This window comes from Dreissena polymorpha, chromosome 5, assembly GCF_020536995.1.
Source record: "Dreissena polymorpha isolate Duluth1 chromosome 5, UMN_Dpol_1.0, whole genome shotgun sequence".
NCBI classification, from domain to species: Eukaryota; Metazoa; Mollusca; class Bivalvia; order Myida; family Dreissenidae; genus Dreissena; species Dreissena polymorpha.
This window is the reverse complement of record NC_068359.1, coordinates 53,658,849-53,803,027: the sequence shown is the minus strand read 5'-3', so window position 1 is coordinate 53,803,027 and position 144,179 is coordinate 53,658,849. Positions and strand designations below refer to the sequence as shown.

Sequence of the window (144,179 nt, the reverse complement as noted above, 5' to 3'; positions counted from 1 at the left end):
CAGCGTACAAACGCTTTACTGTTTGACCGGTTGAATAACAGCGTACAAACGCTTTATCATGCCTATATTTTGAACTCCGCCCTTAAATCATGACTGTTTTTGCTGTAGCACACATACTTTTTACATGACAAATCGCAAAAATGGGTGAGATTCAGTAGCCTGCCGCAAAGATATTTTACAACTGCCATATCAGTGATGATGTAACAGCCTGCATAATTTGAGCATTTGCTATTGGTCATTGACCTTTAAGGAAAAGCAACAAGTATTTCACCCGATACATTGTAAATTTTTAGGGGCAAGGAGAGTAGAAATGACTGAAGAACGACGGAGTTATTGTCTGGCGTATCAACTAGTACAATTAAACCTTAATATGAATTTGATCTTTGGTCAAAATTCTTAAACGCGCCATGTTTTTATGTTTAAAATTGTTTTTAAAATGTCACGCTGATTAATGAAGTAACTAAATATGACTCTTAAATGCGAGTTTCATTTAAGCCGCTTATCTTTTAAAGAAATTCTAAAACAACAATATATTTTCATAACTTCTTGATGGACAAGTTGGTGAAATTACAGTTTGGAGACAGCAATATAGTATATGAAACGAGTAGCATAAAGTTATGGGTTGTCGTGGATACGGGTCTTCCCTAAGAAGCAAACGCCTCGGTTGCTACCTGTAATAGGATAGGCTTTATAATTAACGAGCCAGAGATGAATAATTGCATCATAATAACTGGATGCAAAGGGAAGATGGTATTGATATAAAGGCAAATCAATGATACCAGAGTATGTTCAGATTCGATACGCAACCATGCTGTACAGAAGTGACCCGTGAGAGAGTCCGTAGTTCCCAGTGTAACACTCAACTAAGTGTGTGATTTGGGAAAGTTATACGCCGTGTCTATGGGTAGAACTCATTAAGGATATCATTGCAAAAGGTTATAAAATAATACTCAGATTAAGGTCATTGCTCACCCTGAGCTACACATGTGTGACAATGTCAAAACGGAGCAAGAGATACTATATCTCGAGCACTAAGCATCATTAAGACCCTTTTACAGATGGGGGCGGTGTGCTTGTACACGTATGAACGAGATAGCGAGATAGGTGATCGTACGGGCGCAGCTGGAAAGAATCTCGGTTATTGTTTTTGCACAAATGTACGATTGTATAGAATGTATATATGTCAATTATCACACTCCGTTTTTTACACGTATGTGATGCCGACGATAACGAGCGACGATGGCATAAGGGGCAGTGTTAAGTACATACACATAAACACACAGTTAAACTTACCAAATGTATTATACAATATAAAAAAGTGAAATTTCAGCTGCTGGAGCAGTATTGCATTTTCAGTTTATACAATTCGTTGGTCTTTATTTAAGGCAAGTGACCAATTGCCAAAATAGTACGAAACAGCACAGTACGAAAAAGCATACACACTTAGATGTATAAAGCTGGGGTCACCGCATTGGAACGGTCAATGCAAAGAATGTGGGGTTTAAACCGGTTTTAGAGCGCTCAACCTCACACTTGGCCCAGCAATATTCATTATACATTAAAAGGTTTATAAGTATGAGTAGATTATAAGTTTGAAACTATTTAAGAGTCCAACAAAATCGGGGCACAACTTGTGGCCGAGGTTTCAACCAGCCTTAAGGTAGACCGCTATGAGGGGTATTGTTGTTTATTTGTTGTGAACCGCGTTATTAATATAGGATCTTGCATGAGTGGTCGTTTTGTATTTAATTTATTAAACGAGTCATCTAAATGAAGATAAAAACGAAGCTTGCCGAGTTTTTATCTTCATTCAGATGATGAGTTTAATAAATTCAATACAAAACGACCACGAATGCAAGATTCTATTTATAACATGACCACCAAAATGCTTTAAAAGACACATGTATTCCCCTCCGTGCCAAATAGAGGAAAGGTCAATATCTATAACGAAGCAGCAATGCGGTCATTGTGTGTACCTGAGCATGAGAAGTTGTTCTGGACGAAAAATCGTGTTTTTTGTTGTTGTTTTTTATAACAAAAAATATAAAGCTCAAAATTTCTCGGTGTCACGTTGTCAATATTTATTGAATTTAATCGGGTGTAGCGTATCAAACAATTTAAACAAAACAAACAAAAAGAACATATGCTCCGACATTCTGACGTCATAGCTACGTATTTTATGTATTGCGCGCGTGCCTTTTTCGTGTAATTTTATTGAGGTCACAGTAGACGGATTCAAAACCATTCACTATCAGTGTCACTTTCGATGCATCTTATGCGTTTTCTGGATGGTTCCGCTTCGTCAGCATGTTGATGAATATGCACGTTGAATGTTCCTCCGTGAATTGGCCCACTGAAGATACTCTGAATTCCTCCTGTTACATGGAAATTTGAACTAGATTCATTCGACATGAGGGATGTAGACTGCTGTGTTGTGGGATTTAATGTGTAGTTCATAGAGGTGTTTTCATTTGAATTCGAGTGCAGGATCTGTGAAAAATTTCTATGCTGGATCGATTTTACGTGACTGTAATTATTGGTGGAGGCAATGTTTCTATGACCAGAGATTTGCATGATTTGGTTTGATGGAATGTTAATGTCATTTAGTTTTTTGGACGAGGTATTTCCTTGCACTGTGGTTTGACAGTCGTTTGTCTGGATTCATGCCAGCCTGCTTCACCATACGTTTCAACATAGAGGCAAGCTTGTTTACTCCGACTGGATTTCGTTTAAACCATTTTTCCTGGAGTAAAGGTAGGTTAACAGCTGTTGTTGCAATGTAAAAAGGATGATCAGCATTACAATAACTGTATGGTCTTTTGTCGGCATAAGTCTTGTAAACAGTAATAGTGCATCGATCAGTGTTTTGTGTATTAGTCCACATTTTCGGCTTTACGAGTCTTACATCCCTAGGGTTCTCACCAGAACGCGTCTTGGTTTGTCTTTCGGTGAGTTGCAAATATTCACGGCCATGTTCGTCAGTGAACAGGGAAATGTCACCACAACACATATCACGATGTTCTTGACAGCTTCGTTAACCAAAATGTATGGTGTTATACAACCATAAAGTCTGAAGAATTGTATCAGGGGTTATTACACCGAGCTGTTTTGAAGCCCATAATTGATTTATGTCGTCATCAGACAGTGGATTACTCTTTTTAGGGAGATTGCCTTTACCGCTCCTTTTCAGTTGACGCTGTTTCATGGCTAACGTTTCAATGACCTTAAAATCAGGACCCTGCGATATTGTCTGACCATAACCCTTTCTCCGTAACTGACGATCAAAGTTGGACACCATTCCTCTTATTACAGGCGGCTCATAATCGTCGCCATTCTTTTTTTTACACTGACTAAAAATCGGCAAAGTTATAATGATAATACTCCTTCGGGGATTTCGTGAATTTACAGAATTCATTTATTTCGGGTTCCGCAAAAAAGGCTTTCAATATCTTTAGGTCATTTATAGTTTTCGATAAAGTGTTTTTGTTGGTCTGTTGATGATTAAAATTCTCAGCATCTAAGTCAGACACGATATTAAACCTGCTGGGCTCTTGTCTCGGCATCCGATCCGTGTCAGCGTTCGTGTCAGCGTTCGTCCCAGCGTTCGGCAAAACGGTCAATCGTTCCCGTTCTAGCTCTACCTCAAAGTCACTGTCAATAATTTTAACCATGTAGAGTGTGGCGAATCCGCGGAAAACAATTTATGTTACGATTCCATATCCTTGGCCATCAATTTGCACCTTGTCGTTGACAGATATGTCAAATGAGGCCATGTTTGTTTTGATTATTTTGACAGCGCGTATGAATATCTTTTAAGTGATTCAGCTAATTTGCATAGTTATATAACTAGTGAAATAACACCCGTGTAATAAACAAAATTGATCATTACGTTATTTCACTCCTGGAGCGTAAGTCATGTTATAAACGCAGTTATTTTGACAGGCTCCGAGCAAAGCTGAAATCCATAAACCTACAGGGACGTCAAACTCTTAGCAAGATTCCCACTTAAACTTACAGTAATCTCCCTTACTACTGATTAAGGACTTAATTTGTTTTTTTATATGTGATGATGATTAATAATTAATTTAACGATTATACAGACACATTTTAATAGTACATCCTTATTATTGGTTTTAGATGTGTCCTCCTTTTGTTGTTTTTCCATATCTCCATGTGACAGACATGTCAACCATGTATTGTCAATCTCTATTTATTTTACTGTTATTTTAATCAGGCCGGATATTGTTTTATAATGTGCCATGGACAAATGCGTTTTGGGGACATTTTTTTCTAGTCTGATGTACATGACATGTTTCAAGTGTTTTACTCATTGTTTAATTATGAAGTAGCGGTATATTTTTCGTCTCAAAATATAGGGCTTCCCAATACCTGGAACCGGTTCGTCAGGGTTGACCTTTGTGGAACATCACTAAGTAGCTGTGATATTTTATGGATGTCCTTTCCTCGTGCCGCGCAAATATGTGAATATAACTTTTAAAAAAATGTGTTGTCTTCGATTGAGGTACATAGAGGTTCAGGATTACTTGGGTAAACAAGTAAACAACAGTGCAGACACCCGCCTTGTGCCTCTCAAAGCAAGGCGTATCGTGGTTACTGAAACATGTTACAAGTTTTAAACATCAGTGAAGTCCATAGTTCCATTGGCAAGAGTCAAATTGAGCTATTCATCCTTTATGATTTATAAACGAAATTAATTACGCGCTTCTCACGGAAACAATCACTGAAAACTCAAATCTTGCCGCTTATTATTTGACAAATGCGTTTCGGGAGTATTGCTACTTGTCGGATAATCACGATGTTAACGCTTTTTAACCTTTATCTTAACGTTGTGGGATCTTTTAAGAGAATATATCCCTACATAATTTTATCATTCATCGATGGGCAACAATATCGGTGTTCCTATTTCATTTCTCTTCTGGCACATATTTGATGTAGCGTAAACTCGTCTTTAAGAAAACCAGTTGACACTTTCATAGCACATCACCATTAAGATATGCTATACAAAAAAATGCCTTTCCTTGAGTAGGTATATACGTGAATAAAACAATTTGTGTTTTCTGAGATTTGTTAAGGTAACAGGATTGTTTGATGAAATTACAGGCTAGATTGAACTTTACCGGTACGCAGTTGTTTACCACTATCGACAAAGTGGGGGTTTGGGGGCGGTAGCCCCCGATAGCCCCCGATACTAAGTAAATATATAGGATAAAAAGGATTATAAGGTGTTGCGTTAGTTGTTATGTGTTAGGTGTTAAGGGTTAGGGTACCCTGTTTGATGTTAAGTTTTGCGTACCGGTAAAGTTCAATCGTCCCAAATTACAAAAAATAAATACAGAAACCCACTTCGGCCTCTCAGAACAAGGCTGATAATGTTTAAATAAACATTTTACACACATTTGAAGTCCGTTTAATAAAAGAAGTCACACGAGCTGTGTTTTACACGATTTACATACGAATTTAAGCTCCATGTAACGAAAGCGCATACCGGAAAGCCAACCTGTACCCCACTCAAACATTAATATTTTGACGTACAAAAACGTACTTAGGCTTATTTGATTGTTTGACAAATCCTTACGGTTGAGTTAATATGTAAACGCGAATACTGTTATTGAATAGGTCTTTTGGAAAAGGCCAGCAGTAAAAACTATTTCAAGTCTAATGCATTATGAGTGATCAAACAAATTGTACAAATTATCAAAATAGTAATCGGAATATGCTTGATAGGCTTTCTATGTTTTACTTTAAAATGACACAACACAATATACAGCATATTGTTTTTTTAATCGGTTAGTCAAATTGTAACATTGTATTTATATTTCAAAACCTTGTTATAGCGGATGAACACAAATTTCAACAATAATATATCTATACAGTATACAACAGATTGACATAATTTACAACACATTAGTAAACACTTATATACAAAGGCAAGTGAGCGGCATTACACAATTTAATACAGGTACTATAGTGCATAAAATGGCGAAAAATACCTGCCTTGGCATAGACGTCGCCATCTTGACTATAACTTGAATACTTCTTTTGCCAATAATATAATTGTTTTCAGAACGAACTTTTTTTAATTTCTAAGAACGTTTATAAACTAAAAATGATTTTAAAAAAATTCAGTAAAAATAATGCTAGAAATGTTCAAAGAAAAAAACTCAACCGACTAGACATTTTTTCAATGTAGCCTTATTAAGTCTGTGCTATTTAAAGCAAATTGACTAAAAACGAGAAACTTTAAAACTCATACATGCTCATACACACACGGGATACACTACTATATATATATATGTCGAGATCAGAGCCAAAAAGGTGAGCTCATGCTGGCTAACATCATCATCATCATCATCATCATCATCACCACATAATCGTCATCACCACATAATCATCATCACCACATCATCGTCCTCGTCCTCGTCGTCATCATCATCCTCATCCTCATCATCATCTTCATCTTCGTCATCTACATCTTCTTCATCATCTTTGTCATGTTTATTATCTTCATTATCTTCATCTACATCTTCATTTTCATCTCCATTTTCATCTTCATTTTCATCTTCATTTTCATCTTCATTTGTATATTCATCAGCAGCAGCAGCACAATCATCATCATCATCGTCATCATCATCATCATAATCATCATCATCATCGTCGTCGTCATCGTTGTCGTCATCATCATCATTATCATCATCATCATCATCATCACCACAATTATCATAAACAGCAGCAGTAAAAGCAGCAGCAACAGCATATTAAACATCAGCACTAGTAGAAACAGTTTCAGCATAACTATAATTTTTATCATCTTAATTTTTTGATGATGATGACTGTTAGCATAAAATTGAGCAATGGTTAAAAAAAAAGGTAAACAAAAAGACGACCTCCCTGCTTTCACATGTTTGCGATGTAAATGGAAGCAAATGCCATTTTCATTCTTTAAATCAATAATAAAAAGAATGATCGATTAAAGCAAAAACAGAAAAAAAACTTTTATATTAAGTTTACAAATATGTATAGACAGCGGCATAGCGCGGCCATATGCATTGTTACTTGAAATAAAATACATTTATTCTGAAAGAAGGGGTAAAGGGTCGATAGGACTACTGTGTTATCAGAAAAAGCCATGTTCAGGGGCAGAGCCCTTCTGCAGCTCACAAAATATAGATTTCATAACATACAAAACACCTTATTATAAGGTCGATGTTTTCTTTCAATATTTATCTATTTATTTCTTGAAACATTTGCTATATCACGACGCTTAATAAAAAAATCATTGTGAAACCAAAAATATATTTTATAGCAAATGCATGAATAAATCTGCCTTTTAAGAGATGTGTTCGACAGATTAAACTTTTTTTTATTTCTATGCAGCGAAGCGTAATCGCTCCCATCAGCGGTTGAATATTTAAAATGACGTTTGAGTTGCGAAAGAATTGTTTTAAATGTCAAATGATTTCTTCATAGACGTAAAAAATGGAAGTTGCAAAACCGCTTATTGACAACCGACAAAAAAACCACTGACACAATTAATTATACAAAGTCGTTTTAATTAACAGTTTACAGACGTCAGATATTGCACACTTATTAAGTTACCCGCATTTCTAATATGATAAATTTCGGTGTGTTTTGTGTGTGTAATAACATCAACAACGACAAAAATATAATCGTCCGCGGTCGATAAACGACCCAATAAACAACACAAAGTAAGTATTTGATCTAAGAATTAATTTGGTCCAAATAAATACACAAATTGTTTTGAGTGGCAATATTTAGCATGCGTATGTTAAATTGTTTACTCATGGAATTCATATTTAGTATAAATGCCCTTATCGCAGTCTGTTTGAGGTACAGACTGATTCTTGTCTTAAAAATCCACGTAAAGCGTACATCATAAATATGCTTTCGTTGAAGGCGATACAATTATTTAATTATTTAAGATTTTGTTTTAGAACCTTCAACCATTACACTCCGCTAATGTTGCTCTGATCAGATATCTGAATAGTCCGGAATTTCAACTTTTCAGTTATTCCCTTTATCATTGAAGTATGAACAATTATTTTTTGAAGTTTTCCTAACCTGTCTCTAAACACCGATTGTGCCACAAAAATTATCAGCGGTTCGATGGAAACAATTCGAGCGTCAAAGCGAAATAATTGATAACTTGTTCAATGTATTCGCTGGCGAACGCAATGCGCAAAATAGCAAATACGTATTTGTCCGTATTAATTCAACATGTCTGCCAAACAAATTAAAAGCATTCAATTTTACCAATAATGCCCTCTTATAACAATCATATTCTTACCAATTGTATACACAGAATGTGTGTCAATGTTTAGTTTCAAATGTCACTCGTGGATGACAAACAAAGGGCAGAGTATATACCTTTGAGCTATGCCGTTCAGCTGTAATAACTGCAAGCCTATCCAAAACAATCGTGTCAAACAACGTTAGCCGACAAACCAAAGATAGTATTTTCATTATTTAGCCCATTACAAGCTATCACAATCATTTTGAAAAATCATTAATATTTTTTACTCTGTCGTTTGTGTGCATTTCATGGTTTGAAATGTTTTTACACCACCAACCAACTGTCAATAAAGGTGTTATATATTAAAACCATTCGAGCGAAATGTCATAGTCAAGAAATTTAAAAAAAATGCAGTCGATCGAAAATTGCATTTTCATTTAAAACATTAACCGTACACCATAATACTCGCATTTGGTATGATTCACCATTTAACTGAAGTTATATGTCTTTGTCGTAAAACGTGTAAGCTTAATCAAATGGAATAGAACGAGAGCTCTTTTGCGAACATAAAACGAGTGCTGGGCAAACTGGACAAAGCAGGTGAAATAAATGCATTCAGCTATTTTATTTTCCTTTGTTCTATCCTGAGGGGCGGAAAATCATACGCACCTTTTAGTATTTCGTTTTGGCTTTTTAACATACGGCGTTGATTGTGGTTGGAGTTTATGAAAGGTAAAGAGTTCAATGAATGAGATCAAGGATAGCGAATGTCTTTTTCTGTGCAACTCTTAGCTGCATCACACGCAGTACGGGATGTTACGCGGAGTTTTTGCGGCTTATTTTACAGTATTGTCCCCTACCGGTGAAACCGGAGGGGACTTATGGTTTGCGCTCCGTCTGTCTGTCAGTCTGTATGTCAGTCAGTCAGTCCGTCACACTTTTCTGGATCCTGCGATAACTTTAAAAGTTCTTAATATTTTTTCATGAAACTTGGAAATATGGAGATTATACACGTCATTTCATTTTGTGCCTACGTCAAAAATTCTGGTTGCTATGGCAACAAATAAAAATAAATTTTTTTATTGACAATGGTTGAGATTCACCGGTAGGGGACCATATTGCTTGGCAATCTCTTGTTACATATTGCTTGTCATAAACCTATAGATACAAAACATAAAACCAAAAGAATAATGGAAGTGAAATTAAAACATATGAGTCAACCGGCCACACGCGAAGTATCCTTACATATTTTAAATATTTATACGCGCGTTCTTCGAACAAACCTGTTTTAGTGGTTTGTCGGGCATTGCTATTTGATTCGAGTATTAACAGTATCGACAATCATCGCGCTCATGCTTAATACATTAGTCAATATGGTGAAATTATTCTTGTTAAATTAATCAAGAAATATCTTTGAAAAAGATATACGGCGTTGATTGTGGTTGGATTTGGTGAAAGGTATAGAGTTTAATGAATGAGATCAAAGATAGCGAATGTCTTTCTGTGCAGTTCATAGCTGCATCACACGCAGTACGGGATGTTATGCGGAGTTTTCGCGGCTTATTTTACATTATCACATATTGCTGGTCATACAGCTATAGATACAAAACAGAAAACTAAAAGAAGAATGGAAGTAAAATTAAAACATTAAGTCAACCGGCCACACGCGAAGTATCCGTACATATTTTAAATATTCAAACGCGCGTTCTTCGAAAAAACCTGTTTTAGTGGTTTGTCGATTATTAACAGTATCGAGAATCATCGCGCTCATGCTTAATACATTAGTCAATATGGTGGAATAATTCTTGTTAAATTAATCAAAAATATTATTTATCATGATATTGTTGAGAACACATTAAGAATCTAATATTGACATACCATAATTATATCGCTGAATATTTTCATTTAACATATTTCTGGTCTAAAGAAAATTCTACAGTCCAGGGTATATGCCAGATTCTTGAGTCAGATAGACTTCAGCGCTTATAACCAATACAATAATGGTCTGTAGCTGTTGATGAGATAGCATGCTGAGATTGACCCTTTGAGAAGGTTACCCCGAGAGAGTGATTTATTGCTGCTGACCACAAGTCTTCCAGATAACCCAAACACTTCACCTAGTTCATGCGATAGCGTCTGTATTATATAACGATTATTTCACTGGCCGCGATTTGACCCTGCTACTGGCGCTAGCAATCCTCTGAAAAGAAAAGGTGCACGCGCAAACTGCGTTGATGTTCAGAGTTATGTGTAAATCTGTTCTATCTATCAAGCCTTTCCATTAGAGATACAATTGTTTCATGCAGTAAAACAGTGTTACAAAGACGCGTCCATGTTTCCAATGTTCTGGTGGTATGTTCAAATCAGCCAATTGAATAAATGAAGTGTATTCATTCGTATCTAGCCGAGAGAAATTTTATTTGAATTTTATTGGACACGTACAAAGGTCAGGTAAGGTGAAAAGCTGGCTTATACAGCTACGCCGAAAAAAAAAAAGCCTTTAACGCCTAGCAACTCCACATCAATGTAGCTGAGAGGTGGGTTTTTGCAACTACTCATTAGAATCGAATTCTCTGGTGAGCTTTAAAATCACGTCGGAACGAACACGGCCCAGCGAACGCAGTGAATTATTTTCACAAAAGATGCGTATACAACCATAACGTTGTTGAAAGTTGGTTATCGACAACGTGTTCAGTTTGATTCATCCTTTATTAACTAAACGTAAGGGACGAAAAAATAGTTTAAGTAGTGACACTAAGATAGACGACAAACGATCGTTACATTTTCAAAATGGATTGTACAATATACATCGTCTACGCCTGGGCTATTTTAATCGCTGTGATTGAGGCAAAAGCGTTTCAAACATACAATTTCCGTAAAGAGGAAACCATTGTTGAAAGTGTTTGCGCCGAAAATTACCGCGTCTTTAATCGCGTTGGGGTACCCAGCTCCGTTTTGTGTGCTAGTATCTGTACCAAAACAACCGGATGCGATGCATTCTACTTTTCGGCGTTCAACGGTACGTGTACAGGGTGCAGGAAAACACTTGCTAATCCGTCACCGACGTCAACAGCAAACGAATATTACAAGTTAGGTAAAGTGTTTGTACTTTGCATACTGAATTTCTTGTTGCTTTTGTGCTTGTGTTATAACAACCTACAAGGTCAGTAACAAATTTATGCTACTAGTCGGAAAAGGTGCTTGTATTTGGCGGAGTAATCTTGTGTTTATTTTGTGCTTTAAAAATACATCCTAAATAATACTGTTTAATATATTTCACCACCCCATGGATAGAACTTACGTGTTCTTGCGATATGTGTGTAAATTTGTATTTGTATTTTAATTGACGTTTATGTTACATAATGTTATGTTATTATTCGCATTGACGTGACAGAAAATAATGTGTATTGTTTTGTATGAAGACGATGTACTATTGTATCAGTCTTAAGAAACTGTCTGTCTGTCTGTCTGTCTGTCTGTCTGTCTGTCTGTCTGTCTGTCCGTCCGTCCGTCCGTCCGTCCGTCCGTCCGTCCGTCCGTCCGTCCGTCTGTCTGTCTGTCTGTCTGTCTGTCTGTCTGTCTGTCTGTCTGTCTGTCTGTCTGTCTGTCTGTCTGTCTGTCTGTCTGTCTGTCTGTCTGTCTGTCTGTCTGTCTGTCTGTCTGTCTGTCTGTCTGTCTGTCTGTCTGTCTGTCTGTCTGTCTGTCAGTCTGGAATGTAATCTATGAGACGGGCCATGTTCAAATAGAATGTGTTCGAAATAATAAATCACAATTTATAGCGAACCAGTCCGATTTACTGTATTATGATCACGGGAAGTATGAAACATTCCGAAAAAAATGACCTCGAAAACGTATTTTGTGAAGAAAAAAAATGAGTCCGATAAAACAACACAATGACGCATGTCGTACATTCTGTGTTCCAGTACAATCTCAAAACATCATCTGACCGAGATTTTCTTCAATTTTATTTCGCGAAAATACACTATACGTGACAAAAAATCCACATTTTACATTTATGTATAAATGTATGTACGGCTTTTCGCGTATTATTTTATCGAACTTTTCTGAATATCGAGATGTTTTGTATTGTTGAATGTTTCTACGTAAATAATTGATAGGTTGTATTTCATTAATGAGCAATTATAAATTGATATATTACAATTAAGACTGATTATTGCTCAAAATTAAGCCGTTTGTACTGCAAATGAGCATTTCCGAAAAGTTAAGTACACTTTTCAAACAATGAATTGTAGTTTGTTTTTTCTTAATACTATAATTGTGAAAACCTCTAATTTAAAATTTAAAATTGTTCATGATTTATATTATATTTTATATAATATATATTTTTTGATAGTGAAAATATTGTGTGTGTTTTTCAGAAAAGTAGATTTTTCGTTATATTTTGATTATTTATCATTAAAAATGATATTTTCACTAATTAATATCATAGCCACAAGCTAACCACCTGTGTATATTATAGCAAAATCATATTTTATTGAGTGTTTACGAGTATTTTTCAAAATGCGCAATTTCGTTAAAAAATCCGTTAACTACTATTGATTTTTTTAATTGTCAACATTCATCTTGTATATGCGCTTTTTGGATGTTGGCATTTCTAGCGTCACTTAAAAGTCATATCATCTACTCATAAACACAATAACAAGATAGCGGATTAATAGTTTGTAAAACCAATATTTATATTGCACTCCGATTCAATGAACAAGAGAGGAAAGATGACCTTATATTTCTCGGATGAAACATAATTTGAGAGAATATTGTTTAACTTGTGGTAGCTGTAGTAGACTATGAAAGATATCTACTCACAGGACGTGGCAAATTTAACCGTCAGGGCATCATTTATACTTACTACAGGTCATCATACGATGTGATATACAAAATATTCATTCATGTGCACTCTGGTTTCAGAGAAGATTAAATTAAAAACAAAATATGAATAATACTTATATCACCTACAATTTTTCAAACCTCTGAGCGTTGTTTTTTAGAGGAAAAGAATGATTTCTCCATTATCTTTCTTTACACGTCAATATAAATCATATACCTTTTGGTTTCGTGTAATAGCGTTATTTTAAAAACTATAAAGAGGACCGGAGTACCATATTTAAGGCAAATATGACACCTCTTGGTCTTGCATTTTTATTATGTATATGCTATTTAAATCTATATGAATAATTAAACAACTGTTGCGTTGCAAATTAGAACTCATGGTCTACGATTTAAAAAATAAGGAAACAGGTTAATCGACGTTTTTTTTTTTAAACGGACAATACGATTTAACTGAACGGTAAAATGAACTGACCTCATATGCGATGTTATTCGGTCCTTACAGTGACAACTTAATGAGCGAACGATATGTTTTAAGTGTAATGAGATTGGCAATTGAGTGTTTAAGCTGTTTCATGTAATGATTAATTTGATCCTTATGCAACGCTATTAGTGCAAGACAAAATGAATCGGTGTGCTTCAGTACTTTATAACGCCGAAAAACGTAAATAAAGCAAAGTAACATGCAAAGGCAAACAAAAAAGTTTTAAAGAATACAACAGTTTCCACAAGTTCCACATTTAAAAAAGATGTTAATTTAAAAAATAAAATAAAAACTTATATATTAAATCTCATTATTCTTTCAGTTAATGAGAATATCCGGGAATGGAGCAATGGAACTTCCAGATACCTGTTGGACCTCTACAGACCAATGAACTTTGCTGATGCAAAGGTGGGTTATATCCTTTTAGCCCATTTTCAACGCGACATTGACGGTATAACACCTTATGGAATATACTAGCCTGTATTCAACCTTGTGGGATATACCTGTCGCGTGCACGGATTACTTTTTACTTTACCACTGAATGATTTTTCATAAGAAATAAAGTAGAGAAAACTTTACCTTCAAAATTATACGACCTTCAACCTTTAAATCTAGTGATATGACATAATTTTTCGCCATCTGTATGATACTTATTATGTCATTTTCCCCCCAAATGTTTTTGACGATTTATTATAAACGCGACTTATTTCACATGTACATGTACTGTATATCAACATATTTGAATTTTCAATTTATCACATTTTCTTTATTTCGTGTAATGTGCATTGTTTATAATCTATGCACATACTTTTGACATTTAATAATGTACAACAAGCCATACAAATATCGCACAATTCATAAATAATCTGCAATAGATCTAATTGCTTTCCTTTTTAATTCACGTTAGGCATAGAGCTGTGAAAAGTATATGATGGTAAAAATAGCACCACACTGGAATTCGGAACGTGCCATTTTGTACACGGGTATTATCCACTCATTTGTCTTTTGTGTAATGGAATGTTTCCATTCTTTGTTTATTTATATATTAAATTATTTTCTTGTACAATAACGGCATTTACCATAGACAAATAAAACATTGTGCACGTTTAATCATAATTATGTTTGTATGCAGAAGTCTGCAAATGCAACCGGGTTTAAGAACGGCTATGATTTGATAAACTGCTCCGGTTCATTTTAACAGCAGTAATGTACATAGAGTACATGACGTAGCGTGTGACGAAGAAGACAGTTTATCGAGTTCGTAAACTCATTTGAATAAAGTGATAGGATGGCATAAGGGTCTTTATTCAACTATGCTAAAATAATTATTAAAGACCCTATATGCAAAATCGTCAATTATTGAGTTAAATGGATTATTAGATGGGTTTTAAAGGATAATTAAAGGTAAGATACTAGTTCGAACGTGTTTTGGTACTTGTATGTATCATTTTCTTTCGAAAGTAAAATGTATTATAGTAAAGTAAAATCTTCTTTTTGCGGTCGTAATGTGTTACAATTCGCATTCAACGTAAAATTGAATCGAGGCATATGGTGATATTTTTACTAGTTTTACAGTTTGTGTGTGAATTTTTTAAAGACTATTTTGCGTACCAGAACAAATACATTTATATCACTACGCATGGTTACATTCGTTAGATTTTAAGCGCTTTTAAAGGGGCCTTTTCACAGATTTTGGCATTTTTTAACTTATTCATTAAATGCTTTATATCGATAAATGTAAACATTGGATCGTAAAAGCTCCAGTAAAAAAATCAAGAATAAAATTAAAATAAGGAAAAGAACATTGCCCGGACCAGGTTTCGAACCAGTGACCCCTGGGGCCGGTTAAATGAAAAAGTACAACACCCGACTGTAGTCGCGCGACTGTGTTGTCGACCGACGCTCGTCAGCCGCCAACTGACCACTCGTCGCGTTCAAGGAGGAAGTTGCCGTGACTGTGGTTGCACGACGGTGTGGTCAGTCATTTTGCACGGGTTTTGGTTGCTGACAAAGCGTCAAGCGACGAGCAGTCGTGGTGTGAGGGGTAGACTGCGGTCGCTCGACAGTACGTCGAACAACGCGCGGTCTACTGACAATCGTCGCTCTCCATTTAACCCGGTTATCGTCGCACGACGGTTATTGTAACATGTAATGTTCCCTGTTAAAACCGGGATTAAGAAACTTGCTTAGTCAGAGTTAAGTTTGGTTTAAACCTTTTTATTTAAGCTCAATTGCATAGTAAGCCTATGGCTTATTTGAAGCGCTCTCGAGTCCGTTTCCTAAGACTAGAACCAGTACTTTGTGTCTAAGGGGTAGATCTAAAGAACGCTCCCACAGTGGGGATCGAACCCGTGACCTCCAAATCGCTAGGCGGACACCATATCCACTACGCAATGGCGACTTCGACCATAAGTCAGGGTTTATAATTGTCGTCAAAACATGGTATTTGTTTCTGTTTTTTATTTTATGCTTTCCGGTGGTTTATGGATAAATATCAGTGAATTAAAACTGATAATTACACTGTTTCAAACAGTGAAAATTATCAGTGAAAATTATCGATAATTTTTACTGTTTACTGTGAAATGACGTCATTTCTACGTCATTATCCCAACGAAATTCTTAAGTCAAACTCTTTAACAATGTATAAAAACTGTGAAAAAAAGCATAAAATAAAAAGAAAATGTGTTGGATTCGGTGGAATATCGATTTTAATTCACTAGTGATCATAGAAAATATATTTTTTCACTCGTGGCTGCGCCACTCGTGAAAATATTATTTTATATGATCATTCGTGAATTAAAATCGAAAATCCACCGAATCCAACAAACATTCTCTATATAATGTTCATCTTGTCAACTGTGTACTAACCCTTGCGCGTATTTTATCGGGGCTGAGTGTGAGGCTTGGCATACATTTTAACTGGTATTAACCCAAGCCTTTATATTGACCAAGTTAAGGAGGTTACCTGAGATTTTATCATTTGTATGCATCCATAATGTTGAATGCATCAGACATTGTACGTGTCCGACCTTTCCATGCTCCATCCTACAGAAAGCGATGTTACTCCATCAAACGTCGGCATATCGCCATGTTTTTTTTCTGTCAAATATTAAATAATGATCTACGTGAAAGACGTCTATTAAGTGTACCGGTTATATAAGTTAATAGCACATGTTGCTTGTAAGAGAAGGACCGCGAATACGAACTTCTTACATTTAATATAAATATAACGGTAGACAAATCATGTTCATCTTATAAATTAAAATTTATACGGAAAGATTTTCGAAGTTTTCTTTATCTTGAAAAAGATCCAAATGGCATGCATGGAAGACAAATCATGTTTATCCTATAAATTCAAATTTCCTCGGAAAGGTTTTCAAAGTTGTCTTTGTCTTTTAAAGATTAATATGGCATGCATGGCATAAAAGAAGAACAATAGAACATATTTTATTAATTAAATTTTTGATGTGAACGGCGACATAAGTACAAATCGTATAGTATTTCAGTGCATTTATGTACGCTCAATGTAACCATTATAAAAATTAATTAAACGAATCATTTGTTTACAGGTGGCCGAAGTTCCTGGATTGGAATTTCCGATACAAACAATGGAGCTCCATTTCTGATTGAACATTCTGGAGAAGTAGCGAACTACACTTCTATGTACCCTGGAGAACCGAATGACTATGGAATGACGGAATCATGTGTCACTTTTGACCGGGGAAGGCAGTTTTACTGGATTGATTTAAACTGTGATGCTAATGTGCATGTTGTGTGTGAACATGGTTGAAATCATGGTTCCCGTTGGTTATGACTCATATCACAACATACATTTAAACGTTTGAAAGGATAAAAAAAACTGTTTGTCAACAAGCAATCAACTGTCACACTTGTTTATACCGTAATTTCTCTTAGTTTTCGGACACTCTAAGTTTTCGGACACCCTCCTTTTTAGCAAAAATAATTATTTTTCGTGACTCTAAATTTTCGGACATACAGGTTTTCGTCCATAATTAATGTCTCTTAATTTTCGGACAGTATATTTTACCGCGCTTTTCTACAGATTACGGTCCTGTTTTCGCTTTTCTTGTGACACTTCGATCATGGATTTTTGCAACGGGATTAATCCTTTACCACTTTGATACGTATTTTGACGCATTGGTAGTCACTTGGAAAGTTAAATTTAATTAAAGACCTTTCTTACAAGATTCAAGTTTTAAAGGTCTCATTTCCAACCCTAAGATACTGGTGAGCAGCAAACAGCATAAAACCTGAACAGATGCGAATTACTTGCAGGCTGTTCTGGTTTTATGCTGTTTGCATATAGCCATTTTCACTTTGCTTCTGGATTGGAAAGTTTTAAAGTCATAAAACCTTGCAGATTCATGCCTGAGGACAATGGACCATTACATTCGCGTTATTGGGTAAATAACATGTATACTGGTAGAAAGTAATGGATTCATCCAACAGTGACGTCCAATTAAGGAAGCAAAATGCTATCCGTGTTTACGTTTTTTTTTTGTCTATTTCATTTCAGGTAAGAGTTAGCAAAGATGTGAAGTTGTATTTATTTTTGTAAGCAGAAAAAGAATCAAAGATTATTGTTGTACATTGATTTATTGCAATTATTTCAATATAATTATTATTTTCGGGCACCTAAGTTGTTGTCAGACACCGGTAATTTTAAAGTATTTTTCGTATCAAAATTTTCGGACAAGAAAAACAAGTTATTTTTAAGTGTCCGAAAACTTAGAGTTATAACGGTACCTAACTGTTTCTGCGAGTTTCCAATATAAGCCTCTAAAATAATTTCTTGAATACCGAAACATTCTATTAACGTTCAATGGCTGAAACACATTTTTGAAACAATTCCGTTTAAAACGAAATAAATATCATTAACTCAGTTGAACCATTAAATAATTTCACACTAACCAAACAAGAAAAATACATGGACATGGTTAACAATGCTAAAAATTTACTAGTATGTAACACAAAATATAACCATTTCATATAATATTTGTATTAAAACTTTATCACATGGCATTAAAATACTTTATCACATGGCATTAAAATAGAGTGCATTAGTATATCATTTTAGAAACAAATCAACTTCACGAAATATATTTTACATACATTTAAAGGCCTTAATCAACAACTATAAAAATGTACTGAATTTAAGACCTAATAAAACAAGAGCTGACAGAGGGCAGCGCGCTCGACTATTCGAGTGCTTAACATGATAACGTAAGCCATCATGGGGAAATTGTTCATATTCAATAATTTATTAGACGATCTTTCAAAAATTAAAAAAAGGAAAACAATTATTTATTTATTTTTTTTTGGGGGGGGGGAGGTTGAGAAGGGGTATAATGTTGGGTGTGGTCATTTATTAGACGATCTTTCAAAAATATAAAAAGGACAAAAAATATTTTTTTTTTGGGGGGGGGGGGGGTAGGGGGGTGAGAGGGGGTATAATGTGGGACGTGGTAATTTATTAGATGATGTTTATCAGCCATAAATTTAGTGGGTCATTTAAAGATTATGTAGGGGCTACCTGATAGCAGGATGTATGATAACTACCAGCTGCATGTCTATTCAGAGTACAAAATGTACTTGTCCGAAAATTCGAACAGCCGTTAAAAATGTTACTTTTACTATGTTTTATGCAAATGTCACAAAACATTAAATTATTTATGTCATCGTACGACAACCACGTAAATTTATCTAACCAACCTTTCTGGAATTTTTGATCATCTAAATTGTCCGAAGGTTTCAGCATTTGTTCGCTTGACCAGCAGACGATGTAGGCCTACTCGCTTCGGCCGAAGCATCTGCTGTTTTGCCACCATAGTGACTAGAAGTCCTTTCACTTTCCCTTGGTTTTTTGTTAGGAAAAATGTAGGAGAGTTCATCTCTCGCTGCTCTCCTTTTCTGCTTTACACTTTGACATGTTTAAACACTTTATTGTTTCTTAAAAACGTTTGAAAATTGCAACAAAATATGTTGACAAACTTTTTCAACACTTTCTGATTACGTATACACAGTTTGCTGACATGTGACATCTATCTCCCAATGGAAATTGCAGGATTCAACACAGTGCGACCGCGGTAGCCAAGCAACGGTTATTTTCCGCCTACATTTCAACTCAGCAGACCCGTGTTTAGAATCCTCAGTACGATTCCGTCGCTTTGTTTCATATTTTTTTAATGCGCCAATTATATTATGTATGCGCCCGAATGGCCCACTGATATTATTTAGATTGCGCCCATTAATATTTCGATGCGGGAATCCCGCAATGGCGCTGCCAAGAATGAACACTGGGTGGAAACCATTGTGTTGTTTTGTCAAAGTAATAATAAAATGTGATCATTGATAAAGAAGTTATGGCAATTTAAGCAAAATTTTCAATTATCTACGTGTAAAAGTAAAAGGGGCCATAACTATGTAAAAATGCTTGATACAGTGGTCTGCTCTTGTTTATAGGTTGGGGTCATGTTGGTAAACATGTATGCAAAATATAAAAGCAATATGTCAAAGGATGTAGGAAATATGTGGGGTAGTACACAAACTTTAACATAGATTTATCAATAATATGCATATTCTAAGTATAAAAGGGGCAATAATTATGACAAAATGCTTGATAGAGTTGTCTGCTCTTGTTAATAGGTTGGGGTGATGTTGGTAAACAAGTATGCAAAATATGAAAGCAATATGTCAATGGACAATGAAAGTAAATGGGGTAGTACGAACATTTTAACATCTGCTGCATATTCTAAGTGGAAAAGGGGCCATAATTATGACAAAATGCTTGATAGAGTTATCTGCTCTTATTTATAGGTTAGGGTCATGTTGGTTAACAAGTATGCAAAATATGAAAGCAATATGTCAAGGGACAAAGAAAATATTTGGGGTAGTATGAAAACTTTAACATTTGCACGCTAACGCAGACGCTCACGCAGGGGTGAGTAGGATAGCTCCACTTTATATATTTCAAATATAATATTCGAGCTAAAAAAAGTGCTGTTATTGTTGACTACATAATATACCTTTTTTGTGTAACACGCTTATTCAATGTTATTTTCGGGAGTGAGTTTTTCTTTCAGAGCAGAGCGGGAATATATATATTATCCTGAAAATATTCACTTGTAAAAAGTAGCAGCATGCGGTAATTTTTTAAACGTCCTTAAAAGTATCAATAACCGAATTCACTAAATATAAACTCAGTATGAAAGGTTGGACGATATTTCAGCCAAATATGCGAATGAAGGAAACCATTCAAAAGAAAGATATATCAATGAGCCATATATTGGAATATTGAACGATCGACATGCTTAATAATAGAAACTGCTAAGTACTTGCTATGTTGAGAAGCTGCACGTAAAAATACTTTCATTTATGTTCCTTAAGGCCATACTCAATATAAGCTAACTGAATTATCGGCAAAACTGCAAATGCATCTACTTCACCTAAAGAGACCAATGTATACATTTAAATATTAGCTCATTATTAACAACAAAGCAAGATGATATAGCAGAAAGAAAGGCCGCCTTAACCACAGTTCAAAGAATAGGGCTGAAAAAAAAGGTTCTTTGTTCATGAAAAAAGTATAATAAATTGTAGAAACAATGTATACAAGTTTAAACATTATTGCTAAATACATGTTTGCTTCATAAAACGCACTGTTTCAATAGATGCATAGATAAAGAGGCAAATACCTTCGATATGATATTTCATTAGCGTAATTTTTATCATACAGTAAGTATGCATTAATAAATTTTACTGGAGGTGGTAGATGTCTTCATGGTGTAAACTTGTCATTCAATGTAATGAGAACGTAGTTTCAATCGACACGCTGTCTCCTTGAAGAGAACATTTATGGTTAAATTATTAAAAAAATAAAACAATGCAAATGAATAAATGACAATCTCTATCGGGTTAAAGACAGAAATTACTGTTGACGTTTGTGACAATTATATCGAGCTTAACTTCACACATGGACTCAACAATTACATAATTAACTGTAATTGTATTTTAATATACTCGTTCATTAAGAATCAGGTTAATTCTTCAAATCTACACATATGGTGTAGCCATATGGGCGATCTTGTCTGCTCTTTTACATTTGTTGTACCTGAATTAACATATATATGTATCTTTTTAGTACAAGATGTACACTTTGTTATCACTGTTGATGTGCTTTCTTCTTATGAGTGTCATACTTTAAGTCGCTGCAGTTTAATAATAAAAACTTTGTGTTGGATTCAGCCTTGTTATATATTTTAACGCCGATTCCATAGATACATGTTGAATGTCAACAAAAAATAAATAGAAACAATCCATAATCTACCAAAACAAAGTTAAACATATGTCAAACAGAACAGCATAAACATGTCAAACAGAATAGCATAAACATAATTTCTTTAATGAAAGCAACTTCGGCAATGTCATTTAACAAAATACTACTTGCACTACAAGTATTTGGTGCCTTTTACGCAAATCTGTAAAACACCACAATAATGGGGATTTAACCTGAAATCTCCGATCACTATGCAGTCATTTAACCTGAAATCTCCGATCACTATGCAGTCATTTAACCTGAAATCTCCGATCACTATGCAGTCACCATATAATTTAATAATCCTTATTTCCACTATTGACTTCTTCCGATGGTAATTTTTGTATTGTTTATTTTTTATGTACGTTGCAAACTCATTAAGAACCAAAACACATTTATGTTGGAACTGAAAGTCAAAATGTCCCAACACAATATGAAATGTAATTCGCCAATAATCAAGTCTCGGTGTACCGAAAACTAACAAACAACCTGTAAATAGCTTAAAATGCTTAATAACATAAACATGTGTTCCGCGGTAGGAGACATATACCCCCCCCCCCCAAAACAAAAACCCAACAACAGGGCTATGAACTAGTCACCCCAATTTCAATAGGGGTCATATACTGTCCAAGTCCAATTCACATGTGAAGTATCATGCCAATCGGTCAATTCATTGATGAGTTATTGCTTGGAAACAATTTTCAAACTTATTGTGACAGTGACCTTGACCTTTGACCTAATGACACCAATTGCAATAGGGGTCATCTACTGTCCAAGGCTAATGCCCATAGGAAGTATCAAGCCAATAAGTTGATTCGTTGACGTGTTATCGATCAGAACCGCTTTTTCCCGCTTATTATGCCAGTGACCATGACCTTTGACCTAGTGAGTCATATACTGTCCAATGCCAATGCACATGAAAAGTATCAAGCCAATCGGTGAATCAGTTGACGAGTTATTGATCAGAAACGATTTCACACTAAGTGTGTAACAGTGACCTTGACCATTGACATAGTGACCCAAATATCAATAGAAGTCATCTACTGTCCAAGGCCAATGCACATGAGAAGCATCCAGCCAATTGGTGACGAATCATTTGTTTACAGGTGGCCGAAGTTCCTGGATTGGAATTTCCGATACAAACAATGGAGCTCCATTTCTGATTGAACATTCTGGAGAAGTAGCGAACTACACTTCTATGTACCCTGGAGAACCGAATGACTATGGAATGACGGAATCATGTGTCGCTCTTGACCGGGGAAGGCAGTTTTACTGGATTGATTTAAACTGTGATTCTAATGTGCATGTTGTGTGTGAACATGGTTGAAATCATGGTTCCCGTTGGTTATGACTCATATCACAACATACATTTAAACGTTTGAAAGGATAAAAAAAAACTGTTTGTCAACAAGCAATCAACTGTCACACTTGTTTATACCGTAATTTCTCATAGTTTTCGGACACTCTAAGTTTTCGGACACCCTCCTTTTTAGCAAAAATAATTATTTTTCGTGACTCTAAATTTTCGGACATACAGGTTTTCGTCCATAATTAATGTCTCTTAATTTTCGGACAGTATATTTTACCGCGCTTTTCTACAGATTACGGTCCTGTTTTCGCTTTTCTTGTGACACTTCGATCATGGATTTTTGCAACGGGATTAATCCTTTACCACTTTGATACGTATTTTGACGCATTGGTAGTCACTTGGAAAGTTAAATTTAATTAAAGACCTTTCTTACAAGATTCAAGTTTTAAAGGTCTCATTTCCAACCCTAAGATACTGGTGAGCAGCAAACAGCATAAAACCTGAACAGATGCGAATTACTTGCAGGCTGTTCTGGTTTTATGCTGTTTGCATATAGCCATTTTCACTTTGCTTCTGGGTTGGAAAGTTTTAAAGTCATAAAACATTGCAGATTCATGCCTGAGGACAATGGACCATTACATTCGCGTTATTGGGTAAATAACATGTATACTGGTAGAAAGTAATGGATTCATCCAACAGTGACGTCCAATTAAGGAAGCAAAATGCTGTCTGTGTTTACGTTTTTTTTTTTGTCTATTTCATTTCAGGTAAGAGTTAGCAAAGATGTGAAGTTGTATTTATTTTTGTAAGCAGAAAAAGAATCAAAGATTATTGTTGTACATTGATTTATTGCAATTATGTCAATATAATTATTATTTTCGGGCACCTTAGTTGTTGTCAGACACCGGTAATTTTAAAGAATTTTTCGTATCAAAATTTTCGGACAAGAAAAACAAGTTATTTTTAAGTGTCCGAAAACTTAGAGTTATAACGGTACCTAACTGTTTCTGCGAGTTTCCAATATAAGCCTCTAAAATAATTTCTTGAATACCGAAACATTCTATTAACGTTCAATGGCTGAAACACATTTTTGAAACCGTTTAAAACGAAATAAATATCATTAACTCAGTTGAACCATTAAATAATTTCACACTAACCAAACAAGAAAAATACATGGACATGGTTAACAATGCTAAAAATTTACTAGTATGTAACACAAAATATAACCATTTCATATAATATTTGTATTAAAACTTTATCACATGGCATTAAAATACTTTATCACATGGCATTAAAATAGAGTGCATTTGTATATCATTTTAGAAACAAATCAACTTCACGAAATATATTTTACATACATTTCAACCCAGCAGACCCGTGTTTAGAATCCTCAGTACGATTCCGTCGCTTTGTTTCATATTTTTTTAATGCGCCAATTATATTATGTATGCGCCCGAATGGCCCACTGATATTATTTAGATTGCGCCCATTAATATTTCGATGCGGGAATCCCGCAATGGCGCTGCCAAGAATGAACACTGGGTGGAAACCATTGTGTTGTTTTGTCAAAGTAATAATAAAATGTGATCATTGATAAAGAAGTTATGGCAATTTAAGCAAAATTTTCAATTATCTACGTGTAAAAGTAAAAGGGGCCATAACTATGTAAAAATGCTTGATACAGTGGTCTGCTCTTGTTTATAGGTTGGGGTCATGTTGGTAAACATGTATGCAAAATATAAAAGCAATATGTCAAAGGATGTAGGAAATATGTGAGGTAGTACACAAACTTTAACATAGATTTATCAATAATATGCATATTCTAAGTATAAAAGGGGCAATAATTATGACAAAATGCTTGATAGAGTTGTCTGCTCTTGTTAATAGGTTGGGGTGATGTTGGTAAACAAGTATGCAAAATATGAAAGCAATATGTCAATGGACAATGAAAGTAAATGGGGTAGTACGAACATTTTAACATCTGCTGCATATTCTAAGTGGAAAAGGGGCCATAATTATGACAAAATGCTTGATAGAGTTGTCTGCTCTTATTTATAGGTTAGGGTCATGTTGGTTAACAAGTATGCAAAATATGAAAGCAATATGTCAAGGGACAAAGAAAATATTTGGGGTAGTATGAAAACTTTAACATTTGCACGCTAACGCAGACGCTCACGCAGGGGTGAGTAGGATAGCTCCACTTTATATATTTCAAATATAATATTCGAGCTAAAAAAAGTGCTGTTATTGTTGACTACATAATATACCTTTTTTGTGTAACACGCTTATTCAATGTTATTTTCGGGAGTGAGTTTTTCTTTCAGAGCAGAGCGGGAATATATATATTATCCTGAAAATATTCACTTGTAAAAAGTAGCAGCATGCGGTAATTTTTTAAACGTCCTTAAAAGTATCAATAACCGAATTCACTAAATATAAACTCAGTATGAAAGGTTGGACGATATTTCAGCCAAATATGCGAATGAAGGAAACCATTCAAAAGAAAGATATATCAATGAGCCATATATTGGAATATTGAACGATCGACATGCTTAATAATAGAAACTGCTAAGTACTTGCTATGTTGAGAAGCTGCACGTAAAAATACTTTCATTTATGTTCCTTAAGGCCATACTCAATATAAGCTTACTGAATTATCGGCAAAACTGCAAATGCATCTACTTCACCTAAAGAGACCAATGTATACATTTAAATATTAGCTCATTATTAACAACAAAGCAAGATGATATAGCAGAAAGAAAGGCCGCCTTAACCACAGTTCAAAGAATAGGGCTGAAAAAAAAGGTTCTTTGTTCATGAAAAAAGTATAATAAATTGTAGAAACAATGTATACAAGTTTAAACATTATTGCTAAATACATGTTTGCTTCATAAAACGCACTGTTTCAATAGATGCATAGATAAAGAGGCAAATACCTTCGATATGATATTTCATTAGCGTAATTTTTATCATACAGTAAGTATGCATTAATAAATTTTACTGGAGGTGGTAGATGTCTTCATGGTGTAAACTTGTCATTCAATGTAATGAGAACGTAGTTTCAATCGACACGCTGTCTCCTTGAAGAGAACATTTATGGTTAAATTATTAAAAAAATAAAACAATGCAAATGAATAAATGACAATCTCTATCGGGTTAAAGACAGAAATTACTGTTGACGTTTGTGACAATTATATCGAGCTTAACTTCACACATGGACTCAACAATTACATAATTAACTGTAATTGTATTTTAATATACTCGTTCATTAAGAATCAGGTTAATTCTTCAAATCTACACATATGGTGTAGCCATATGGGCGATCTTGTCTGCTCTTTTACATTTGTTGTACCTGAATTAACATATATATGTATCTTTTTAGTACAAGATGTACACTTTGTTATCACTGTTGATGTGCTTTCTTCTTATGAGTGTCATACTTTAAGTCGCTGCAGTTTAATAATAAAAACTTTGTGTTGGATTCAGCCTTGTTATATATTTTAACGCCGATTCCATAGATACATGTTGAATGTCAACAAAAAATAAATAGAAACAATCCATAATCTACCAAAACAAAGTTAAACATATGTCAAACAGAACAGCATAAACATGTCAAACAGAATAGCATAAACATAATTTCTTTAATGAAAGCAACTTCGGCAATGTCATTTAACAAAATACTACTTGCACTACAAGTATTTGGTGCCTTTTACGCAAATCTGTAAAACACCACAATAATGGGGATTTAACCTGAAATCTCCGATCACTATGCAGTCATTTAACCTGAAATCTCCGATCACTATGCAGTCATTTAACCTGAAATCTCCGATCACTATGCAGTCACCATATAATTTAATAATCCTTATTTCCACTATTGACTTCTTCCGATGGTAATTTTTGTATTGTTTATTTTTTATGTACGTTGCAAACTCATTAAGAACCAAAACACATTTATGTTGGAACTGAAAGTCAAAATGTCCCAACACAATATGAAATGTAATTCGCCAATAATCAAGTCTCGGTGTACCGAAAACTAACAAACAACCTGTAAATAGCTTAAAATGCTTAATAACATAAACATGTGTTCCGCGGTAGGAGACATATGCCCCCCCCCCCCCCAAAAAAAACAAAAACCCAACAACAGGGCTATGAACTAGTCACCCCAATTTCAATAGGGGTCATATACTGTCCAAGTCCAATTCACATGTGAAGTATCATGCCAATCGGTCAATTCATTGATGAGTTATTGCTTGGAAACAATTTTCAAACTTATTGTGACAGTGACCTTGACCTTTGACCTAATGACACCAATTGCAATAGGGGTCATCTACTGTCCAAGGCTAATGCCCATAGGAAGTATCAAGCCAATAAGTTGATTCGTTGACGTGTTATCGATCAGAACCGCTTTTCCCGCTTATTATGCCAGTGACCATGACCTTTGACCTAGTGAGTCATATACTGTCCAATGCCAATGCACATGAAAAGTATCAAGCCAATCGGTGAATCAGTTGACGAGTTATTGATCAGAAACGATTTCACACTAAGTGTGTAACAGTGACCTTGACCATTGACATAGTGACCCAAATATCAATAGAAGTCATCTACTGTCCAAGGCCAATGCACATGAGAAGCATCCAGCCAATTGGTGACGAATCATTTGTTTACAGGTGGCCGAAGTTCCTGGATTGGAATTTCCGATACAAACAATGGAGCTCCATTTCTGATTGAACATTCTGGAGAAGTAGCGAACTACACTTCTATGTACCCTGGAGAACCGAATGACTATGGAATGACGGAATCATGTGTCGCTCTTGACCGGGGAAGGCAGTTTTACTGGATTGATTTAAACTGTGATTCTAATGTGCATGTTGTGTGTGAACATGGTTGAAATCATGGTTCCCGTTGGTTATGACTCATATCACAACATACATTTAAACGTTTGAAAGGATAAAAAAAAACTGTTTGTCAACAAGCAATCAACTGTCACACTTGTTTATACCGTAATTTCTCATAGTTTTCGGACACTCTAAGTTTTCGGACACCCTCCTTTTTAGCAAAAATAATTATTTTTCGTGACTCTAAATTTTCGGACATACAGGTTTTCGTCCATAATTAATGTCTCTTAATTTTCGGACAGTATATTTTACCGCGCTTTTCTACAGATTACGGTCCTGTTTTCGCTTTTCTTGTGACACTTCGATCATGGATTTTTGCAACGGGATTAATCCTTTACCACTTTGATACGTATTTTGACGCATTGGTAGTCACTTGGAAAGTTAAATTTAATTAAAGACCTTTCTTACAAGATTCAAGTTTTAAAGGTCTCATTTCCAACCCTAAGATACTGGTGAGCAGCAAACAGCATAAAACCTGAACAGATGCGAATTACTTGCAGGCTGTTCTGGTTTTATGCTGTTTGCATATAGCCATTTTCACTTTGCTTCTGGGTTGGAAAGTTTTAAAGTCATAAAACCTTGCAGATTCATGCCTGAGGACAATGGACCATTACATTCGCGTTATTGGGTAAATAACATGTATACTGGTAGAAAGTAATGGATTCATCCAACAGTGACGTCCAATTAAGGAAGCAAAATGCTGTCTGTGTTTACGTTTTTTTTTGTCTATTTCATTTCAGGTAAGAGTTAGCAAAGATGTGAAGTTGTATTTATTTTTGTAAGCAGAAAAAGAATCAAAGATTATTGTTGTACATTGATTTATTGCAATTATTTCAATATAATTATTATTTTCGGGCACCTTAGTTGTTGTCAGACACCGGTAATTTTAAAGAATTTTTCGTATCAAAATTTTCGGACAAGAAAAACAAGTTATTTTTAAGTGTCCGAAAACTTAGAGTTATAACGGTACCTAACTGTTTCTGCGAGTTTCCAATATAAGCCTCTAAAATAATTTCTTGAATACCGAAACATTCTATTAACGTTCAATGGCTGAAACACATTTTTGAAACCGTTTAAAACGAAATAAATATCATTAACTCAGTTGAACCATTAAATAATTTCACACTAACCAAACAAGAAAAATACATGGACATGGTTAACAATGCTAAAAATTTACTAGTATGTAACACAAAATATAACCATTTCATATAATATTTGTATTAAAACTTTATCACATGGCATTAAAATACTTTATCACATGGCATTAAAATAGAGTGCATTTGTATATCATTTTAGAAACAAATCAACTTCACGAAATATATTTTACATACATTTCAACCCAGCAGACCCGTGTTTAGAATCCTCAGTACGATTCCGTCGCTTTGTTTCATATTTTTTTAATGCGCCAATTATATTATGTATGCGCCCGAATGGCCCACTGATATTATTTAGATTGCGCCCATTAATATTTCGATGCGGGAATCCCGCAATGGCGCTGCCAAGAATGAACACTGGGTGGAAACCATTGTGTTGTTTTGTCAAAGTAATAATAAAATGTGATCATTGATAAAGAAGTTATGGCAATTTAAGCAAAATTTTCAATTATCTACGTGTAAAAGTAAAAGGGGCCATAATTATGTAAAAATGCTTGATACAGTGGTCTGCTCTTGTTTATAGGTTGGGGTCATGTTGGTAAACATGTATGCAAAATATAAAAGCAATATGTCAAAGGATGTAGGAAATATGTGAGGTAGTACACAAACTTTAACATAGATTTATCAATAATATGCATATTCTAAGTATAAAAGGGGCAATAATTATGACAAAATGCTTGATAGAGTTGTCTGCTCTTGTTAATAGGTTGGGGTGATGTTGGTAAACAAGTATGCAAAATATGAAAGCAATATGTCAATGGACAATGAAAGTAAATGGGGTAGTACGAACATTTTAACATCTGCTGCATATTCTAAGTGGAAAAGGGGCCATAATTATGACAAAATGCTTGATAGAGTTGTCTGCTCTTATTTATAGGTTAGGGTCATGTTGGTTAACAAGTATGCAAAATATGAAAGCAATATGTCAAGGGACAAAGAAAATATTTGGGGTAGTATGAAAACTTTAACATTTGCACGCTAACGCAGACGCTCACGCAGGGGTGAGTAGGATAGCTCCACTTTATATATTTCAAATATAATATTCGAGCTAAAAAAAGTGCTGTTATTGTTGACTACATAATATACCTTTTTTGTGTAACACGCTTATTCAATGTTATTTTCGGGAGTGAGTTTTTCTTTCAGAGCAGAGCGGGAATATATATATTATCCTGAAAATATTCACTTGTAAAAAGTAGCAGCATGCGGTAATTTTTTAAACGTCCTTAAAAGTATCAATAACCGAATTCACTTAATATAAACTCAGTATGAAAGGTTGGACGATATTTCAGCCAAATATGCGAATGAAGGAAACCATTCAAAAGAAAGATATATCAATGAGCCATATATTGGAATATTGAACGATCGACATGCTTAATAATAGAAACTGCTAAGTACTTGCTATGTTGAGAAGCTGCACGTAAAAATACTTTCATTTATGTTCCTTAAGGCCATACTCAATATAAGCTAACTGAATTATCGGCAAAACTGCAAATGCATCTACTTCACCTAAAGAGACCAATGTATACATTTAAATATTAGCTCATTATTAACAACAAAGCAAGATGATATAGCAGAAAGAAAGGCCGCCTTAACCACAGTTCAAAGAATAGGGCTGAAAAAAAAGGTTCTTTGTTCATGAAAAAAGTATAATAAATTGTAGAAACAATGTATACAAGTTTAAACATTATTGCTAAATACATGTTTGCTTCATAAAACGCACTGTTTCAATAGATGCATAGATAAAGAGGCAAATACCTTCGATATGATATTTCATTAGCGTAATTTTTATCATACAGTAAGTATGCATAAATAAATTTTACTGGAGGTGGTAGATGTCTTCATGGTGTAAACTTGTCATTCAATGTAATGAGAACGTAGTTTCAATCGACACGCTGTCTCCTTGAAGAGAACATTTATGGTTAAATTATTAAAAAAATAAAACAATGCAAATGAATAAATGACAACCTCTATCGGGTTAAAGACAGAAATTACTGTTGACGTTTGTGACAATTATATCGAGCTTAACTCCACACATGGACTCAACAATTACATAATTAACTGTAATTGTATTTTAATATACTCGTTCATTAAGAATCAGGTTAATTCTTCAAATCTACACATATGGTGTAGCCATATGGGCGATCTTGTCTGCTCTTTTACATTTGTTGTACCTGAATTAACAGAACAGAACAGAACAGAACAGAATAGTTTATTTTTGACTTAAGCATGTGAAGCTCATCGTCATTAACATACATATAAATAACAGCATGCGTTGAAGTACACACAAAAACACACATCATTTTAAAGAATAAATAATCTAAATAAACACGAAATAAACATAGTTCGTGAACATATTTCGTGAGAATGGTACATGGATGGGTTTAATACACAGTGGTCACACAATGTTATGCATATAGGTTTACAAATATAGGTATAATTACATATTTCTGACCTTATTTTTTTGTAAAAATGTATTTGTATTTAACACTACATATATATGACATTTTCTCTTATTTTAAAGCATGTTAAACAATACATGGCTAGCTTTCTTAATACAGTTTTGTTTGAGCTATTAAGTAGTTTAATAAACTTGAACATATTTGGCCGGATTCTATAATAGTTCGGAATTAATGCATTCCTAACATCATTATAATAAGGACATTTAAGAACAAAGTGAAATTCATCCTCGATGTCATTAAGGTTACATAATATACATTTGCGTTGATCTCTGTCAATATTCTGGTGTCTGCCCGTTTCTATGAATAATTTGTGAGAGGACAAACGTAATTTTGCAATAATGTTCCTATGTTTTTTGTTGACAACAATATCAAGATACGATGATCTTTCAAAAACCGGTTTGAGTTCCTTATATAGGATCATTGAGCTACACGACGTCACACTGACATCCCAGTTGGTAATATACTGGTCTCGTAATCTGTTTTTGAATAACGGGATAAAGTGATCATTGTTAACAGATTCGGGGAATAGCCATACATCGGTGAAACCGGTTTGGTTAAGAATGTCCCGTATTTTCGATGACCAATTGTTAGCATTATTTTTACGTTCAATTTCTAATCTTTGTAAAACTACAACTTGTTTAAGAATACAATTTCCCTGTTTCACAGTATGTAATTTCAAAAAATATTTAACCATCCTGACATATCTGTCGATAATATATATTAACATATATATGTATCTTTTTAGTACAAGATGTACACTTTGTTATCACTGTTGATGTGCTTTCTTCTTATGAGTGTCATACTTTAAGTCGCTGCAGTTTAATAATAAAAACTTTGTGTTGGATTCAGCCTTGTTATATATTTTAACGCCGATTCCATAGATACATGTTGAATGTCAACAAAAAATAAATAGAAACAATCCATAATCTACCAAAACAAAGTTAAACATATGTCAAACAGAACAGCATAAACATGTCAAACAGAATAGCATAAACATAATTTCTTTAATGAAAGCAACTTCGGCAATGTCATTTAACAAAATACTACTTGCACTACAAGTATTTGGTGCCTTTTACGCAAATCTGTAAAACACCACAATAATGGGGATTTAACCTGAAATCTCCGATCACTATGCAGTCATTTAACCTGAAATCTCCGATCACTATGCAGTCATTTAACCTGAAATCTCCGATCACTATGCAGTCATTTAACCTGAAATCTCCGATCACTATGCAGTCATTTAACCTGAAATCTCCGATCACTATGCAGTCATTTAACCTGAAATGTCCGATCACTATGCAGTCACCATATAATTTAATAATCCTTATTTCCACTATTGACTTCTTCCGATGGTTATTTTTGTATTGTTTATTTTTTATGTACGTTGCAAACTCATTAAGAACCAAAACACATTTATGTTGGAACTGAAAGTCAAAATGTCCCAACACAATATGAAATGTAATTCGCCAATAATCAAGTCTCGGTGTACCGAAAACTAACAAACAACCTGTAAATAGCTTAAAATGCTTAATAACATAAACATGTGTTCCGCGGTAGGAGACATATGCCCCCCCCCCCAAAACAAAAACCCAACAACAGGGCTATGAACTAGTCACCCCAATTTCAATAGGGGTCATATACTGTCCAAGTCCAATTCACATGTGAAGTATCATGCCAATCGGTCAATTCATTGATGAGTTATTGCTTGGAAACAATTTTCAAACTTATTGTGACAGTGACCTTTGACCTAATGACACCAATTGCAATAGGGGTCATCTACTGTCCAAGGCTAATGCCCATAGGAAGTATCAAGCCAATAAGTTGATTCGTTGACGTGTTATCGATCAGAACCGCTTTTCCCGCTTATTATGCCAGTGACCATGACCTTTGACCTAGTGAGTCATATACTGTCCAATGCCAATGCACATGAAAAGTATCAAGCCAATCGGTTAATCAGTTGACGAGTTATTGATCAGAAACGATTTCACACTAAGTGTGTAACAGTGACCTTGACCATTGACATAGTGACCCAAATATCAATAGAAGTCATCTACTGTCCAAGGCCAATGCACATGAGAAGCATCCAGCCAATTGGTGAATCAGTTGACAAGTAATTGATGGGAAACGATTTAACACTACATGTGTAACAGTGACTCTGACCTTTGACCTAGTGACCCCAATTTCAATAGGGATCATCTACTGTCCAAGGTCAGTGCACATTGAGAGTATCAAGCCAATCGGTGAACCAGTTGACAAGTTATTTATCGGAAACAATTGTACTCTTTATGTGTAACAGTGACCTTGACCTTTGACCTAGTGACCCCAATATCAATATGGGTCATCTACTGACCAAGGCCAATGCACATGTGAAGTATCAAGCAAATCGTTCATTTGATTGACAAGTTATTGATTGGAAACGATTTTCACACTTAGTATGATATTGACCTTGACTGTTCACCTAGTGACCCCAATATCAATATGGGTCATCCACTGTCCAATGCCAATGCACATGTGAAGTATCAAGCTTATCGGTCAATTCGTTGATAAGTTATTGATCGGAAACTATTTTCACACTTAGTGTGAAAGTGAACTTGACCTTTGACCTAGTGACCACATTATCAATATTAGTCATCTACTGACCAAGGCCAATGCATATGTGAAGTATCAAGCCAATCGGTCAAATTGTTGACGAGTTATTGAACGGAAATGATTTTCAAACTTAGTGTGATAGTGAACTTGACCTAGTGACCCCAATTTCAATAGGAGTAATCTACTGTCCAAGGCCAATGCACATGTGAAGTATCAAGCCAATTGGTCCATTGATTGAGGAGTTATTGATCAGAAACCACTTAGTGTGATAGTGACCTTGACCTTTGACCAAGTGACCTCAATTTCAATAGGGGTCATCTACTGCCCAAGGCCAAGTCACATGAAAAGTATCAAGCCAATCAGTCAATTCGTTGACGAGTTATTAATAGGAAACCACTTAGTGTGAATTTGACCTTGACCTTTGACCTAGTGACCTCAATTTCAATAGAGGTCATCTACTGTCCAAGGCCAATACACATGTGAAGTTACAAGCCAATCGGTCAATTCATTTGACGAGTTATTGATTGGAAACGCTTTTCACAATTAGTGTTATAGTGACCTTGACCTTTGACCTAGTGACCCCAATTTCAATAAAAGTTATCTGCCGTCCAAGGCTAATGCACATGTGAAGTATCTAGCCAATCAGTCAATTTTTTGACGAGTTTTTGATTGGAAACAATTTTCACACTTAATGTGAAAGTGACCTTGACCTTTGATCTTGTGATTCTAATTTCAATAGTGTTCATCTACTGTCCAAGGCCAATGCACAAAATTGCACATGTGAAGTATCAAGCCAATTGGTCATTTCATTGACGAGTTAATGATCGGAAACAAACTGGTCTACCAGCATTCAGACTGGTCTACTGACAAGGTCTACATACAGACAGACCGACCGACATCAAGCTAAACAATCTTTGAAGAGGGGCATAATAAAAAAGTTATCAAAGGCGACCATACGGTAAGGACAACCTGACTAAGTCAGCTTGTAGCCATGCAGGGCGATTGGCTTTTATCACATCATTACACCCTTACCGCTGCTACTTAGTGTTGTTTTCTGTACATAGCAACAACGCCTAGCAGCACATTCCTGTTGGTACTGCTATACTCTTAAATATGTTTTATACAAAGGACAAAATAAATAAAACTGAATCGTTTAAGAAATGTTTTATTTCATTTAATATTTAATACATGTATATTTCCATTTATTTTTAATTACAAAATTAATGTATGTCAATGAGCAAATAGAGATCCGTTTACAGGAGCTTATAAATTTTTAACTAAGCAACCAAAGTCAAAATGTGTTGTTATTTTATATTGTACAAAAATTACATTTAATTAGTTTTTAAAACTACATTCTTAAACATAAATCTTTTGAATACATAAAAAAAAATTTAAAAACAAGTAGACATCAAACTTTACACTTGAAAAATATAATATGATACAGAACTTACATATAAACTGACAATGGCATTGTATATTCACTTAAACTAACGTATGGAAGAATAACTACAGAAGTTCATTTACAATTAAATTCACAAGTCCAATTTAATAAGAAGTTGATTTAAAGAAACTAAAAAACTCGAGTAGAAATCAAAATGTATTTTAAATACAGATTTTAAGTTTTTTTAGAAAATTACTTTTGACAATAGCAGCATTTATCTTATCTAACTACTATGATTACATTCATACTTCATGACCAACCATGAACCAGTTTTCAACTCCAACTAACTGTTCTTAAAATGATATGGGAAATCTCCTGAATATTGGGCAATACATCATCATTGCCTCGAAGTAGATGCACATAAATATTCAAAATTTTTAATACAGTATTGTAGGAAAAATGCCCCTTTGATGTGTGACTTGACAAAAAATGTAAATAAAGATGTGAACAAGCTTTTTATTTAGCCACTTATGAAGTTGGTCAAAATATCTGGAGGAAATGTACTGAGCAAATTTAAAAAGATAAGGCACAAAATGTCATGTTAAGAGCGTATACAAGCTTATTCAATAATATGTCCTAGTGATTTGTTTTTTGTCCAACATATGACCCACTTTCACTAACAAAAGCTCAGGTGACCTTTAAATAACACTATACCCAAGTAAAAAGGATTCTTACAAGCCCGCAAACCATATGCTGAAGAAAACTTTCAAACAGCCATTGGGGTCTTTTATTTAATACCACTAAGCTAACCAAATTGTGTAAAATGTCAATAAATTAGCATTCAATAGGCAACAACTATTAGTATTATGTTTAAAACAGCTTGCACCCTAGATTTCATATGCCAATTTGTCTGCATCAACAGCTAGGCTGGCGTGTTATTGAGACTGAGAGGGGAGTGCAGTGATGTGAGACGACGTTTATTGCGGCCGCGGGGTCGTGTTTTCTGCGGGGACAAAGCATCACTATCAGAGGCATCGTCAACGTTTTCCTTCTGCCCTAAAAATAGACGCATCAAGCATTCTATACAATAATTGACACTTAATACAGAAGTTATGTTTAAACAAACATGCCCCAAAATATTTGCATTTCACTAACAAGCCAAGCTTTAGATAAATAAAAAAACTTTCAAATCTTGGCAAATGCTTTTCATGCAAATATGTGCATTGGATACATAAAGCATTTTACAATCTGTTATGGAAACACACAGCATTTAATTTAGATATTTCTTTGACATTTTCCTTCTGCCCTAATAATAGATGCATCAAGCAATCTTTACACTAATTGACACTTAATACAGAAGTTGTTAAAACAAACATGCCCCAAAATATTTGTATTTCACTAACAAGCCAAGCTTTAGATAAATAAAAAACTTTCAAATCTTGGCAAATGCTATTCATGCAAATATTTGCATTGGATACATAAAAGAGGTTTACAATCTGCTATGGAAACACACAGCATTTAATTTAGATATTTCTTTGAGTGTACCCTTGTTCATTTTGCAGAAAGAGATTACGCAACCTGATAGCATAAAAAATGTTTAGTACAATGAAACTTTTTAATTCTACCCGGCAGTTCATAAGAAACATTAACGTGTTCTTTATCATAGAATGTATTCATTCTCTTGAGGTCACAAAAAACAGTTTTCAAACACAATAACAACATTATTTTCAATGTTTCATGTATAATTGCCAACTTATATCAAATTTAATCAGATTTAGGGAACAGAGGAGAGTATATTAATGAAAGTTAATTAGAATATACAAGCAGTTAACATGATATCAATATAGTCTTGAGTGCACAAGCTGTGATAAGTGAAAAAACTGAAAATGTTATAGATCTATAGATTGACTTACAACTCTATATCAGATATATGGAACAAAATATCTACAGTCACTGTTTGTTAACTATTACCAACTTGAAATGAAAAAGAAAAAAAAATGTTATGCATTTTGACATGATAAATCAACAATAAACATTGACTGACTTTATGGTTTATTTGATATAGAGCTGTATATTAGTCTCACACTGTCAATAAGGGCTGAACTCAAATTTAATAATATATCTGACATACAGCTATTTCTTTCTCTCACACATTCACAGTGACTAATGGTTAAAATATATATAAATTAATAGATTTCATATAAAGCAATATATTTGCAAAAATGACGAGCATAATGGAATTCACCCCAAATGAATGCTCATTAATTTGCATCCATTAATAGTATGTGAAGTTATTAAAAGTTTTAGAGGTAAATCTTATTTTTGAGATCAAGTAGGCATTTATTTGAGAGTCACTTTAAAGAGATTTGTAACTGAACTATGCACAAGATGGTGGTCCACAATTAGTCCGCATATTTTTTTCTCCCCAAGGACTTCTCATCAATGGCACACGTTCTAAAATATTATTTATATGAAGACAAAAAAACTACAGAGGCTTTAAACGTAAAACAGAAAGTACTTCTTTGTACACAAAGCTGGTTTTTCAGAGATATGTTCTAAAGATTAACCACATTTCTAATGTACATGAAGCAACCGTAACAGCTCCCATCACAGTATTGGCAGTATAACGTCAGTTAGAAACATGCCAAGAGACATCAATAGGCTAATGGATTATTAAGTGATCTAAATAGTACTATAAGCAGACTAATGAGGGTGGCAAGAGATTTTGCTAAAATGTAAACAACTTCCTCACAGAGGAAATCAAATGCGAAACCGATTTCCCACGAAATGAACAATTAATATTAATGCCATAAGTGCAGCCTGTTTGATGGACAAACTGATTTAGATTAAAAACACATAAACTGCCAATTGGAAGTACACTTCCGTAAAAACGATTTAATTATTAAAATAATTTAGATAATGTTTTAGTCAACCATAACTATGGCCTCTCTCTGATAACATATCGTTTCCGTTATGGAACCTATATCAATTATGTTTTCTACCATGAACTTGAATAAATAATTTATTAATTGTTCTAGTTCTGTCTCTTGAACATCTATAACAGAGAGGGTTACAGGGTAATCACGTGACAAACAAGATGGCGACGTCCATGCTGAGACAGGTATTTTTCGCTGATATATACCATTTATTTCTTTTATAAAAGTTTCACAAATAAAGCTTGATATTGAAATCTTATATAGTGTCTTAGACATAGCCCTGAAATGTTTTGTGAAAGACAGACGGACTTACGGAATGGCAGACAATTCCAATTCTATATCCCTCCGCCATTGTTGGGGGATAAATATACTTATTATGCACATCATGTTTTAAACATTTGTAAGAAACATAATTATTTAAAGCTTTATATATAAACATTAATGTCTTCTCAATACAATTGGCTGACCCAGTGCTTGTCCTTGTGTTTTTGTTATTGATTGTGAAAAGCTACCGATGACTTGTGCCAATATGTGTATTACTTTCTACTGTTATTCATGGATGACAAACAAAGGGCAGGGTATATAGTTTTTTAAACCATTGCTGCCATTCAGTTAGCCTTTATAATTGAAAGCCTACCTTCAGCAAACTTAAGCAAGAATCTAAGCTGACCCATCACAGCCAGTATCTTCAGCAAACTGAAGCAAGAATCTTAGCTGACCACTGAAAGACAATATCTTCAGCAAACTGAAGCAAGAATCTTAGCTGACCAATCAAAGCCAGTATCTTCAGCAAACTGAAGCAAGAATCTTTGCTGACCTATCATAGCCAGTATCTTCAGCAAACTGAAGCAAGAATCTGAGCTGACCAATCATAGCCAGTATCTTCAGCAAACTGAAGCAAGAATCTTTGCTGACCTATCATAGCCAGTATCTTCAGCAAACTGAAGCAAGAATCTTTGCTGACCTATCATAGCCAGTATCTTCAGCAAACTGAAGCAAGAATCTTTGCTGACCAATCATAGCCAGTATCTTCAGCAAACTGAAGCAAGAATCTTAGCTGACCAATGAAAGACAGTATCTTCAGCAACCTGAAGCAAGAATCTTAGCTGACCAATCATAGCCAGTATCTTCAGCAAACTGAAGCAAGAATCTGAGCTGACCAATGAAAGACAGTATCTTCAGCAAACTGAAGCAAGAATCTGAGCTGACAAATCATAGCCAGTATCTTCAGCAAACTGAAGCAAGAATCTTAGCTGACCAATCATAGCCAGTATCTTCAGCAAACTGAAGCAAGAATCTTAGCTGACCAATGAAAGACAGTATCTTCAGCAAACTGAAGCAAGAATCTTAGCTGACCAATCATAGCCAGTATCTTCAGCAAACTGAAGCAAGAATCTTAGCTGACCAACCATAGCCAGTATCTTTAGCAAACTGAAGCAAGAATCTTAGCTGACCAATGAAAGACAGTATCTTCAGCAAACTGAAGCAAGAATCTTTGCTGACCTATCATAGCCAGTATCTTAATCAAACTGAAGCAAGAATCTTTGCTGACCTATCATAGCCAATATCTTCAGCAAACTGAAGCAAGAATCTGAGCTGACAAATCAAAGCCAGGATCTTCAGCAAACTGAAGCAAGAATCTTTGCTGACCAATCATAGCCAGTATCTTCAGTAAACTGAAGCAAGAATCTTAGCTGACCAATCAAAGCCAGTACCTTCAGCAAACTGAAGCAAGAATCTTTGCTGACCTATCATAGCCAGTATCTTCAGCAAACTGAAGCAAGAATCTGAGCTGACCAATCAAAGCCAGTATCTTCAGCAAACTGAAGCAAGAATCTGAGCTGACAAATCAAAGACAGTATCTTCAGCAAACTCAAGCAAGAATCTTAGCTGATCGATCAGCAAATTAAATAATATCACAATTTATCTTTTGGGATCAGTAATATCTTCACTTTGTTGTCATTTGCTTGCACTTTAAGTGTTTGTATTTGCTCTATACCACCAATCCAATAAAAAAATATCATAATTTGAAAAGATTTGGGCCACATTTTATAAATAGATGTAAAGCCAACGGAATGAAATAAATATGGTTGATTTGAAAGATGCTGATTTTTAGAAACTAAAGGAAAAACAACATTTACATTTAAGATACGACCACACAGCTTAATGCTTCTACTCAGAATTGTAACGTTATAAGTAATAAGTTAAATATTATATAAAATATTAGTGTACAAAATATTATACTCATTGAAAAATTATAAACAACAGATATTCAACCGGCAAAAATTCCTACATATGCAGGGTTCTCAATAACAGCCGGCCGCCGGCCAAATCGACCTTTTGAAATCAGATTTGGAAACTGGGCAATTGACTTTTCGAAATGTGCTGTCTTTTCGGTAATTTTGCTCCTATTTGCTATTAAGCAAAGACATCGCTTCATTATCTCCCTTAACGCATTAACGCAACAACAAAAATGAAAAAGCGCATATTGGAATTGGTCAAAAAGCAGTAAAATATTTTGACGTTCTGTTCATCACGTGTTGAGTTAAAACTTTACAAAATTAATAAAGAGCTTTTTCCATTTATCTTAAAATTATTCTTTTGTTAGTTAAAAAAGCTAAAATTAATAAAATGCACACAAAAATGCTCAAATTTAAGTGCCTTGTTGACCACTACAATAGCCCAAAATGCAGGAAATCAAGTGCTCAATTTTAAAATTTTTAGGGGGAGCATGCCCCCCGGACTCCCCTAGAAGGCTTGTTAGTTTCACATTTGGGCCTGTTGGCTCAAAAGTTATTGAGAACCCTGCATATGCTTTGGAGCAGTGCCAATATTGAACCAATACCGATCTAATTATGAAATGGCTAAGCTAATTGATGATACATGTTGGCGAGCGATGCCAGATGATAATACATATAATAATAATATAATAATTCGAGGGCTACAATGCTTGCTTCTAAGAAGGATTATAAGTATTTTTGTAGACAAACACAATCAAGGTATAAACGTGCACAAGGCAGACAAATGAATGACTTTAGTCGTAAAGCGCCACGCGAATTTTGGAAATTATTTAAGCAGAAAACACCATCTACAAACGCGGAAAATGTCTCGATTCATGAATTTTACGAATACTTTAGCACTTTATCTTCTGACACTGATGTCAAAGCTAACACTAATGAATATGATGAATTCTTACAAGAATTTGATCGTATTGAAAATCAGACCAGCTCCTATCCGGAACTTGATAAACCTTTTTCATTAGAAGAAATTAAAAAAGGGATCAAGCGTCTTAATTATAATAAAACGGCAACGCACGACAATATTATCTACAAACATTTCAAAGAAACAATCGATTTTATAGCCAGACCTTTAGAAATATTATTTAATTACATTTTAGATACTAAAATATTCCCAAAAAGTTGGTCGTCCAGAGTGATTCTACCAATTTATAAGCGCGGAGATGTTTTCGACCCTAACAATTACAGGGGCATCACACTGATAAGCTGCTTTGCTAAACTTTTTACCGGAATAATTAATGAACGTTTGAAATCTTGGGCAGAATCATATGATATTATAACGGATGCACAATTTGGTTTTAAACCGAATTGTAGCACTGTCGACGCAATTTTTATTCTCAATGCTTTTAAGCAACCAAAACCATTTTCAAACTCACCCAAGATATCAATGGGACAAATCTTCTGACCAAGTTTCATGATGATCGGAAAATAAATGTGACCTCTAGAGTGTTAACAAGGTTTTATTATAGCCATATAAGGAAAATAGCCCCGCCCCCGTGGTGGCCATGTTTTTCAACCAACCGGCATCATTTTTGAACTCGTCCAAGAAATTATTGGGATAAATCTTCTTACCAAGTTTCATGAAGATTGGACTATAAATGTGGCCTCTAGAGTGTTAACAAGATTTTACTATCCCCTTACAAAGCCATATAAGGAAAAATGCCCCGCCCCTTGGGGGCCATGTTTTTCAAGCAAGCGTAACCATTTTCAAACTCATCCAAGATATCATTAAGACAAATCTTCTGACCATTTTTCATCAAGATTGGACAATAAATGTGGCCTCTAGAGAGTTAACAAGGTTTAACTATAGCCATATAAAGAAAAATGCCCCACCCCTGGTGGCCATGTTTTTCAACCAACCGGCATCAATTTCGAAATTCGTCCAAGATATTATTGAGATGAATCTTCTGACCAAGTTTCATGAAGATTGGACAATAAATGTGGCCTCTAGTGTTTAAAAGATTTTACTATTGCTATATATAGCCATATAAGGAAAAATGCCCCGCCCCTTGGCAGCCATGTTTTTCAAGCAAAGGTTATCATTTTTAACTCGTCAAAGATATCAGTGGGAAAAATCTTCTGAGCAAGTTTCATGAAGATCGGAAAATAAATGTGACCTCTAGAGTGTTAACAAGGTTTTAATATAGCCAAATAAGGCAAAATGCCCCGCCCCCTGACGGCAATGTTTTTCAACCAACTGGCATCATTTTGGAACTCATCAAAGATATTATTGGGCTAAATCTTCTGACCAAGTTTTATGAAGATCAGACAATAAATGTGGCTCTAGAGTGTTAACAAGATTTTACTATAGCCATATAAGGAAAAATGCCCCGCACCTTGGCAGCCATGTTTTTCAAGCAAACGTAACCATTTTCGAACCCATCCAATATATCATTAAAACCAATCTTCTGACCAAATTTCATGAAGATTGGACAATAAATGTGGCCTCTAGAGAGTTAACAAGGCAAAAGTTGACGCAGCACAACGGACAACGGACGACACACAAAAAGCAAACACAAAAGCTCACCATGAGCACATTGTGCTCAGATGAGCTAAAAAAGTTTATTATCACATGATATGTTAAGAAGAACTATAACTTATACTAACAATTGAGTGTACTATGCTTGTTACATATTGTTTGTTAACCATGGATGTATCACATGTATTGATACCAATATATGTATTCCATGTCACATTATAAATTGTAATTTAGAACACTCTCACTCTCCAGTGATAAGTGATTTATTGTAATTATTTATATTCAGCACGCATGTCTGTAAATTTATAATGCATTTGTTTATGACAATAAGCTTGTTAAGTCAAAATAAATATTCTGTTCTGTTCTGATAATACAGAAGAACACACAAAGATAATTACTCACTGATTATCTCACTAATAAGACATTTTGTGGTATTGCAGGGAATATAAATTGTGGACCTAGCATCCTTATTTGTCTGTCGCATATCAAGTTACTTCGCTATCTTTGGGCACGTGGTTTTCGTTGTACACGTCAGCATTGGGTGTTCCAATCTATATTAATACACTGTTGGTCAGTAAAAGTAAGTTAGAGAGTAAGAGACTGCCGAACATTATTGTCACACAATTTCTTATAGTCATGGGGCCAATAATCCATTACATTTAACTTATAGTTTAGAATATTTTACGAACATTGGAAGACGTTGTGTTGAAATTAAATAAATAGAAATTAATCGTTATGGACATTGAGAAGGACTTTTGTATGTTTATTATTATGTGTGTCAAAGACTATGTCACAGAATCATTAACTGTTTAAGGAAAATTAAACAGTTTGTGATAAGGAATTTAGGTGCAACAACAAGTAACAGAAAATAAATTTTCTGTGAAACAAGGGTGCAGGTCAAAATGGACTCTGTGGGTAAAAAATAAAAATATTTGTTTTTCATGTTACATTTTCTAGATGCAGTAAATCTGAAGAACACCTAATACATCCGATGTCAAAGTCTTACACTGGTTGGAGAACAATCTCAGTTGGTTTAGTTACAAATACAGAGTTAAAAACATGCATAATGTTAGTGTTAAAGGGAATGAAAGCTGTACATGCAAAAAAGACACAACTTTTTCCCATATTGTTTACTGGAATAAATAATTTGCAATCCATTTGTATCATGCACTTACATCAACTTCAATCATTTGCAAACTTTTACAGCACAAGCAATTAGTTTCCATCTCATCAATGTCATTGTCATCTATCAAAGTATTTACATCCATTAATCTTAATATCATGTAAAGAGCATTTTTTCAGAATACGATGAGACAATTTCCTGTGCCAAATGTATTTTGCCCCTGAAATTGTATATTGACATCCCAGAAAGTCATGAACTTTTGTAGCATTGATTTTTATTCTAGTTAAATCTTGGGGTTTGTCAACAACGTAATGATGAATAATTAATATATTCTACAGATGCATATTCATTTGAAATATTGAATCAATATATCACACAAGCACGTAAGTTAAAGTGTTCTTTCATTTTTATACTTATCATGATTCAGTTATAGCCTTAATGACAAGTATTAGAATACTACATGTACAGACAATGACAGAATTGTGTTTATAGTAAGGCTAATAGATCAAACATATTACAGTTCATAAAGATGGAAAACTATGGAAGCAACAGGCTATTAGTAATAATTTATAAACAAGAGCACAGCATAACGGTTGCCAACGCTCGGCTGCGGGAGCAGTTTTGAATAAATTAAAGGTTGTCAGAATTAAATAAAATTTTAGAGGTCACAGTGACCTTGATCTTTGAGCTAGTGAGCCAAAAATGGGTGTGGCGTGTAGAACTCATCAAGGTGCAGCTACATATAAAGTTTTAAAGTTGTAGGTGGAAGCACTTTTTGGAGCCAATGTTCAAAAGGCTAACAAAATGGAAAGGTTTTAGCACGACGCAGAAAGGTATTAGCACGACCCGGACGGCAGACAACACGACAAGCTATCTATGACAATACCTCAGGTTTTCTCAAAAACCAGCCAAGCTAAAAATACATACACTGTAAATGTTTTTGAAAGTATTAAAGTCATAAAAGTTATTATAGCAATTTGATGCAATCAATCAAAACCCCAAATCATTGTAACATTTAATAGAAAGTTGACTTTATGCCATGTATTTCCACCTTGTGTATTTTAAGCAGCACCCAGTATCATTGGTCTTTCCTAACATGATGTCTACATAGTACAACACAATAAAGCTCATGCCAACACCGGTGCAGGTGAAATCAACTACTCACCAGCCACCAGGGGTTAAAGGTCAAACTAAAGCGAAAGCAAAATAGTGAGCGTTAGGTATAAGATGTTTACAGAGTAGTGTAAAAAAAAATAACAATAGCTCAGCTCAAAAGTATGCATAATATTCAGGGTTTTCCCCCAGGCTAATATTGCATGTCCCAAGCCACATCCTTTCTTATTCAGGTTGGTCTTCTGACCTTTCTTAATTGCCAAGACAAGTTTTAATTAGCCACCCAACATGTCATATATGAAAGGCTATAAACAGTGAAAATATACCAATTCTCGACACGAGGGCTTGCTTATTTGAAGAGCGCTGAAATCAATAACGTGAGTTTTTTTTTACTCAGATTTAATTATCTGATTGCAACTGCAGTCACCTCAGACTATAGGACGGCATTGAAAATTATATTCTTCACTGCATTTTTCATTAGCTAAAGCTTCATATGGCCAACCCTCCAAGGCAGAACCCCAAATTGAGTTGCCTGACATCCCTTAACGAGAAACCATGTCGATATTATATGGCTTATTATATTAACCCTTTACCACTTAGATACGTATCTTCACGCATATGTAGTCTATCAGAAAGATACATCTAACTAAAAAGACCTTTCTTACTAGATTCAAGTCTTAAAGGCTTTATTTTCAACCCTTAGACATAGATGATGAGCAGCAAACAGCATAAATCCAGGGCCCTCAGTCTATTGAATCTGCCGCCGAATTTCGGCGGCAGTCCCCCACCTGAAAAGTATACTTTTTTCCCCTTTTGGGGGGAAAAAATCCCCCTAAAAAAAAAAAAAATATTTTTTTTTTATATAGAAAGATGTGTCTCATGATTATTATATTTCAATTTTATTTCAATTTAATCTTTTCAAACATACTCAATCATGAAAAATGCAATGAATATAGTGCAAATGTAATAATGAGAGAGAATGTAAAAAAAATTCCCCAAAAAGGGAAACCCCGCGAAAATTCCCCCTGAACAGACTGCGAGCTACTTGCAGGCTGTTCTGGATTTATGCTGTTTGCACATAGCCATTTCACTTTGCTTTTAAGTGGGAAAGGGTTAAAAACAAAGCTTGACATAATTTTGAGCTGACAAATGCTACTGTGTAAAAGGCATGTTTAATCTGTTATTCATAATGCATTTCAATTGAGCGACTTTTTACACCTGGTAACCAACTAATAAATTCAGTGCAAAACACATTTATATGAAATATGTCAAAAGTGAGAATATTTTTGGTTCCCAATATAGCAAACTGGCTGCAGTTCATCCTAAAAAGGCAGCATTGAAAACTACCTCACCTACTTACAAAATGCATTTAGTTTAGATTGGTTGCATGCCATAAGTATATGGCAATACCCCATCAGTTAGACTAATGACATCATATATGTTTTTTCATATCATTTCATTTATGTCACATTATTCACTTTTGGTTTTTGGTATCTTTGAACTAAAATCTATTAAAAATGTAAAGAAAACATTGATTTTAAAAGGTAGTTTGTTCAATATAACTTTTACAGTGTTAGTTACTAAAAGTGCATGGTATTAAAATAAATACTCAGTGAGATTAACAATGCTGAAACTTTGCTCTTTTTATTTAATTGTTGAAACCATTGAATGCGTATGTCTGATAAACCCCCAGACACAGGTACTTGTAAAAAATTTTTTTGGTCCTTGTATATATAATTAGAGTAAACGTATCCAACGATGATTTCACAGGTGTATTGAATTATACAATGCAACAGCATAAAAGATCAAACAATGCACACATATGTTGTTGTGGTTGCCAGCGGGAAGCGTCGATCTATGATAAAACACCTTTTATTTGATGAAAATCCACCAAATATGTCCAAAACAGCTAAAAGTTTCACAAATATGACCCAAAAATCGTAGTGTAATTCCGGACGTCCAGCTGTCAGTAATGAATGAAAGCGATTTTCGGTTGATTTTTCACAATAAAACAAGAACTTTGCTATAAACTCCACGTGCGTTTTTCATTTACTCTGTTTGCCTTCGAACTATGTCGTTCTTTAGTCCCAGTTGAACGGTAAAGTCGGAAATTCAGAAGAAACAACACATTTTGCGTACTTTAACTTTCACGACCGTCATTTTGAGGCAGAAATCGGTGTTACGGAAAGAAGACGTTCCCATTGGTTGAAACAAAAATTGGTAAACTTGTTCTATTATTTACGACTCATTCAACCAATGGACAACAAGATAAAATTTAGCGCCTTTCAACAATAACATGTATACATGTACTGTTTGAACTTGTAATATAATAATTGGTGTATTTTCTACTTTTTCTGTGTATTCTTGTTCTGCCATTACTAAAGAACGTTGTTTTTCGAAGGAACATTAAGTAAATGAAGAACTTACGTGGAATTTATAGCGAAGTTCTTGTTTTTCTGTGAAAAATCGACCGAAAATCGCTTTCATTCATTACTGACAGCTGGACGTCAGGAATTGCACACTACGATTTTGGGGTCATATTTGTGACACTTTTAGCTGTTTTGGACATACTTGATGGATTTTTATCAAATAAAAGGTGTTTTATCATAGATGGACGCTTCCTGCTTGCAGCCACAAGGACATATGTTTGCATTGTTTGATCTTTCATGCTGTTGCATTGTGTTATTCAATACACCTGTGAAATCATCCTTAGATACCTTTACTCTTATTATATATATAAGGACCAAAAAATTTTTTGGTAAGTACCTGTGCTACCAGATAATAACAGAGTAACACTATAATAATCCTAGCATGCATGACTGGTGCCACATTCGTAATAGCTATGATGAGTACATTTCATCCATGCAACAAATACAGGGAGATTCGAACATATTCATTCATGTTTTATCTAACAGTTGCATTTTATCATGCCTTAAGAAAAAAACTCTTGTGGTATGGACATAGATGCATCAATATTTTTTCCACAATAAATATTTAAGGCTTTCAAATCTGTTTGAAAGAAAAAAGTTCACTTACAAGCCCCTTATTGGCATCATTTATTAATCAAATAACCTGTGAAAACAATTTGTGCTTGGAATAAATATAAATCGTGTTTTGGGAAAACTGGACTTAATGCATGTGCATAAGGCTACAGGCTAATCAGGGACAATGCTCTCCGCTTTTATGGTATTTTCTAAACAAAAATCTACTTTAGAGCTAAAGTGTCCTCTCTGACTAGCATGTGTAGACCATTAACCCTTTCCCATTCAGAAGAAAAGTGAAATGGCTATGTGCAAACAGCATAAAACCAAAACAGCCTGCAAGTAACTCGCAGTCCGTTCAGGTTTTACGCTGTTTGCTGCTCATCAGTATCTAAGGGTTGGAAATGAAACCTTTAAAACTTGAAAGCATGAAAGGCCTTTAATTTAATTAAACTTTCTTTAAGGGACTACAAATTCAAGAAAATAGGTATCTAAGTGGTAATGGGTTAAGGCCTATGTGTGACATCTTTATGCAAATGCATTAAGCCCAGTTTTACCAACATCTTGCTCATATCAACAGTCAAGATTCAACAAATACCTTTCTTCTTTTTAGCTGCCTTTACTGGCTCAAAAAGCTCAATATCACTCTCATCGCTGTCACTGAAATTCACAGTGGGTTTTTTCTTTGCACCCCGGCTTTGCTGTGTTCGTACCACAGGTGTTAGACTCTCCGCATCAAGGTCTTCATCTGAACTGTCCACTCGCTTGCGACCCCCACGTTTTGCTCTGGTCTTGTTTGCTGAAATCGGTAGATTATGGTTTCAAGCTAAGAACAGAAGCTTTTTCGAAGTCCAATTTGTTGACTTACCTGACCTGTTGTTTAAAGGTTAGTTTAGGACCAAAATTCAGCCACATTCCCTCGCAAAAAAGACAGGTAGATCGGCTTACAGATAGTTTATTTGTATATTAATTGGACAGAAATCTGGAATTTATTTATTATAACCCTAATTAACAGTTGCAAAATAAATAATCAAACTATTAATGTAGTGAAAAAAAGAAGGAACTGGGATTATGAAATCAACTGTCCTAATAGAGTCTGTTTACCTCCATTTAACTGGTATGACAGTATCAAAACATTTTGACACATCCTGCATTAACACTGTTTACACAGATATCAACTAATTCAGACATATAAAGCTAGATCTTTATAAGGTAGATGCTGTAGTATGACAGTACTACAATAACAGTATCATAGCCTTCATTGTCAAGACAACCAAATTCCAATTATCAACATTATAACCTTTTAATTCTATATTCTATAATAATTGCTTTATTTCAAATAATCTAATCCTTATCCTTTGTACAGGATTAACTCTCAAATCATAACAGAAACAGATTGCTATAACGAGCCACGCACCGGCCGGGGTCTTTGCATTGCCCCCTTTCTTTGGGGTCTTTCCCTTGGTCTTGGCTATCGGGGATGCACCAGCCTGTTCCATCAGTTCGTCCTCATTGAGTCCCTTCTTGTGGCAGTTTTCTATGCGATGCTCCAGCTCGTCTATCAGTGTCTGCAGCAGACAAGCAAAAATGTGTAAGTCAGGTATTTTCTAAGCTCACAAACACATGCGAAGACAGGACTTACTCTGCTTACTCTGCCATTTGCCAAAAAAGCTAATGGCTGCATATAAGGATATTGACTACACTAAATTCCATTTGGATAGAAGGTTTTCTGCATTATCAACCATAAAATATCCAAAATAATCAGAATAAAGACATAACAAAAGATGTGTTCATCAGAAACACAATGCCCCCTATATCGCCGCTTTGAAATTTTTTATTATTTTTTTACCTTTGACCTTGAAGGATGACCTTGATCTTGAAGGATGACCTTGACCTTGAATTCAACCACTCAAAATGTGCAGCTTCATGATAACACCGCTATGAATTTATTTATTTTTACCTTTGACCTTGAAGGATGACCTTGACTTTGAAGGATGACCTTGACCTTGAACTTCCACCACTCAAAATGTGCAGCTTAATGAGATGCTTTGAAATTATTATTTTTTTGACCCTTGACCTTGAAGGATGAAGTTGACCTTGAACTTCCACCACTCAAAATGTGCAGCTTCATGAGAATGCTGCTTTGAATTAAAAAAAATTGACCTTTGACCTTGAAGGATGACCTTGACCTTGAAGGATGACCTTGACCTTGAACTTCCACCAATCAATATGTGCAGCTTCATGAGATACACAGGCATGCCAAATATCAAGTTGCTATCTTCAATATTGAAAAAGTTATAGCCAATTTTAAAGTTTTTGGACGGACAGACGCCATATATTTGACATTTGAGCTTGAAGGATGGCCTTGACCTTCACCTTTCACCACTCAAAATGTTCAGCTCCATGAGATACACATGCATGCCAAATATCAAGTTGCTATCTTCAATAGTAAAAGGTTATGGCCAATGTTAAAGTTTTTTCGGACGGATGGACAGACTGACATACACACATACTGACATACTGACTGACGGGACAGTTCAACTGCTACATGCCATCCTACCGGGGGCATAAAAAGTTATGGCCAATTTAAAAGTTTTCGGAAGGACAGACGCCATATATTTGACATTTGACCTTGAAGGATGATCTTGATCTTGACATTTCACCTTTCAAAATGTGCAGCCCCAATGAGATACACATGTATGCCAAAAATTGAGTTGCTATCTGTAATATTGCAAAATTTGACCTTTGACCTTAACCTTTGACCTTGAAGGATGACCGACCTTAGAGGATGATCTTGACCTTGACATTTCACCTTCTAAAATGTGCAGCTCCATGAGATACACATGCATGCCAAAAAACGACTTGCTTTATTCCATATTGCAAAATTTGACCTTTGACCTTAACCTTTGACCTTGAAGGATGACCTTGACCTTTCACAACTCAAAATGTGCAGCTGCATGAGATATGCATGAATGCAAAATATATCGAGTTGCTATGTTCAATATTGCAAAATTTATCCTTTGACATTGACCTTGAAGGATGACCTTGACCTTCACCTTTCACGACTCAAAATGTGCAGCTCCACGAGATGCTGATGCATGCCAAATATCAAGTTGCTATCTTCAATATTGAAAAAGTTATGGGCAATGTTAAAGTTTTCGGAAGGACATATGCCATTTATCTGAAATTTGACCTTGAAGGATGACCTTGACCTTCATCTTTCACCCCTCAAAATGTGCAGCTTCGTGAGATACATATGCATGCCAAAAATCGAGTTGCTATCTTCAATATTGCAAAATTTGACCTTTGACCTTAACAATCTTCAATATTACAAAATTTGACCTTTGACCTTAACCTTTAACCTTGAAGGATGATCGAGGGTCTCACAGTCAATTATGACCATGTCAGACATCACTGACAACCAAGGTCTGTGGTTTGAAAGATATCATAGCCAGAGTTGATCATGTATATATGGACATAAGTCCACAGGTATGTAATGAACATCAAAGAAATTATAATTATATCATTTAAAAAAAAATATAGAAAAATCAATCATTTAGGTTATAAATAATCAAAATAATAAATATGTACAGTAAATGTGAAAAGAACTTCAATTCTTCAATTCAATTCAATACTGACTGATGGACAGTTCAACTGTTATATGCCACCCTACCGGGGGGCATAAAAAGTAAATTTGGCAACAGAAATTTTTTAGACAAAGGGAGCCCTGGAAGAAGTTGGTCAAACAATGGTAATTCAAGCTCAAGAGATCTGCATGACATTTAAAGGGTCAAAATTTGTCAAAGAGCCCCTCTAGTATTCATATGTGGTGCATACCTTGGCCTCTTGTTTGGCAAAGCTGCGTGACTTGCTGACTATTGTACAGAAGCAGTTGTACACCTCCTCATCTGCGAGCTTGTCAGCAAAGCACATGAAGTTCTCGTGAAGTTTCGCTATCGACTTCTCGTTGAATGAGAGCATCGACAGACAGAATGATAGGTCCCGCCACTGACGATCCACCCTAAAACACAGGAGGGAAGGGATTGAAATTAATACAACTAGGGTGATATATATATCTGATACAAACATGTCAAATATATTTATATGAGTCGTGCTCTGTCAAAAAGGGGTTTAATGGGTGTGCATTAAGTGTCGTCCCAACAAAGGGGTTTAATGGGTGTGCATTAAGTGTCGTCCCAGATTAATCAGGGATGACACTTTCCACATAAACTGGATTTTTGCTAAAAACAGACTTTATTTGAACAGAAAATATCAGAAAGCGGAAAGTGTTTTCCATGATTAGCCTGTGCGGACTGCACAGGCTAATCTGGAACGACACTTTACGCACATGCATTAAACCCCCTTTTCACAGAAACACTGCTCATATGTCAGATCATTAGGCCACTATGTCAGTCAACTTTCAGAACGCAAGTAATTCAACTCATGATAAACTGTAATGTCTTTAGTTTTGGTAAAAAGAAATTCAATTGAACAAGACAAACAACTTTATGCCAAGATGTTTTGATTCAAGACACACAAAGCAACAAACATAGCAAATACAACGTGTTTCAAACTATATAAGTCTCTCACTTCCAAATAAACTTGTTCAATAGTGTATCACTGACTACAATCTATGTATTTGCCCGCATCACTAACCTGGTCGCCCTATATCTGTGACATAGTTTCTCCACCAGGCTTTCACAGTGCTTGTCTTTCTGGATGAAGGAAAACAGGTACCTGAAATTGTTATGGCATGCAATGTCACAAGGAACGTTTCAAATCTACAATAAATTATTGTTGCGGTTTAAGGAGTTTGGTACTTAAATGACCAAATATCTTATGCAGTTTAGGTCAGCACTGATAAATGACAACATTTCACATCACAGATTCTCAAGAGCAGTAAAATATATAAAGGGGCCTGTATTTTGTTTGCTTGTTCCATGATATATAAAACTTGGGGCTTGCTTGGCTACACTGGCATTTTTAAGGACTGGAATTTTGAATTATTCATGTTGTTATTCATGAAGAGCTAAAAACCAATGATTAAGGAATTAATATGTGTGATAATTTACAGCACACATTGATTTTAAGGCCCCTGCTATGAAAAAAAACCTTCTATTTTAACGCTTTAATCCTGAAACATACACAAAATCTTTGGAGAAACTGATTCTAGTAAACATTTTACCAACCAAAAAGCACAAAAACACACTGCTTTAGCATGGATTAAATGTGAAAATGGGCATTTATGAATGTTTAAATATTTTCAATAACAGTGCTTTTTTGGCCCGATTTTATAGCCGATATTCGGCTATATTCCCAATCGCAAAAAGTATTCTTTTTCCCCAAAATTTGGTTAATACATTCCCAATTTGAGAAAAAAAAAACGCTTATATTCATCGGCTGTTTCACTTTTTAACAATGCGTTATATGATCCCGTCTCGTACAGGTTTTAGACTATACCTCGATTTGGATAACGTCGGGATTATTCATGTGCACGATATTGTCCGTGTTGTTTATGCGCTTATTATATTTGCGTTGAGATTCAAGCGTTTTGTGATTCAGCTGTATGGAAAACAAAGATGTCGCGCAATTCGAAATATTACGTGAAAAAGATTCCTAAGCAAAGCCCTGGCGGCAAAACGAAAACTGTTGATTTTTTTAAGCAAGCGTCATTAAATAAATAAACGTTGCCAAGAAGTACAAGTCTTCCTTTATGAAACTTCCATTTTTAATGACGAGTGACTCTTTTGCGTCGTTGAAAGAAGTAGTTCTTCAGAAGAAGATGAAGCGCCTGACCTAATAAAATAGTGCCTGATGTGAATGAAGACTTTGTGTGAGCTTATTATGTGGAAAACTGTTGATCATGGTGTTGTTTGAGATTAAAGATGCTTAACTCATTCATGTAGTTTTAAATCCAAATTTATTTTCCCAATTTCTTGAAAATGCTGATAAAATTCCTAATTTCAAAGCCATGGGCTATCTTTCCTAAAGGCTGAAAAAAAGCCCTAAATAATGTAGAGTTCTTAAAACTAGTAATTCATACTTCATAATGTTGCGGAAATTTTCCTCGTCAATTCCAACATCTGGATCTGACAGTCTACTGATCATGTCTGGCATGATGTTGTACACTGCATTGCCCTGAATAAAACACATACACAGTATGGGCCATGGTCTGTGAAAAAGGGGCTTAATTCATGTGCGTGTCGTCCTAAGTAAGCCAGTGCAGTCCGCACATGCTGTTCAGGGACGACACTTACCGCCTTTATGATATTTTTGTTTAAAGAAAGTATCTTCTTTGCAAAAATCAAGTTAAGCAGAAAGTGTTGGCCCTGATAAGCCTGTGCAGACTGCACAAGCTAGTCAGGTACGACACTTTACGCACATGCATTAAACACCCTTTCCAAAGAGCACAGCCCATACGTTATTTGTCTAACCTTACTTAGCCATTAAATCATGATTACTGTCTGAAAGAAAAACAGGATAACAAACAAAACTATACTGTGGTATCTATTATTACTGCTCTTATATCTTATATAAAATGCAGTACCTTATCAGGCCATAAAATGGATGCCACAAGCATTTCTTAAAGGTTGACCAAGGAACTTGTTTAGATAAATGCTGCATGTAATTTTTAATCTTGAGGCTACATGAAATCTCTAAAGGATGGGCCCCTTTATCATTATGAATGGAAAATTATCTATCACAGCTTAACACTATACAGTTGTCTCTATTAAGGTTAAATCTATTGAAAAACAACTGCGGAAATTTAATGATACCTTTTTCGCAAGCTCATTGAAGAAGAGCTTGGCAAGGCTTGAGATTCTGTCATTGTCGTCCACGATGCACATGGCCATCTCGGAGATCTGACCTTTCACCTTGATCATGTCGTTGAGGATCAGGTGGGTGAGTACCTGCATCGTGTTCTTGCGGACTTCTGAGGAATCATCCCTCAACCTCAACACAAAAACAAATATGAGCCTCGTTCTGGCAAAACTAGGCTTAATGCAAATGCGTAAAGTGATGTCCCAGATTAGCCTGTGCAGTCTGTGCGTAAAGTGTTTTGTCCAGATTAGCCTGTGCAGTCTGTGCGTTAAGTGTTGTTCCAGATTAGCCTGTGCAGTCTGTGCGTTAAGTGTTGTTCCAGATTAGCCTGTGCAGTCTGTGTGTAAAGTGTTGTTCCAGATTAGCCTGTGCAGTCTGTGCGTAAAGTGTTGTTCCAGATTAGCCTGTGCAGTCTGTGTGTAAAGTGTTGTCCCAGATAAGCCTGTGCAGTCTGTGTGTAAAGTGTTGTCCCAGATAAGCCTGTGCAGTCTGTGCGTAGAGTGTTGTTCCAGATTAGCCTGTGCAGTCTGTGCGTTAAGTGTTGTTCAAGATAAGCCTGTGCAGTCTGTGTGTAAAGTGTTGTCCCAGATAAGCCTGTGCAGTCTGTGCGTAGAGTGTTGTTCCAGATTAGCCTGTGCAGTCTGTGTGTAAAGTGTTGTTTCAGATTAGCCTGTGCAGTCTGTGCGTAAAGTATTGTCCCAGATAAGCCTGTGCAGTCTGTGCGTAAAGTGTTGTTCCAGATTAGCCTGTGCAGTCTGTGTGTAAAGTGTTGTTCCAGATTAGCCTGTGCAGTCTGTGCGTAAAGTGTTGTTCCAGATAAGCCTGTGCAGTCTGTGCGTAAAGTGTTGTTCCAGATTAGCCTGTGCAGTCTGTGCGTAAAGTGTTGTTCCAGATTAGCCTGTGCAGTCTGTGTGTAAAGTGTTGTTCCAGATTAGCCTGTGCAGTCTGTGCGTAAAGTGTTGTTCCAGATTAGCCTGTGCAGTCTGTGCGTTAAGTGTTGTTCCAGATTAGCCTGTGCAGTCTGTGTGTAAAGTGTTGTTCCAGATTAGCCTGTGCAGTCTTTGCGTAAAGTGTTGTTCCAGATAAGCCTGTGCAGTCTGTGTGTAAAGTGTTGTTCCAGATTAGCCTGTGCAGTCTGTGTGTAAAGTGTTGTTCCAGATTAGCCTGTGCAGTCTGTGCGTAAAGTGTTGTCCCAGGTTAGCCTATGCAGTCTGTGTGTAAAGTGTTGTTCCAGATTAGCCTGTGCAGTCTGTGCGTAAAGTGTTGTCCCAGATTAGCCTGTGCAGTCTGTGTGTAGAGTGTTGTCCCAGATTAGCCTGTGCAGTCTGTGCGTAAAGTGTTGTTCCAGATTAGCCTGTGCAGTCTGTGCGTAAAGTGTTGTTCCAGATTAGCCAGTGCAGTCTGTGTGTAGAGTGTTGTTCCAGATAAGCCTGTGCAGTCTGTGTGTAAAGTGTTGTTCCAGATTAGCCTGTGCAGTCTGTGTGTAAAGTGTTTTGTCCAGATTAGCCTGTGCAGTCTGTGGGTAAAGTGTTGTCCCAGATTAGCCTGTGCAGTCTTTGCGTAAAGTGTTGTTCCAGATAAGCCTGTGCAGTCTGTGTGTAAAGTGTTGTTCCAGATTAGCCTGTGCAGTCTGTGTGTAAAGTGTTTTGTCCAGATTAGCCTGTGCAGTCTGTGCGTAAAGTGTTGTCCCAGATTAGCCTGTGCAGTCTGTGTGTAAAGTGTTGTTCCAGATTAGCCTGTGCAGTCTGTGCGTAAAGTGTTGTCCCAGATTAGCCTATGCAGTCTGTGTGTAGAGTGTTGTTCCAGATTAGCCTGTGCAGTCTGTGTGTAAAGTGTTGTTCAAAATTAGCCTGTGCAGTCTGTGTGTAAAGTGTTGTTCCAGATTAGCCTGTGCAGTCTGTGCGTAAAGTGTTGTTCCAGATTAGCCTGTGCAGTCTGTGTGTAAAGTGTTGTTCCAGATTAGCCTGTGCAGTCTGTGTGTAGAGTGTTGTTCCAGATTAGCCTGTGCAGTCTGTGTGTAAAGTGTTGTTCCAGATTAGCCTGTGCAGTCTTTGCGTAAAGTGTTGTTCCAGATAAGCCTGTGCAGTCTGTGTAAAGTGTTGTTCCAGATTAGCCTGTGCAGTCTGTGTGTAAAGTGTTTTGTCCAGATTAGCCTGTGCAGTCTGTGCGTAAAGTGTTGTTCCAGATTAGCCTGTGCAGTCTGTGTGTAAAGTGTTGTTCCAGATTAGCCTGTGCAGTCTGTGCGTAAAGTGTTGTCCCAGGTTAGCCTATGCAGTCTGTGTGTAAAGTGTTGTTCCAGATTAGCCTGTGCAGTCTGTGCGTAAAGTGTTGTCCCAGATTAGCCTGTGCAGTCTGTGTGTAGAGTGTTGTCCCAGATTAGCCTGTGCAGTCTGTGCGTAAAGTGTTGTTCCAGATTAGCCTGTGCAGTCTGTGCGTAAAGTGTTGTTCCAGATTAGCCTGTGCAGTCTGTGTGTAAAGTGTTGTTCCAGATTAGCCTGTGCAGTCTTTGCGTAAAGTGTTGTTCCAGATAAGCCTGTGCAGTCTGTGTAAAGTGTTGTTCCAGATTAGCCTGTGCAGTCTGTGTGTAAAGTGTTTTGTCCAGATTAGCCTGTGCAGTCTGTGTGTAAAGTGTTGTTCCAGATTAGCCTGTGCAGTCTGTGTGTAAAGTGTTGTTCCAGATTAGCCTGTGCAGTCTGTGCGTAAAGTGTTGTCCCAGGTTAGCCTATGCAGTCTGTGTGTAAAGTGTTGTTCCAGATTAGCCTGTGCAGTCTGTGCGTAAAGTGTTGTCCCAGATTAGCCTGTGCAGTCTGTGTGTAGAGTGTTGTCCCAGATTAGCCTGTGCAGTCTGTGCGTAAAGTGTTGTTCCAGATTAGCCTGTGCAGTCTGTGCGTAAAGTGTTGTTCCAGATTAGCCTGTGCAGTCTGTGTGTAAAGTGTTTTGTCCAGATTAGCCTGTGCAGTCTGTGTGTAAAGTGTTGTTCCAGATTAGCCTGTGCAGTCTTTGCGTAAAGTGTTGTTCCAGATAAGCCTGTGCAGTCTGTGTAAAGTGTTGTTCCAGATTAGCCTGTGCAGTCTGTGTGTAAAGTGTTTTGTCCAGATTAGCCTGTGCAGTCTGTGCGTAAAGTGTTGTTCCAGATTAGCCTGTGCAGTCTGTGTGTAAAGTGTTGTTCCAGATTAGCCTGTGCAGTCTGTGCGTAAAGTGTTGTCCCAGGTTAGCCTATGCAGTCTGTGTGTAGAGTGTTGTTCCAGATTAGCCTGTGCAGTCTGTGCGTAAAGTGTTGTTCCAGATTAGCCTGTGCAGTCTGTGTGTAGAGTGTTGTTCCAGATTAGCCTGTGCAGTCTTTGCGTAAAGTGTTGTTCCAGATAAGCCTGTGCAGTCTGTGTGTAAAGTGTTGTTCCAGATTAGCCTGTGCAGTCTGTGTGTAAAGTGTTGTTCCAGATTAGCCTGTGCAGTCTGTGCGTAAAGTGTTGTCCCAGGTTAGCCTATGCAGTCTGTGTGTAAAGTGTTGTTCCAGATTAGCCTGTGCAGTCTGTGCGTAAAGTGTTGTCCCAGATTAGCCTGTGCAGTCTGTGTGTAGAGTGTTGTCCCAGATTAGCCTGTGCAGTCTGTGCGTAAAGTGTTGTTCCAGATTAGCCTGTGCAGTCTGTGCGTAAAGTGTTGTTCCAGATTAGCCAGTGCAGTCTGTGTGTAGAGTGTTGTTCCAGATAAGCCTGTGCAGTCTGTGTGTAAAGTGTTGTTCCAGATTAGCCTGTGCAGTCTGTGTGTAAAGTGTTTTGTCCAGATTAGCCTGTGCAGTCTGTGGGTAAAGTGTTGTCCCAGATTAGCCTGTGCAGTCTTTGCGTAAAGTGTTGTTCCAGATAAGCCTGTGCAGTCTGTGTGTAAAGTGTTGTTCCAGATTAGCCTGTGCAGTCTGTGTGTAAAGTGTTTTGTCCAGATTAGCCTGTGCAGTCTGTGCGTAAAGTGTTGTCCCAGATTAGCCTGTGCAGTCTGTGTGTAAAGTGTTGTTCCAGATTAGCCTGTGCAGTCTGTGCGTAAAGTGTTGTCCCAGATTAGCCTATGCAGTCTGTGTGTAGAGTGTTGTTCCAGATTAGCCTGTGCAGTCTGTGTGTAAAGTGTTGTTCAAAATTAGCCTGTGCAGTGTGTGTGTAAAGTGTTGTTCCAGATTAGCCTGTGCAGTCTGTGTGTAAAGTGTTGTTCCAGATTAGCCTGTGCAGTCTGTGTGTAAAGTGTTGTTCCAGATTAGCCTGTGCAGTCTGTGTGTAGAGTGTTGTTCCAGATTAGCCTGTGCAGTCTGTGTGTAAAGTGTTGTTCCAGATTAGCCTGTGCAGTCTTTGCGTAAAGTGTTGTTCCAGATAAGCCTGTGCAGTCTGTGTAAAGTGTTGTTCCAGATTAGCCTGTGCAGTCTGTGTGTAAAGTGTTTTGTCCAGATTAGCCTGTGCAGTCTGTGCGTAAAGTGTTGTTCCAGATTAGCCTGTGCAGTCTGTGTGTAAAGTGTTGTTCCAGATTAGCCTGTGCAGTCTGTGCGTAAAGTGTTGTCCCAGGTTAGCCTATGCAGTCTGTGTGTAAAGTGTTGTTCCAGATTAGCCTGTGCAGTCTGTGCGTAAAGTGTTGTCCCAGATTAGCCTGTGCAGTCTGTGTGTAGAGTGTTGTCCCAGATTAGCCTGTGCAGTCTGTGCGTAAAGTGTTGTTCCAGATTAGCCTGTGCAGTCTGTGCGTAAAGTGTTGTTCCAGATTAGCCTGTGCAGTCTGTGTGTAAAGTGTTGTTCCAGATTAGCCTGTGCAGTCTTTGCGTAAAGTGTTGTTCCAGATAAGCCTGTGCAGTCTGTGTAAAGTGTTGTTCCAGATTAGCCTGTGCAGTCTGTGTGTAAAGTGTTTTGTCCAGATTAGCCTGTGCAGTCTGTGTGTAAAGTGTTGTTCCAGATTAGCCTGTGCAGTCTGTGTGTAAAGTGTTGTTCCAGATTAGCCTGTGCAGTCTGTGCGTAAAGTGTTGTCCCAGGTTAGCCTATGCAGTCTGTGTGTAAAGTGTTGTTCCAGATTAGCCTGTGCAGTCTGTGCGTAAAGTGTTGTCCCAGATTAGCCTGTGCAGTCTGTGTGTAGAGTGTTGTCCCAGATTAGCCTGTGCAGTCTGTGCGTAAAGTGTTGTTCCAGATTAGCCTGTGCAGTCTGTGCGTAAAGTGTTGTTCCAGATTAGCCTGTGCAGTCTGTGTGTAAAGTGTTTTGTCCAGATTAGCCTGTGCAGTCTGTGTGTAAAGTGTTGTTCCAGATTAGCCTGTGCAGTCTTTGCGTAAAGTGTTGTTCCAGATAAGCCTGTGCAGTCTGTGTAAAGTGTTGTTCCAGATTAGCCTGTGCAGTCTGTGTGTAAAGTGTTTTGTCCAGATTAGCCTGTGCAGTCTGTGCGTAAAGTGTTGTTCCAGATTAGCCTGTGCAGTCTGTGTGTAAAGTGTTGTTCCAGATTAGCCTGTGCAGTCTGTGCGTAAAGTGTTGTCCCAGGTTAGCCTATGCAGTCTGTGTGTAGAGTGTTGTTCCAGATTAGCCTGTGCAGTCTGTGCGTAAAGTGTTGTTCCAGATTAGCCTGTGCAGTCTGTGTGTAGAGTGTTGTTCCAGATTAGCCTGTGCAGTCTGTGCGTAAAGTGTTGTTCCAGATTAGCCTGTGCAGTCTGTGTGTAGAGTGTTGTTCCAGATTAGCCTGTGCAGTCTGTGTGTAAAGTGTTGTTCCAGATTAGCCTGTGCAGTCTGTGTGTAAAGTGTTGTTCCAGATTAGCCTGTGCAGTCTGTGTGTAGAGTGTTGTTCCAGATTAGCCTGTGCAGTCTGTGTGTAAAGTGTTGTTCCAGATTAGCCTGTGCAGTCTGTGCGTAAAGTGTTGTTCCAGATTAGCCTGTGCAGTCTGTGTGTAAAGTGTTGTTCCAGATTAGCCTGTGCAGTCTGTGTGTAGAGTGTTGTTCCAGATTAGCCTGTGCAGTCTGTGTGTAAAGTGTTGTTCCAGATTAGCCTGTGCAGTCTTTGCGTAAAGTGTTGTTCCAGATAAGCCTGTGCAGTCTGTGTAAAGTGTTGTTCCAGATTAGCCTGTGCAGTCTGTGTGTAAAGTGTTTTGTCCAGATTAGCCTGTGCAGTCTGTGCGTAAAGTGTTGTTCCAGATTAGCCTGTGCAGTCTGTGTGTAAAGTGTTGTTCCAGATTAGCCTGTGCAGTCTGTGCGTAAAGTGTTGTCCCAGGTTAGCCTATGCAGTCTGTGTGTAAAGTGTTGTTCCAGATTAGCCTGTGCAGTCTGTGCGTAAAGTGTTGTCCCAGATTAGCCTGTGCAGTCTGTGTGTAGAGTGTTGTCCCAGATTAGCCTGTGCAGTCTGTGCGTAAAGTGTTGTTCCAGATTAGCCTGTGCAGTCTGTGCGTAAAGTGTTGTTCCAGATTAGCCTGTGCAGTCTGTGTGTAAAGTGTTGTTCCAGATTAGCCTGTGCAGTCTTTGCGTAAAGTGTTGTTCCAGATAAGCCTGTGCAGTCTGTGTGTAAAGTGTTGTTCCAGATTAGCCTGTGCAGTCTGTGTGTTAAGTGTTTTGTCCAGATTAGCCTGTGCAGTCTGTGCGTAAAGTGTTGTCCCAGATTAGCCTGTGCAGTCTGTGTGTAAAGTGTTGTTCCAGATTAGCCTGTGCAGTATGTGCGTAAAGTGTTGTCCCAGATTAGCCTGTGCAGTCTGTGTGTAAAGTGTTGTTCCAGATTAGCCTGTGCAGTCTGTGTGTAAAGTGTTGTTCCAGATTAGCCTGTGCAGTCTGTGTGTAGAGTGTTGTTCCAGATTAGCCTGTGCAGTCTGTGTGTAAAGTGTTGTTCCAGATTAGCCTGTGCAGTCTGTGCGTAAAGTGTTGTCCCAGATTAGCCTGTGCAGTCTGTGTGTAAAGTGTTGTTCCAGATTAGCCTGTGCAGTCTGTGCGTAAAGTGTTGTCCCAGATAAGCCTGTGCAGTTTGTGCGTAAAGTGTTGTTCCAGATTAGCCTGTGCAGTCTGTGTGTAAAGTGTTGTCTCAGATAAGCCTGTGCAGTCTGTGCGTAAAGTGTTGTTCCAGATTAGCCTGTGCAGTCTGTGTGTAGAGTGTTGTTCCAGATAAGCCTGTGCAGTCTGTGTGTAAAGTGTTGTTCCAGATTAGCCTGTGCAGTCTGTGTGTAAAGTGTTGTCCCAGGTTAGCCTATGCAGTCTGTGCGTAAAGTGTTGTTCCAGATTAGCCTGTGCAGTCTGTGTGTAAAGTGTTGTTCCAGATTAGCCTGTGCAGTCTGTGTGTAGAGTGTTGTTCCAGATTAGCCTGTGCAGTCTGTGCGTAAAGTGTTGTTCCAGATTAGCCTGTGCAGTCTGTGCGTAAAGTGTTGTTCCAGATTAGCCTGTGCAGTCTGTGTGTAAAGTGTTGTTCCAGATTAGCCTGTGCAGTCTGTGTGTAGAGTGTTGTTCCAGATTAGCCTGTGCAGTCTGTGCGTAAAGTGTTGTTCCAGATTAGCCTGTGCAGTCTGTGCGTAAAGTGTTGTTCCAGATTAGCCTGTGCAGTCTGTGTGTAAAGTGTTGTTCCAGATTAGCCTGTGCAGTCTGTGCGTAAAGTGTTGTTCCAGATTAGCCTGTGCAGTCTGTGTGTAAAGTGTTGTTCCAGATTAGCCTGTGCAGTCTGTGCGTAAAGTGTTGTTCCAGATTAGCCTGTGCAGTCTGTGTGTAAAGTGTTGTTCCAGATTAGCCTGTGCAGTCTGTGTGTAAAGTGTTGTTCCAGATTAGCCTGTGCAGTCTGTGTGTAAAGTGTTGTTCCAGATTAGCCTGTGCAGTCTGTGTGTAAAGTGTTTTGTCCAGATTAGCCTGTGCAGTCTGTGCGTAAAGTGTTGTTCCAGATTAGCCTGTGCAGTCTGTGTGTAAAGTGTTGTTCCATATTAGCCTGTGCAGTCTGTGTGTAAAGTGTTGTTCCAGATTAGCCTGTGCAGTCTGTGTGTAAAGTGTTGTTCCAGATTAGCCTGTGCAGTCTGTGTGTAGAGTGTTGTTCCAGATTAGCCTGTGCAGTCTGTGTGTAAAGTGTTGTTCCAGATTAGCCTGTGCAGGCTAATTTCAAACTACACTTTTAACTTTTAAATATTTTTTTGTTAAATGAAGTCTAATCTTAACAAAAATTGAGAAAGATATTGTTACTGATTTGACTTGCAGACTTTACAGGCTAATATGGGACGACACTTTAGGCACATGCATCAAGTCCTGTTGTCCCAGAAACTCATGTGTTTCATGATTAAAATCATAAAAATGTCAGGGGAACTTATGCTCCAAAAGCTCAATGATAATTCAGTGTGTCAATATGTCCTAGAAACTGTCCCATTTGCAATCAAAGGGCAATAACTACCTGAAACATAATTGAGGCTGATAAAATGTACATGTCTACCTAAGAGGGCTACTGAATATGAAGTTCAATGTTTCGTTTTTATTGGATCATTTGTTCCTGAGATTTTGTGCAGATGAAATGGAGTGGAACTACCAGACAATATGGGCATTTTTACTTAAACGAGATTTTACAGGTAAGTTTCATTATTTTCTGAGATTGCTAACTACCTACTGAGCTATGACTGGTCAAAATCAGCAAAAGGGAACATAATTAGAGATTTGCAGGTATTGCTCAGATTCTAAGAACTTAATACATCAGCACCTTCAATTTTATGATTAAAACTAATAGCTAGAAATTGTCTCAGTACATAAAAAGGGACATAGCCTGTCTATCACAAGAAAAAATGTAATCAAGCTTGACTGCTGTACGTACACGATTGCATGAGAATATAAATAGACAATCAGGTTTTTTTCCTTCTTTGAGACGCTCCGAATATCAGCTCTTTCCCGAGACGAATTTTTCCCCTGTTACTGACAGGTAATTTCAGTGATACCACCACTACTTATTGTTTGGTGAAAATAACAAAACCACTACCTGGCATAGAGGTGTGGTGTCCAAGGCTCTACAAGGTTGGGAAACCGGAAGCACAGGTCTCCCATGGCGATGATAGTGTTGGCCCGGATGATGGGGCTGTGAGATTTCTCCAGCATTGTGAACAACAACTGCAGGTGCTGGTCACAGAACTCAGAGCTCACCATCATGAACTTTGCCAGGGCTAGAGAGGCAGCTGTCTGCAGTTCTGTGTCTGGATATTTCTGGTGGTTGCTGCACACAACCACAAGTAGAGGGCCAAACGCGGACAGCAATGTGTTGCCTGGAATAGGAATATATTGCATGTCTATGTGATGCATTTATAATGACAAAGAGTTATTTTGATTTCAAAGACATTCATTGAGCCCCTTCAGTACAAAACCTGCCACAACATAACGTTTGTGTGATCATTACTTGCATGATTGTTCTTAGACTGTATGGTGAATTATATCCTGTTATACTTCTGTCATGACTACAATGTGCTTTGAAGCGTTTGTGGCCAAAGTTTAACTTATAGTCATACTTAGATTATTCATCTTACAAGTTATCATGACATTTATTCTAATATTTCAAATACACATGCCTAGATCTGTTCTCAATTTTTTGGATGAGAACCCAAACAAATGAACTCCTACCTTTGACCACCTCACATTCACAGACCATGAACTCCTACCTTTGACCACCTCACATTCACAGACCATGAACTCCTACCTTTGACCACCTCACATTCACCATGAACTACTACTTTTGACGACCTCACATTCACAGACCATGAACTCCTACCTTTGACAACCTCACATTCACAATGAACTCCTACCTTTGACGACCTCACATTCACAGACCATGAACTCCTACCTTTGACCACCTCACATTCACCATGAACTACTATCTTCGACGACCTCACATTCACAGACCATGAACTCCTACCTTTGACAACCTCACATTCACCATGAACTCCTACCTTTGACGACCTCACATTCACAGACCATGAACTCCTACCTTTGACCACCTCACATTCACCATGAACTACTACCTCAGACGACCTCACATTCACAGACCTTGAACTCCTACCTTTGACCACCTCACATTCACAGATCATGAACTCCTACCATTGACAATCTCACATTCACAGATCTTGAACTCCTACCTTTGACGAAATCACATTCACAATGACCTCCTACCTTTGACCACCTCACATTCACCATGAACTCCTACCTTTGACAACCTCACATTAACAGACTATGAACTCCTACCTTTGACCACCTCACATTCACAGATCTTGAACTCCTACCTTTGACCGCCTCACATTCACAGATCTTGACCTCTTACCTTTGACGAAATCACATTCACAATGACCTCCTACCTTTGACCACCTCACATTCACAGATCTTGACCTCCTACCTTTGACGACCTCACATTCACAGATCTTGCGGATGTACTCGGACTCTGCATCCTCGGCTGCAGCCCCTCCCAGTCCCATCTCCTCATCAATGTTCTCATTGTCCTGTGTCAAAACAAGGCATGCTGTGTGTAAGAGGACACCACTGTGTCGAGACAAGGCATGTTGTGTATGTAAGGGGACACCACTGTGTCGAGACAAGGCATGTTGTGTATGTAAGGTGACACCACTGTGTCGAGACAAGACATGTTGTGAATGAAAGGGGACACCACTGTGTCGAGACAAGGCATGTTGTGTATGTAAGGGGACACCACTGTGTCGAGACAAGGCATGTTGTGTATGTAAGGAGACACCACTGTGTCGAGACAAGGCATGTTGTGTATGTAAGGGGACACCACTGTGTCGAGACAAGGCATGTTGTGTATGTAAGGAGACACCACTGTGTCGAGACAAGGCATGTTGTGTATGTAAGGAGACACCACTGTGTCGAGACAAGGCATGTTGTGTATGTAAGGAGACACCACTGTGTCGAGACAAGGTATGTTGTTGAATGTTTAAGTATTGAATGGTTGGTAAAAAGATCTAAAATTTCTCTTTTCGCCCAAAACGATGCCAAATTCCCCTCTCTAAGGGCCCCGGCGCCAATACCCCAAAGTGCAGCAAGGTCCCTACGTTATGTTCGGCATATATGCCATGAGGTAAATTCCTTATTAAAAATAATTTGATGAAAATAAGATACACCATCATAATCAGCTTCACAAAAGACAATTTAAATTTGATATACCTTGCCTGGTCTTTTGCTGGCAGGGGTCTGAATCCAGTCCTTCTGTTCCTGGATCGCCCGCCTTCTCTTCATTTCACCGAACACAGCCAGGTCCAGATGGACTAGCTGCCTCAGAGCAACATGGCCAACCAATGAGAGGAGTCGTGCTAGGACACCTGATGCGAAAGTTGCCACTTGGGTTTCATCTGATTGAAAATGAAAACAGAATTAAGGATTATCATCATAGTTACGGTTTATAATAAGTATGACTCTGGCAAACTAACAGAGATATTACGAGACACAAAATAACCCTTTCCCACTCAGACGCAAAATGAAAATCGCAATGTGAAAACAGCATAAAACCAGAACAGCCTGCCATTTACTCGCAGTCTGTTCAGGTTTTGTGCTGTTTGATGCTCATCAGTATCTAAGGGTTGGAAATGCAGCCAAAAAACTTGAATATAGTTAGAAAGGTCTTATATATAATTTCACTTTCTAACGGACTACTTACACTATCACAGAGACCTATATTAGGCCTCTACCAAATGTAAAGGTTTTTTTAAAGCAATTTTTCCATAAATCAAAACTTACATCAGTTTTTATATATTTTCAGACATTAACAATTTAAGCCATAGCTCACAAGACTAGGGCTTATACCAAATGATAAACGAAAAACCTCAGTTAATCCACCCTATAAGAAGCAAAATCAAAATGGCTTTTGCAACCAGCATAAAACCAGAACAGCCTGCAAGTAATTCACAGTCTGTTCAGGTTTTATGCTGTTTGCTGCTAATCAGTATCTAAGGGTTGGAAATGAAGCCTTTAAAACTTAAATCTAGTAAGAAAGGTATTTAATTGAATGTACATTTCTAAAGGACAAAGGACTGCAAATGCATCAAAATATGTATCTAAGTGGTAAAGAGTTTAAAAAAAGTGCAACATACCTTTCTGTAGAACATCCATTGGGTTCCCTTGCACTTCCAAGTCCTTATCCCCCTCCTCTTCAACAGCCCCCTGGTCAGACTGCCCCTGTTTATTCCCAGTTTTCCCAGCCTCCATCTGGCTACACTCCAGGGCAAGCTTCTTAATGAGCTCCCCGCAGATCTGATCAGGGCCCTCTGCAAGCTTGTAGATCACGTTGATTGCCTGTTCCATTAGAGAGATCCAGTAACGGTTCTCGAGATCCCGCGCTGACTTCATGAGGATACGGGTGAGACTTGTGAACATCTCGTGGGTCTCTGCGAGGCGGTATGGCTCGTTGCCTACGTCTCCCTTCAGCTGAAATGTAGTTTAGAATTGCAGTGATGACAACAATCACATGCCTTTAACCCATTTATGCCTAGTGGACTCTCCCATCCTTCTAAATTTGATCAATTCATTTCAAAATTAGGGATGTCTAGTATATTTATTTCTATTTTTAGAATATTTCTTAAAGAAATTCCTTTAAGCAAACAGCGTAGACACAGATGAGACGCTGCATCATGCGGCGTCTCATCTGTGTCTACGCTGTTTGCCAAGGCCTTTTTTTGTAGACGCTAGGCATAAATGGGTTAAGAATGATATCTATACAACCATGTTTATATGTTAAGTTAGAGTCTCAGTTGTTATAATGGCCAGAATTTTCATTAAGACCCAAGAGCTGCACTTTCTGACGATAAAGTATAAAATTAAATCTCTTGTCTCCTTTTAGAAACTCTAAGACACTATGCACATCAGAAAGGATATTTTAGTCCTCAGCTTGTCTGAAAACAAACATTTTATTACGTGTATGGTATGTAATGACCACCAAATATCATATTCTCCATGGTTTTACAAGGCAAAGGCTCTTATCTTGTTTGTGTCATTTTCCACATTTTTTTAACCCATTCATGCCTAGCGTCCTGAAAAAAGGACATTGCAAACAGCGTAGACCCAGATGAGACGCCGCATAATGTGGCGTCTCATCTGGGTCTACGCTGTTTGCTTAAAGGAATTTCTGTAAGAATTGTTCTAAATATAGAAAAAAAGATTCTTGACATCCCTAATTTTGGAAATAAATTGATCCAACTTAGAAGGATGGGAGAGTCCACTGGGTATAAATGGGTTAATATCAGCATCAACACTGTATCCCAGACACCAGTAGTAAGACCAATTTATATTAAACACATTAAACTAGCCTCACAAATGGTCACTCCTTACTTTGCAATCAAAGTACTGACAGTACTGGTGTGACGATGCTTTTGAAGAGGATGGATATAAAACATCAATTTAAGTCTATCTATATCACCACAATTGTGTATGTTGATACGAACATTTGGGTACCATAAAAAATTTGGGTACGAAAATTTTGGGTACGAAAAAAAATTTGGTACGAAAAAAATTTGCGTACGAAACATTTTTGGTACGAATAAAAGTTTAGGGGTACGGGGAAGTAGTACCCGTGGGTTACTTGACCCATTGAGCGAAACTGGGAGGCGGGTCACATTCTTGTTCATTAAGTATGGCAATACCTTCATGATGATTCTCGAAAGTAGGTATGAGCACATAGCCGGACCATGTGAGCTCAATCGTATGAGCACTTGACTATCCGAGTTCGCCCACGAACATATGGATAAGTTAACTAATAGAGAAATGACCTTATACATGTATATGCTGAAATCTAACAATCGAACGAAATATCAAACATGGTATGTACACTTAGGTGGTTGTGTAATTTCTGTTAGAATATCGTATTCAATATGTAAATTTTAAATGATTGTGCCCGCACTTGAGTTTGTTGCCTTGTTTAAGTCTATACGCGCCTAGGCTGCACCCAGTCTGTGTATTTGTGTTTTTCCAAGGTAATGAGTAACCTCCGCGCTGAGGCTGCATAATGATGGGACCCAGAGTGTGTCCAGCACTCCTACCTAATAAGATTATATTGACGACAGTTGGGACGAATTTTGAATGATAACTGCAATTTCCAGCTATTTGTTTTGTACTGAAATACTTTTTAATTTTTTATATGGTCAGATGCTGCAGGTGGGGGGGGGGGGGGGGGGGGGATGAGATTATCCGGAAAAAAACACCTGTCCGAAATGGTGACCACAAAACAGACAAAATATAACATTGCGCCGGGAGCGGGAATCGAACCGGTGTCGTAAAGGTGAAAAAGCAAACGTCCTTACCACTGCGCTAGCGGGACGGACAATTACGCAAAGTAATGTTGTTATATCTATATATATCATAGCAGTGCAGCGTTTACAATTTGCAGGTTCGAAATTGTTCGCATTCTTTATTTTTGTGATCACGTACAAAGTTAATATTACATGTTTTATTTCGCAATTTATTTACTAAATCGAGAACAAATATCAAACATAATAGAGAAAATATATAGTTGTTTCATTGGTCCATAAAAATAAAATGGATGTAAAATTACTAATTTTAAATTAAAGTTCTGATACACTTATTGAATCTGTTTCCCCAGGATATTCTATTAATATTTACATTTATCAACACGAACGACAACTCTGCTAGGAGAATGTTATCAATGAAAATCAACGAGCAATCTCCTACGCAGTGGCGAATGCCAAGGGAAGTAACTGAAAAATCGAGTTATCTCAATCGGACTGGCTCAGTCTTTTACATAGGTTCCCATTGTGAAGAATTTATCAAACCTTAGACGACGCTGTTCCAGCATCGTCAAAAATGTATTTAAATGCAAGAAGGGCATTGAATCTGCCATTTTTTACGCCCAAACAAGATGGTTTCAACAAGAAACACAAAAATACATGACAAGAATTCAACAAGCTAGCGGTACTCACAGCTTTTGGAGTGCTGAGTTTGAGCAGTGCCAGACATGTTTCCCGGGCCAGTAACAGGTCAGAGTCAGCCCGTGGTCCCAGGCCCTCCCGTACCAGAACATCAATGTTTGTCTTCACAACAGCCATATCAGCCCTAAAACAGATCATGCACAAATACAAGCAATACTTTACTGCAATAGAAATGTTCTTTTCTGACCACACTGCCCTAAACATTTGCTGAAAATCCTGAAAAGGCTGGATTTGGCCTTCTTATACAGTACATCACTTATTATTGGCCTCCTGATACAGTACATCACTTATTATTACGTTGACTTATCAAATCTTAATCAGGTTACTTTCCATTAAAAGTTGATACATAATCACCAAGCATTTAAAATCTAAATAAATCGTATGGTCTCATTGATTGCTCACAATCAGTAAATCTAAGAGCCTCTTTTTCCAATAAAATATTCAGCTTTAAACATATCCACATATACTGCAAATTATGTTTGTAATGCTAACAAACTTTGACAGAGCATGTTATATGGGATAGAGAGTTGAATCAATCAGCTATTGCATTACAGAAACTGAAATTCATTATATCCCACACTCCAATAATAAATCTCCACTGATTTGCAACAATAATAATTTTTTTCCTTACATCATGTTAGATCCAAGTTTCCATGGCAATTCGAGGCCTTTCGAACTCATATAGCATTATAAGTGGCAATATTTTACAATGTCTACTGATGTTGATCTTTATTTTAAATGACCTACTCTCATTTAAGCCATCACAATCCTTAAATGTAAATTGTTGGTTATATTTAGAAACACCTCCATAGATAAACAAGACCCTTCTCCAACTGTACATATTTGCAAAAAAAATCTCTTAACTACATCAATAATAATGACGACCCTTTCATCTCCCTGCAAACCTACCCAGCTGCCATGGCGATCAGCTGCACGGCTGCCCGACTTTCCTCTGGCGTGGTGCCTGGGATCTTGAGCGTGAATCTCTCCCATAGCATCTGTATGACGCTCTGACCGAGCTCTCCGGACTTCATCAGCTGAACAATCTGCAAACAACCGTGACAGTGGACAAAAACAATATCATGTGCACTATTTATAGAGATTTATACTGAAAACAAGTTGCCCTTTTGGTTTTCTTGATCCTTGAAATGTGTCTAGAAACCCCTTCAATTATCATTTGTCTAAAAATTCAAAAAAGTTTGGAACTTGGTAAAATTCCTTATGATGTCCAAATTTTCAAATTCCTTAAATGTTCCCTGTGGGAAGATAGTGTCATTTATTTGCTAATGTTTAATAAAAAATACCATTTCTTATTTTGCTATAATGAGTTTTAAAGAATTATTAAGTATTTTTTTTTTATTAAACCACACATTATTTCGGGAATTTTGAACCAAAAATAGATTTGATAAAGATAACATTTTAACACTTTCAAAAGCAGAATTCTGCATCAGAATATGTTTTCATCATTTAAAATATTTTTAATGATAATTTACACAGCTCGATAATAACAGCCAATGGGGAACAAAATCTTACCAGCCCTTCAAGCGAAGTGAGGTCACAAAGAGTAGCTCCCATTGTAAGTGCAGACAGGTTTTTCACTATGATCTGCGCTTTTGACCTATTGAAAGAAAGCAGTGGTCATGTATGTATTCAAAAGTTAACCCTATTTCCCATAAAAAAAGCAAAGTTTAAATGGCTTTTGCAACTAGCATAAACCCAGAAGAGTCTGAATGTTACTCCCATTCGGTTCAGGTATCTAAAGGTTAGAAATAAAGCCTTTAAAACTTTAATTTAGTAAGAAAGGTTTGTTATTAAATTAAACTTTGTAAAGGACTACAAATGCGTCAAAACATGTATCTGAGTGGTAAAGTGGTAAATGGACAGGACAAATCAGGATGTTGTGGGTGAGAAATGTGTCAGAAATGATGCAGGTGAACTGGCTCTCAGTGATGAAGAGAAAATGAAAGCCTGGGTGGAGCACTATTCAAGGCTACTTAATGTCTAGTTTGAAAGGCCCTGTGAGCTACTTCCTGAAGTTGCTCCTGTAGAAGGGCCTCCTCCACCAGTCACAGTAGAACAAATTCGCAAAGCTCTTGGCAAGATGAAATGCGGCAAAGCTGCTGGCCTGTCAGGAGTGATTACCGAGATGTTGAAAGCAGCTGGTGAGGATGGAACAGAAATGCTGAGACAGCTGGATGAGGTCGTCTTCAGCAATATTGTGATCCCCATTGACTGGGAGGAGAGCCACATCCTTAACCTTTACAAAGGTAAAGGGGAGGCTCTAGACAGAGGAAACTACCGTGGGTTAAAGCTTACGGACCAGACAATGAAACTGATTGAGAGAGTACTTGACACTCTCATACGCGAGATGGTCGACATCGATGGTATGCAGTTTGGTTTTGTTCCTGGTAGAGGTACCACTGATGCAATCTTCATCATACGCCAGCTGCAGGAAAAATACATTGCTGCAAACAAGCCACTGTATATCGCCTTTGTCGACCTTAAGAAAGCATTTGATAGAGTACCAAGGAAGGTCCTCTGGTGGGCCCTGAGAAGTCTTGGGGTTCAAGAATGGGCAGTGTGCGTCATACAGGGTATGTATACAGGCACCAGGAGCCGAGTACGTGACAACGGACAGTACAGCAAGAATTTGGAGTTGGAGTAGGGGTGCATCAGGGTTCTGTTCTCAGTCTCCTGCTTTTCATCCTAGTCCTTGAGGCTTTGTCAAGGGAATTCCGCACCGGGGTCCCATGGGAGCTCCTCTATGCTGATGATCTTGCTGTGATCGCGGACTCACTGGAGGAGTGTCTCTCCAGAATGAAAGGTTGGAAGGATGGTATGGAAAGCAAAGGGCTGAGGGTCAATATGAAGAAGACAAAGCTCTTGATCACCGGTCCTGGACTGAATTTCCTGCGTGACACTAGAGCATACCCCTGTGCGGTATGTAGGAGTGGAGTGGGAGTGAATTCTATTGAGTGCACCCAGTGCAAACTGTGGGTGCACAAAAAGTGCAGTGGCATCAACAGAAGGATCACCAGCATCCCGGACTATGTATGTCCGCGATGCCTGGACCAGGCACGTCCAATTGATGGAAGACCAGTTACCCAGGTGGTCGTCGATAGCTCACAGCTTGATGTTTAGGCCAGCTTCTGCTATCTGAGTGACAGGCTATGTGCTGGGGGAGGCTGCGAACATGCCATCATCACCAGATGCTGCACTGCCTGGGCTAAGTTCAAGAAGCTATTACCAATACTGACGTCGAAGCATGTTTCCCTTAAAACCCGTGGCAAAGTGTTCAATGCTTGTGTACGGTCTGCCATGTTACATGGTAGTGAAGCGTGGGAACCATCCGCTTCTGATCTACAACGACTTCGTAGAAACTACAGAGCAATGGCCCGCTGGATTTGCAGCGTCAAACCTGACGACGGATTCGACACTGACACGCTGTATGGTAAACTAGGGAAACCAGAAGTCACTGCATCACTTAGAGCCAGGCGTCTGAGGTGGTATGGGCATGTCGAACGTGCCACTTCTTGCATCAACTCTATCATGAAGATGGCCATTCCTGGTAGAGGGAGACCAAGACAATCGTGGTCTGACTGTGTAGGGGATGACCTGCACACCTGTGGCATCGGAGACATAGACCCACAGAACAGAGGAGCATGGAAATTAGGGGTTAGACACTCTAGCCGCCTGCTGCCTACCCCAGCTACTGGGACTTAACCCGCAGCAGATGACAAATAATCTCAGGATCAAGTCAAGTCAAGGGTTAAACTTAAATTGTTCACGTCTCCGCCACTGTGGTATGACAGTCACAAGGGAAAATTGATACCAGAAAACTCTGTGTGCATTTCATGTAAATAAGAATGTCTAGACAGAATCAAATATGACTTCATATTAAATAGAGCTTTGGTCCCTCTTTGCCTGAAGCAAGCTTTCACTAGTGAAATTTCATCTAGAATTATTTCATTAACAAAGTATACAATTGATTAAAAAAACAACATTCAAAGCACAAAACTTGTTAATATATTATGCAAATATGAATTTTAATCCAGTTTTGTGAGAATTAATGCAAATGTTAAAAGAATGTGCCTAACACACACAAACTTGCTTTTTCAAACCAAAACAAGAGATGTGTTCGTCAGAAACACAATGCCCCTATTGCGCCGCTTTGAAATAAATAAAAAAATGTTTTTGTTTTTTTACCTTTGACCTTGAAGGATGACCTTGACCTTGAATTTCCACGACTCAAAAAATTGTGCAGCTTTACGAGAACAATGCTTTGAATTTTTTTTTTTTTTTGGCCTTTGACGTTGAAGGATGACCTTGACCTTGAACTTCCACCACTCAAAATGTGCAGCTTCATGAGATGCACATGCATGCAAATATCAAGTTTCTATCTTCAATAATGCAAAAGTTATGGCCAACACTTTGATAGAAGTTATGAGCATTTTACCATGCTAAATCCTTGAAATGCACTAAGTGACCCCGTGACCTAGTTTTTGACCCAGCATGACCCATATTCGAACTGGACCTAGATATTGTCTGGATACAACTTCTGACCAAGTTTGGTAAAGATCGGATGAAAAGTATTTGAAATAGAGAGCGAACACGAAAAGTGTGACAGACAGACAGACAGACAGACAGACTGACAGACGGACAGTGCGAAAACTATATTCCCCCTTTTCTTCGAAAGTTGGCATAAAAAAACGCCATAATAAATGAATAATTGCAATACATAAACCTTAAAGACAGCTAGCCTGCCAAATTTACCTCGCATTTGCAGCCTGTGGGGTGAGATACAGCCTCTTATATGCACTCACAACCGCCTCTTTAATTCCCGCCTCCTTTGACCAAATTAGAGGCAACATTCTCCTTATGCCGATCATTGTCGATGTCAAGCCAAACTCAAAACCTGTGACAAAGAATTCCACTGCCTCCATGACATCTGTGCTGGTCTTTGAGCCCAGAAGCTGAGCGATGACGGGTATGGAGTTCTGTAGCTGGGTGGCAAAGGCCAGCGACTCCTGTCGATGTATAGAAGAACAAGATTGTACAATGAAGAACCTTTTTCTTTCCCATTTTGGAAATTGGTCCACTTGATTGGGTTAAATCAAGTTGTTTTGACTAAAATTGTGGAATTAGTGTTGTAGTTTTTTCTCTAACAGCAGTTCAAAATTGAGAATAAAATAGTTTGTTATATTTATATTATATTTACTTAGTTTTAACTATTCTACCCGTATGGGAGTTGAGCTTATTGTGAATGTTTAGGGACAATTGGTCACATTTGGGAAAGATATACTTTTCTCCATTGGAAATGGCCCAAATGTCAACTGAAAAAAACTTTGGGCCACTATTGAACCCATCAGATTAGAATGAGAGCAGACAAAAGCTCTCCAGCTTTTTTTATAAAACAATTAGCAGGTTTTGAAATATTGGTGACATTTTCTATATTTTGAACATTGTGAAAGTTACCTTTCAACGGGCATGGTCTCCAATTCACACAAGCAATCAAAATGCTCCACCTGTCAATGATTACAATTCATAGGACATAGCTTCCAGAATTCTGCACCCACCTTGAGATATTGAACAAGCACCTGCTGCTTGGCAACCTCGTTAGCAACTGTGGGGTCCTTCTGTGAGTCTGCATCCAGAGCTTCAGCTGCTGTCAGGACAAAGTTGGCGTGCTTCTTGTCTGAAAATGAAAGTTAAGAGTGAGAGACTTACATTTAAAATGTATGAGAACGAAAGAATACAGTAACACCAATACTAAGAGAAACAACACACTACAGACACTCCATCCAGATAGATATTCTTAAAATATCTAGTAGTAATCTTCTACTTTTATAACAAAACACTTGTTTTGTAAAGTATTAATAAAATCTGATCATAAATAAAGAAGTTATGGCAATTTAAGCAAAATGTTCAATTATCTAAGTATAAAAGGGGACATAATTCTGTCAAAATGCTTGATACAATTGTCTGCTCTTGTTTATAGGTTGGGGTGATAATGGTAAACAAGTATGCAAAATATGAAAGCAATATGTCAAGGGACATTGAAAATATTCAGGGTAGTACACAAACTTTAACATTTGCTGCATATTCTAAGTGGAAAAGGGGCCATAATTATGAAAAATGCTTGATAGAGTTGTCTGCTCTTGTTTATAGGTTGGGGTCATGTTGGTAAACAAGTATGCAAAATATGAAAGCAATATGTAAAGGGAAAATGAAAATAATTGGGGTAGTACGAAAACTTTAACATTTGCACGCTAACGGAAACGGAAAAGCCGACGCCGGGGTGAGTAGGATAGCTCCACTATATATATATTTCATATATAATAGTCGAGCTAAAAATGCTTACCTTTTTAAAAGTTTAAATAACACAGCAAAGGCTTACCCATGAAAATGTTTTTCAAGCAGGCCATGGTATCCATAGTTTCTGGTTCATTGTCCCCATCATCTTCATCATTATCCCTGGAGGGCTGGGCTTGTTTGACATGATACAAGTCCGGAAAAGTCTCCTTGGCAGCGTTGATAAAGCTGACAGCATCTTTCAGCTCTTTCTCACACAGCATTTTGTAGACCTTTTCAGTGACGCTGAGCATTCACCATCAATCAAGAATAAACTTTTATTTAAACGTCTTTCTTTCAAAGAGTGCTTATTAACGAAAAAAAACTGTCAATTTTCAAATGGATTAGTGTTGACATTTCATCCAGTTTATTTACTGCAGTTTGAATTTTTCTTGATATTCAATAGTATATAGTTATGGATGATGGTAAATTGACCTATCATGAAAACAGTCACCAGATGCATAATGGATATGGTGTCTGTCTGGCGACTGGAAGGTGAGGTCACAGGTTCTAAACCCAATGTGATAGTGTTCTTTAGATCTCCACCATAGACACCAAGTACTGTTTCTAGTCCCAGGATACGGACTCAAAGAGCATTTCAAACAAGAAACCGTCGGAGACGGGTGATGCTCCCCAAAGTTTTTTTTTGTCACAATATTGCGCTATATATTCAGATAAAACGAAACGTCTTGAGGGGCATAACTTTGGACAAAATAATACAATGGATAGTTTAGCAACTTAAAAATTTCAAAGGGCCATAACACTATAAATAAATCATCTAAACAGAACCCACAAATAACATGAGCATCTCCTCAAGGTAATTAAGCTTCCCATAAAGCTTCATTGTATTCCAGTCGTTGGGGAGAAATAGCCTGGACAAGAATTGCACTATATGTACAGTCTATAGAAATTTCAAAGGGCCCTAACTCTGTGAAAAATCATCCGACCATAACTGGCTGATAATATGCACCTCTCCTGTTAGTAGTGAAGCTTCCAATAAAGTTTCATTGAATTCCCATAATAAGTTGCTGAGAAATAGCTTGGACAAGAATTGCACTATATGTACAATGGAAAATTTCAAAGGGCCATAACTCTGTGAAAAATCATCAGACAAGAACCGGCTAATAATATGCACATCTCCTCTTGGTAGTGAAGCTTCCCATAAAGTGGCATTGAATTCCAGTCATTATTTGCTGAGAAATAGCCCGGAAAAGAATTGCACTATATGTACAGTTAATGGAAAATTTCAAAGGGCCATAACTCTGTGAAAAATTATCCGACCAGAACTGGCTGATAATATGCAGTCAGTAGTTGGGGAGAAATAGCCTGGACAAGAATTGCACTATATGTACAGTTAATGGAAAATTTCAAAGGGCCATAACTCTGTGAAAAATTATCCGACCAGAACTGGCTGATAACATGCACATCTCCTCTTGGTAGTGAAGCTTCCCATAAAGTTTCATTGAATTCTGGTCATTAATTGCTGAGAAATAGCCCAGACAAAAATTGTGCACTGACGGACACACGGACGGACAGACAAAGGGGCGACTATATGCTCTCCCAAACAAAATTTTGGGGGGAGCATAATAAACCTAAGGCTTTCTATGTAATCAAGCCTAAATAAATAGGTTTAAAGTGAGATCGCCTATCTACATATTCCTGGGTAAGCTGTCTTGCTTTTACTTAGAGCACATTACTTGCCTGTCACTGAAAACTGCCCATAAATCAGGAATATGGTGAAATCATGTAAAAACCTAACCAGCACAAGTTTTGTGGCAAGGGTAGCAATCCAATCTTAGATTATTTCATTATTTTATTTTCAGTCCAGCCATCTACCAACTTAGGTAGCCGATCCAACTGTACCGCCCCCCCCCCCCCCCCATTTTAGACCTCACTACCAAAGCATGTGACTAGTCGATTAAAAGCAAACAAAACTGTGGGAATATTTTTCTATTCACATTTATTGAGAAGGGGATAGACATTTAACTTTTACGAAATCAACTACCGGTAACTCCCATGTACCAGGGGTCGAAGAATTTTTCCAGAGCCACTCGCCCTGCAGGGCGAGTAGGTCTTACAATCCACTCGCCCATCACTAAATCTACTCGCCCTGCATAACAAGATCATATCTTATCTATATTAATAGTAATGATCAACCAGAACATTTTTTAAGCTTAAACTATCATGTGACTTTGTCTCATTGTAATAAACAAGCATCTAAGTCTAAAGTTGTATTTATTTTGCAAAAACCAACAACAATTAGTCAGTGACTCAGAGTCAGAAATCTCCATGGCAGCTAGCTTCTTAGGTCATTGCCCTGTAAGCTTGTGACCTGACGTGTGTCTTGTTCCTTTCGCAGAATCGAACCACTTGCGAATCGCATTTCCTGGATTAAAGTCTTTCAGTTTTGGGCCATCACAGCTGATTCTGACGAATGATGCCAGGGAATCATAATGGAGATAAGTTCTTTTATCAATCTTTATTAAGTTCATTCGACTAAAACCACGTTCACACTCTGCTGTACTTGGTGATATGGTTAGCATTATTTTAACAAGGGCAGAAATGTTCTTTATGTGTGTGGTGTCTTTACTTATTAACATGTTTTCATACCCTTCTTGAACTGATTCAAAGTTTTTTCTTTTCATGTACAATTTCAGATCTAGCCATTCATCACTGGCGTTTTCTTTTTCTTCATCAGACAGCAGCCTTGGTGGAAATAACTGAAGAAGTTTGTCGATTTTATCATCACCATAATTTTGGAATTCCTCTCTGTGTTCTTCATCATTTTCAGGCCAGTTTTGGAAGTTTTAAACACTGAACAAGAAATGTGATTCCTTAGCGATGTGCTTGATGAATCTTTCTTCGATGAAGTCTTCGGTGGATGTCAAGAGGCTGTTAAGTTCTTCACTGAGTATATCTTCTGTGTCCTGTTGCTTCCCCCTTTTCTGTGGCTGAGTCATTTCAACACCTCTGAACTGGCCACTCTCTTTTTCTTGCAAAAATTGTCTCAGCTTTTTTCCTCGTTTGGATTTCATTTTGTTTAGTTTTTGTTTTAGTTCATTTACTCTTGAAGAAATTTGAGAAATGAGACAATGTTTCTCTTGGAAAATCTTGGAGATATCACTTAGTATTTCAGTCCAGTCTAGCATAAAGTGGAGGAATATCAGGTATCTTTCTGTTGTCAGATGTTTCAGGTAGTTTTTGGCCTTTTCAGCATTTTCATCTGATCCAGAGGCAATTTCCTGGAGATGAATAACTGTCACTTCATAGTTGTCGAGGAGTGCCTTGAGTGCTCTATTTTGACTTGCTAGCCATCTTACTTGCTTCAATCCACCATAATGCTTCAGTTCTATATCTAGGTTTATTGCAATGTCGTACAACTCACGTCTGCGCTTAGGTGAATAATAATATAACTTGAAAATGCCTTTCAAAACCATTTCAAAATCGTCAAGATAGCGACAGCCTTTCTTTGCATCACACACAGCAAGTTCAAGATTGTGGGCTACACAGTGCACAACAGTCATGTATGTACTACAATCTTCACCATTCATCTTTTTATTCAAAGTGTCAATCAGTAGCTTCACTGCCCCACCTTTATGTCCTAGATTCACTGCAGCACCATCCGTGTTTATGCCAACAAGTTTGTTAGCTAACACATTTGCATTCACTCCTACTGTTTCGAGCCCCTGTAGAATCCCATCTTTCACCCCTTCAGCATGCCCATGCTTAAGCTGTGCGATATCTGCTAATTTAGTTTGAAGTTTGCCATTTGAGTCAACGTATCTGACATGTACAAGTTCGTGTTCAATGATACCCTTATCTGTTGACCCATCTGAAAGGACACTGACATATCTTGTGGATTTCAAATCATTTGCAACTTCATCTTTCAACACTTCAGCACAACAAACACAAAATTCTTACAAGCTTTGTCATTTCTGTAGTTCTCACTCACTGATACATTGTTTTTTTCTAGCAGATTCAGTAACTCTGGGTATTTCAAAAACGATTTGTTTTCTTTTACTATGTAGTAGGCTGTGTTAAACAGCGCTTCATACATTGGAAAATTCAACTCCTCAGCTTTTTTGAAACTTTTAGAGAGGGGTGTCTGGTCTGGCATATCTAATGCTTTCTTTCTGTCCACACAAAGCATATGTTTCACACTTTTGGCATGGAACTTCAATGTTTCTTTTTTTAAATTCTTGGTGACACCTTTCACCAGTGACGACTCTTTGTCAGATTGTTCCGGAAATTGTCTACACACTTTACAAAACATGGCACTCCCATCCTCGGGGAAATCGACCCATTCATATTCATCCCTCCAATCATCATGAACACTTCTCTTCCGTTTCGTCTTGTCATAACTGAAATGGATTTAGAATACACAACATTTCGTAGACCTTTCCGGCAACGTTACAAGGGTCACACATAAAAATAACTTTGTTTGACATTCAAACAGATTTGATGAATTAAACAGTTAAAATAAAACGAGACATACTAATTAACAATCTTGGTAACTTTTAACAAATAAAAAATTGGGCATAGGTTCCCCTGATTTTGTCCATTTAGTATCCCCAATCCCTTTCCCAGACCATTTGAAAGATGTGGATGAAGACAGAAGAGAAAGAGGGTTGGGAAATGTGCATTGTTTATTAGCAACACAATGCACAACTAAACCTCTTTCTTTTAGTGTTGCTTAACCTACGTAAAATACTACTACTAGTGACACAAAACTGCAAACAAATTAACTACATTATCTGAGGGTTATATTTGCTTTACTTACGTTTTCTGCACCTCTTTCCTCTTCTCAATTCGTTCCGCTTCTCTTTTTGACGAATTTTCATTCTTTTCCCGATCTCCACCACCTTGCAAATACTTTAATATGGAACCCTTTTCCATTTTAACATTACAGACGAACTCTTTGAAAGACACGCTTGATTTACACATGGTTACACTACGGTAAATTTGGGCTAATGCTTCTGATCACGAATTATTCTATTATAAATAGTTATTTTTTCTGTTTATTTTTAATTAATTATAAGGAGTATTATAATTAACCAGGTAGGTATTATTTTATTCTTCACGGAATGATCAATCTATATATTTAACTGTTTTTTTTCACTTTTAATCGATTAGCTTAGAGCCCTGACATCTACAAAAGAGCGCAGCCGATTCCGAGAATTATTTTTACTGTGCCCGTGACGTCATTTGTCATTGTCAAATCGAAAGTTCTGTTTCTTTGTGTACTAAACCTATTTTTTGTTAGTTCGAACAATTGTTCGCAATTTGTATCGATGTGGCAGGATTTCTGGAACTGAATTTATATTTATCAACTTGAAAAACAGCACTCGCCCGGTCGGTCGAGTGTTTAACAAACTCTACTCGCCCGACCGTCATTTTCACTCGCATATGCGAGCGGTCGAGTGGATTCTTCGACCCCTGTGTACCTATCAACAGTGTCGTCCTCAGAAACAATGCTTGTTGGACTGCTTCTGTTTTCTTCCTCTTCCTCCAGATCAGCAATCAGGGGCCGCAACTCTCTCTGCAGTCCTTTCCATTCCTCCTCGAGTTGCTTCTTAAACACTTCTGGTAGAAACAATAAAAACAATTTTCATTGGATACCAGTATTTTCTTAATAATATTGTGAAGTTTGGATACCAGTATTTTCTTAATAATATTGTGAAGTTTTGCCCCGTAAAATTATTTTTCTTCAGAAACCTTTGAACACTTCAAATTCGTGTTTGTTATTAAAACTTGAAGGTTCTGATTTCCTATAAATTATATAAAGGTTCATCCCTATTTTTTTAAAGGAATAACTGGGAATATATGAACAAACATTCATTTCTTGTTTTTTCTGATTCCCCTTGGCTATTTCAAATTCAAGCTACCATTCTGAGGGACACCTTTTTTTTAAATTGACAGCCAAACAAAAATATCCTTTTATAACAGGAACACTGCATTTGTGTCTGATCTTCAACTCAAAAAGTAGCTATACATGTTGCAAACTGCACATTTTATGATGATACAAGGCTATTGTCAAGCAATATAGTCCCCTACCAGCTCCACCATTGTCAGAAATTCCACCATTTTCAGATTTATTTATTTTTGGTTGCCATAGCAACTACAATTTTTGACGTAGGAACAAAATGAAATGACTTGCATATTGTCCATATTGCCATCTATCTATGTTGCAAGTTGCATGAAAATATATTAAGAACTTTCAAGATATCGCAGGATCCAGAAAACCACCATTATCAGCAGTATTTCTAGTCTATTTGTTGCCATAGAAACCAGAATTTTTGACGTAGGAACAAAATGAAATGACGTGCATAATGTCCATATTGCCATTTATCAGTTTTTCAAGTTTCATTAAAAAATATTAAGAACTTTTAAAGTTATCGCAGGATCCAGAAAAGTGTGACAAACAGACTCACAGACAGACGGACACACAGAGCGAAAACCATAAGTCCCCTTCGGTGACACCGGTAGGGGACAATAAAGTAGTCAGATATATTGCTACACATACCACTCTCACTTTCCCCGGTCTCTTGCTCTGGGGCCATCTCCTTCAGTTTCTCCACCTCCTTCTGGTAGCTCAACTCCAACTCTTCGGCTGACAGCTGGCAAACAATTATGACACACATGAGTCGTGTTCTCACAAACCTGGGCATAATGCATGTGCGTAAAGTGTCGTCCCAGATTAATCAGGGACGACACTTTCCGCTTAAAATAAATTTTCGGTAAAAAGGGACTTCCTTTAAACAAAAAATACCATTAAAGCGGAAAGGGTTGTCCCTGATTAGCCTGTGCAGACTGCACAGGCTAATCTGGAATGACACTTTCCGCACATGCATTTTGCCCAATTTTCATAGAACACGACACACATGATTATCGGAATATCCTAATACATTGTATTACTTTAAGAGGCTGACCAATCAACCACTGCTGCCTCTATTCCTAAGCAAAATTGCCAGGAAAGGCTATTAGCTCGAACACATTTATTAGAAAATAAAATTTAGCCGTGCTATGTGAAAAAGGGGTTTAAAGCATGTGTGTAGTGTTGTCCCAGAATAGCCTGTGCAGTCTTAAAGCCTGTGCACTGTGAAAGGCTATTAGCTTGAACACATTTATTAAACAAGAGCACCGCCTTGCGGGTGCAGACCGCTCATCTATTTTCTTTTTAAAGGTGAAGGGACTCTCATTTTCAATCACAAAGGAGGGAGGGGTGGAGTGAAGAGGGGTGCAATGTGTGGGGGTGTGCACATTTATTACATTATCTTCCAAAAATGCGAAAAAAAGGAAAAAAAATAAAAATCGGGGGGGGGGGGGGGGGGGGGATTGGTGGGGGTGGGGGGGGATTCTTGGACGGTATTTCAAACATAAAATAATAAAAATAAATATTTGTGTTTTTTAACCATTTCAAAAAAAATATTGGGGGGGGGGGTGAGGTGGGGGGGTATAGTGTGAGGGTGTGGTGGTAATTTGTGAGATGATCTATATATATTAGGGGGGGATTCGGGTGGGGGGTGGGGGGAGGGTGGGTGGGGGGATTCTTGGGTGCGATGGTTGGATGGTATTTCAAACATAAAATAATCAAAATAAATAGTTTTGTTTTTTAACCGTTTAAAAAAAAAAATGGGGAGGGGGTGGGGTGGGGGGGGTATAGTGTGATGGTGTGGTGGTCATTTGTGAGATGATCTAAAAAAAAAATAAAAAAAATAGGGGGGGGGGGGGCGGATTCGGGAGGGGGGGGGAAGGGGGGGGCACGGGCGATGGTTTGGGTGGAGTCTATTGTGGTATGTCAGGTAAGAGTAGTTTTGTCAAAGTATCAATCAAATCTAATCATAAATAAAGAAGTTATGGCAATTTTAGCAAAATTTAATAATTTGACATTGAGAGTCAAGGTCATTCAAAGGTCAAGGTAAAATTCAACTTGCCAGGTACAGTAACCTCATGATAGCATGAAAGTATTTGAAGTTTGAAAGCAGTAGCCTTGATACTTAAGAAGTAAAGTGGATCGAAACACAAAATTTTACCATATATTCAAAGTTACTAAGTCAAAAAAGGGCCATAATTCCGTAAAAATGACATCCAGAGTTATGCAACTTGTCCTTTTACTGTACCCTTATGATAGTTTGCGAGTGTTCCAAGTATGAAAGCAATATCTATGATACTTTAGGGGTAAAGTGGACCAACACACAAAACTTAACCAAACTTTCAATTTTCTAAGTATAAAGGGCCCATAATTCCGTCCAAATGCCAGTCAGAGTTGCATAACTTTGCCTGCACAGTCCCCTTATGATAGTTAATAAGTGTTGCAAGTATGAAAGCAATAGCTTTGATACTGTAGGAATAAAGCGGACCTAAACACAAAACATAACCAAATTTTCAATTTTCAAAGTATAAAAAGGGCACATTATTCTGTCAAAATGCCAGTCAGAGTTACATTACTTTGCCTGCACAGTCCCATTATGATAGTTAGTAAGTGTTTCAAGTATGAAAGCAATAGCTTTGATACTTAAGGAATAAAATGGACCTAAACACAAAACTTAACCAAAATTTTCAATTTTCTAAGTATAAAAAGGGCACATAATTCTGTCAAAATGCACGCCAGAGTTAGCTAACTTTGCATGCCCAGTCCCCTCATGATAGTGAGTAAGTGTACCAAGTTTGAATGCAATAGCATTGATACTTTCTGAAAAAGTGGACCTAAATGCAAATCTTATCCAAAATTTTCAATTTTCTAAGTATAAAAAGGGCACATAATTCAGTCAAAATGCACGCCAGAGTCATCTAACTTTGCCTGCCCAGTCCCCTCATGATAGTAAGTAAGTGTACCAAGTTTGAATGCAATAGCATTGATACTTTCTGAGAAAAGTGGACCTAAACGCAAAACTTAACTGGACGCCGACGCCAAGGTGATGACAATAGCTCATAATTTTTTTTCAAAAAATAGATGAGCTAAAAATAAAATTAAGCTTTGAAAAAGGGGTATAAAACAGGTGCTTAGAGTGTCGTCACAGATTAGTCTGTGCACAGGCTAATCAGGGACGACACTTTCCACTTTGATGATATTTTTTGTTTCAAGAAAGTTTCTACATTGCAAAAATTAAGTGTGGAGTGCACAGGCTAATCTGGTACAACATTTTACACACATGCATTAAACCCCCTTTTCACAGAGCACGGCCAAATTGTATTTCAGAAACAACAAGAGATGTGTTTGTCAGACACACAATGCCCCCAAATGCGCTGCTTTGATTTTTTAAAATCTTTGACCTTTAAGGATGACATTGACCTTTCACCACTTAAAATGTGCAGCTCAACGAGATACACATGCATGCCAAATATCAAGTTGCTATGTTCAATATTGCAAAAGTTATGAAGAAGGTTAAAGTTTTGGTTAAAGTTTTGGGACACACACACACACACACATACAATGACAGACAGGCCAAAAACAATATACCCCCGATCTTTCGATCCGGGGGCATACAAATTCTTCATGTCATAGTGGTATTTTGGTGCCGACAGTTGTAGGTAAAAGATTCTGTAGAGCATGCGTATAACGAAAGGTTTATGGACTCACCAACTAAAGGAAGGAAAGGATCAACACAGTATACCTACACTTCACCTAAGGGAGGATACTCATAATGTCTCATACATAATTGGGTGCTGATAAGAAATTTTAAGTCTGGTAACAATCAAGCATGTATGACAAATTGAATTCTATCTCATAGACACAAAGACTCACAGTACAGTACCTTAGCAGCGAAGGGGTTGTTCTTGAGCAGTGTTGTGATCAGCTGTATGGCGTACTTCCTGACAGCGCTGGACTTGTCGTGCAGTCTCCCCATCACAAGCTGGAGAAGTTGTTCCTGGTGAGGCAGGGGAAGGCACTTATGCTCTACGATGTCCAGCCAGATCTGCAGCACCTTGCTGCGTACGTACGCATGCACATCGTGGATGTGGTCCTGTAGGCAGCAGGATTTATTGTTAGTTTAACTCTTTCAGTGCTGGAAAGGCCTTTGCTAACAGTTTGGATCCAGATGAGACGCCACAGAACGTGGCTTCTCATCAGGATCCAAACTGTTTGCTATTCTGATAGTATTCTTTCAAAAAAAATCAAAGAAAATGCTAATTTTAGAAATTTAGCAGACGACATTTTAGCAGACAACATATTTCCCAGCATGCAATGGGTTAAAGTGGCCAATATTGATAACAGGTGTAAACAAGCAAGAATAGAACTCGTTGTTAGAAGAGATGTGTAGCCCAGACTTTGCAAGTTATCAATATTGATATGAACCAATTTATAGCACAGACTTTGCAAGTTATCAATATTGATATGAACCAATTTATAGCACAGACTTTGCAAGTTATCAATATTGATATAAACCAATTTATAGCACAGACTTTGCAAGTTATCAATATTGATATGAACCAATTTATAGCACAGACTTTACAAGTTATCAATATTGATATGAACCAATTTATAGCACAGACTTTGCAAGTTATCAATATTGATATGAACCAATTTATAGCACAGACTTTGCAAGTTATCAATATTGATATGAACCAATTTATAGCACAGACTTTGCATGTCATCATTATTGAAATGAACCAATTTATAATAATTATGCTAAAGAATTGTTTGCATAAGTACTTTATTTGAAAAGAAAGATCTCATTGGGCTACCAAACATTACCTTTCCATCTTTCACTGTTGTGTATAGCATATGGTAAACAAGACACTAAGTCATTAGTTCAAGGTTATACTGTTTACATTACAAACCATGGGTTAATTTAAGTTTAACTTTGGTATAGCTGTGTGCTTTGATGATTTTTCGACTTCCCTTAAATATTTCTGAAATTTTCTTATTTTCATTTGAATAGTAAACAGGTTTCCTGCTCTCTTCTTAAACCACAAACAAACAAGATGGTAGTCAATACATCAAAGCAAAATGGCTTAATGACAGACTGATCTATCATCCAACCAACACTATAAGGTCTAAAGCAATTTACCCCCACTTTTTTATGAGTGGGGATACATAAAAATGCACATACATCCCAAACTACAAAAGCTCTTACACCAGTATTTCTAAAGGCAAGTGCTTTTATATTTATGTAACTGGCACTGTAATGAGGACCCCTTCCCGATGGAAAAAAATGTATATTTGTTCCCAAAATGGGACTTGAAATCCCAATTGAAGTTTCAAAAAAATAATCTAATATTATTTTAACATTCCCAACATTTAGTTCATCTCTCATCCAGCTCTTTTAGTTGACCTTTATTAAAATAATATTAAAAAAAACACTTGTTCTAAATTTTTTAGTATTCGTTATTATAAAAATACCAACACTAATTTCACAATTTTAGTCAGAATGACTTTTCCAGTACAAAAAACGGAATGTGCATTGTTACCTCTAAGTGGTCTAAGAACTGGTCCCTGGTGTCCCTCATCTTCTCATCTAGCCCTTCCTTACTAAGTACCTTCATCACCATCTCTGCCATGGCTCCCAGCACACCGTTCCTCATTGTGTACGACTGCAAGGGACATAATATTGTGTGTAAGACATGGTTTCCAGCACACCGTTCCTCATTATGTACGACTGCAAGGGACAAAACCAGTGTATGACTGAATGGGATATAACATACTGGGTACAATCTTCCAAGGCCCCCAGCACACCATTCCTCATTGTGTACAACTATAAGGGAGATAAAACATTGAGTAAAACAGAACACATAGTGCAGTATTCTCCCATAGGAAAGATAGCATATAGTGCACTATTCTCCCATAGGTCCCAGCACACTGTTCCTCATTTTTTTTTTTTTTTTTTTTTTTTATTCAATATAATACATACAATGTATACATGAATATATACAACATAGTGATTGTACAAAGCAATAAAGTTCAGACATGTTATACAAGATATGCTAATATGTATTTTTTTTAAAGAGAAAAGAAAAAAATAATAGAAGAATTGTTATGATAAATGATGAGTTGTATTAAGTCGGAAGAAAGCATACTGGACTTGTGTGTTTCGTTGTATATTCAAAATGATCTTATAAGATTGAAAAAAAAACAAAAAAACATACAAAAATATTTTAGAAAGATAAACTTACATTAGTGTGAAAAGTATATAAGTGGACAAACATCATGAGAATTTAATCCGATTCCATTTTTGTTCAAAGTTTTGTAATGTGTCATTACTGAGGGCTATTTCTTTCTCAATCTGGACTTTAAGTTTGAGACTATAGATAAAACAATTAAAATTTGGTACTTGTTTTTTGAACTTCATGTTAAAGATGAACAATTTCATCATTATAAGAATAAAATTCACAATATTATTACAATCTTTTGATTTCAATGAGTAAATTCCGAAACTTACATTTAAGAAAGATAGTTTAACGTTTAGTTGCTGTTGTTCAAGAAAAGATGTTAATTGATTCCAAATAGGCTGGATGTGTTTGCACTCCCAAAACAGGTGTTCTATAGTTTCGATGTTTTCACTGCAGAAGTCACACAGATTTGAATTAGTTAATTTGCATTTAAAGAGATATTTATTTGTAGCTATAATTCTATGAATGTATTTATATTGAAAATTTCTCAGAGTGCTTTCAATAGTTGCTTTATATGGCATGGTAAATATGTGTTTCCAATTAAGTTCATGTACTCCGAAAAGGACTTGCCATTTATTTTGGGTTTTTGAGTTTTCTGTAGGGTTTTTAATTTGTAGTGTGTAAAATATTTTATTTGTTTTGTTTTTTCTTCCAAGTATATTTTCTACGAATGTTGTTTGAGTACATGGTGTATTATATGTATTGATTTTAGATTTAATATGTATGGGTATGCTTTTGATTAATGTGTAGTACTTCAAAAAATTATTTGAAGGTATTCCGTATATGTAGCATATATCATTAAAAGAGTAGAAATCCTTAATTCTGTAGTCATATAATTGGTCGACATATTTAATGCTTCGTTCAAACCAATCTTTATAGAAAAACGTCTTATTGTTTGAAGTTATGTCTTTATTGTTCCATAGAATAGTTTTGCTGCTTGTTTGGGTTTCTAGGTTATGAGTGACATCACTCCATGCTGATAGAACATCAGACAGAAAAATGTTTTCGTTTGCAATTTCATGTAAGATAGTATTGCTGATGTTACATTCAAAGAGTAAGGAGTCACCATATTTTTTTAGAATTTTCTGATAGAATAATTTCCATTTACTTGTATTGGCATTATCTAGGTATCTTTTAACCCAGCTGCATTTGATTGCATTCAAGAATGAGTCAATGTTCGTTAATTGGATACCTCCATTTTCTACAGATTGAATTAACTGAGTTCGTTTTATTTTATCAGGCTTACTGTCCCATATGAAATTAAATATTGCTGATTTTATATCGTTAATAATATCATTTGGTGGATTTGGGAGGACTGTTAATACATAAATTAATTTAGGAAGTGCAAACGTTTTCAATACTGTGTTTTTTCCGATAAGTGTAAGTTTACGGTGATGCCATGATTTTAAGCAGTTTTTAAAATTCTGTAATTTAGGTAGTATGTTTTTAAGAACTGTATCTTTTTCATTATTTGTGAAAGTAATTCCTAACGTTGTGGCTTCATCGGATGTCCAATTAAATTTCATTTCTTTTTTATATTGGACATTATTTTGTTTTAATTTACCTACTCGTAGCACAGTACATTTACTTTTGTTTAGTTTCAGACCCGATGTCATTCCGTAAAGGGTTAGCGATTCTATTAGGTTATGGAAAGAATCGTAAGTGTCGTTTAAAAAATAAGTTGCATCGTCAGCAAATAGGGACTGTTTGATTTCTTCGTCAGGTTCTAGTGATATGCCTTTTATGTGTTTATTTGATTGGATGTGATGTGATAGATACTCGATGCAGATAATAAATAGCGATGATGAGAGTGGACATCCTTGTCGAACCCCTCGTTCGATGTAAAAACTGTTTGAAAAGAAGCCATTGTTAATGATTAAACTGTTAATATCGGTATAAAATAGTTTGACCCATTGAATGAGACTTTCACCAAAGTTCATATTTTCTAAGCAAGAGAACATAAATGAATGATCAAGCGAATCGAATGCCTTTTCGAGGTCTGCAAAGAAAATTAGACCAGGATTATTTGAATTGTTGAAATAGTTTATGCATTCTTGGATAAGACGAACGTTTTCACCAATGTAACGTCCTTTTATGAAACCAGATTGAGATCTTGAAATGATTGCTGGTAATATTTTTTTTATTCTGTTTGCTATACTTTTAGTTGCAATTTTATAATCATTGTTTAGTAAACTAATCGGGCGCCAGTTTGATAAGGATTCTAAGTTTTTTCCAGGTTTTGGAATAAGTGATATAATACCTTGTTTTTGTAGCGTAGTTAAGTTTTCGTTGTTAAATGAATAGTTTAGTGAATTAATTAGATGTGTTTTTATATCATTCCAGAATATTTTATAAAATTCGATTGTGATGCCATCAGATCCTGGGCTTTTGTTATTTTGCATATCTTTTAGGGCTAATCCACATTCATATTCATTAAGCAATCCGTCGCACAGTTGTTTTTCCTCTTCGTTTAAAGCGTGATGTGTATTTTTAAAAAGGGTGTTATTTTCAACATTTTTTCGTTTATAGAGGGTTTCGAAAAATAAACGTTGTTCTTCTAGTATTTGAGTCATGTTTGTTATATCTTTGCCATTGACTACTAATTTGTGTACAGTTTTTTGTTCACTTCAACGTTTTTCAATGTTTGCGAAGTATTTTGTATTTTTTTCATTGTGTTCAACATGCTGTGCACGCGCTCTTAGTATTATTCCATTGAGACGTGTATGATAGATTCCATCTAATATTTGTTTTTTTAATGTTATTTCATTTTCAATGTCGGTGGTATCATTTGTGTTTGTTTGATGCAATTGTTTTTCAAGTGTTTCAATGGTTTTGATGGTTTCAGTTTCAAGTTTGTGTGTTTCTTTTTGTTTAAATGATGTGTATCTAATTGTTGTGTTACGTATATTTCCTTTAATTACTTCCCATAAGGTGTTTGGGTTTGCATCTTTATTATTTTGAACTGTATTTAATATTTCCTGTTTTATTTGTGTTTGATATTGTGTATCCAATAAGATGCTGTTGTTAATTTTAAAGTATCCTGGGCCTCTTTCAGGTTGTATATTATGCAGTTTAAGTTCAACTAGAGAGTGATCAGTCATAAATCCTGGTTTTATGTTACATGTGTCAATAATGTTGCAAAGAGATTCAGATATTAAAAAATAGTCAAGTCTACAAAATATTGTTGGTTTTGTGTTTGAGTGCCAGGTGAATTTGCTTTCGTTTGGGTATACTGTACGCCAGATATCTATCATATTGTAGTTTTCAATTATGTTATTTAAAATATTTCTATTTTTAGAATGAGTATAAAGGTTTCCATTCTTTTTATCTAATAATGGGTTCAGGACAGTATTGAAATCACCACCGATTATAATATTTTTATCTTGGTTATTAATTATAAAAGATTGTAATGTTTCGTAAAATGTGATATCATCTATGTTAGGACCGTAAACGTTAATTAATGTTAGTTGTGTTTCATGTATTTTGATATCTATACTTGCTAGTCTGCCAATTATTATTTCGTTAAAATTATCAACTGTGATCCCTATGTTACTTTTTATCAGAAAGGCAATGCCTTGTTTATTTGTATATCGTCCACTGAGGTAGATGTCCCCGTCCCATTCATCTTTTAAGGTTTGTGTTAAAGTATGTGTCAAGTGACTTTCTTGTAGTAGGCATATATTATATTTTTTTTCGTCTAACCATTTGAAGATTTTAATGCGTTTGTCTTTATTGATTAGCCCTTTTACATTCAGAGTGCATAATTTAATCATTTAAAGAAAGGGAGGGTGTGTAAATATTATTGTGTGGATTTGTCCAGTAAGTTTCTATTTTAAAACATGTCCAGTAGGTACAAAAACATAGTATCGGTATTCGATCATAATATAGAATATGGTAAATTTTCAGTGGCATATAAAGCAGACAAAATTTTAACAATACACTTATGAAAGATATAAAAGCATGTAAACAGGAATTTAAAACAAGGAACAAAAAGCAAAGAACACAGACAAACATGTCTGCACCACCAAAAATATACACAAAAACCCTGCTCTGCTGCAAAAACAAATAGGACATACAGTATTTAGTATAAATTATGTTTTTATGAAAAGGAAAACAAAATATCTATAACATAATAACATTGTGGATGTTGGGGAATGTATGCTAAAAGAAATTATGTTCTTATGAAAAGTTTTGGCATATATCTTTCCTGTGTGCAGCTGTAATAATATTAGAATAAATATTGAGGTCTAAAAAAATAATGTTATTCTGGTATGATAATTTTACATTATACCATTTTCAAAAACCGATTATTTACAATGTTATATACCAATATACAAACAAATCAACCTACATATTGGATATAATCTGACCACGTTAAAGACTTGAGACAGCAATCAGACAAAATCACACTGTATTGACAAATTCGCCTAGTGTTGTTTGGTAGGTAGATAACAATGGTGTTGTTATAAAAAACATATTTTTCCTGACATAATCAAGATTAGTATTTAGTACACTGTTCCTCATGGTGTAAACAAAAATGTGTATGACTGCAAGGGAAATAACACACTGTGTACAACTGCAAGGGAAACAACACATTGTGTGAAATTGCAAATGGAATAATACACTGTACATCTCAAAATAACAAAGTGTAAATGAATGCAAGGGACATAACACACTGTGACTAACTGCAAGGAAAATAACACAAAGCGTATGTCTGGAATTAAAATAACACATTTTGTATTACTGCAAGGGAAATAAAACATATTCATTGTGTTCAACTGCAAGTGATATTTAAAGTTCTGTGTACTACATCAAGAACAAGAAATGTGTTTGACAAAAACACTTTGTCCCCTTCTGCGCCGCTTTGACCTAGTATTTTTTACCTTTGACCTTGAAGGATGACCTTGACCTTTTACCACTCAAAATGTGCAGCTCCATGAGGTACACATGCATGCAAAATATGAAGTAGCTATCTTCAATATAGCAAAAGTTATTGCAAAATGTTAAAGTTGGCACAAACAGACCAACAGACAGACCAACAGACAGGGCAAAAACAATATGTCCCCCACTATAGTGACTTATTCGTGAAAGACTACAACACAAACACATTTCTAAATTCACAGTTAAAAGGAAAATAACACTTTGTGTACGACAACATGCAAATAAAACAAGGTTTATTTCTTGGCTTAAACTCACAAAAATTAGAATATGTGATGTACGACTTCATGGGAAATTGTACGTTCAGAGATGTCTTGACTATTCGAATGTGTACAAAACTAGGAAAATACCCCAAACACTTTTAAATACAGAGTAACAGTCTTCACTAATCAATCCCATATCAAACTCATAGTTGAAATCAGGGAAAATAGGACCTTGGCTGGAGGGTGCATTTAAATATAAATTCCTGGACTTTGCCATTATGCATTAGGAAGATATTTACCTTAATATTTCAAGCCCCCTCAATCTTGACCTTTAATCTAAAAATTGAATGAAGTCATTCTAATATTTTCTTCAAAATTAATCAAATACCAATTAACGAACATACCAATTTATTGGACCGTTAGTAAAAGAGTTCTCTAGATAATGCATGCAAAACGATTTGACATCAAAAGCCTCTGTGCAAAGGGAGCAAAATGTAAGATTGGAAGATCAGTCCCACCTCCCCGTCTAAGTGCCCCAGTAGCAGACTGATGTTGGGCAGCACAGCAGCCGGGCACCGTTCTGTCATCTCCACCACAAACTGTGAGTAGGCTCGGGTACCAGACGTGTCCCGCGAGAGGTCCGAACCATCCATTCTACCTATCTCCCTGGAAAGAACACAGAATTTGCTACTTTGTAAAGATTCCCCTTAAATCTTTTCAATTTAGCACCCTTCACCAAACAGGACTTTTCCCCACCATATTTGGAAACAGGAAATTGGAAGCTCTTGAATTTCACATAATGAAATGCTACATTTTGAATACAAACTAAAATAGGAATAAAATGTCTTGTTGAATTAATCTTTAAAGTTTTTAATAAGAGATTGAGTCACATTTTTTATTAAGCACATGCTAAGAACAACAATATATTTTTCTAAAAAAATAATAGACGAATCTGTTTAATGATTCTGAATTTCCCATTAAATAATGTACAGATAGAGACTAAACTATTTAATATTGATATTTTATGCACCTATAATTTGCGGATATTAGACGGAAAACAAAAAAGTCTTCAATTTGTGATTTGTTTTCGTATAATGAGAAAAAGGCTTAATTCAGATTCTTAATAGGGACGTTTATTCGACAGCAGTATAAGGTATTTTATTGCAGAATTTGTACCAAATACATAGAACAGAATACATAATTACACATTAGAACCAGACAAATTATTTGTAATATTTTGGCCTCACCTTGTCAACTCAGCTACGATGCTTTTGTACCCATACTCCTCCACGCATATGGCCACAGCATTGGCGAGGGGGCTCACGAGATGTTCAAAGTGCTGCAGCAGCTGAATTATCTTCAAACTGGCACCTTAAAAGGAGTTGGCAAGCTTCCACAATACATAATTGCACAGGGTACAAACTTCCAACACATGTCATGAACATTCTTAATTGATAATAGATAAAAACAAACTAGAGCTTTGTCACAGACGTGACGAATATCTCACATGCCGCATTGACACAGAATATTTTGCATGTTGTTTTCCCAAAAAAACAGCGGACACCATGCTCAATGTTTTAAACGCACTAAGTGACCCCGTGACCTTGTTTTTGACCCGGCATGGCTCATGTTCGAACTTAACCTACACATCATCTAGATACAACTTCTGACCAAGTGTGGTTAAGATCTGATGAAAACTACTTAAATTAGAGAGCGGACACCATGCTCAATGTTTAAAACACACTAAGTGACCTAGTTTTTGACCTGTCATTACTTAGCCTAGACATCATCTAGATACAACTTCTGACCAAAATTGGTGAAGCTCGGATGAAAACTACTTGAAATAGAAAGCGGACACCATGCTGAATGTTTAAAACGCACTAAGTGACCCCGTGACCTAGTTTTTGACCCCCCCCATGACCCATATTTGAACTTGACCTAGACATCATCTAGATACAACATCTGACCTAGTTTGGTGAAGATTGAATGAAAACAACTTGAATTAGAGAGTGGACACTTAATACGAACCGACAGACCGACAAGCTCCCTCCTATATACCCCTTAAACTTCGTCTGTGGGGGTATAATGAAATCCGTCCTTCCAAGTACTTCCAAGATATGGCTCCAGACACACAAAAAGCATTTTTCCAAGATACAAAGGGCCATAACTCCGTTATTAACAGATGGTGTACAATGTCATTTCATTTGGCGTGCATCATCCTCTTATCAATATATATACTCGTACCACGTTTTATTGAAATCCGCCAAAGCATGTCCAAGACATGGCTCCAGACACAAAAGTGATGGACGGACAGACGGACAACGCCAAAACAATATCCATCCGCCTATGGACGGGGGTAACCAACGATGGTGCCTTCACAGCACTGTTGCCAATAAAAGACTAGGGTTCTTTGCTTTCACAACCATGTTGTGATGAAAAGAACATTAAACTAACAAAATGTCACATTCAATCAAGCTTTCTGACCTAACTTGTCTTCCTTTTCTCCCCAATAACCATTATAATTACAAATTTACTTGGTTTAATATTAAAGTCTTCCCTCGATATTGCACCAACAAAAAATGAATATGATCAGAATAACAGCGACTGGACAGGATAACAGCTATGTACAACTGGTTATACCTCTGCTTTTTTGAAGGGGAGGGGCAAAACATTTTCTAAATGTTTATTTGACATGAAGATATACTGTAAAAAGTCACGCTAAAGACTATTTGTATTTCACTCAAATTTTAATTAAAAATTGTGTTATAAAAATCCTCTCAAGATTACAATTTACAGTCCAAATAAAACATAAATGCACTAATGGTTTGTGCATGTGAGATGAGAACAAACTTATTACTATCCCCTTACCTAGACCATGGTTGTAGCGTTTCACCATGACCCCAATAATGTGACAGATAGCATCCTTGGTGTCCTTGTTCACAGCATGTGTGATCTCTGGGTTCTCTAGCAGCTTGTAGCAGCAGTTGGTCACCAGGCTGAAACAGGCAGCTCAATGTAAGTCAGTAGGCAGTTTGTTTCCAAAAGAAGGACTTAAGTTTATGTTGTACTTAAGATTCAACAAGAGATGTGTTTGTCAGAAACACAATGGCCCCTATTGCGCCGCTTTCAAATAAAATTTCAATATATCATTTGGAAGGTTTAGAAATTATCTCCCTTTAAAAGCTTATTACTTCCTTTGGATTGTATTTTTTGATTTTTGACCTTGAAGGATAACTTTGACCTTTCACCACTCAAAATGTGCAGCTTCATGAGATACACATGCATGCCAAATGTCAAGTTGCTATATTCAATATTGCAAATTTATGGCTAATGTTAAAGTTTTCGGACGGCACACAGAGAGACAAACGGACTGACAATTCAACTGCTATACATTATGTATGCCATCCTACCAGGGGCATAAAAAGAACTTTTTTGGTCAAAATATCAGACAGACATTACCTCCTCCAGGTTCTTAAAGGAACCCCTGCATTGACTAATTGTGAGTGGTCTTATACCATGCCACACATATAAATCCCAATATATAATTCTTAACTACCATTTGTAATCTTTCGAAAATTATTTTGAAATAAAAAATAGCAAAAACAAAAGAAAATTTGAGTACTATACAAAACAATACAAGTCAAAAGTCTAAATATGAGCAAGAAAAATGATTTTTTTGTAGCTTTTGGGTTGTGTCTTCGGAAAACAACAGGAAAAAAACTCTAACAACAGGGAAAAAACTCTAACCTCTTACTAAATCCAGCAACAATTTTAAAAACATCTCTATTGTACACAAATTATGAACCTATTTTCAAGCAATTTTTATATTAAAAAATAGACAAAAGCGCCGCAAAGCGGGTGCCACGCTCGGCTGCGAAAGCTTGTCAGTTTTGTTTTTTTTAGAGGTCACAGTGACCCTGACCTTTGACCTAGTGACCCAACAAGAGATGTGTTCGTCAGAAACACAATACCCCCTACTGCGCAACTTTGAAATAAAATTTCTTTTTATCATTTGGCAGATATAGAAATCATCTCCCTTTAAAGCTTATTACTTCCCTTGGATTTTGCCCAATCAAACCGGGGGAGGGGGGGTCTGTAGACAGTCAAAAATGACCAAGTCAGACATCACTGACGACCAAGGCCTTAGTTTATCAAAGAGATCATAGCCAGAGTTCATCATGTTTCTATGGCCATAAGTCCACAGGTATGTAATAAACACTACTATTAACAACTAAGTACATGATGATGAAAGAAATGATTATTATATAAGTTAAAAAAAACAATCATTTGAGTTATAAATAATCAAAATAATAAATCTGTACAGTAACTAAGAATAGAATTTCAATTCTTGGTAAGGAAATATATAATATGAGATAATTGAGATTTATAATTATATAAATTACTTCCCTTGAAAATAATTGTCTCTAACAAATCTCTATTTTAGGTAGCAAATAATTAAAAGCCTCTACCGTGACTGTAGATTCACCACTCAAAATGTGCAGCTCCATAAGATACACATGCATGCCAAATATATAAAGTGGCTATGATCAATATGGAATTATTATCTCCCTTTAAAGCTTATTACTTTCCTTAAATTTGTATTTTTTACTGTAGACCTTGAAGGATGACCTTGACGTTGACCTTTTACCACAATGTGTTTGTCAGAAACACAATGCCACCTACTGCTCCGCTTTTTCCACCCTAGACCTTGAAGGATGATGTTCACCGTGAAATTTTACCACTCAAAATGTGCAGCTCCATGAGATACACATGACAATGGCACGGGTTTTCTCCGAAAACAGCCGAGCTAAAAATCAGCTGAAAGAGAGCCAATATAAGTAAACTATTCAAGTAATAAATCAAGATATATGATTTGTCTTAGAATCCTTCTGAGCATAAGACGGGCCAACCTTAAAAAACTCCACTGACTATGATGGGTTTCACAGCATGTAAATATGAAAAGTTCACAACAGAGCCAGCCCTACCTTACAAACTCCTCTTCCACCACTGGTGGGTCCCACAGCCTGTGAATGTTGAGCTGAACAAGGTTGAGCACTGTCTTCATGCCAGTCTCACGCTCTCTCTGCCAGTCCAATGTTGTTGTGGCAGATTTCTTTTTGCGACCCTGTTAAAAATGACAATTGGGGGTGAAAGAAAAAGAACCCAAACTATGCTTTTTGGCATGTTCTAAGAAGCCCAAGTTTGAACTAAAATTTTGCTTCCAGACGATATGGCATCCAAAATACTTGCTGGATCACAGATTGTTGTTTTTTTTACTTATGGCCTGTCAGGCTTGGCGAAATTGGAAAAATATGCCGGTCATCCGAACAGGCATTTCAGAAAATGTGCTGGTCCGGAGAAAATTTAGCCGGACCGAAAAAAAAACAACATAAAAACGACATACTGGATGATGATCATCCAACGAAATATGTAACAGGGCATTTTATTGGTCAAACTATACTTAACTGACCAATTATATTCATTTAGGCATTAAAACAACGTAAACTAAAGTAACAAGAAGTATCAAAAATAAAATTGCGGTTAACGGACACTAACTTGTACAATGTAAAAAGATAACATTTTTGGAGGCCAATGACGAGTGCATGTTATAAAGATATCACTCAGGGTTCGACATTAACTTTTTTTACAGCAAGACCGTCGAACCAGCTCCTTTTAAAATGTACTAGCCCGAACCTGATGTCTACTAGACCATAAATGACATAGTAAATTAACACAATTGTGTCATGTAACTGTTTATTCAGGATTTATCAGTAAATAATCAGTGAACAGATTTTTTTGATGCATAGAGTATAACAATAAAATAAAACTATTTTTTTGCTTTTCTTCGTCAAAGTCAAGCCATGGGAACTGACTCGATTTTCCATCTAGGATACAATTGACCTTTTCGTGTTTCTTCATATTAAAGTTTCGTGTCAGTTTAAGCGTCGGATTCTTTTTTATTAACTGATTTGTCGGACGAAAATCCGCACTTGAATAAAGCCATTCTTTAAATTACATTCTCTTGTCTGCTACGCAAATATGCTTACATTGACGATACCGATTTTCGATAGAAGTCATTAAATCATGCTCTTCAGTTTTACAACACTGCAAAAAATCATAAATATGCATGACAACTTGACCAATGGAAACAAGCAAATTCTGCAGGAAGCTCTCCTTTGCGTCTAAAAATAGCGATGAATCATGTGAATGCTCCGTGTTTATTTAAATACACTTCTTTTGTTTTAATGTAAATAACGGATACGAGAGTAATTTTACCCATTAAAAATAAAGGTTTTCACAGCAATTAGTAACAGTTATATGAATTAGTATATATTTTTTATGTACGACCAGTCGGACAAGCTAGCCCGCAGTTTAACTAGCCCAACCACCGATCTTACTAGACAATGTCTGTCGGACGTACCTTAGTGTCGAACCCTGTCACTAGAACATTGTTTATATTTAATATACAACCTTTTTAAAGCCATGCTTCATAAAGAAATGCACATTTTAATGTCCTTATCGACTCGAAAAATATGTCAAAGCTATCAAGATCTTTTTTGTTAGAACGCAGTTGCCGATTTTGCAACTGAGTTTGATGTAGGTGTTGTGTAACCAGTCGGATTTGCTAATTGTACGTAACAAACTTATTGCAAACATCAAAACAATGAGCGATTTCATTTTCATGATGTAGAAAGGGGTTTGCTCTTCGAATTTTCAACTTAAAAAAAATATTTCTAAATATATTGTTTGCATTCATTTCATATTTTGCCGGTCACCAGGACCGACATTCTTGTTAAACCTGTCGGACCAAATGGAAATCTGCCGGTCAGGACTGGCGAACAGACAATTTCGCCAAGCCTGGCCTGTGGCTTAGGAAACATATGTACATTTTCAATCCACTGGCAGACATATTGGATTTTGTTTAAAACAGACAGATGTACATAAAACACATATAATCAGATTTCTATGTGAACGAAACAACAGACTTAACAATAAATGTTTACTCAGCTTTACAACAAAATACATTTATGGAGTTATTGAATTAAAGTGATGAGCAAATTAGTAATATACAACAGCATGAGTTAACAATTGGCAACTTGTATTTTGATAAATATCTATATTCTTTTTTATTAACACTGAATACCAAGGAATATTTGCTTACTTATAACTTGAAGAACTGTAAGAAGTTGTTTTTAACAGAGTCTTATTAATTAATACTTGTAGTACTTTGGATTATTTTAATTTTGCGTTTGTGTGATTCAAATTTAGCCGACTTTTGAAGTACTCAACTGTCTAGCTTAAATCTGCATTACAAAAATTGCTAAGCCTCAAAAAAGTGAGCCAAAGAAAACTGATTTTGGCTTTAGGATGAGTGGCTTTTAAGAGACTTTAACACCCTGGTTTTAGATTGAGAAAAGTTACTATATTCATAACTAATCTACTAACTTTAATAAGTCTCAGAGATAGTTATAAACATCAGTCACCTTGTTCATAACTGCAGTGTTGGGCTTTGTCTCGTCTGATTCAAACAGCTCCATGTACTGACACAGCAGGTAGCAGGTCATCTTGACCATGTTCACGTACTGCCTTCTACTGTGAGTGTCCAGTTCTCCCTCAAGGACACCAGGAAGCTTAGTGGACAGACTGACCGCAACTGGGAATGTGTATACATATGTGATGATGGAATGTCATATCTAGTATTCTGCTCAGTTTATTCATCAGATAGATTTATAATCTTCATGGCATCAACCTACAGCCTCTTATTGTATGATAATCATTTTAAAACTGCAAACATTTAAAACAGTTTCCAGGCTTATTTTGGCCCCATTTTATAGCCGAAATTCGGCTATGTTCCCAATCCCAAAAAGTATACTTTTTTCCCAAAATGTGGCAAAAAAATCCCAAATTCCAAAAAAAAAAATTTTTTTTTTTTTAAAGAAGTGTCTTTGGTATTTTATCTCAATTCTAATTCAATAACATCTAACAAAGTATTATATGATTTTGTTTTTTTAATTTGAATGATTATAAAGAGTTATATCAAATTAAGTATTTCCCTAATCAGTGGAATTTTCGTTTGGAATATAAAAGGCTAATGAATTTATTTTCCCAATTTCATGAAAATGCCGATAAAATTCCCAATTCCAAAGCCATGGGCTATCTTCCCAAAAAGTGGAGAAAAAAACCTGGTTTCAAATTCTTAAAATAAAGGTTGCAAACAATAAGCATACTATAAATACATAGATATAATTCAAACAATATTCAACAAATATACTTACTTTTACATATGTGTCCCCATGCATCTTCTTTGACTTCTGATTCTATATCCTTTTGCAAACTTTAAAATAAATAATATGTTGCATTCAATGAACATGGTAATGATGGATTGGCCAATTAAAGTCTAAAATTAAATCAAGTGATGAGGGTGAGTTATGAGGTTGTACATCCAGGCGCAGTAATTTTTTTTTGCTAAAATTTACAGCCGAATTTCGGCTGCTTCCCAATCGCAAAAAAACACGTTTTTTCCCAATCGCAAAAAAACACGTTTTTTCCCAAAATTCTGACCAAAATTTCTGATTTCTTAAATCTAGGTCTCAACTTTATTTTTTAAACATCTTACAAAATATATAACTTGAATTTAGTCATTTTTGTCCATAAATCATTCCCAAACTTGCCACTTTTATTGATTAAAAAAAACAACAATTTGACCAGACTCCTTTTCTAGAAAACTCCCTGAACATGCACTTAAAAACAATATCACTTCTGTTACTTATAATCCTATTTATAATGCTTCATTTTTCCCATTTTTATGGTTTATCGCGCTATTTTTCCCAATTTCACGGTTTATCGCGCTAATTTTCCCAATTCAAAAGGCACAGGCTGTAACAAATTAAAGCAAAAAAAATCACTGAGGCGCTTAAAAGTGCCCCATTGACAAAACACTGCGTGCTTGAAAGTGCCCTATTGACAAAACACTGCATGCTTGAAAGTGCCCTATTGACAAAATACTGCATGCTTGAAAGTGCCCTATTGACAAGACACTGCGTGCTTAAAAGTGCCCTATTGACAAAATACTGCATGCTTGAAAGTGCCCTATTGACAAAATACTGCATGCTTGAAAGTGCCCTATTGACAAAATACTGCGTGCTTGAAAGTGCCCTATTAACAAAACACTGCGTGCTTGAAAGTGCCCTATTGACAAAATACTGCATGCTTGAAAGTGCCCTATTGACAAAACACTGCGTGCTTGAAAGTGCCCTATTGACAAAACACTGCATCAGGGTTCGACATTAACTTTTGAAGCCACTTGTCCAGTCGGACAAGTAGACCATAATTTAACTTGTCCTGACCAAAAAGCAACTTGTCCTGACCATTATATCTTTATTCTGCTCAGTACTTTGCAAAATAATGAAATAATACAAAATGCTCAAATCATAAAGACTTGAATCGTTCAAATATCATGTAAACATAATTGTAGGCAATTTCAATACAAAAAAACTGACTAGAATAACAGGAAAACTCAAGATTATTGATTTTTAAACGTTATACAAAGCCATAATACCATGTACCTGACAAAAACTTGTGTGTTGCTAACATCAAACAGAAAATGTTAAAAGTGATGTATATGTACAGAACTTAACTGATATTTAAAAAAAAATCATTCTATACATAAGGAGGACGTCACTACGTTAATTGTCTGTAAGATCGGTGTGTACCGGTGTCGTAAAATGCATATTCTTTACAAGGGAGAATATTCTTGTTATCTTGGCAAAGAAAAAAATGTTAAGGGTTGCTTCCCTTGTGAACAGTACAGTGTAGTACATGTATCACATGGAACTATCGGAATATCTCGGGCTTCGACGATTAAACGTATACAAAATATACTCAGAAAAGTTGAGTGATATCTCCACAGAAATAATGGCTTTAAAGGCATTTTTTCTAAGTTATACGATTATAATGACCACTTGTCCGGTCGGACTAGCAAATTTCTTTATTTACTTGTCCGGCCTAACGATTTGGTTGTCCCGGACAGTCGGACTACCTTTAATGTCGAGCCCTGCGCATGCTTGAAAGTGCCCTATTGACAAAATACTGCATGTTTGAAAGTGCCCTATTGACAAAACACTGCGTGCTTGAAAGTGCCCTATTGACAAAACACTGCATGCTTGAAAGTGCCCTATTGACAAAACACTGCGTGCTTGAAAGTGCCCTATTGACAAAATACTGCATGCTTGAAAGTGCCCTATTGACAAAATACTGCATGCTTGAAAGTGCCCTATTGACAAAATACTGCATGCTTGAAAGTGCCCTATTGACAAAATACTGCGTGCTTGAAAGAGCCCTTTTGACAAAATACTGCATGCTTGAAAGTGCCCTATTGACAAAATAACCCCCCTGCCCTCAGAAACTTCTTAATGACCCTTGAAGTTAACAAAAATTAAAAATTACGTTATTTCTTGTTTTAGACCAAATTGTTAGTGATTTAAACACCTTTTTTAGGGTGCACACTGTAAATCTTATATGACGCCGAATACTATATAACTTGGGTTGGTCTTGGCTCACGTTTGTTTCTTTAACCTTCCATTTCTTCAAGTAGAGACTTATCATTACTGGGACAAGTTTAGGTGAGATAATCTTTTTTTTTATGCAAGTAACAGGCCTTTTCCGACCTATGCCACGGGTCCGAATATCGGCCCCATTCCCAATGCAAATCTGGTTGTTTATATAGATTAAACATGCAATTTTGACAAGACCTTGTACGGACATATGAACAGAAGGATTAATGAACATGTCAATTACTTTATAAAGTTAATTGCTCTTGCATTAGTAAATGTAAGAAAAACATTAGAATCATGCAACATATGAAAATCATAATTTCATATTAAACACAATTTTAAGTACATGGCTAAAGTTAACATTTAATTGAAACTTAATTGAAAAGCAAGTTTCTATTTATTAGCAACCCCAGCTAATTTTTCATCAACATCTGTTTTTAAAGGCAATTGCATATTTGAAAAGAGCTCTTTAAGAGCTTTTCAGAACAGTTTTTCTTTTTAAAATATCTTAAAAAATAAAAAAGTTATGGGAATTTGAATATTGCTAAAATGCGCACAAATTCTGAATTTTCTCCCTATATAAAGTGAACAAGGAAGCGCGACATTCGCGGCACCGGAAATTCAAGTTCATACATTTTTACATAGTAAAATTGCCATAACTTTTTTATTTTTAGAGATATCTTCATGAAATTTGGAACATTTGTAGATCAATGTATACTCTGTTCATTAAAGTATTATAAACCCTTTTAGTTATTAATACACACATGGTAATGATCAACACATTTAGGAAGCATATACATAATTTTATTAGAGACATAATTTTATTAGAGACATTATCTTTTTTTCGAAAGGCATCAGGCTAAAATATCTACAATTAACACATTTATTCACTCAAAAGCAATATTGGAATTACTTAAAATGGAAACCGGTTTTTAAAAGCAAATTTAACTAATTTAGTCTTAACTCTTTAATCAAATTTTCACATGTGTTTGGGGGGGGGGGGGGGGGGGGGGGGGTGGCGGAATGTCTTTTCATCGTTTTGGGACGGGGACATGCACACATTCTATAACTTTCTAATCCTTGAAATAAATCTATGAATATTTCTTATATATGTTATATATGTTGTCTTTTGTTGGTGCCTCTTTCACATTCCATAACCATTCAAAATTCAAACAGTCGGGCACAAATCCAGCAGAAATTAGGAATTGTTTCTGAACCGTCTGAATGTCTTCTCGTAGAGGCCATTTGTACTGGCCAAGTTTTCTGGTGGTAGTCATGAATTTAACCACAAAGTTTTCTTTATCTTTAACTTCAAAATCCATACCAGGATACCAAGCATCCTGGTATGCAATTGCAACATATGCATTACAATTTAAAATTCTGCATTTAGATTCATCAAGTCTTTCACATTTTTTCACCGGGCACTTTTCTTTAAATTGACAAGTTTTTTTTCTGGTCACATGTTCTTGAAACTTTGGTTTTGACATATTTTTCTGTTGATGCTTTGAATGAAGGGTTAAGATGACACAGTAAATTGAACAACACAGTTGAAATTTCCCCATTTTTTCTATAAAAGTATTTATTTCAAGAATGAGTCCATTCTTCTGCCTGTTTATAGGCAACAAGGTTTCTTCCTTCTTCTAAAGAGAGGTTGTTATACCATTTTCATGACAGAATGGTCCTGGGTAGTCTGCCATTGACTTCCTAGATCTACTGAAAAAAAAGGAAAGAAAAGTCAGACCTACATCATCAGTACATGTATAAATCATGTTAATATGCAACTTTTACAGTGCAAAAACATTCTCACAGGCCAGTGGGGATATGCACATTTGGACAATTTCTACAACGTCGGGGCAAATTTATCGATTTAATCATGTCAACGATTGTTTAGATACTTAAGAAAACTTATTTTCATACATATAATTTACGGATAAAAACACCTTTGAGGGCATTTCATCACAGTAACACGGGGTTGGTTTTCCTACGATTCGATCGCACGAGCAAGTGCCCGTCCTTACATCGAAATTACATATTTGCACTGAAATAAATAATTAATCGAGTCAAAATCAAGGTTTCTAGAACTCACCTTTGTATTTAGAATAAAGTTGAACCACATGAAGAGGTTTTCTTTCGGTAACATGCTCAAAATCGTCGATAGAAAAACGTGTTTACGATGCGTAATCAGTTAATCAAAATGGCGGTCAAAGGTGAAAAGCGAGGTCGCCGCGTGACCGGAGTAAATTTGAATAAATTACTACGTTCGGCTTAAAATGCGGGAGGGTTCCTATTGTTTCCGACAAAAGATTTTTATATCAAATTAAACTTCAGAACATTCCCTACAATATGATATATGATGCATAGTTCGGAAATCAGTACTTTTTGTAAAAAATCGGCGACACTTTAGGGGACTATATCTTCGGTTCGGATGAACTTAAAAATTTGCATCAAAGTCATGAATGGAGGTCGTGAACTTTTCTAAATGGATTCGTCCATCTCATTAATATTCATAAAGTTTAAGTCACCCGCGAATAGGAACAAAGAGTACATGTGCCACGCGCCGAGTGCATGAAAGTTGATAATCACGCGCAACAGCGAAAAACCATAATATTTATTGTTTATTAACAGATAAAACTGGGTTATAGTGGGTAAAATACAAAAGTTAAACATGCATTTTGTAGAGAATTTTATTACCTTTAAAATGAGACCAATTTTAAAAATATTCATCTACAAATGTAATTTTAATCCCCAAAATGCCACAGGCGGTGTAGACTTTTCACAGTTTTCCAGATAAAATGTGGGATTATCGGAGATTAGCTGGGGTTGCTATATTTATACATACAAGTGTAATGCTTTTGAATAATGTAAAAATGTCATGTTTGATGTTAACAAAAAGAAACATACCACAAAATGCTGAAGAAGGTGTCAAAGTGTTGCAGTATGCAGTCAGCACCCTTGGTCCTGAATGAGGCTTTCACATCTGAAATTATTTTAATAAACACACCAACGTTACAATCACTCTGAATCAGTTGATAATCACTTTGAATCAAAGAAGTGAAATTTACTAAACATTCATAATTTTTAAAATGAAAGGAATACCAGGTTTCTATGCTTATTCAAACATTTTGTGACTGCTGTTTTTTCTAAGTTTGAAAATTGCTAGTCTAAAAATTCTACTATTATCTGTAAGTGACTCAGTAACGTTGGGAAAATTTAGAAACAAACTTAACGAATCGCCGAATGTCAAACCAGTTAGGCAACATACCATGAAGTGATCCTGATATTTCTCGAATCGAAAGCACTTCATCCACAACATATTGGTTAACACCCGTGCGATTGAGCAGGTCATCACGAGCAACCGGTATCAAAAACTGGTACTCCATAATTCTGCCAATAAAAAAATACAGCAAAACTAAGATTGGTCGCGAACTTATGTGACACAATTCAGATTTAAATTTTAACGTACTCAGAAGTAAGTAGGTGTTATTTTCTTAATTGAATTTAAAAATATAACATACATATAGTAATTAATACGTACCATAATCTTTCAAACCAAGAAATATTTTGCTTCTTTTGTTTTTATTTCCTGTTGTTCGAATTGCGCGCTTTGCATGATGTTTATCAACAAATTACGCGCAAGAATTTATCCACATAAAAAAGGTTACATTCCACCATTATCGTTGTGTACTTTTCGATTCGAACTCAAATATTGGTGTGTTTGTGTTTATTCGCTGAATGGATTTGCCAACACAATTACGAGTTCGATACATACATATGAAACGTGTGGCCCCATGTTTCGATTTTTCAAGTATAGCCCAGGACTCAATTTCCGATTACACCATTATGTACACGGGCGTTCCTAGGCATACGGCAATACGCTCGTGCGGCAGTACGCCCGTGCGTTTAATTCAGTTTCAAACTTTAAAAAAGAAAACTCTTTAAAGGGATCTTTTCACGCTTTGGTAAATTGACAAAATTGAAAAAAGTTGTTTCAGATTCGTAAGTTTTCGTTTTAGTTATGATATTTGTGAGGAAACAGTAATACTGAACATTAACCATGCTCTAATATAGCCATTATATGCATCTTTTGACGATTTTAAAACCTAAAAATTATAAAGCGTTGCAACGCGAAACGATTGAATAATTTGGAGAGTTCTGTTTTTGTCGTTAAATTTTGTGAAACTACGAAGATTGCTTATATAAGGTATAAAATACGTCATTAATGTGTACTCGGCGGAATAGCTCAGGACTCTGGCAGGACTCCAGGGGTCACTGGTTCGAAACCTGCTCCGGGCGATGTTCTTTTCCTTTTTTTTAATTTTTTTTCTTGATTTTTTACTGGAGCTTTTACGATCCAATGTTTACATTTATCAATATAAAGCATTTAATGAATAAGTTAAGAAAATGCCAAAATCTGTGAAAAGGCCCCTTTAAATTAAAAAAATGCACTGAAAAGTGACTCCTTAACCCGATTATAAGACCCTACATACTACATTGAGTCTGGTAGACACAAAACAATTAGTAAATAAAACACTACACTGGACAGTAAATGCTGACGCTACAAAAGTACCACCACAGAAGACCTCGTATCATCTTAACGCAGTGCCACTACAATTTAACTGCACAGAGTACCAAAGCGGTAGACCTCAGATTCGCTGCATACAGTAACACTAAGGTACACATCGGCTCCGTTACAAACAATACCGAAACAACCATTAAACATTTAACCGTCTCGCCTAGTCATCAGTCTAGGGGTAAATACCTTCAAAATACCAGAGGTTAATAACGTTGTGAATTACATTATTATATTAATGAAATATTTCATATTCAGCATGAAATACAGAAAACAAACTCCAACTATGAACTGATTTTTCAATTATTTAAAACTTACGATTCAAATACAAAAAGAAATAGCCCTAACAACGATACACTTCATATATTTGAACATAAATGGAAACATATTAAACTTTAATAATTCAGTCCAGTAGTTTCTACCCACCTTTTACAATTCACCTTTGACGATATTTATTTATTTATTTTTAGGCACCTATCACAAACAACCAAAGCAAAACAAATACACATGAATAATTTGTAAATATAAAAGGAAATAACAAGGTCAACAACATGTATATATTAGCATATTTTGTATAACATGTTTTAACAGCGTTGCTGCTGAATGTTAATCACCTTGTCTCTGTGAGCACATACATGTATACATTGTATGTTTTATATTTAATAAAAAAATAAATACCAAAACGGTAGACATGCGGATCCGTTGCATGCAGTACCAATTCAGGAGACCACGGATCCGTTACCCAAAGTACCTATGCAGTAGATCTCGGATCCGTTATACAGTACCACAAAGGTAAACCACGGATCCGTTGCATATAGTACCAATTCAGCAGACCTCGGATCTGTTACATACATTCCAATGCAGTTGACCACGCAACCGTCACAAATAGAATCAATTCAGAAGACATCGGATCCGTAACACACAGTAACAATGCAGTATACATAGGATCCGTTGCATACAGTACCAATGTAGTAGACCTCGGACCCGTTGCATACAGTACCAATGAAGTAGACCTCGGATCCGTTACATACAGTACCACTAAGGTATACCTCGAATCCGTAACATACTATGCATTTGACATCGGATCCGTTACATACAGTACCACTAAGGAAGACCTCGGATCCGTTACATACAGTATCAATGCAGTAGACCTTGGATCCGTTTCATACAGTACCATCTCAGAAGACCTCGGATCTGTTACATACAGAATCAATGCTGTAAACCTCGGATCCGTTACATACAGTACCAATTCAGAAGACCTCGGATCCGTTTCACACAGTACCAATGCTGTAGACCACGGATCCGTTACATACAGTACCAAATGCAGTAAAACTCGGATCCGGTACATACAGTACCAATTCAGAAGACCTCGGATCCGTTACATACATAACCAATGCAGTAGATCTCTGATCCGTTACACACAGTATCACTAAGGAAGACCTCGGATCCGTTACACACAGTATCAATGCAGTAGAACTCGGATCCGGTACATACAGTACCAATTCAGAAGACCTCGGATCCGTACCATAGATTACCAATGCAGCGGACATCGGACGCGTTACATACAGTACCTATGCAGTCGACCGCGGATCCGTTACACATAGTACCAATGCAGTATACCTCGACTCCTTAATGCACAGTACCATTGCAGCACTGCCCAATTACACATGCATTAAACCCCTTATTCACAGAGCACTGCCCAATTACTAATGCATTAAACCCCCTATTCACAGAGCACTGCCCAATTACACATGCATTAAACCCCCTATTCACAGAGCACTGCCCAATTACACATGCATCAAACCCCCTATTCACAGAGCACTGCCCCATTACACATGCATTAAACCTCCTATTCACAGAGCACTGCCCAATTACACATGCATTAAACCCCCTATTCACAGAGCACTGCCCAATTACACATGCATCAAACCCCCTATTCACAGAGCACTGCCCAATTACACATGCATCAAACCCCCTATTCACAGAGCACTGCCCAATTACACATGCATTAAACCTCCTATTCACAGAGCACTGCCCAATTACACATGCATTAAACCTCCTATTCACAGAGCACTGCCCAATTACACATGCATCAAACCTCCTATTCACAGAGCACTGCCCAATTACACATGCATTAAACCCCCTATTCACAGAGCACTGCCCAATTACACATGCATTAAACCTCCTATTCACAGAGCACTGCCCAATTACACATGCATTAAACCCCCTATTCACAGAGCACTGCCCAATTACACATGCATCAAACCCCTTATTCACAGAGCACTGCCCAATTACACATGCATTAAACCTCCTATTCACAGAGCACTGCCCAATTACACATGCATTAAACCTCCTATTCACAGAGCACTGCCCAATTACACATGCATCAAACCCCTTATTCACAGAGCACTGCCCAATTACACATGCATTAAACCTCCTATTCACAGAGCACTGCCCAATTACACATGCATTAAACCTCCTATTCACAGAGCACTGCCCAATTACACATGCATTAAACACCCTATTCACAGAGCACTGCCCAATTACAGGTACATTTGCTTTTTTGTGGGGGCAAATTAAATACACTAGTTTGCTTTTTCTAGTTTTTATGGCGAATTACACTTTAGTACACTACTACATCTGACATTTGTCAAAGTAATTAAACGGTTGAGTATTTATACCAGGGCGAAACCTAATGGAATATGTGTTTAGTAGTTGCATGCATAAACAACAACAACAACAAATAATTGGAAACAAACGTACCAGTTTAAAGCGTACATAAATGTTAAACAGAAAAAGAAACAAGTATGCCATCTTTACTTTATTAAAAATGCAGAGTAAGAGTAAAGAATGCACTCTAAGCGGTTTAAGTACCGTAACTATGTTACAGGAAGTTCACAACATGACAAGTTCATGACACACATTAGTCCCTGAAAATAAACTTGTTAAACTGTGAACGTCAAATCATCTTCTTGTGTGTGTTTCCGATTCGCAAAATAGAGTTTCTTGAAGTGGGGGTCGGGGTGGGTGGAGTTTTCCAAGCACAATTAACTTGCACTACTTCCACGAATAACATTTCTTATCTCAGTGTTTGTATATTCACTAGAACAATAACAAAGTTTTGCATTTGTATGGCATAATTATATTCGCACATCTCTGTTGAAATGATATAATTATGATGCAAGTTTTCATGACACATTGAAATATTTAACAGCGAACGCATGTTTAGGACATGCAGTTCACATACGAGAACATGTGAAAAATATACTAAACATTTATCCATAGAAAATTATAAAATACAACAATCTTGAAAAAGGTCATTTACAAAACTGTGTGTACATGAAAACGCGACAAAGCATGCAGACAAGTCGAAACATAAATTTGTCAGTATTCGCAAATATATGCTAAAATTGCTAGATTTTGCTAGATTTGACGTACTCATCAACTGGACGACATGTTCACGATGTTTAAAAAAAAACAAGTGAATAATTTTAGAATATTATTTCGACTAAATTAGGATTGCCCATATTGACGTTTATTGTAAGAATTTGAGTAATTGACCATCACATTATAAATACACTCAACGCAAATATTTTTTTACTTTGAACAATTTAACTATGCACTTATACATACGCGCCGGAATAAAAATTATTGTTACGCAACTTGCAAGAATGCATTATTCACTATTTGCACACATGCGCAAAGAACAATCAGAAAGCCAGAAGCGGAAATAAAATTTCCCGCCAATGTTGGTCCATTACACGGTTCGTCAGAATCGCCGATGCACAACGTCAAGCAGATCATGTCCGTGTCATCCCAAGCACACCTCGTATGGTTGTCCTTTTGCAAGTTTTTTGTGATGGGCAAGTACCTGGCTGATTTGTTTGGATCCAGTCCGAAAGTTTCGTCATCCGAACAACCGCTTAAGTGAGCCACCTCACCTACAGATAGAGTTGTTTTAAAATTGAATCATGTGTGTGTAAAACGTGATTTATAATACATTCCCATTTTAAAAAAAATAATATCAAACGAATTTGCTCAATAAAGGTGTCGTGACAAAAGCTTAAACGAACATAAGTTCATCAGTCAAAGTTGAGAGGGTAAGATAAAAAACTCACCAGCGATTTTACTGGGTACAAATCGAATTGTTATATTATCCTGTATTATTCTTCTGTTGTTTTAAAGTAAGTTTCAAAATTATCAGACCCAAGTCTATATTAAACCCGATGTGGTGATATCCGTAATAATTTAGACATACATTTTGACACCCGATTCTTCTCGCACATGTTTTCGCACTTCCAAATTTATCGTTACACATTGTCTAACACGACTTAGAATTCCGCTGATTGGAGCTGATGCCTTTATTTTGATAGTTTCGCGCAGACAACATTTGTGAATGAATCAAGTCAGTGTGTTATGGAATAATGCTATATATAGATAACGAACAAAAACTGTATTGAGTTTTGTTTCACATCAATTTTCATTACTAATGGTTTACAAGAAATGATCAGTGAGAAAGGCATCATTTTCAAAGTTGTCACCAAACATTTGTGTGTAAGAAGCAAACCAAACATACACTGGAGCAACACTATTTTTATAGTAATACTTAACAAGATTATAATGCGAATAACACGTCGATAACCTTTCTCATTGTTGTAAGTGAGCACCATACAGGAGGCATTAAATGGACTTTCGCAAGTCGCGATCTGTACAGGGTCGTCCCAGTCCCTTACCGACTGCCGCCACAGTGCGTGCGCAACCTGGAAGTTCGTAAAGTTCAGACACTTGTTTGTTGGACCTACGTCGTTACACGTGTAGCAATTAAGCTCTGAAACCGGAAGCAAACACAAAGGTTATGCAAATTATGTGCCGTCGCTTTGACTTTGTATCATTTACACTATACGAGTCCGTTAATCAAACATATAAACCGCTATCGGTATGTCATATTTTATCATGCATAAGCGTTTTTTTTATTTCGGGAAAGCAGTTGTGATTGTTTATTTATATTGCAAAAGCAAATGGCATATACACGACACTGTTGTCAATAAAATACTGTATTTCTTGCAATGGATATATGCTGCGGGAACCAATTGTGATCGCTCTCATTTACTTGCAAGAGATATATGCTTCGGGAACCAATTGTGATCGTTCTTGTGTACACTACAACATGCTGTCAAACTGTCTTAATAGTTGTGAGTTTTTTTAATCAATATTTAGACTATACCGTTATCATAATTCATTAAAGAGTTTGCCACAATTTTAACTATATTCAGCATTCCTATGTTAATGCTAACATGTTCAGACAGTCAACCGGGAGAGCAAAACTTGTACTGGGCGTTACTATTTTGCTCCCTGTGGTTCCCTATAATATGTTCCAGGAATACTTCACGTACCCGTCTTTTCTGGAGAGGCGGTTGTATTAGGCGGACTGCTCGTAGCTGTAGAAGAAAACAGTTGCAGCTTTCAATGATCTAATGCTGCTGTAGAAGAAAACAGTTGCAGCTTTCAATGATCTAATGCTGCTGTAGAAGAAAACAGTTGCAGCTTTCAATGATCTAATGCTGCTGTAGAAGAAAACAGTTGCAGCTTTCAATGATCTAATGCTGCTGTAGAAGAAAACAGTTGCAGCTTTCAATGATCTAATGCTGCTGTAGAAGAAAACAGTTGCAGCTTTCAATGATCTAATGCTGCTGTAGAAGAAAACAGTTGCAGCTTTCAATGATCTAATGCTGCTGTAGAAGAAAACAGTTGCAGCTTTCAATGATCTAATGCTGCTGTAGAAGAAAACAGTTGCAGCTTTCAATGGTCTAATGCTGCTGTAGAAGAAAACAGTTGCAGCTTTCAATGATCTAATGCTGCTGTAGAAGAAAACAGTTGCAGCTTTTAATGATCTAATGCTGCTGTAGAAGAAAACAGTTGCAGCTTTCAATGATCTAATGCTCTTTTTTACTTTTTTATAATACTTTAAACAAAACGTGATTGTACCTTTTGATTAACCCTCGTATAAAATGTTTGTTTTACATACATGAAACGCAGTATATAGAACGCCTATTAGAATATGAAAACTATCATTAGTGCATCAAATCCATGTAACAAAGGACAACAAACTGTCATGAAATGTAATAAAATACCTTCCTCAATACGCTTGCCTAAGTTTTGTATTTGTTTATGACAGTTCCTTATGTGCTCAGATGGTTAATCGGATAATACATTTCTAAATATGAATTAAAAACAAAAACCACCAGACATATCGATGCTACATACTTTCTCGAACATAAGATACATACTTGCCGCATCGCAATTTTCGACGAGCAGAATCCACGCGCACACGATGAACACACATATCATTCGACACATGATCTTGAACATTTTTTATACTAATAAACCATTCTAATATAAAGCTTTATTTCATATACAATTATTCAAACTTATTTATTTTTTACGGTTTCTTAAATCACGAATCGTCTGTTATCAAGCGTTTAGTTGATATACGCTGTAATGCAATTGAAAAACAGTGTATTAATAAATCCAACCTTTTCTATAACAATAACAATTATCTTGTTATCAGAGACGCTTACCAGTGTATCTTTACACATCCCTGATAAAGTATGAATGTGTACATTTACTGTGACTGCGTTCGCAACAACTCGTGATACCGTGATATCATGTTTCACATGTTTCAAAAGGAAGTAAAAAATAGGATGACATAAATTTAATTTTGCATGTTATATCTTTTTACAGAAAAAGAACCATGTGATGCTTAAACAGAGTATTTCCAAAACGTATGAATTTATTAGCTCAATAACGGCTCTGCGTGTATTTGAGTAGAATGTAGTTGAACGTGCGTTATGGCTTGAGATAGGTAAGAGCTTAATTTACTATGAATAATCACATATTGTAATGCATTCAAAACATCACGTATGCTATTAATATATAAATAGATAGAGGACACAATAAAACTCAGGGTACATTATCCGAATATAAGTTTTTGTTTTATTATCTGGTCTTTTCTTTAATCATGTGACTCATTACCTATACTAAAAACCAACGAACATTTCGCGAAATATTTCGTAAAATAAAGTCAACACATAAAAACAGTTTTCCTTATAGCAATAGCCAAAATTTCAAAGCTAGATCTGGTAGGGTAACATAGACTAAACGGTAAACAAAATTCTCGTTTTTATTTTTTGTACAACAATATATTCCATGTTAATTTCCCGTTACGATATCCGAACATTTACGAGCGAACGCGAGACTAGCTTCGGGCAACGTCGTTCTTCCGAAGCCAATCTCGCATTCGCTCTTAAAATGTTTGGGTATCGTAGCCGGATATTCACATTGAATATATTGCGACACACAAAACATAATAACTAGACGTTTGTATATCGTAAACAATCTGCACCATGCACCTACTTCACAAGTGACCCATATGTGTGACACTGACCTTTATGAATAGGTGTACAGATCTTGCGCCTGACACGTCTTCGCCACATGGTGAGCACTAATGGTAAAGTCATCTAAAATATATTGATGTATGATGAAATGAAAGTGTGGACAAGCTGCATTAGGCCACAAAAGACATTAAACCTCTAAGTGGGACCTTGATTGCGAGCTCAGGAGACAGGTATGATAATCGAACGCCATCTGCGCATAGCGAATATTTGTAATAAGTTTTTAAAGAAGTTGATTGAAAGATGAAATCGCAGTCTTCAAAGGCTCTTTAATGCTCAAATTTGAAATTTGAGTGTTGTATTGGCTTGTTTTATGTAGGGACACCCTTGCCTTACATATTCGAATGATGTGCATGGTTTGTACGTTCATTCAAAGTTGTACGATGATGGTCACATAGCAGCTTGGACTTAACATTTGTTCTTTATGTGTGACCACGACCTTTGAGATAGAAAGACGTGTATTACACGCGCCGCACTTCATCCACAAGGTGGATATATGTGGAATATATAGTACTCTAAAACCATTATTATTCGTTAGGCATTAATGTTCGTATATTTCGTCAGTGGACCGATTAGCGAATTTAAGACCCTAACGAATAATTATGTCCAATGTTTAAACAAAATTAAAACTGAATTACCGTAGTCACGAGACATTAAAATCCAACGTAATCCAAGCATACATACGTATTTTAGTAATTGGTTTAATACGGTAACGAATGACAAGGGTACATATCGAACAAGCTGTATTATACTCAAAATATTATTTTTAATATCTTAAAGTTAACTTTACCTTTGGAAGGAAAGTGGTTGAACATGCGTTACATTGTCATCTATTTAAAGTGGAACATCTGTGATAAGGTATTTCATTGAAATATTCACGATGCACGACGAGATTATCGTCTGGACTCACGCTGGCTTTCACGCAAGCAGTATCACATACAAGCTATGTGGAGCTTTGTAAATGCTTTAAACTGGTGTAAGAACCTTAGTACGCTTAGTTGCAAAGCATTTTACTTTTAAACCAGTTTGTAAGGAACGCTAAACCTTCTTTATAGACATAAATTATCAATATAATTGGGGAAAATAGCAGTGGCAACTTGAACAAAAATAAAACCAATAATTATTCTTTCTAGGGTCAATGCATTGGTATTTGCAACGCAAAACCCGTGTGGCCTCTTAACAATCGCCAAGGATGGCAATGACACACGTTACGTTTGCGCAGTGAAACAGAAGTAGCCTGCGATATTAAAATTAATATGTGATAAATTACTATATCCAAGCACTTTCGTACGTAATTGTATCATAATGAATTTTCTGACACCTTCCGTGTACCACATCGACATGCAATGGATTTTCATGATTATATTGTAAATGTAAATATGCGTTCTTCTATATAAAAGTATCGCTGTGATTGTATTAAACAAACTGACAAATCAAGTGTATTACTTAATCTTTGCTATACCTTTAAGATTCCATATTTAGATTATTAACATTATTTTCGTGTACGATAATAAACCATACAAGTAGAATAATAAACCATGCTGTCTGTTTTGCAAAAAAACACATGCCCATCTTAATATATAATCAGCATACACTTCGTAAATTGTAAGATCTAAGCTAAATAGCGATGTAAAACGTTTCAATAGCAACTATTCTATGCATACATCGGCATAATAAATACCAGTGCTTGCAAACCAATAAATATATATTATACAAATACTTTCAGTCGCGTTCTGAGAAAACTGGGAATAATGCATGTGCGTAAAGTGTCGTCTCAGATTAGCCTGTGCAGTTCGCACAGGCTAATCTGGGACGACACTTTCCGCTTATATGTAATTTTTCGTTTAAATGAAGTCTCTTCTTACCAAAAATCGAATTAGGCGGATAGTGTCGTCCCTGATTAACCTGTGTGGATCGCACAGGCTTATCTGGGACGACACTTTACGCACATGCATTAAGCCCAGTTTTCTCAGAATGCGACTCCTTTGTACTTTTCCATGGGATCATTACCTGACATTCATGCAACATACTTAACATGTGCGAGCACATATACCTCAATGTGTCTACTGAACGCGTCTATCAGTGGTAACAGTTTTGTAAATAATTACCTGCTGCCATCTTCATATTCATTTACAGAATATTTCAACGAAGCGAATTGTAAACGTTTGCTCATTAAAAGGTCTTATCTTTTACTAGCCATTCATTCGTCATGAGGTCAGCATTTTTGGAATTATTAGATAACAACGTAGGGACACATTGCACTGGCAGAATAGACGTGGCTCAAACAAGGTGAGACAATTTAATATAAGTTCCTTGTAAACAGATTTTTTATTGATGCGAACATTGAAAATAATTGGTTAATTTAAAACAATGCAATCAAATAAGATTCACGTTATCAAACGACATTTTCTTGATTGAAAATCAGACTTTTAAAACACATTGGATACTCATTTCAAAGTAAACTTAAATAAAAGCATGCACGAATAAGAAACACGTAAGTTTAACGAGGGACACATATAGTTAAATGATACAGTTTATTTGTTTTCGTGTAAAGTATAAAAGCTCAATTTATACGTTTAAAATTAATTACAACGGAAAATAAAGTTACGGTATTGATTATGTCGTAATTAAAGTACAACAAAAATAGCACGTTGTTTTTGTTGCAGTTAAAAGCACCTCGGATGGACACACATTTTTCTCTCGTGGTTGCTCTGGCAACATTTCGTATGAGTAATGGTGACTATAGTTGCATTTGCAATTATAATCAAGATATTGCAGTGTACAACGAAGTAAGTGATACTTTCAATACATAATAATATAATGTTCAGTGTAGTTCTAACTACTTTGAGATATAATTAAAATGACAAAATGTTTAATTTGGAACAATTGAATGGCAAATGTACAGATCTGTTAAAGAGCATACTTACATCTGCCACAATGTTGTTAAATACATACCAAATCAAACAGTTAATTGGCACTCACAAATGCTCGTAAAAGTATTATATTCTGTGCTAGTGAGTCACTGACAGAACCAATTCATTTCTGTAAACAGTGTCCGTGGTAGGTATGAAATGGTGATTAACAGACATAAATATATGGTCTATTGTAGCTCGCCGTGGTTACTATGGTACTTGCGAACCATAATTATTATCATTACTTACAATATTGAAACTCGGGTTTGTTCGTGCGCGTTTAGCGCGAAATTAATTATATAATGACGTACATGTAGCATCGCATTTATTGCGTCAAGCGATGATAGATTTAACTCAGTTTTAATAGGAATTTATTATCCCCCGCCATAGGCGGAGGGATATTGTTTTGGCGTTGTCCGTCTTTCCGTCCGTCTTTTCGTCTTTTCGTCCGTCCGTCCGGAGCCATATCTTGGAAGTGCTTTGGCGGATTTCATTGAAACTTGGTATGAGTATAAATATGGATAAGAGGATGATGCACGCCAAATGTCATTGTACACCATCTGTTAATAACGGAGTTATGGCCCTTTGTATATTGAAACATTGCTTTTTTGAGTGGCAAATATAACACGTTTGTGTCTAGAAACATATTTGGCGGGGATATAAATTCAACGAATTTGCTTGTTTATCTCAATTATGAACTTATATTCATGCATTACAATCAATGTCACAGAGCCACACACACAACTATTTATTAAATAACGCCATTTAATTCAGACTTCCAACTCCAGTTTCTTGATGGGACACATGTATGAATTTGACTGCAAAGCGGCAGGGTCACCCACGGGCATGGCTGGCTGGGCATCTGTGCTATTTCAGCATCAGGTTTGTTGGTTTTCATCTTTTGTTTATGGTATACGGATCTGTCTTGATAATGGTCACTATATACGTTGTTATATTTTTTGGTAGCATTTATCCTACCTCCGTTGTTGATTTGTTTTCAAAATATTACAGAAAAATAAAAGAACAGGTTTACTTCTGCAATCACTGTTGTACATATAAACCAAATAATTATGCGCGTTTATTTTTTGTTAACTTTTTTAAATTATGTTTTCTTTTCGATAAATGTACATCAACCTGATGGCATGTGCAGTTTAGTATTATTACCCGTAAACTTCAATTCCCTAACATATGAGTATGATCCGTGTTATACTTGCGACTACCACAATATGGTCGGTGCAAGAATTCCATTGTATTTCTCTGTTTATATCTGGATAAACGCTAGAGTGTACTTTTAGTTTTCTTAGTTAGGGTACGTGCAATTGGTTGACAACATGGAACAACAAAGTTGTCCGGGAGCTACCCCAATAGGAGATGACTGTAAGTCCCATAGCATACTAGTATACAGTCAGTTGTAATTTTCGAGTCCTTGATTAACTACCGTTCATAAATAACAATAATTAGAATAACAACACGCAATGTAGTAATTAATAAAATAAAGTATTGTTATGACCGAATGAATAGAAATTTCTGATTGACATTGAAGATAATGTTCATTTAGCTGAGAAGCCGAAGCTAGGATGTTTATTTTAATGTCATTTCTTAACGTTAAATACTAGATCAAGTTGTACATATGGAGATTTCGAAAAAACTTAACACTTGAAAGTTGTATTAACAACCTCTCCCGCTGTAATTTTAACAATACGGAAACTGAAAATATACTTAAAAAAAAACAAAGATCGTGGTACAAGATAATTTGATCTCCAATTAAAATTTCCATTATTACTTTATAAAAAACTACTTCGGCATTATTTCACCGTTTGTAATGTGTATGCTAGTTATATATTAGTTATATATATACATGTAATCATATATATGTATATAGGTCGATTGGATGACCGTAAGAAACATTCTAGCCCTAGTTTATTGTGTCAAGTTTATTTTTTATAAACATAGTTCTGGTCATCTGTTTAAATTATATTGCTCTCACTTCGACTGTGCTAATACACTTCTGGTGTGTATGTATGCTCACTAAACCGCGAGCCATTACTGCCAGTCGATAGATTAACCATTTAAGCCATTCTTAAAATTAATAATACTGTGTAATGCAATGCTTTTTTTAACCTAAAAGTGCTGTTATTTAAAAATTATTATTATTCCAGTAACCACATCAAATCCTCCAACAATACAAACGACAACTACAGAAGATCTTACCACGTTATTACCAACTACTACAACACCAGTACCAACAACGTTACCGCCGTCAACAGCAGCACCATTCACTTCTGTCCAGACAGACCAGAGCACAACAGCAACCACAACACAACCACCAACAACAGCTGCACCTTCTACTACAGTTATGACCGACCAGGCCACGACAACAACAACATCAACGTATCTTAGCCCTGTGGCAGGAGGTAAACATCGCCTCTAAAATATGAAACTTCTCAAAGTCAAAATTAGAGAATAAAAATTCTCCATTTAAAGTAATATTATGGGCATTTTTCACTGTTGAATTGAGCTGAAAAGAATTAACAGGTTAAAAGAATTAGTTAAAATGTGGTAGCTGACCAATTATCTACAACTCATTTTGCTACAAGTTTTTATACGTCAGTTGTAAAACCGAAAGTACGGTTGATATTCAAATGGATTATGTTTCTCTTTCCGTGATATTGTTTTAGTATGTTGATGCTGCATTAACAAATATTAGTGTATTTGAAGTGAAAACACCAAAAATAAACAACGGTTGCGATAAACACATATATACTGTTAGATGTCCATAATATCACTCTAATTATTTCGCGATATTACATCGGTGAAAACATGAGAATTTAATCTTTTACAATCATATACAACCTGGCTTTAAATAACAATTTACATTCACCATTCGGCTGTAATAATGATCACAAGAACAAATAACATTGTAGAATGCTGTTTAATTCATTGGTTTCCTATAATTTTAAGAAGCCATTCATTTTATGAATAAACCGTTGTATAAACATGCACTGATTGTTCTTTGTTAAAAGTAGGTTAGATGCATACAAATCATTATTATTATGCTTCTTTGATTGCCAGTCCACTATGGATGTGAAGAGACGTTATTCTTGCATGCCGCCTCTCATGATAGCAAGCTCTTCACTATAAGCCAGACGTGCTACGAACTGGTAAGAGAGGCTGTATCTTGGACGGATGCAGAAAACGACTGTAAAAGTCGTGGAGGACATTTAGTACACATTGAAAACGACGAACAGCAGAACAAAATATACGAGGTCGTCAAGCAATACCATGATGATCATGTCTGGATAGGGCTGAACGACCGTGAACATGAAGAAACATTTGTATGGTCATCAGGTGAACATGCACTCCAACTATGTCGTTTTCCTATAGATGGAAACATACAACTATGTCGTTTTCCTATAGATGGAAACATACAACTATGTCGTTTTCCTATAGATGCAAACATACAACTATGTCGTTTTCCTATAGATGGAAACATACAACTATGTCGTTTTCCTTTAGATGCAAACATACAAATATGTCGTTTTCCTATAGATGGAAACATACGACTATGTCGTTTTCATATAGATGGAAACATACAACTATGTCGCGTTCATATAGATGGAAACATACAACTATGTCGTTTTCCTATAGATTGAAACATAATAACACATTTACTGAACTAAACACATAACTGACTTATTAGGACAGGAAGTACGGTCCGTTAGAAAATACAAACGTGTTTTGGCGCTTAATGAAGGATTTATTCATATTTCATTTATATTACTTTAAGATGCATTATGTCGTAAAAAACCTTTATTGCATGGCTATGTGCAGTATCTGCTGCCTGTTTTTCTTTCAATATGTAAAGCAATTCTACGATTTGTTACACGCGTATGAACGGGATTATTAATTTTTCTTCCCAAAGCAGATACCATGCAAATAAGTCACATCTTTCCTCAGAAATTGCATCCATATCCAAAATGTTTACATATTCATGCATATTTTACACGGTTCAACGATTTTACAGGAAATTCAGTTAATTACACCCACTGGTACCCCGGTCGAAAGACTAACCTCCCGTTAAATGAAGACTGTGTAGCCATGTGGATGGACCACGGAGGGCAATGGGAGGACGTACACTGCAGCCCTAATTTGCTGTACAATGCGCATGCGTACGTGTGTGAATTTGGTATGGAGACTGACATAATTAAGGAACATTATGAACGTATTTTGACCCGACATATGATCCTAATTCAGATAATTTCGATTAAGTTCGGGCTTTTTAAACGGTGCGTATTACAGCCTAATACACGCACTAACGTTGTAAACTTTAACCGTGATATCGGGCGTATGATTTACACGCGTTTGAAGACTTTTTCGCTGTGTATGTCTGTTCATTTTACTATAATTACAACTTCTGTCACATTCATATGAATGCTGCATTCTGATAGGATAGTTTATTCACGTGGCCGGTTTTTCATTTTCCGATGAACCCACTTCGTATGCAAATTTCAACATGAATATTCTTGTCATAAACAAGTTGCCAAAATGACGTTATGTTTTGCGCGAAACTTAATGATGATGTTTTTTTATTGGTCAATTGCGACATGACGTTATATTTTTGGCGCGAACTTCAACGATGTACACGTTTGACGGAGATGAAACCGAAACTAAAAATAGATTCATACGCTAGATTAAGAAGGACTTTTATGACCCTTGCCACGATATAATTTCAGCTTTAAGATCATTTTGTGTGTAATTATAAGAATTGAATAGCATTTTTCTGCATTTCATCGGTGTATGACCTGTCGGGAAAAATACACCTAATTTATGCATTTGGCGTAATTTTCCCGACAGTTCATACACCGATGAAATGCAGAAATATGCTATTCAATTATTAAAAAATAATACAAAGTGATCGGTGCCAATAGGAATGTCAGATTATTGCCTAAACCGATGCATAGGTATATGGTTTTATATATATGTTTTTCAGATGCAATAAATGACATGATGACAACAACCCCTGATGAAAATTCGTTGATAAACACAGATGGTACGTATCGGCTCAGCTTTGCGTGTCGGCAATGATTATCTTAGACATTGCTTGTGTTGAACATTAATGTCTCAGATTTTCGATAAATTATTTCGTTACTTAAAAAAGTATGGAAAATGAGTTTATAAAAATTCTCGGATATAGCTTGTATTTAAATATGTTAGCTATGCCGACGCTTAATATTTCCATCATATTACGACAGGCATCATGTAGTTATGCAAGCACGAGCAGTCAAGTCTTGGGACTATTGAAAGCGTTGGGCAATTTGGAAGAAGTTGCTATAGTTTCTACACTGACATAGTGATTTGGGTTCACGCCGAACGAACTTGCGAGCAGGACGGTGGCCACCTTGTACAAATCAACGACGAGCATGAACAGCGATTCGTCGAGGCTTTTATGATGAGGCACAATCCGTCATCGCCTGTTTGGATTGGTCTCAATGACCGAAAGAATGAGGGACAGTTTGTATGGACTGACGGTAATTTGCGTCGAGTTCAGCTTAACTATGCCGATCATTAACGAGATTTATTTGCGTAACTTACCGATGTTAATGTTTTTGTTCAAATTACTCTTGGTAATTAAAAAAGGCAACCCATGTTGCTTAAATGGAACACATATCAAAGTAAACGATATTTATTGATTGTCGTGTTCTTTAATATGTATATTATTTTAAATCAGAATGGCGTTATAGTTTTAATCTACCATGGTCTTCTACCATGGTCTCATATAATGTAAAAAATAAGATATTGTACAAAATGCTTATTTAGGATTTTATGTCATAAACACACAGGACAGGCCGTAAACTACGCAAACTGGTTGCCAGGACATGTGACGCACGGTAGCGACGAGGACTGCGTGGCGCTGTTGCCTAGCAACAATGGAAGCTGGGACGATTTCAGCTGTGGAACTTCCGGTTTTCTTGGCTTTGAGCGTGGAGAGAGGCATCACCCGTTGTGTGAATTCGGTAACTGTGGTGCTAGTGCATGTACAATAAGTCCCCTAATGGTGTTTGTCTAGAGGACTGGATGAACTTTATGTTGGCCCTCCTGCCGGGACGATAGCTTTGTTCACCTAAAAGAACTATAGGTTTGTCATCCAATAGGGTTAATTGATTTACCGTCCTGGAGTGACTTAAGATATTTTCCTATTGAAAGGACAATCGTTTTGTTTCTCTAGGAAGGACTTTAGGTTTACCATGTAGGAGGTAGAACAGGTTTTTCCAAATTTAAGGGACTATAGGTGTGGTCTCCTAAAGGGAGTATAGGTTTTCCCCTGCGAACGAGACTTTAGTTTTGTCTTTTTAAATAGAATACATGTTTACTGTCAAAAGTGATTTTGAATTTTTCCTATTGAAGGGACTATAGGTTTGCTCTACTGAAGGGACTATATGTTTGCTCAACTTAAGGGACTATATGTTTGCTTTACTTAAGTGTCTGTAGGTTTGCTCTACTAAAAGGACTTTAAATTTGTCCTATTGAAGGGAATATTTGTTTGCTCTTCTGAAGGGACTATATGTTTGTTTGTTCTACTGAAGGGACTATGTTTGCTCTACCAAAGTGTCTATAGGTTTGATCTACTTGGAGTGTTGATATGTTTGCTGTACTGATGGGACTATAGGTTGGCTCTACTCAAGGGACTATATGTTTGCGCTATAGGTTTTGGTTGTTTGACTATACGTTTGTTCTACTTAATGGAGTCTTTGTTTGCTCTACTGAAGGGACTTTTTATTTGCACTACTTAAAATACGGTAGGTTTGCTCTCCTTCGGGGTTAAGATTTTCTCAACTGAACGAACTAAATATTCGCCAAACGGAAACGTCTATAGGTTTGCTCGACTAAAGGGACACTATGTTTGCTCTCCCAGGTGGCTATATTGCTCTACTAAATGGAATAAAGGTTTGCTCTACTGAATGCACTAAAGGTCTTCTCTTCTACAGGTCTACGTGTTTGCTCTACTGAAGACACTAAATGTTTTCTCTCCTAAGGGACTATATGTTTGCTCTTCTGAAGGGACTATATGTTTGCTCTACTGAAGGCACTACAGATTTGATCTACTGAAGGGACTGTGTGTTTGCTCTACTGAAGAGACTATATGTTTTTTCTCCGTAAGAGACTATTATGTTAGCTCTCATAAAGGGACAATATGTTTGCTCTACAGAGAGAGAAACTATGTGTTTGCAGTACGGAAGGAACTATAGGTTTGCTCTCCTGGCGGGACTTTAGGTTTGCTCTCCTTAAGGGACTGTATGTCACTTTCTTTAAGGGACTATATGTTTGCTCTCCTTAAGGGACCATATGTTGGCTCTACTGAAGAGACTATATATTTTTTTCTCGACGGAAGGAACTATATGTTTTCTCTCCCGATGGGACTAAATGTTTGCTCTACTGAAGGAACTATAGGTTTGCTTCACTGAAGGGAATATATGTTTTCTATTCTGAAGGGACTATAGGTTTGCTCTCCTGACGTGACTATAGGTTTGCTCTACTGATGGGAATAAATGTTAGTTGTACTGGGGGAACTACATGTTTTCCGTACGGTAGGAATTATAGGTAAGCCCTACTGAACCTACTGTATGTTTGCCCAACTGAAGGAAATTTCGGTTTGCCGTACTCAAGGGACTAAAGGTTAGCCGTATTGAAAATACTATATGTTTGCCCTACTCAAGGGGGTACAGGTTTGCTCTACTTGAGGGACTTTATGTTTGCTCTACTTGAAGAAGAGTTGCTCTACTGAATGTAGTTTAGGTTGAAGAGACAATATATTTTGCCATACTGAAAGGAATATATATGTGCCCTTTTGAAGGGACTAAAGGTTTGCTCTAACGATAGGACTATATATTTGCCCTACTGAACTTACTATATGTTTGACCTACTGAATGGACTTTGTGTTTGCTTTCCTTGAAAACTAAAGGTGTGTGAACTCTTGAAGGGACTATATGTTTTCTCTACTGAAGGGACTACAGGTTTGACCCACTGCATGAATAATAGTCCTAATCAATGGACTTTAGGTTTGCCCTACTGACAAAAATATACGTTTGTTCTCCTGGGTTATAGATTTGCGCCGAGGAATGTAAAATTGGTCTTCTCTGCAGAAAGGGCAGTATGTTTGCTCTAATTAAGGGATATAAGGATTGCCCTACGGAATTTATTATAGGTTTTCTCTTCTTTAGGGTTTATATGCTTTCCCTATCGAAAGGACTTTAGGTTTGCTCTCCTGACGGGACTAAAGCTTTGCCGTAATGTAGGGACTATAGGCTTACAAGTCGATGCACTATCTTTCGGTTTGTTTGTCAAGTTAACATTCAGATCTACAGTGAAGAACCACGGTATTTCCAAACATTTCAATTCGATCATTATGAACGATCTAATATTAATCACCCTAGCGCATAACATAGGTCAAAGACATACAAAATAAAATATATTTAATTTTGCGTTAAATGAAAAAAATTCCTATGCTATAAAGCTTTGTATTCATATTGGGTTATATTTTTTGGCGTCGTTCATTTGATCATTGTTCGTCAATACGCCTATCGGCAAAAATGAAACTAAAGTAGAACGGTTTTATAAGTAAATATGAAGTGATCATTTATATTTGTAAATATATCAAATATACTAGCCGGATCCTGCACGCGCTTTTATTTATTTAAAGTTGAAAGGACAGACGAATTTTACTGAAATAACGCTGAATACAGGCACTTCTCGAAAAGCACTTAACGAATGAAGGTTAACATATGGACCGTGCTATGTGAAACGGGGGTTTAATGCTTGTGCGTAAAGTGTCGTCCCAGATTAGCATGTGCAGTCCGCACAGGCTAATCAGGGACGACACTTTCTGCTTGTATGATATTTTCTGTTTAAAGAAAGTATATTCATAGCAAAAATCCAGTTTAGGCGGAAAGTGTCATCTCTGATTAGCCTGTGCGGACTGCACAGGGTAATCAGGGCCGACACTTTACGCACATGCATTAAACCCCATTTTCACAGAACACGGCTCATATATTCATTTTATTGTTTTATAATATTTATGTTTATTCATTTACAGCAGCCTCCCAGATTTTACACGGATCAATTCTTGTGGGCTGAATATGCCCCCCCCCCCCCCACCAACAACCGGAAAAATCCATGTACAATAGTAAATAAATGACAATTGATGTTAGCTGTAAGAGTAGAACACAACAACAGGAACCAACGTGAAAATAAATAAATTGTATAGTTGTTTTGTATTAAATTGAATTTAATGAAAAATATAATTCATTTTGAATTTGGTTGTTTGGATTTAAAGATATGTGCTTATATCTATAAAAACACGGAGGGACTTTTCTCACGCAATACTTTTGAAACTTGAATACCTAGTTATGTGTAAATATTTATATTAAAAATTTATTTTACATATTATCATTTTACTACATTTTGTTAAAAGCTCAAGATACAAACATTCATGAAGATCGGACGCCTAAAGAGTTGGGTTTGGTATAATTTAATCTTGTCGCACGTGTAAATCATATAAATCTGATTGAATTTAACGTCAGCACTGTTTGTGTGTTCTTACACAAAAATACATAAAATTAAGTCAATAAACAATATAGCTCGAATACATATTCAGGATCGCAACAGCGCAATTTTCATGATGCAAAATACATGCCTTTCTCTACCAAGCGTTCGATCGTCAGGGAAGCGTGATTTTATCGAGAGCTTGCACTGAATGAAATCAAATGTGTCTTGTTCTGAGAAAACTGGGCTTAATGCATGTGCGTAAAGTGTCGTCCCAGATTAGCCTGTGCAGTCCGCACAGGCTAATCAGGGACGACACTTTCCGCTTCAAGGGTATATTTAGTTTCAAGGAAGTCCCTCCTTACCGAAAATCAAGTTTAGGCGGAAAGTGTCGTCCCTGATTAGCCTGTGCGGACTGCACAGGCTAATCTGGGACGACACTTTACGCACATGCATTATGACCAGCTTTCACAGAACAAGACACAAATGATCACATGTACAATTATAAATCAAAATATTTACTCCTAACTGAGGTAATCCAATTTGAAAAGTGTTGCATAAGTACAATCGCCATTTTCGTGTTGCGTTAAAAAGTCAAAAACGTGTATTAAAAAATATATAGATAAGAAAGTCGAAGAAACCTTGCGGTCAACTTAGGACACATTGGCAGCTGCTAAAGATACGATACGTCTAAATGTTAACGCTAGTGAAGTCGCACTGACGACAACGCTGTCCGAAATATTGGCATTCGGTACGCACACATAGCTTCATTTTTACGACTAAGATTGGCGTAGGGCTTTTACCAATCGACACTTTGTATATCCACAGGGTTCATAATCGTATGTCGATGTTGACGCGGGAGGCGGAAAACTACAACGGGCGAGGCATGGTCAGGGGTGATAACCCCAAAAAAGGGTTAGGGTAAGGGTTAGGGTTAGGGGTCGGGTTAGGGTTAGGGTTGGGTTTAGGCTAACCCAAACCCTAACCCGACCCCTAACACTAACCCTGACCCTGACCCTTACCCTAACCCTCTAACCCCCCCTTGCGCAATACCATACCATGCATCGCCCGTTGTAGTTTTCCGCCTCCCTGTTGACGCTCGCTCGATGTACAGATGGCCGGCATGAGCCCGAAAACCCATTTTCCTACTTAGAGAATATATTAACAACACAAGTTATTGCATCTTATGTACTAGAGGCACATAGACCGCTGTTCCCGGTGAAGTCTTACTTGAATGGTGATGTGTCGAAATCGCTTTGCAAAGTATTCATATCCTTACTTTAATGTTAACGTATTAATATAAACGTAAATCTATTTTAAACATGTATATTATTGAGCTATTTGATAGTCTTGACCAAAGGTAAGGTTCAGATTAAACTTCAAGAACTGTAGGAGAGAAATTATCGCACTACTTTAAACATATTTTATTTCCAAATAATGACATTGTACAAATATATACTTTGGTCCATACATACAAAATGGAAAAAGGGTTAGACCTGAAGTTCTTCAACATTATCGGGGGTCCTTCCCTTGCGATAGTTTTAACATGTTGTTATGGTGACAGATTTACATAAAATATTAATCATGTCATTTACACAGTATACAATTGGGAACATAAATATCAATAATTATATTTATTATATGATGACAACAGTACTACTAATAATAACAGTTGTTACCAAAAAAATAGTAATACTAATAGTAATAATAATAAAAAACTTTTTTTTTTAATTATTTTATAGAAACTATACAGATAATTTGTACAATAAAGGATATTAATAATGATAGTAATACAGATAGTAAAGATAGTAATAAAGATAGTTATAAGTCATGTCCAGCAAAATGGGAAAAAAGAAGCTAAGCAATCAATCGCTTTGTCGTAATAATATATTTTTTAACTTCGTTAAAAATGGTGGTGTTGTTTTCATTATTTAGTGAAGGCTTACCATAAATTAGCACCTCACAATTAAGGGGATGAAACGATCTTAGCGCAGTAAATAGAGATATTCGCTGCAAATGGTATGTTTGGCAATGAAAGAAGTAATGCTCAGCATTTTCAGCATCTTTTCCGCACGCTCAAAGGGGAGTGTTTTTTAAATGATTAATGAATAAGTATGAGTTAAGGTTGCTGCAATTATTTCTTAAACGCGCATGTAGAATTGATGAGTGTCTATCCCCAGTGTAAAAGTATAAGGGATTATCTTCGCATAAATTAAATAATTGTTTCAGTGAAGTTTTGAATTTCGAAATGGTGTCAATATTTCGTATATCAATAGGTAACGAATTCCATAGATTAATTGCAGATGGTAAAAACGAGCGTGAATAAAGTAAAGTTCGTCTTGATAAAAAAGTATAGTCTTCCGCGTTTCTAAGATTACGAGAAGATTGTTCATGAACTGTAGGTGGGAGAAGGTTACCGGTAGTAAGGTAATTGGGACACTAGCCGTTATGCATTTTGTAGATATGAATTAGTTTTAGATAACTTCGTCGTTTTTCTAGACTTGCCATTTAACTTTAGTGTAAAGGTTTCTAAGTGAGACGGATCTGGTTAGGCCTGAGACAATACGCGCGGCTTCATTTTGGATTTTTTCAAGCAATTCCTGTTTTACAATGTACAACCGTCCCATACAGCACACGCGTATTCTAATAATGGCCGCAAATGTGTGAAATATATTTGCTTTAGGCATTTTCTGGAAAGTTTGTATTAAACTTTGCGCATAACGTCGAGGATTTTCGACGCGGAAGTCATACTATTATTGATGTGGTTGTTCCATTTACCATCGCTGCTAAGCGTAAGACCGAGATGTTTGTGTTCATCAACAAATGCCACGGATACATTACCAAACATTAACTTGGGAAGAGGAATATTGTTTGTGTTGTGAATAGAATAGCTTCATTATTTTGGGAATTAAAATCAACAAGCCAACGCTTTGCCCATACGTTAATTAGGCATAGGCCATGATTTAAAATACCCTCGAGATCAGCTAATACAGATGTGGTACATGATAATGAAGTATCATCAGCAAACAGTCGGGTAATACTTAAAAGGTTTTCTACAATATCATTAACGTAAATCAAGAAAAACAACGGTCCTAATACTGAGCCCTGGGGGACACCGGCATTTACTTCTAATGACTTCAACTTTGCTGAGCCGACAGAAACTTTTTGGGTACGGTTAGACAAGTAACTCTCTATCCATTGTAATATATTTCCACTTATGCCATTTGTTTAAGTTTGAATAAAAGACCTCGATGCCAAACACGGTCGAACGCCTTGGATATATCGCAGAATATCATGCAATTAAGTTTCTTGTCGTCAATAGATTAGATATTTGATCAAATATATCAATGAGTGGATAAACTGTTGAGTGCCCTCTAAGAAATCCTGATTGTTAGCAGTAAATTAAATTATGTGCAATAAAATTGTTATAGAAGTGTTTACATACAGCACGCTCCATAAGTTTTCCTATGCAGCTTAAAAGAGAGATTGGGCGATGTTTGAAGGTATGTTCGAGTCACCCTTTTTGAATAAGGGCATCACAATTGCATTTTTCCATGATGAAGGAAATGTGCATTCTTGTAGTGATTTATTAAACAAAAGGCATAGCGGTTTTGAAATTGACTCGCTAGTACGCTTATGAACAAGATGACTGATTAAATTTTCCCCAACAGCTTTGTTAGTTATTAAAATTTTGATTAAATCGATAATTTCAGTTTCAGTCATTGACACATTTTGCAAACTGGTAAATGGAAAGTGAGTAGGGATAGGAAGAACTCCTGACGATGAATCTAACGTTGAAATGGAAACAAAATAACTGTTTAAGCACGTTGCCTTTTCTTCTTCAGAAGTATATATAGTTACGTTTCCATGTATATCGACCGATTTTAGCGGTGGTATCACATCTGAGTGTGAATGCGAGTTTTTGAGATGTTTTAATATCTTCCCGTATTGTCCGGAATTGCTTGATTTTAAATCAGCTAATGTAGTTTCAATATTGGAGTAAAATTGTTCCCTTGCATGTTTAATCATATTATTGACTCTGTTACGAGCGCGTTTAAATTTAGCCCAGTTGTTTTCAGAATGTTGTTTTATCGCGGTAACTTTAAGTCGGTCGCGTTTACGGGCAAATGTACGTATCATAGAGTCGTACCAAGGTTTATCATTAGGGCGGACTGTAACTTATTTAAATGGAAAACATAATTTCATTAGTTCCAAAAGTTTGGCCGTGATTATAGTGGTAGCATCTTCTACACTCATCATTGTTATAAAATTCCAATTTTCGATGTTAATTAAATTGTTAAGACGTTGAAAACCAGCTCGTTTGTACAACCAAACATGTCTCTGCATTGGTTTAATGTACGAAGCCGTGGCATGGTGATCACTTACAGAATTATCAATTGATATAACCTCACTGTTCAATACAATTAAATTATCTGAGGCAAGTATGGGGTCAATTAATGTAGAAGTATTGGCAGTGACTCTAGTTGCTTCAGTTACAACGTTCCTTAAATTAAATATTGCCAATGACTGTTTAAGACGTGTATAGTTTTTGAGTTGGTCTTCGTTTATATCACCAAGCATAATACCATTTTGGTTCATATCCAAGGCTTTGTCAATATTAGTTTTAAGGTCATTTCAAAAAGATACATTTGGGTTAAGGGGACGATAAAAGCAGCAAAGTAAAGCGGAGAAGTAGCCAGTATTAAGTTCAATCCATAATGAGTGCAGACTGGGGCATTCTAACTCAATAACACGCCGCGACAGTAAAGACTCATTTACATAAATTAATAAGCCGCTGGAGTGAGGTGTATAATCTTTACGCTGAAAACATGTATTAATACCTTCAATTGTTAAAGCATTATCGGGAACAACATCCGTTAGATGAGTTTCCGTGAAGCATATAATGTCAAAATTACACAGATTACTTGCTACAGAATAAAGTTTGTTACGTATTGACCGCACATTCAAATGCAAGACACTGAGTGCCTTGTAATCCGGTACTGGATTTAACTCGATATCCCCTGATAAAAGTAAAAGAAAGCGTAAAGCGTCAATTAATAACAGATTCATTTCAAAGACAAACGGTCGAATAATGCAGCCTGAGAGTAAAGCGCGCGATAGCCCGAAAAGGGTGAGAAGAAGTAATGCAAAATCGCTTGTTGCACTCCACATGTAAACGAATTTTTTACGACAACAATATTTACTTGAATTAAATAACCCCACAGTCATTCGGTATGCAGCAATATCATTACCCATTAAATAAAAGTTTAACACACGCACATAAATGACTGAATGGCCGTGAGGTTTTACAAAAATAAATTACATTTCTTGCAACTTCTTGACATATGCTGGACAGGACTAATAATGCACAAAAAAACACAAAGGATAAGAAAAAGAAAATGAAACATTAAGGGGATGAGACAGTTGGATAATATAGGTTAAGTAAAAATATGTAAGTAAATTATTAGTGAAAACTAGCATAAACAACGATCTATAGCTTTTTAATCCTAGTTCACAATACTACAAGTGCCAGGATATTTGAAACGAAATAATGGAAGAGAGTATTTGTAAAGCGTATATATACACAATAAAGTCAATTTTGTACCCTGAGAAGTGTCGTTTAACATAAAGACAGCCAAACCAGTAACAACAAACATAACATCAATAGCTGTAGTAAATAGTGGTCAGAATATCTCATTTGCGTTTACAGTAGAAGACTTAAAACATAGCTAGACTAATCCCCAGTTACAACGGCTATTATCTGCTATATACACTAACGTGAAATTAATATCGGAAAATTGACAGACGATCATTATTACTATGTGTGATTAACAATAATAAAGCAAAGAATCCGAGGACTTGGATTATTACGTGAAAAAAAAGACAACAACAACGTATTCACTAAAATCCGAGAGTCCGAGAATCACTATTCGTACTCAGTATAAGTGATTGGAAGCATTGCAATTTGTTAAAACTGATTAATGCAACCACGCAGTTCACATGGTGAATAAATATAATTATAAATCACCTGGTTAATCCCTAGTGAGTGACAGGTTTCTCTAATACTACATAATTTTATTTCAGACACCCAATATTATCGCACAGTAAACATAGACAATATTAACGAATACAAAGCTGTGCTATGCTTAAGATATATGATAATTATGTATATCCAAAAGTATGGTCTTAGCATAAGGATCTGTTGATATGTTAGTTCCTCATCTGAAGCCCTTTTTGGAGAATCACTTTCGGATCTTTGATTTCTTAGATGTCAGATGGGGTAATCACGTGATAGTAAAGATGGCGACGTTCATGCCGAGGCCGGTATTTTCTCGCCGTTTTATACCCTTTATTACTTGCATATATTGTTTAAATGCCGCTCACTTTCCAGCCATATCAGCAAAAAAGTAACTAGCGTGTATTCGTGTTGATGCTCGCTCTTTATCTCGACTTTACTCGCCGAGAAATTTCTTAGCGGGATGCCCTAATAAAAGCTCCACAAAGAAAATTTGCGGGGAGTAAAGTCAATATATTTTATAATGTGAATTTTAATACTAAATAAACGCAAATCACATGTTTACTGATATGATTGGAAAGTGAGCGTTATAAAAAAAATAATCAAAAGTAATAAAGGGTATAAAACGGAAAAAAAACTGTCTCGGCATTGACGTCGCCATCTCGACTATCACGTGATTACCCCCTCTGGATTTTCTGTGTGCGAAATTGCGCCTTTAGACACTAATCCAACTCCCAGCTACTGACCCTTAGAGTCGCTTTGCGTAAAGTGTCGTCCCAGATTAGCCAGTGTAGTCCGCAGGCTAATAAGGGACGATACTTTCCGCCTAAACTTGATTTTCGGTAAGGAGGGACTTCCTTGAAACTAAAAATACTACAAAAACGGAAAGTGTTGCCCCTGATTAGCCTGTGCGGACTGCACAGGCTAATCTGGGACGACACTTTACGCACATGCATAAAGCCTAGTTTTCTCAGAACACGACTCATATTAACAACATTTTTAGATAACAAAACAAAGCTGTGTATGTGCGTAACTATAAAAAAATCACGTGAGAACGCTATTGAACATATTAATAAAACACCCAGAATTACAAAACAACAACAAAAGTCATATCTCAAAACTGAAAACAACAATTGAACTTTATCAAAAGATAATCGCTTGTAATACTCTCCACATACATCTTTGTTGTAGCGATACAATTTTGATAATCTTGGCAATTTACCTCATACGTAGCCATTTAGTTTTGCTCAACACATCTCAAAACGTGCGCAAATTAGTTGTCTTACTTACAGTAAAATACTACATTTTCATTTGCGACCAAGTTGTAAAACTGATCAATTGGGGTTGGGAAATGATCCGTCTGACCGCCCGCCCGCCCGCCCGCCCGCCCGCCCGCCCGCCCGCCCGCCCGCCCGCCCGCCCGCCCGCCCGCCCGACATCGCCCGCCCGCCCGCCCGCCCGCCCGCCCGCCCGCCCGCCCGCCCGCCCGCCCGCCCGCCCGCCCGCCCGCCCGCCCGCCCGCCCGCCCGCCCGCCCGCCCGCCCGCCCGCCCGCCCGCCCGCCCGCCCGCCCGCCCGCCCGCCCGCCCGCCCGCCCGCCCACCCACCCGCCCGCCCGCCCACCCGCCCGCCCGCCCGTCCGTCCGTCTGTCTGTATGTCTGTATTTATGTCTGTCTAGTCCGCCAGCCCGCCCGCCCGCCCGTCCGTCTGTCCGTTTGTCTGTCTGTCTGCTAAGAGTTTTGGGCTCCTACAAAACAGCCAAGCAATGATGCGACGAGGATGACTGCGAATATCACAAACAGCAAGACGTCCAGAAAGTTGACGACTTCTTTCCACGAGTATTCGACGTCACCAATAGAAGACTCATCAGACATTCTTCTTTCTGTAGCGCGCTTTTGTGGCGGCATTTGTATATCGGATAGTTTGAAATCAGACGCACCCATTGCACTCTCTGATGCATCCATTTCAATCTCTGTAGCAGGCATTTTGGTATCATTCTTCGGCACTACCTTGGAGGAGTTGGAACACGATTTGCATTTCAAACTTCGCATTAAGAAAATCAGGATACGAGGAATGGCCACCTTTTTATCTCTTTCATCAAAACTACACAGGCGCAGAAGAGCCAACGCGATGCCGGTTATCAAAGTGCCGCAAATGGTTTGTATAACGAGGAAAACCGAAATCGCTGCTACGGACTCGGAATTCTTTGGCAACGATGACGAAATAATGGTAAGGAAGACAGCGAATGCCAAGAAGACCGTTATGGCGTAGCTTGCTCTTTCTTGACATTCACACGGCAACAGGAAAACGCAGAGGTTCAAAATGGCTAGTGTTATGATAGGGAAGATAACAGACAACATAAAGAACAATGGTTTGCGTTTTAATCTAAGGGAAAAGGTTATGGTGCTGTCGTCGGTGTCTGACTCAACATTCCAACTGGAGTCAACTAAATCCCAATTCGAATTGGCTTCGTAATTTGTCGTTTCAATTCCCGTCGAACCACCTTGCATTACAACCTAAAATAGATGATGCAAATGTAAACGATGAATTTTCCATCCGAGATACAACCAACAGTAATGACATTTATTTCACAGTGTTGTACCTTCATATGAAATACACATTACCTCATCAATTGTATAACTCCAGGCCTGAAACTTCAGGTAGCACGTCTGATCATCGAACGGTAAGTGTCTTATGTCTATTGAACATGTGGCTTCAAACACCTTCAATTACGAAATAAAAAAATACTCAATATTGGTTCATTTAATTGGCTAACCGTTTGCAAAACTCTTTATTTCGACTGTAGTTTAACGGATGCACCTAATGCAAATATATGCATGTAATGTAAAGACATTTCTCTTCAAATATGCATAGGCACAAAGACATATTTAATCATTCAAGTGTATCAACGCCGTGGTAGTCAATAGCGTACAGTAAAAAAATAAAAACTGACCTAACGGTCAATTGAGAATAACGGTCAACTTGCAGACAACGGTCAGCGTGGATTCCCTCCGACGAAAATCACTCTATATTACACTTGAGAATAACGGCCAATCATCCATAACCGCCAACGGCCGGTATATTCCACTCCGAAAGTCATGTTTGAAATGAAAGCAACGGTCAAGCGTCAGTCGTTTCGAGTCGCGAAAAGTAAAAACATATAAAAGTATATACGTACTTGAAACGGATACCATTTTACGCTCCCGTCATGCAAGTTGAAAACATTGAGTGACGGTACGCCGAGCTCCTTGTAATCCTGATTGGAATTCTTCAAGGCAATGTCAGGCTTCCATACCTCATTCTGTGATTGATAAATGTGTCTTGCTCTGAGAAAACTGGGCATAATGCATGTGCGTAAAGTGTCATCCCAGATTAGCCTGTGCAGTCCGCACAGGCTAATCAGGGACGACACTTTCCGCCTTAACTTGATTTTCGTTAAGGAGGGACTTCCATGAAACCAAAAATGCCTTAAAAGCGGAAAGTGTCGTCCCTAATTAGCCTGTGCGGACTGCACAGGCTAATCTGGGACGAAACTTTACGCACATGCATTATGCCCAGTTTTCTCAGAACAAGACACAAATAATCAGAATCCAACTGAACATTGTGTTCATTTATTTTGATCTTACTTATTTATAACTGCATGAGTCTATTGGCGGATAGGGCTATGAGTTTTGACCTTGATTGGCATTGAGACAGGAGCTTCACTTGCTACACAACCAAGTGCATTATCAATTAACCTACTAAAAGTGTGTATACAAAGGAAATATAATGTTTCGTTTCACTTTTAAAGTTGAAAAGGGTATATGGAAATCAGCTTGACACCAACCGTCTATTTGTTTGACAATTAGACGGCTGCTGACTTTCATGCATTTTAATAATTGTGTTTAATGTAAAAACCAATTTCCAATAGTAACATTTGTTGAAATGACCACGTTTTTTTTTGTCCAAAACATAGGTTATACTTTCGGACTTCGCACTAATAGGTATAAAGATTAATTGATGTGATGAAGAATTCAGAACACATTTCATAGAACAGAACAGAATATTTTATTTTAGCTTAAGCATACAGCTCATCGCCATAAACATACATATGCAATAACAGCATGCGTGACAATTATATACAAAACATACACCATTTTGAGGAAAGATCAATTTAAAAAAGTAATGACATACAACATGTTTTAGTGAGAATGTCACATGGATGGGGTTAATACAAAGTGATCGTATAATGTTAACACGAAATTTAATAATTGTTACAAATATAACATTATTCTAAGCTTATTGTCTTTGTGGAAGATATATCATTTATACTACACATATAGCACATCTTCTTGTAACTTAAAGCATTTTAAACAAAAAATGGCAAGTTTTCTTAACACTATTTTGTTTGAACAATTAAGTAGTTCGATAAACTTGAACATACTAGGTCGTGATCTGTAATACTTTGGAATTAATGTATTCCTAATATCGGCATAATAAGGACATTTAATAACAAAGTGATATTCATCCTCGATATTATTGAGGTTGCATAAAACACATTTGCGTTGATCTCTGACAATGTTCTGGTGTCTACCCGTTTCAATTAATAATTTGTGTGACGACAAACGTAATTTAGCAATAATATTCCTATGTTTTTTATTTTCAACAATATCAAGATACGCAGATCTTTCGAATATTGGTTTCAATTCTTTATGTAAAATCATTGAACTAGATGATGTGACACTTGTTTTCCAGTTAGTGATATACTGGTCTCATAATCTGGTTTTAAGTAGCGGTATTAATTGATTAGAGTTCACAGATTCGGGGAATAGCCATACATCGTTAAAACCGGTTTGATTACGAATGTCCCGTACTTTCGATGACCAATTGTTTGTGGTATTTTTGCGTTCAATTTCTAATCTCTGTGATAATAAAATGTGTTTAAGAATACAATTACCCTCTTTTACAGTATGTAATTTCAAAAGTATTAAACGATCCTGACATATCTGTTTAAATACAAGGGGAATCGACCAACTTCGGCATATAGCGATAATGAGTTTGTTGACATCTTAACATTCAATATTCTTTTACAAAATTTACGATGGACGCGCTCAATGTTTTTCGCTTTCATAAATCCCCATACCTCACAGTTATAGTTTAAAATTGATGATACATATGCGTTAAATAAATTTTAAATGATATGTATAGGTACGTTCATGTCTTTTGTGAGAGTGAACAAAGAATGCATCGCTTTTAAAGCTTTGCCATACAATGTAATTGTTGCGGACGCAAAAGATCCACCGCTTGACATGACAACTCCAAGGTAATTAAAATTGTTAACAATTTCTATTTCTTGACCTTTATATGTCCATTTTAATGTTTTACTAATTGTGCCACCTTTTCGGAATACCATGACCTTTGTTTTTTCAATGTTTATCGTTAAATTCCACTTATCGCAGTAGGTTTCTAAATTGTTTAATGATTCTTGAAGACCCTCCGGTGTTTCTGAAAATAAAGCAGCGTCGTCAGCGAATAATAATAGATATATCGATATTTGATCTAGTGTAATTCCGGCGTTTATTCCATTTTGCAAACCGAATTCGATGTCGTTAATAAAGAGAGAAAACAATATGGGCGAGGTTATCTCCCCCTGAAATAAGCCGACGTTACTATTAAACGTCTGATAATTTACCCATGTGTTTAACCTGTAATTTCACTTCATCGTACATGGATCGAATAAGTGTTAATAGTTTACCGTCGATGCCCACATTAATCATCTTACTCCATAATTGGCCGCGAATGATGACGACATATGCTTTCCGGTAGTCAATATAACAACAGTATAGTTTACCTTTATTCTGAAACTGTTTTTCTATAAGTGCATTAAGAATAAATATTGCATCGACCGTGCTACAGTTTGGTTTAAAGCCGAAGTGTGCATCCGTTAGAATGTCATTCGTTTCTGCCTATTGTTTAAGCCGTTCATTTAATATGCTTGTAAACAATTTCGCAAAACAACTTTTTAAAGTAATTCCCCGATAGTTATTTGGATCTGATATGTCCCCACGTTTATGAATTGGTATTATAATACCAGATGACCTGCTGCGCGGAAAACGCTTTTATCAAGTATGTAGTTAACAATATTTTTAACGGCCTGACGATTACATCGATTGTTTTAGTAAAATATTCATATATAATATTGTCATGCGCAAGAGCTTTATTGTTTTTCAACCGTTTGGTTGCCCTTATAATTTTTTCTGTCGATTTAGGATTATCGAGTTCGGGGTACGAGGGTTCTGTGTTTAACCTATTGTCAAATTCATGTAAAAAAGTATCGGAATCAAACGAATTTATATTTACTTCACCTTCGTCCGCTAATTTTCTGAAATAATCGTGGAATTTGATTAACGGTATCGTATTTGAGTTTTGTGATGTAGTTTTACGTTTAAATAATTTCCAAAACTCACGGGGTGATTTCCTTCTCATAGTGTTCATATGCTTGCTTTGATCAGTGTTGTACTTTAATTTAGTTTTTCTACAAGTATACTTATAATCCTTTTTCGATGCAATCATTTGTTCTCGTGTACGCTCGTTTTTGTTAAGATTATACTCGTATATAGCTCTGGTACATTGAGATTGTTTGGTTTTACATTCTTCGTTAAACCACCTTTGTTTATTTTTATCATTATCTATAAACCCTTTACTTTCAAGATTTATAATGCGCTTAAAATACTTTTCTCCTTTAGAATTTAAGTAATTCGAAAATTCTCCCACTAGGATATCCGGATCAGAGTTTGAATCAATTTGTGATAATAACATGTGTTCCAGATTATGTACATCGCACGAAACATCACGAAGAAAGTCGCATTTGTTCTCGGGTTTCCATTTAAAATAAACAATCGGATTAATATTACTTGTTGAAACAGCGTTATTCGTGTGGAGAGCAAATGTCAGCGGCGCATGGTTCGAGAATTGCGTGAAATCGTTAACGGTAAAATCTAAAATGTCCGTAAAATTAGTGTGCGCAGTTAATAAATAATCAACTAAGCTTTCACCATTATGTGTATAGCACGTTATTTTACCAATATTTTGATCGGTATGTAAACGTCTGTTCACGATACGAATATTAGTCGCTTTACAAATATCTAACAGGTTGTCTCCAAATCGATTCGTAGTAAGGTCACAAGTTGAGCGTGGGATTAAGGTCTCAATATCTGGAACAGTATCAAAATCGGTATCGCTTATATACCTATCATTTTCGATGTAATAGGCTTTATTTCCCGTTCGCGAGTTTGTGAAGAGTTAAAAATACCTTTCATTTGGTTTAATAAAAATTAAAATCTAATTCAATAGTTTGAAAAATATCATAAGTATACAAAGAGTGGACAGGGGAATTTTCAGGTGCAATATATACAACACATAAATATACATCTGATTCAATATTAAAAAACATTTTATCTAATTTAAGCCAAACAATGCAATCAATGTCATTTTTTACTAATGTAACACCTTTACGAATATAGTCTTTAATGTAAATCACAATACCACCACTCGAGCGCTTCGCTCTAAGGTGTTGTAATCGTCTGTATGAGTGAATAGGCTTACTATAGCCTTTTAGGTCTAAGGTAGAGTCTTTATTTGTCCAAGTTTCAGTAAGACATATAATATCGTGACAGTTAAGAAAAGATGAAAACTTACTATCAGAGCATTTAAACGCTGTTAGTCCTTCCACATTCCATGTGACAATTTTAATGACACCCTCACTAACGTCCTATTCCTTATACACTTGCTTGTTTATATACAGTTTGTCAATCCTGAGATACGCCTCCTTTCCCTAGGATCTTGCCTTTTCATGATGGGTATTAGCCTTCGTCGGACCTCCATAACTTCCTGTGGACATTGCTCGGATATTCCGAAAGGGGTACCTTTTAGTTCCTTTGACTCCCTGCGAACCCTCTCCTTGTCCGGGTAGTATGCGAATTTCGCAACAATCGGCCGCACTTTATTTTGCTGGTATCGGCCTATCCGATGTGCCCTGTGCAACTTGATTACGATTTGGGCGTTTTGAACGTGAAGCTTTGATTCGATGAATTCCAAGATTTTTTTGTCGCACTGTTCTTCTTGCTCCTCAGGTATCTGGAAAAACAACAAATTGTCCCGCATACTCCTGCACTTGAGGTCCGTTATTTCAGCCTGTAATTTATGTTCGTGCTGGATCACTGAATCCTCGCGACTTTGCAAGTTGCTCGTGGATTTTAGAGTTGAGTCGAATTCACTCTGTTTTTTTTTTGGTTATGTTTTCTATCATGTTCCTACTGAAATCAATCGATTTTTCTAACTCCTTCATTCGGGTTTCAAAACTATTCATTCGTTGCTCTATTTTGTCTATTCTCGAAACTATGCCCGACACTGTTTGATGAATTTGGTCAAGTTGTGAAAGCTTTTTGTCAACAGAATTTAGCCTTTCCAAAATTGATGATAAAATGTCCGAGCTTGGTGGCGGCGATGGCGTTGCCGGGGGTATAAATCCCTGTCCATAAAAATTGGTCGTGTTCATCATGTATGAAAATGGTATCTGCGTTAGTTGTGGACTGCCATAGTACTGACCTGCCTGGGTCGCCTGTGTTTTTCTACTTATATTAGTCACGGGTGAAGCCTGAGCATTTTGCGCCATTTTTTCCCTTTGTTTCGCTTGTTCGTGCTTTGTGTTGAGCTTGCTTGACCGTTATCCGGCGAATCTTTGGAGGGTTTGCGTTTTCTGGTCATAGATAATCATAGGTATCATCCAAATGTTCACTTAAAACACTTTTCATTCATCCTCACTTGTTTTATGCCATAAACTTTCTTCAATTTTTTTCGATGTAATTTTACTCCTTTAAAATTTTAGCCCACCATGTTCACGCATGCGCAATCGTTAATCCCTTTTATACATCACTCTATCTTACTCTTTGAGTTTTTCAGTTGGTCGATTTTCCTGTATAAACTATTATCTTAACAATGCACAGATAATTAAATTGTATCTACCGAGATTTAATATTGTCACATAAGCTCAGTTCACCTGCATTACATCTACAGCTTTATGGTAGTAGTATTGGTAGTTCAAGTGAAGACCCGTTAATCGATTAGACCTATGTCTAGTTCGCCATTATTACTGTGGCCATGATCTTTATTCATAAATACCCCGGTAATTAATGTAAAAATAATTTCTGCGATT

The 144,179-nt window shown here is 36.6% G+C and overlaps 3 protein-coding genes across 8 annotated transcripts; 1 reads left to right on the top strand and 2 right to left on the bottom strand.

Annotated features, from left to right (window-relative positions):
- Positions 1-35,491: 35,491 nt before the first annotated feature.
- LOC127882471 (condensin complex subunit 1-like) lies at positions 35,492-108,185 on the bottom strand. Of its 2 annotated transcripts, XM_052431124.1 has the most exons (31): positions 108,033-108,185; positions 107,760-107,881; positions 107,399-107,474; positions 102,221-102,279; positions 101,429-101,598; positions 98,930-99,069; positions 96,813-96,940; positions 95,192-95,315; positions 94,463-94,610; positions 88,105-88,227; positions 86,448-86,657; positions 83,216-83,309; positions 82,137-82,275; positions 76,739-76,938; positions 75,918-76,036; positions 75,115-75,368; positions 71,875-71,959; positions 71,251-71,387; positions 70,333-70,465; positions 67,495-67,828; positions 66,572-66,756; positions 65,790-65,892; positions 64,392-64,671; positions 55,429-55,606; positions 54,696-54,790; positions 53,309-53,389; positions 52,490-52,673; positions 50,070-50,220; positions 49,251-49,451; positions 45,724-45,748; positions 36,632-36,779 (listed from the first exon to the last, which is right to left on the bottom strand). In XM_052431124.1, exons 2-30 carry the CDS (start codon positions 107,875-107,877, stop codon positions 45,744-45,746), a joined length of 4,254 nt encoding a protein of 1,417 aa, XP_052287084.1. In that variant the 5' UTR covers positions 107,878-107,881; positions 108,033-108,185; the 3' UTR covers positions 36,632-36,779; positions 45,724-45,743. The 2 variants fall into 2 exon arrangements, with proteins under 2 accessions (XP_052287083.1, XP_052287084.1); XM_052431123.1 differs by lacking the exon at positions 45,724-45,748 and having other exon boundaries at positions 35,492-36,779.
- A 3,690-nt stretch (positions 108,186-111,875) lies between these two features.
- LOC127830931 (uncharacterized) lies at positions 111,876-118,601 on the bottom strand. Of its 4 annotated transcripts, none has more exons than XM_052355868.1 (5): positions 118,529-118,601; positions 116,512-116,584; positions 114,461-114,505; positions 113,801-113,895; positions 111,876-113,008 (listed from the first exon to the last, which is right to left on the bottom strand). In XM_052355868.1, the coding sequence occupies exons 1-5, from the start codon at positions 118,565-118,567 to the stop codon at positions 112,991-112,993; spliced, it is 270 nt and encodes an 89-aa protein (XP_052211828.1). In that variant the 5' UTR covers positions 118,568-118,601; the 3' UTR covers positions 111,876-112,990. The 4 variants fall into 4 exon arrangements, 3 of the variants coding, with proteins under 3 accessions (XP_052211828.1, XP_052211825.1, XP_052211826.1); XM_052355865.1 differs by having other exon boundaries at positions 113,710-113,895; positions 118,529-118,561; XR_008026330.1 differs by lacking the exons at positions 116,512-116,584; positions 118,529-118,601 and adding an exon at positions 115,646-115,703 and having other exon boundaries at positions 113,710-113,895.
- On the top strand, positions 115,778-128,740 carry LOC127830930 (macrophage mannose receptor 1-like). 2 transcript variants are annotated; one of them, XM_052355863.1, is made up of 13 exons: positions 115,778-115,929; positions 116,524-116,691; positions 118,715-118,807; positions 119,185-119,307; positions 120,205-120,312; positions 120,735-120,807; positions 121,590-121,844; positions 122,503-122,778; positions 123,455-123,616; positions 124,421-124,480; positions 124,683-124,958; positions 125,271-125,444; positions 128,522-128,740. In XM_052355863.1, the coding sequence occupies exons 4-11, from the start codon at positions 119,200-119,202 to the stop codon at positions 124,691-124,693; spliced, it is 1,053 nt and encodes a 350-aa protein (XP_052211823.1). In that variant the 5' UTR covers positions 115,778-115,929; positions 116,524-116,691; positions 118,715-118,807; positions 119,185-119,199; the 3' UTR covers positions 124,694-124,958; positions 125,271-125,444; positions 128,522-128,740. The 2 variants fall into 2 exon arrangements, with proteins under 2 accessions (XP_052211823.1, XP_052211824.1); XM_052355864.1 differs by lacking the exons at positions 115,778-115,929; positions 116,524-116,691; positions 118,715-118,807 and adding an exon at positions 118,856-119,012.
- The last annotated feature ends 15,439 nt before the right edge of the window (positions 128,741-144,179 follow it).

Coding starts and splice junctions, on each gene's coding strand:
- LOC127830930 (XM_052355863.1), top strand. CDS start 119,200: ATGGACACACATTTTTCTCTCGTGGTTGCTCTGGCAACATTTCGTATG. Junction 119,308..120,204: donor ATATTGCAGTGTACAACGAA/GTAAGTGATACT, acceptor CATTTAATTCAG/ACTTCCAACTCCAGTTTCTT. Junction 121,845..122,502: donor TCTTAGCCCTGTGGCAGGAG/GTAAACATCGCC, acceptor TTTGATTGCCAG/TCCACTATGGATGTGAAGAG.
- LOC127830931 (XM_052355865.1), bottom strand. CDS start 118,555: ATGTTAAGTATGTTGCATGAATGTCAG. Junction 116,585..118,528: donor GTATGTTGCATGAATGTCAG/GTAATGATCCCA, acceptor AATATATTTTAG/ATGACTTTACCATTAGTGCT. Junction 113,009..113,709: donor CACTTACAACAATGAGAAAG/GTTATCGACGTG, acceptor CTCTATCTGTAG/GTGAGGTGGCTCACTTAAGC.
- LOC127882471 (XM_052431123.1), bottom strand. CDS start 107,877: ATGGAGTACCAGTTTTTGATACCGGTTGCTCGTGATGACCTGCTCAAT. Junction 86,658..88,104: donor AGTTCTTAGACCACTTAGAG/GTAACAATGCAC, acceptor TGCTGCCTACAG/GACCACATCCACGATGTGCA. Junction 71,960..75,114: donor CCACAGGCTGCAAATGCGAG/GTAAATTTGGCA, acceptor TTCTTTCAATAG/GTCAAAAGCGCAGATCATAG.